A 124,373-nucleotide genomic window follows, 5' to 3' on the forward strand; every position below is an offset into this window, starting at 1 on the left:
CTGGAAGGAGCAATGCAGTGGGCAGCCAGGGCCCTGGGGAGCACCCACGCTGGACTCAGAGCACCACCGCTGTCACATTCGGTTTGTGTGGTTGTGTGGATGCTGTTGTTTTGGTTGGTGCTTAATTTGCAGCTGTGTGGGGTAGTGGCCACGGATGCAGGACCCAGGCGTGTGACTGCGTGTGTCCAAATCCTGGCTCTGTCTCTTCCCAGCGGGGTGACCAGGGACAAATGACTCACCTCTCTGAGCCTCAGTTTCCCCTTCTGTAAAATGGAGACAATAATAGTCCTTACCTCATAGGTGATGGTAAGGATTAGGTGAGTTAACCCACATCAGGTGCACAGAGCAGGGCCGCAGTGAACAAAGTTAGTATGGTTATCGAGTTCATACATATTTAGGGAGCAGAATAACTGAAATAGTCTGTCACCTCTGGGGCTCTGTGCGGTTTCCCCCCTTTTAAGTGGGTGTTTATGTTATTCGAGCTGCAGCAATGTTGGGTTCCCATGTGCATATGGCCCATGCCCAGCCCAGCACTGTTCACATGTGGACTGGCATTATCTGCCCATTCCCCACCCTCCCACCTTCCCCAACCCAACATAGATATAAGATGATATTTTATTAAGAACATGCATAATTTATTTTGTTGTTGTTTTGTTTTTAAGTGCCAAATGTCTTTTCTTTCTTTAATTTATTTTTATTTTTATTTTATTTTTTTACTTATTGACTAGAGAGAGAGAGGAGGGGGAGAGAGAGAGAGAGAGAGAAATACTGATTTGTTGTTCCACTCATCCATGCATTCATTTGTTGCTTCTCGTATGTGCTCTGACGGGGATCGAACACTCAACTTTGACTTAGCTGGATGATGCTCTAACCAACTGAGCTACCTGGCCAGGGCCAAGCGTTTTTCACTTATTGACTTATTTAATGCTCACAGCCCTTGTGAGGTAGAGGACATGCATAGTTTCTTAATAAAATATTATCTAATGCTATATATTGTGCTAGATTGTTTCTATAACAGCCCCCAATGCATCTTCTCTCTCAGCATCCATGCCTTGGTGTAGGCCCTCTCACATTGAATTTTTCCCCTTTATTTTATTATTACTTTTTCCATCACCATTTATCCCCCATATACCCTCTTCCATTTCCACCCACCCCCCTCCCCTCACAGTCCCCACTCTTGTCCGTGAGTTCTTTCTCTTTCTTTTTCTTTTTTGCTCAATCCCTTCACTTCCCCAAACCCCACTCCCCCATCACCAGAGTCACATTGACCCCCCGCCCCCCCCCCCCATCACCAGAGTCACAGTGAATTTGACTTGTGACTTGCCTTGGCCAAGGGGAGATTAGCAAGCACAATGCAAGCAGGGGCTCTGTAAAGGTGTTTTCTCTTAAAATACCCACTCCTGGGACCAGCCGCCATGCTGTTGGGAAGCTCAGGCCAGACTGCAGCACAATTAGAGGCCACGTGGAGGGAGGCCCTGGTGGAGGAGGGGCCACCTGGGAAGGTTCAGCTCCGAGTGAACGCAACCACACGAGTGAGCCCAGCGGATGCCTGGTGGGGTGTTTGTTACTCAGCAATAGGTAATGGAAACATGGATTGTTCTGCAACTTTTAAAACATCTTCATACAGACCTATATCATGAACATCCTCCCATGTCAGTTCATGTTGATCAGTTCATTCATTTTAATGACTGCATAGTTTTCTATGGGACCAATGAAGCATGATTTACTTATCCATCTCCTACGGACGGACATGAGGTGGCCCCCAATTCTTTGCCATGACAAACAGTGCTACCTCCTTGTGTGAATATCATTGCCAACTGACTTAGAGTGTCTTTAGGATAAATTCCCAGAAGGAAAATTGCTGAGTCAAAGGGTACACACGCTAAAAGTTCTTACAGATATTGCCAAATCACCCTCCAAAATGGTCTTACCAATTTGCTCTCCCACCGCAGTGGCTGAGGGGGACAGGCTCCCAACGCTGTCCACACCTGGTGTGACCCTGTTGGAATTTTGACAAGCCGCTTAAACAGCAGCGTCGGCCAGAGCAAGCATGTGAAAATGTTACAGAATGGCCGGGTGGGGTGAGGGCCCGGACTGTAGGGAAGATTTGCTGCCACTGCAGGGAGCAGGGTCTGGGGCCCCAGGCCGCCCCCCCCACACCCACCGCCCTTGTTCCTTCCTCTTCTGCCTGGGCGGCTGTGCTCAGCACATCCTCTTTCCGAGCTGCCCTTGAAGGCGCTTCCCAAGCAGACCTGCCTCACGGACAGGCCCAAGTTCCTCCAGCCTTGACCCCCACTCACAGTGACCCTCTGGCTCAGATGGGCCCCAGCCCCAGGTCCTGCCTCCAGCAAGGAGAGGAGTCTTCCGGGTTCACCTTGCGGCTTTGCACAGACCTGTGATCTTCTCTGAGCCTATAGCTGCTTTTAAAAATATATATAGTTTTTGTTGATTTCAGAAAGAGGAAGGAAGAGGGAGTAAGAGATAGAAATATCAATGATGAGAGAGAATCATTGATCGGCTACGTCCTACACACCCCCTACTGGGGATCAAGCCCGCAACCCAGGCATGTGCCCTGACTGGTAATCGAACCATGACTTCCTGGTTCATAGATCGAATGCTCAACCACTGAGCTACGCTGGCCTGGCCTATAGCTGCTTTTGAAAAAAATGTGAATAACAATATTAACCTTTGGACTCTGTTGCTATTCCTTCAGCAAACAGTCTATCTATCTATCTATCTATCTATCTATCTATCTATCTATCTATCTATCATCTATCCCTTCAGCAAACATCCTGAAGAGGCATTCTGGCCTCTTGGACTCTATGCGCTAGTGGGAGGCAGAGATCGATCAGGTAGCCACAGAGATGTGTATTTTTATGAACTTATCTATGGAGATACACCATCTGAAATCCAGTAAGAACACAGGAACCTGTTTAGGTGGAGGGCTGGGCAACTAGATGGCCATCGAGCTGACACCTGAGAGCAGAGGAGCGATGAGGGTGGAGAGCTGGGGAGCTGCCTTGCGGGTGGGTAGAACGGCTTGTGCAAAGGCCCCGAGGTGGGAGCAGCTCCTCACATTCCTTTCTGGGACGGAAAGAAACTGAGTGCAGGGAGTGAAGGGGAGAGGGGTCTGAGATGAGGCCTGAGGGATCAGCAGGGCCACACCTTTCAGGCCTTGTGGGCCACAGTGTTGATCTTTACACTAAGAGCACTGGGGAGCCATTGACAGGATGGTGAGTTTATTTATTTATTTTTACATTTTTATTGATTTCAAAGAGGGAGAGAGAGATAGAAACATCAATGATGAGAGAGAATCATTGATCGGCTGCCTCCTGCATGCCTCCTGGATAGAGTCCACAACCCAGGCATGTGCCCTTGACCGGATTCGAACCTGGGACCCTTCAGTCCGCAGGCCGACGCTCTATCCACTGAGCCAAGCCGGCCAGGGCAGGAAGGTGAGTTTAAATGAGATAACGTCATACAAAGTTCTCAGCCCACAGTTAGTGCCCTTGTGATTCCTCGGGGCCACTCAGACAGTCCAGGCTCATCCCCTGTTCTAAGGTCAGGTGATTAGCAACCTCAATTCTCAGTAACCTACCCCGTTCACACTAATCCTGGTATGCGGATCCTTTGGGGTGGGGGCGTTATTCTGCCCACCACACCTCCTCTCCCTCTCAGCCTGGGGCCTGCCCTTCCTCACCACCCTCAGGGGCAGGGTGAGCCCAGGAGGAAGTGTGAGCCACCCACCTTTCTAGAGAGGAAACAAAGCCTCCTCACAACACATCTTTGTGGAATGTTTTCGCGTTTGAAAGGGCTCGCCCCCCCCCCCGCCCCCCCCCCCCCCCCCCCCCCCCCCCCCCCCCCCCCCGCACTCGGAGGTCAGCATTATTTGTTGAACTCTACATCTGAGAAACTGTGGTGAGAAAAGACAGGTCAAGTGCTGGCCCAAGGTCACAGGGCAGGAGTGAATATTGCTGGGTTCACCCTCCTTCCCCAACCCTCGCTGAACATCTTCATGATTTTCCAGGGCCACCCTGAGGGAGTCCTGTGGCCAATTCGCCCTTATTTCTGGCTTCTGGCCAAAAGTCATGGGGTCACACTTGAAAGACTTCCTCAAATCCTGCAAGTCATCACTCTGGCGATTTCTGCCTGGATCAGAAGCACAGACCAAAAGGTCGCCGAGTTTGATTACCAGTCAGGGCACATACCTAGGTTTCTGTTCAATCCCTGGCAGAGCATGTACGGGAGGCAACTGATCTATGTTTCTTTCTCTCTTTCCCTTCCTCTTTTTCTAAAATCAATAAAAAAATTATCCTCAGGGGGAGGATTAAAAAAAAAAAAAGGGCAAGCAAGAAAAAAAAAGAGGCAGATTCCAACAGTATATACAATCTGATTTTCTTTCAGGGAAAAAAAGCGTTTGCATGTGTATATTTTCTGGGTGATGGGATCAGAGGTGAAGTAGACTTTTTTTCTCTAACATTTCCTGCATTTGCTTAATGCTTTTTAAACAACCACATGTCTGCATTTATATTTATAATAAATAAAGCAATTTCCATTTGGCAAGAGGAAAACTAAACAAGCACCCTAAGAGGGCCTCAGCTTCCCTCCTCCCTGCGCATCCTCTCCAGAGGCGGGAGGTGACCCAGACTCCAGGGCTTCCTGTAAGCTGGTCCCCAAGCGCAGCGGCCCTCAGGGCAGTGACGAGAGCAGCCCTGCAGCTGCTTCCCGGAAGGCTGGGGGAAGGAGGGGCCGTCAGCCTGGGCTAGACCAGTCAATCACCCGTGGAAGGGGCCCCAGCGTTTCCTCTGCAGAAACAGGGCCAGCCAGGAGGGGAAATGTGCGCAGGGTTTGAATGAGTCAGGGGCACCCAAGAATGGGGTGGGAAATATGGAAGGAGGAGGCAGTGCGGCCCAGCTCCCAAGGGACAGAAACAAGGGCCTGGAAAGCCAGGACCCTCCTCAATTCTTAGTGCCTGGGGCTACCTTTGGGCAGATGGATGTGCCCATGGTGGGTAGTTCAAGTGCCAATGGAGACTAGTTCTGAGCCAGATTCCCAAGATAGAATCTGATTGGCTTGTCTTGGATCATGTGGTACCCAGTCAGCCAATTGGGGCGGGGGCAAATATACTAGACTAGAGACCCGGTGCACAAAATTCATTGGGGGCGGGGAGGGTAGAGGTGGGCAGGGAATCCCCTCAGCCCAGCTGTACCCTCTCCAATTCGGGACCCCTCAGGGTATGTTCGACTGTCAGTTTAGGCCCCATCCCCAGGATCAGGCCTAAACCGGCAGTCGAACATCCCTCTCACAATCTGAGACCCCTGGCTTCTAACTGCTCACCTGCCTGCCTGATCGCCCTTAACTGCGCACCCCCCCCCCCCACCCCGCCAGCCTGATCACCCCCAACTGCCCCCACCTGCCGGCCTGGTTGCCCCCAACTGCCCCCTCCCATCAGCCTGATCGTCCCCAACTGCCCTCCCCTGCTAGCCTCATGGCCTCCAACTGCCCTCCCCTGCCGGCCTGATCACCCCTAATCACCTCTGCCTCAGCCCTCACCACTGTGGCTTTGTCCAGAAGGAAGTCAGATGGTCGGAAGATGTCCAGTCTCCCGGTCTAATTAGCATATTACCCTTTTATTAGTATAGATGCCTTCTTAAGGAGTTCTCAAGGGATTCTCAGAGAAGGAGCTGGGATGGGCTGGTCCTCTCCCCAAAGGCTGGCCACTGCACTCTGCAGAGCAAATCTGACTGCGAGGTGTAGACTGCAGACAGCTTGGTGGCCTCCTATGTGGCAGCGGGCCTCAGGGCCCCAAGAATTCGCAAACCAGCCTGGTTCCCCACCCAGGTCTGTGCACGGCGCGCCCCTAGTGACAGCAGCTCTGCCCCAACAAGGATGGCAAGAGCCCGGTGAGGAATCTGAACTGGGTTATGGCGGGGAAGGCCAGCCTTTGCCGGGAGGAGCAGGCGGGAAGATACACACAGAGCAAGCGAGCGAGCAGAGGAATCCGAATAATGGTGATTCTAAGGGGCTTTTCACTACCCTCACCACAGCTCCCGTCCACGGCTGAAACACTGACACAGCACCACAACAAGTCACCATAAAAAACATACTTTTTATAATAAAAAGACAGGATAAGCAATTTCCACGCAGGAGGATGCTGAGCATGCAGACACCAGTGCCTGCTCCAGATGGAACGTTGGAGAACCTTGTCTAACCAGCAGCATTTAACACTAATGTTCGCGCTGATCCAGCACCTTCTAAGGGCCAGGCGTCCATCCAAGCATCTCACATATCTATTCACCCATGAAACTCTCCTCACAGAGCCAACAGGTAGGCACTAGCATCTCCATTTCACAGATGGGAACACTAAGGCGCAGAGAGGCCCAGGAACTTGCCCGAGGTCGCACAGGTAGGATTCAGAGCTGGGCAGCCTGGCTCTGATGTCATGCTCATAACCACTGCCCCCTACCCGCTGGTGTTTGTTTCAGGCGCCGGGGCGCAGACCAAGACACACACACGTCTTGAGGGGGAAGGTAGCCATAAACAGCAATAACCCACATCGTGAACTGTCACTGTTCCTTTAAGTGCTGCAAGCTTGGTGCTCTAAGATGATCTAGAAAAGGGCCCATCCTTGCCTGGAGGGGTGAGGGAGGACTTCTCTGCAGAAGAGATGCTGAGGTGTAGAGAGTGACAAGGAGTGGGCAGGCAAAGGGCAGCGTGTGAGGAAGAGGCCCAGGTGAGAGGGAGCAGCATGTACAGTGTGATCCAGGTAAGGCGAACACTTTGCTGAAGGTCACCCCAGGCAAAGGTGACCCTGCCCTGGCCTCCAGGTGACTGTGTGACTCTGCCCTGGCTCCCCGCCTGTCACCACAGCGGAAAGCCCTCAGCTCTCTGAGGCAGCAGCAGGACAAACCTGTGGATGCGGGAGATGTGTGCTTCCCAGGGACCCAGAGGACACTAATCACTTTAGTGCCCGGTTTGCAGGAGTCACGATGATTCAGGGAAAAGGCTGCTCGCTGGATTCTGGAAGGGAATTCAGCCGGCCCGGCTACCCAGGCGTGGAGATGCTAATCAGAGGCCTGGGGAACTGCTCACCTTGAAAGTGGAGCCCGGTTCACGCAGACCAGCCCTGGCTTCTCTCCAAGGCCTTATTTGGACGCTGAGATCAAAAGCAAACACTGAGGTTGGAGAAGTGCTTTGGCCTCAGCCATCTGATGGATATTCTTGACAAGAATGGTCAATTTCTGGATCCCAGTGGCAGTCACAAGAGGCTGGGTCACGCTCCAGGGCCAGGCACCAACCACGCTGCAGGGCAAGACAGCAGTGGAGGCTCACACGGGCAGGCTGGGCGAAGACGGCTGCAGGGCAGCGAGGATAAGGGGAACTGACCCTCCCTACCCTTGGGTCAAGGCTGGTTTTGCCCTTCCTGAGGGAACCTTAATGTTCTTGACCTGTAGCCCCGAGGTTCTACTTCTGCAAATTACCCGCCACAGACGCCCCACAAGCACGCAGCGTGCATTTCCGAGGCTGCGCACTGCAAAGTGGTTGGAAATAGTTAAAACCTGCAAACTCTCCAAGCACATCCTGCCTGGGCGCCCTCACCGCTGACAACTAACTGGGCAGCCCGGGAAGAGAGCGTCCCAGAGAGACACAGCCTCCGCGTCCCTGTGGGCTTAAAACAACATAAAAGGGACAAAATAATGTGCATTGTATTATTCCTCTTTTTCTTTTTTTTTAAGGATACGATTACTACAAGCTTTGAAAAAGCTATCCGAAGCATCTAAACCCCACTGTTAACAGAGGTTCTGTCTGGGGAATTTCATTTTTCAAACTTTCACATTTTATAGTGTAACATTGTGCAATGCTTGAATTTTTAGATGATGAGCATGTGTTATTTTTTGCTTGAAGATCTTTTTAAAAAAATTCTTACCCAAGGATATTCTTTTCATTGGTCTGTAGAGGGAGTGAAAGGGAGGGGAGACAGAGAGAAACATCGATGTAAGAGAGACACAACGACTGGTTGCCCCCCGCACTCGCCCCAATGGGGATAGGGGTGGGGTGGGGAGCAAACTTGCAACCGAGGTACCTGCCCTTGACCAGGAATTGAATCCACAACCTTTCGGTCCGAGGGCTAATGCTCTAACCACTGGCCAGGGCTGTCTTCCTTTTTCTAATGTGAGCATTGACCGCTATACACTTCTCTCTTTGTCCTGCTTTTGTATATCCCATAAAGTTTGTCTTTGTTTAAAAAAAAAATTGTCTTTGTTTTCATTTGTCCTCCAGATATTTTCTAATTTCCCTTTGACCCATTGGTTGCTTAAGAGTGTGTGTTTAGCCCTGGCCGGATGGCTCAGTTGGTTGCAGCAGCATCCCATACACCCAAAAGGGTTGCAGATTTGATCCCTCATCTGGGCGTGTACAGGAGGCAACCTTTTCCTTCTTTCAATACTCACTCGCTGGATCCCCGTACTGTGCTAGGCCCTGGGAGGGACAGACATCAACTCTTCTGTGAAATGGGGATAATGATTGTCTTAGTCTATTCGGGCTGCTGTAACGAAACACTACAGATTGGGAGGTGTATAAACAACATTTATTTCTCAGGGTTCTGGAGGCTGGGAAATCTAAGATCAAGGAGCCGGTAGACTGGGGATCTTGTGAGAACCTGTTTCCTGGTTCATAGAGGGTTGTCATCTTGCTGGGTCCTCACATGATGAAAGCAGGGAGGGAGCTCTCTTCGGTCTCTTGTAAAAGGGCACTGATCCCATTCATGAGGGCTTCACCCTCATGACCTAATGACCCCCCCTCCCCCCGCAAAGGCCCTCTCTCCAAATACCATCACATTGGGGGTTAGGATTTCAACATTTGACTTTTGAGGGGACACAAACCTTCAGTCTATAGCAATGATGGCATCTGAGGAGATCTCAGGAGCACGGTGCTCACCCCAGGGTGAGATCAGTACAGAAGCTGTTGTTGTTTAGAGAAAGAGAAGTGACAGCACCAAGGCCTTCTTTAAAGCCAACTACCTGGTCTTGGGCTGTGTCCCTGGTGCTGATTTCTACCCACACCCAACCAATCCTCAGGCCTGTTGTGAATGTTCCCACTTGTATCCCCAGTGCTTATAACAATGCCAGGCGCATAGTGGGCACTCCGCTTTTGTTTTAGTCAAGCTGGCACTATTCTAAGCACTTTGCAAATGTCAACTCATGCACTATGCATAACATCACTGGGAAGTAAGTGGTATATTCCCATTGTAGAGATCTGGAAACCGAGGTCACACAGTCAAGAAGGGGCAGCGTCAGAATTTGAATGTTGAGCGATGTTTATTGAAGGAATAAAGGAAGGAAAAGCTGAGGTGCAGGGTCTTGGGTCTCTAGGGCCCTTAGCAACCCCCACCCTCACTCCCCCCGTGGTTCCACAAGTGAAAAGTGGGGACTGAAACTGGGAGGATGGGACCCAGGCCAAATAGGACATGAAAATTCAGGGTTCCCAGCTCACAGCCCCATGATTCCAGGCAGTCAGGAGTGTGGGATGTGTCCGAAAGCCCAAGTGTTAGGTTCCCTACTGTCACTGAAAAGAAGTTCATCATGAGTTGAGTAGAAGGGACAGGTTACAACACAGAGTGTGATATTAATAGTCAACGTTTATGGCGTTCCGGTAGCTCGCCGTGATCGTATAGTGATTAATAGTCAACGTTTGATAGGCACTTCCCATGTGCCAGGTAATTTACAAAGCTCTTTATATACATTACCACCTCATGGAATCCTCAAAATATGGCCAGCCCTGTGGCTGGGTGGCTCAGTTGGTTGGAAAGTCATCCCATACACCAAAAAGGTTGTGGGTTTGATTCCCGGTCAGGGCACATACCTGTTGGGGCACATGTAGGAGGCAACCAATCGATGTGTTTCTCTCACATCGATATTTCTCTCTGTCTTTCCCTCTCTTTTCCACTCTCTCTGAAACTCAATGGAAAAATGTCCTCAGGTGAGGATTAAAAAAAAAAAAAGTTTGGCCACTAAACCCATTTTACAGCTGTAAAACTGAGGCTCAGAGACTCCAAGCAGCTGGCTCCAGGTCACAGAGCTAACAGGTAGGTGGGGAAGGCTAAGACTCACATGCCGGTTTGATTGCCCTGTCCCAGCTGCTCCCCCTGGCCCCCACATTGTCCCCGATGCCTCACCACTGATGATTTTCATGTTTGAAAATAATAGCTGTTGCTGACAGTAACAGGAGGGACTGTGACTAAGAACTCAGAAAATCAGCAGAGCTCAGCAAGGGCTAAAGGGCTGTGTGTGTGCCAGTACCTGGGAGGACAGGAGGTGAGCTGGGAACATGTCAGGAAACATGGCCCTGACCACTGGGTGAAAGGTGTCGGACTCCTGCCCGCTTATGTAAGCTCCGTGTCCACCTGCTGACTCCTGGCCCACTGGGTGTGTATGTGTGTGTTGGGTGGGGGGCAGGGTGGGGTCCGAGAAGGTCCAGAAGGCCGAGTCTAGCTCGGAAGGTCTCCTAGCACATGGTCAGGCTGCCTGAGAAAGGCCTGAGCCAGCCCTTCCCTCCAGCCCAGGCGGGGGCTGGTGGCCACAGGGGCACTTCCGGGAAATGGGCCGCCCCCTCAGGAAGGCGTCCTTCAGGAAGCCCCCTCCACGGTTTTGGTCTGACTTTGCACAGAAGGAATTCCACTGGACTCCGCTTCCTCAGTGGCTCTGTGCCATATTCTCTTCTCTCACAATGTGTGTAACTGGGCAAGGCTGTCATTACCTCCACTTTATGGGTGAAGACACTGAAGGTGAAAGAAGAACTTGCTTGAAGCAAGAGGGCCAGGGAGCAGCAGGGCTGGGAGTTGAACCCAAGTCATTTTAGGCAGAAGGAAGGCCCTGCGAACCTACGTGCTCGTGAAGTTATCTGGAGACCCAGGGGCAGGCCGAGAAGGGAAAGTGGAAGGGGGTAAATTCCTGAGTCTTACCAGGAGGCAAAGGTCAGGTAGGGAGCTGGCCTGGAATAATTACACCATCCGCTCTCTGTACCTTCCATGGCTCCCCATTACCTTTAGGATAAAGCACAACATCCTTAACATGGCCTGCAAGGCCCTCCTGTGGGAGGGGCCTGCCTGCCTTTAGCCTTGCCCTCGCCTCCTGCAGATCCTGGGCTCTGCATTCTCTCAGTTCAGACTTCCCCTCCGACTCCCCTCTCTCCTGGCTGACTTCTACCCACTCATCAGGCTTGGGCTCACATGCCTGTTCCTCGGGCTAGCCTGCCCTGACCACACACACCCGGTCAGGCCCCTCTGTGTTCCCCCTCATCCCTGAACCACAGCCCCAGGCCCAAGGCAGATGGTGTGAAAAACATCTGTCAGTCAAAAAGGAATGAATGGCCCTAGCCGGTTTGGCTCAGTGGATAGAGCGTCGGCCTGCGGACTGAAGGGTCCCAGGTTCGATTCCGGTCAAGGGCATGTACCTTGGTTGCAGGCACATCCCCAGTAGGGGGCGTGCAGGAGGCAGCTGATCGATGTTTCTCTCATCGATGTTTCTGACTCTCTATCCCTTTCCCTTCCTCTCTGTGAAAAATCAATAAAATATATTTATAACAAAAAAGGAATGAATGATGTGAACGAATGAAGTGCTTGGCAGACCTTGGAAGGCTGTGGTAGGAAGCAGACACAGGGCTGAGCTGCGGGCCATAGTAATGACAGTCCTGCCAGGGTAGGGCCAGGTCTCAGAGCCAGAACACTGAAGTTTGGACTTTGTTCTGTCAGCAATTTGGAGTCCTGAGATGAAAGCATGTGGGAGCCGAAGCCCTGCTTTAAGAGGGTAAAGCTGGCCTGAAAGCCATGGCGGGAGACAGGCTGCTCTGGGGAAAGCCGCCCGAGGGTCTCTGGACAGGACGGAAATGCAGTAAACGCACCTGAAATCGTCTGATTTTGCACGGCATCGGGTTGGGCATTGGGCCTCGGCCTTCACACACTCACTAATCAAATGTGCTCAATAGCCCCAGGGGGCAGGGACTGCTGTGGGCCCTGCTGGACAGATGGGGAACTGAGGTCAGAGAGGTTGAGTGATCTGGCCCAAGTTACAGAGGGACTCTCCATTTAAATGGAATTTAAAACTCAGTTCCTCACCCACATTTTGTTTTGTTAATCCTCACCAGAGGGTATTTTTTTCATTGATCTTTACAGAGTGGAGGGGGGAAGGGAGAGAAAGAGAGAGAGAGAGAGAGAGAGAGAGAGAGATGAGAGAGACACACATGGGTTGTTGCCTCCCACAATGCACTCCTCGCACATGCCCCTGAAACCCAAGTAGTGTCCTTGACCAGATATCAAACCTGGGGCCCTTTGGTCTGCGGGCCGATGCTCTAACCACTGAGAAAACCCGGCCAGGGCGCTAGCCACATTTTGAGTGCTCACTACCCACATGGCTAGCAGTTACCACTGGGCAGTGCAGCTATGGGACGTGTCCATCACGTGGAAAGTTCCATGAATAGTGCTGCTCTAGACCACGGAGGTGGACAGGACCTCAGAGACCATTTGATTCAACGCTCTTCTTCAACAGGCGAAGAAAGAGAGGTCAGGAACTGGATCAAAGTGACACGGTGAGTCAGTGACAGGGTGGAGCTCAAAACCCAGGCTCCTGACTCCCAATCTAGCGCTCACTTCACGGAAGTAGGCGGACTCCTGTGAGCTGGGGCTTGATCAGGGGCTTCTGTGAGGCAAAAGGACACCATAAGCGAAGTCCAGAGACAACTAAGTGGAAGAAATGCTTTAATATCGGTGACAGAGGGTGATATTCACAATACGTGTGTAATAAGCTACTACAAACATATAACAAAAATAAATGAGTACTTCAGTGTAAAATATGGGCAAAGGCCTGGCCAGTGTGGCTCAGTTGGTTGGAGCACAGTTCCATGTACTGAAAGGTCATGGGTTCAATTCCCACTTAGAGCACTTACCTAGGTTGCGGGACTGATCATTGTTTCTCTCTCTCTTTACATTTTGTTTTGTTTTGTTGTTTCTCTCTCTTTCTCTCTTTCCTTTTCTCTCTCTCCCTAAAATCAATGGAAGCATGTCCTTGGGTGAGAATTTAAAACAATTAAAAAAAATATGGACAAAGGGTAGGGCCAGGCAATTTACAGAATAAATTCAAACTGCCAAAACTATGGCAAGGTGCTGTAATGCCAGTGTAAGACATGCAAGCACAGCAGCATAGCTTTTTTGCTTTTTTTCTTTTTCATCAAACAGATTGGAAAAGATGGAGACAGTGGGGGAGCAGGCACTGTCTTTATACAGTTGGTGGGAGTGTAACTGGGTCTGACCTCTGTGGAAGGCAGTTTGGCAGCATCATTCAACAGTAAATATGCAAATACCCTTTGACTCAGTAACCCCTGGGTGGAAACCCCGGGCCGCCTGACTCCGGATCCCGTGTTCTGAACCGTGACTACCCTCTGTGATGGTCAGGCTTGGGTTGCAAAGGGCAGAGTTGGCTGATCAATGGGGAGACTTGTGGGCTTGGCCGTGGGAGGCTGAAGCAGGACAGATCACCATGGGCGACTTCTTTGGAGCCTTTATCTCCTTGTGTGACTGGCTCAGATATTCCTGAGGAGCCCAGCACAAATCAACAGCTCCTTGGTCAGCCGCTGGGGTGGCCCGGCTGCCATTCCAGTTCTGCAAATAACTGGAGCCCCGTCACCGGTGAATCAGCACTGACCGCCCTTGGCAAGCAGGGCCGGGAAGGCAGCGTGGCGTGGCGCTCTGCGCTGGGTGTCAGGTGACTGAGAAAGCGGGCCAGCTGGGTAGCTGTCTTCAGGACGATTTGGATGTGACATTCTCCACCCCTACCTCAGTTTCCCCTTTCTCTGTTTCTTTCCCATTCCCTTCCTTTCTTTCCTTTTTTCTCCTTCTCTCCTCCTGCCCTCCCTCCCTCTCTTCCAAGGAGTGCCAAATATGCACCAGATATTGTGACAAAAAAACAGAAGGCCAGGCACCCTCATTTTCTCTGCACACAGATCGTTGGCAGCTTGGGGGCACAGAGGAGGGAGTAAACATGTGCCTGATGTGGAGGGAACGGGGTGGAAGAGGGTGCTTGAGCTGAAGGTTGACACTTAGTCAGTGTCACCGGGCAGGCAGGGGAACAAGGACAGGACCTTTGGGCAGGGCTGCAGGAGCCCAAGGGAAGCAAGCAGGGAGGGGCTGAGCTGCTGCTTACCAAGGGGCCTGAATGCGAGACTAATATACTTGGATTTTATCCAGAGGGTGATGGAGAAGCATCGGCTTTTGTTTATCATATCCATCTATCTAACATGTTATTACATTATAAATACAATTCATCATACTATAAAAACCAAACAATACCCAAGAATTTTTTTTTTTAAATATATTTTATTGAATTTTTACAGAGAGGAAGGGAGAGAGATAGAGAGTTAGAAACATCGATGAGAGAGAAACATCAATCAACTGCCTCCTGCACATCTCCCACTGGGGATGTGCCGGCAACCCGGGTACATGCCCTTGACCGGAATCGAACCTGGGACCCTTGAGTCCGCAGGCCGACGCTCTATCCACTGAGCCAAACCGGTTTCGGCAATACCCAAGAATTTTTATTAAAATAGAGTAAAAATTGCCCTCTAGTCCTGGCACGTGTGGCTCAGTGGATAGATCATCAGCCAGCACACTGAAAGGTCAAGGGGTTTTGATTCCCAGTTAAGCACATGTCCCTGGGTTGCAGGTTCAATCCCCGGTCAGAGCAGAAGGCAATTGATAGATATTACTCTCTCACATCAATCTCTCTCTCTCCCTTCCCCTTCTCTCAAATCAATAAGCATGTCCTCAGGTAAGGATTAAAAAACACACAAAAACAACCCTGGGCCAAAACCGGTTTGGCTCAGTGGATAGAGCGTCGGCCTGCGGACTGAAGGGTCCCGGGTTCGATTCCGGTCAAGGGCATGTACCTGGGGTTGCGGGCACATCCCCAGTGGGGGATGTGCGGGAGGCAGCTGATCGATGTTTCTCTCTCATCTATGTTTCTAACTCTCTATCTCTCTCCCTTCCTCTCTGTAAAAAATCAATAAAATATATTTAAAAAAAAAAAACAAAAAAAAACAACCCTGGGAATATTCAAAAGTCTAATTGAGTAACTGTTATCATTGCACAGCATGTGCTGAGCTCCTCCTCTGAAATGTGTGCCCTTTCTCTTCCCATCGCCCTGGCTCCACTCTGGTCTGAGCCACGAGTCTCCCGTTGGGATGCTTGTGATACCCTCCTTACCTGGCCGCCTGCTTCTGTTCATGTCCCTGACAATCAACCCATTCTCCAAAGAGCATCCAGAGGGAACTTATAAAAAGGTATTTTGGATCTTGTCACTAGCTTGCTTACATCCTCCAATGGTGTCCCCTCGGGCTCAGAATAAATTCTAAACTCCTAGGCCCACAGGGCCCATGTGAGCGGGCTCCTGCCAGACCTCATGCCTCTTTCCTCCCTCTACTCCCCTCAGTCACACTGAATCCCCCCAAACATGCCAGCTTCTGCCTCAGCCCCTGGAGCTTCCTGTGTTGGGTCCCCTTTATTAGTTAAGTCTGGGTTGAGATAACATCTCATAGAGACCTTCCTTGACCATCCCATGTCCATCAGGACCCTCAACCCAATCACCCTCTCTAACACTTCCCTGGGGCTCCTTCTCTAGACCAGTTGTCTGATTATCTTTTGAGGCACTGGTCTCCTTGTATGTCTGATCAGGGTCTCAGGGAGGGAGGACAGGCTATTCTTGGGAATTGGGGTAGGAGGGGGGTGGTTGGAGAAGTATGGAGGTGCTAGCCTGGAGTCCCTGATGACCACTCCTTCAGATCCTTACGTCCCTCCAGCCTAAGCCGCTTACAGTCTCTTGAAGCCCTTCATGTTTTCTGGAAAGGTTGGTATTCAGTACAGTGGAGCTAGGACTCTAGTCCAAGCTTGTTTCACCCCGGATGAAGCATCCTATTCTGATATCACACTCTCTCCCTACCCCAGGCATCATCTGGGAAATGAAGGAAGGGAAACTTCCTGGGTTCCCAGCCCTGAGGTTGCAAAGAGATGAATACCCACCAGTGCTAAGTCTGGCAGCCAGGCCCCCACCCTGCTTCCTGTTAGAGTGGCCCAGGGTTACTCATGGTCACAGCTGAGAAGCCAGCCAGGTCTTGGGACATCGCTGGCTGGCTCCCTCTTCTGAAATCCCTTCCTGGGGTCAGGTAGCCATAGGCTCTTGCCCCGTGGAGCAGGCCTGGCCAGGATTAATGAGAACATACCCCATGTAAAGTCTCCAGACCTCAACTTCCTTGGCTGTAAATGGGGGTACATAAATGGGAGCTGCTAATATCATTATTCTTCTATCTGGTGTTCTCTAAATTATGGGATAAACTGGAGAGAAATACAGGGTGGGGCAAAAGTAGGTTTACAGTTGGGAGTATGCAAATCAGTTTATTCTTATATTATTATTTATTATTGTACTATTGTCCATATAAACAACTGTAAACCTACTTTGCCTCACCCTGTACAGGTTGACAACCATTTTTCTGGTTGGGAAGCAGGAAGAAACCAGAAATCTGAGTTCTCGAGTTACATGTATGGACCTAACTCATCTCCAAATCTATTCCATTTGTCTCTCAAATTCCCCTCAGACCCACCCTCTCGTTTCCTCCCAGGGCTGAGGTTCCACCATCATCATCTTTTGCCTGGATCACAACAGGCCCTTCACCTGTTTCCCACCTTCTCCCCTCCATTCCACCTGCAGTCAGAGTGAGCTCTTTACAACAAAAAAATCTGTCTGGGTCACTCTCCTGCTCAAAATGTGCGAATGACTCCTTTCCTTACTGTGGTCTACAAGACTCAAGATCCAGCCACTACAGACTTCCCAGCCCCATCTCTTTTAAAATATATTTTTATTGATTTCAGAGATGAAGGGAGAGAGAGAGAGAGAGAGAGAGAGAGAGAGAGAAACATCAATGATGAGAGAGAGTCATGGATCGGCTTCCTCCTGTACGCCCCCTACTGGGGATCCAGCCCACAACCCGGTCCTGTGCCCTGACCTGGAATCCAACCGGGACTTCCTGGTTCCTAGGTCCACACTCAACCACTGAGCCAGCCCCATCACTTGCCTAACTGCTCTCCCGCCCCCTACTGCCAAAATGCTGCCAGATGGAGGTACTCACAGCTTTCTGGGGGCACTGTTCTCTCTGGCCGCTGGGCCTCTGGAGGCTCCCTCCGCCTGGACCCTGTCTAAGCCAGCGCATGCATCCTGTGGGTGGCTTGGATTATTTTCTGTCGGAAGCCTTCTGAGTCCCCATCCCCACCACCCTGCCTCCACTGAGCACCCCCAGTTCCCTGTAGGTCCCCTATTACAATCCTCATCCGCCAGATTTGTCGCTGTCTGCTTCACCTGTTCTTGCGCTTGGAGAGGTTGGAGAGCGCAGGCCCACCAGACTCGCTGCATTTGAGGACCGAATGAATGAACTACATATGTCCAAGGCCTGGGAGGTTCAAGGCTCCGGAAGCGGTCTCTGCACCTAGGGCAGTTAATCTAGTTAGTTTCTTATCTAGTCAATGACAAAAGGCTTTAGGAAGCAGTTTGGGATGGAAGAAGCTGGGTCTATCACAGGTTGGTGGCGAACAGCTCCAAATCGATCCCTCCGCGAAGCATTTGCAGACACTTGTCTCCCCAGAGCTGAGAACTAGAGATAAAGACGCTGTAAGACCTGCTTGGTCTAGTCCCCCCACCTCTCTGGTGTGTTTTCTTGGGGGGTTGGGGGGAGAAATGGGACTTGCTACCTTCTGGGTCTAATTAAATGGTCAGCGAGCTCAGGTCGCGGGGGACACCAGAGGGCCATTCTAGCCGTGGTGTTCACATTGTTTCTTCTCTTCATTGTTTCTTTTTTTCTTCGCTCTTGCCCTCCTCCTTGCTAAGCCAGCCCGGGCTTCCCGCCCTGCGACCTCCCACTGCCTTCCCTCGGAGCCCTCTCTCTTTCACTCCGCTCCGCCCCGACCGAGGAGGCGAGCCCAGCCTCGCGGCGCACCAATCCAAGAGCCCCGTTCCGTCCCTGCCTCTCCAAGTCCCGCCCCACGACGCCAACCACCAATCACGCTCCGCGCCCGCTCCTCCGGACCACCCAATCGAGGACGAGCTAGGCCGCCGGCGCCCCGCCCCTCTCTCGCGGCCGCGGCTCCGCGGGCGGCGGTGCTGGGCCTCGGCATTCTCGCCGCGGCGCCGCGCAGCATTGGCTTTGGGTCGCGGCGTCGGGAGCGCGGGCGCCGGCGCTGCTGCTCGCAGGGTGCTGTGTAGAGGCGGCGCCGCCGGCCGGCCGGAAGGGCGCCTCAGCTCCGCCGGGGCCCGCGGTGCGGGACCCAGGACCGAGAGGAGGCGGCACCCTCCCTGCCTGGGGCCGGGCTCAGTGACGGCCCGGAGGGGTCGTGGCCGGACGTTTCCAGCCCGGAGTGTCCCCAGCGCGCCTCCCGGAGAGGCCCCCCAGAGCTCCCGGCCGCCTCCTCCGACTCACCTGCGCCGGCCGCCGGGCACCCAAGTGCGGGGGCGTGTGCAGCGAGGGCGCCTCCCCCGGCCGCCAGCGAGGCGGGGGCGGGTCCGCCCGCCGCCCTCGGCCTCACCGGTCCGCCTGCTGCCCTCAGTCTCACCGGTCCGCCCGCCACGCTCCGCCGCGCGACGTGAGCTATTCGGGGACCGCGGGTCGGGATGCTGCCGGCCAGCGCGGCCACTCGCGCGCCGCGCGCCACTCCTGTCCGTGCTTCTGGGGCCAGGTCCCGCTCTTCCCGCGCCGGTGCAGCCCCGGGCCCCTCCGAGCCCCTGCGAGCCCCAGCTCCCCGAGGGTGAAGCCAGCCGACCCGCCAACTGGACGGGTCGCTCCGACCGGGGCCCTCGGACTCCGCTCCCTGCCTGCTCGGCCGCCTCCGCCACCATCTGGGCGGGATCCGGCTCTGGTGTTTTGAGGAGGGGGTGTGGTGTCGGGAAAGGAATCCTGGGGATTTCTGGCTCTCCCCTTCTTTTGGCCTTCGGGGCTTCAGACTCAGGGAACTCGCTCATGGCTTTCTTGATGAAGAAGAAGAAGTTCAAGTTCCAAACCACGTTCACCCTGGAGGAGTTGACGGCGGTCCCCTTCGTGAACGGGGTCCTCTTCTGCAAGGTCCGACTGCTGGATGGCGGGGATTTTGTCAGTTTATCGTCCAGGTAAGGCGCTGGGGCAGTCTCGCCTGCAGGGGAGTGTGTGTGTGTGTGTGTGTGTGTGTGTGTGGGAGGGTGATAAGCGACATCTAGCCACTTGGCAAGTGTGGAAGCGCCCCTTGGGGCCCAGAGAGTCCTGAAGGTTATGTGTGTCTGGGACAAGTTTGCACAAGGCAGGTAGGGCTGCACGATCTGGGAGGTCTGGGCCCGAGGGATCTGACAGGGTGCCCGCACCCCTGTGCAGGGGGTCGATTTTTCAGCCCTCTCCTGGGGCCCTACATGCAGCCTGCTGGAGCTCCATTCTGCAGACCTGCACAGAGCCCAGAGGGTTTGTGCCATGAGAGGCCGAGATGGGGAGGATTGTTCCAGGCCGCCTTGCACCCAGATGGCCACTCAGGCTGTCTGTGAATCAGAGCCCGGGGCAGCCACAGTGTCCCAGGCACTCCGGGCTCTGGGAAGGCCAGACCCAGGTACACCCCGTCTGCCTGGAGGGAGGTGGCTGGATGGTGGCTTGCCCAGCCCCCTCTGAGTGACAGCCCTCGTCTAGCTGGAGCTGGGCTGCTTTGCATTGCAAATGCCCTTGTCAAGGAGGTTGCAGCCCTCTCTGAAAGAGGCTTGATCAACTTTGGTTTTGTGGTCCCCGTCCTGCAGGTCCAGCTGCCCAGCTCACTGACGAGGGCGACTGAGTTCCCCACCTGCACCCACTGACTGGGTCACGTAGTCCTGGCCGCCAGGGAGAGCGCCTTGGAGTTTGACCGAGAGGGGTTGGCGTCCTCGCGGTGTCACTTTCTGGGCCCAATACAGGTGGCTGTGCGTGTTGTGGAGATGTTTCAGGAGATAGAAGGCGGCGCAGGGCCTGGCCCAGTGCCTAGGACACGCTGGCTCCCTTCCCTGGTCTGTCCCTCTGCTCCTTGGGCCTCCTTGTGGACCCAGTTCGCTGGAGCTGCACCACCGTGTTCTGAGGTGGGGTGCTTGTTAACAGAGGGAGAAACTGAGGCCCAGAAAGAGGAAGTAAGTGGCTTGCCAGGGACTTGTCAGTAGGCAGTTGTCAGCTGAACTTGGCTTGTTTGGAGACCTGTTGGATGTATCTGGTGGTTGAATGTTCTGTTGGGAGGAGAGCCATGCAGCCTAACCCAGATTTAGGAATCTGTGGTGTGGACAGGGTGGGGTGCATTTGGGCCCACTCAGGCCTGGAGGTTATCCAGTCTACTGAGAGCTGCTTATCTGAGGAATTCAGACAAGAGCTGCTCTTTGTTGAGGGGTGGGTAGTGGGGATGGGGTGGTGGATATACGGTTGCTTAGGAAGCCTGTGATCCTGGGACCACCCACAGCCCAAGGCTTCAGGGAAGGGGCTGTGCTCAGAGCTGAGGCCTGGGGTTGGCCACTCACTGGCTGGGTGTCTTTGGGCGTTACCTACCCTCTGTCATTCCAGCAACCAGCAGTTATTGGTGCTGTGCTCTCCATTTTACTAACACCTTTCGCTTAGCTCTTTGACCACGCCGTGGGACAGGGTGGAGGTTGGGCTGGGGGTGGGACTGTAGGAGTATTATCCCCATTTTATTTATTGATTGATTTGAGAGAGAGAAACTTTGATGTGAGAGAGAAACATCAATTGTTTGCTACTCAAACGCTCCGCGACCAGGGATCCAACCGGAAACCTGGGGCGGGTATGTGCCCTGATCAGGAATCGAACCCACCACCATTTGGGGTACGGACGACGCTCCAACCAAGTGAGCCACCCAGCCAGGGCTGTTATCCTTGTTTTATAGAGATGGAAACTAATGCTCAGAGAGGGAGTGATTTGCTTGAGTTAATACAGCAGAGCCCAGATTCAAACTCAGGATGTGCTTTTAACCATTATCTGTTCTGCCTTTGAGCCTTAGTTTCCAGTTCTGTGAAATGGGAGAGGTCACACCCACCCCTAGAGTTGTGGGGGGGATGAATAATGTGTATGCCATGTCTGGCTCAGCAAATTGTTGCATCAGTTGTTTCTATGGCAGGGGGCCCATCCTTAGCTCCTCCCAGGTCTTAGGGGGACCAGCTAGAGTCAGCAGGAGGCCTGCGTGTGAGCTGGGGGTCTTGGATCCTCCTGAGGAATTGTGATTCAGTCCCAGGCTGAGGTCTCTCCTGGCCTCCTAGGCCCTGGGGCCACTGTCACCCTACCTGTCTGCCTTTCCATTGCTCTAAAACCTGCCCCCTCATCCGGAAAAATCTGGAAAGTTCCAGGTCTCAGCTCACAGCTGGTGGGTTTCACCTCTGCCTTCCCTTCTTCCCTCCTGGCAATGGGCCATGGATTCCCTGAACCAGGCCCAGCCCTAACAGCCTTTCCCAGCCCTCACTGTGGATGAAACCTGAGTGGGGCTGAGGAGGGAGGAGCAGACACTGAGCCCCCCAAAGCTGGACTCTGGGTGCCTGTTTGCTGCTGCGCAGGTGTGGCTGGAGGGAGCAGACATCAGTGTTGGGATCTGAGGCTGCTTAGAGCTTTGGATTTTGCTCAGGAGATAGGGGTTTCTGGTGTTTTGGTTTTTTTAACCCCTCCACTTCAGTCCCACCCACGCTGGTCTGCAAGCTGAGAGTTCCACCTCACAGCCTACCCCTCCAACGAACAGGCTCCAGTGTTTTGGAGTTGGGGTAGGGTTAGGGGTGATGAGTCTTGCTTAGACCCTGGACCCAGATCCGGCAGCATACTCGCCTCAACGCCAGGGACCCCTTACATAGCCCAGAGACTGGTGGCAGCCGCAAGGTGGTGTCTGAGAGAAGCGGGCTGGAGGCCCCACCCATGCAGCACCCGCCTTCCTAGTTGGAGTGTTTTCCTATGTGCTGGGTGCCATAGCAACAGCCGGGTACACAGCTCGAGCCTGACCCATTTTGAGCAGGTAGAACAGGTGGTTTGTCGCACTGTTCCCAGCGTCATCTTTCTGACGCCTCCTTACGAACCATAGCCCTCACAGCTACCATGTTCTGGGTGCCTGTGCTGTGCGCCAGGTGCTGTGCTGAGAGTCATAGGGCAGCTGCCAAGGTCCAGTTGCAGAGTTTGCAAATGGTAGGTCCACTAATCCTCTTGGCCATCCAGAGAGGCACCCAGGCCAGAGAGGTGAAGCCACATGCTGTAGGTCACTCGGCTGGTAATTAAATTGGGAAAATAACCCTTTTATCATTAGGGTTTAAACTGCCTTTGATTGTTCGTTTACCGTATGCCAGGCACCTGCTGAGCACATGCAGTGCATGATCTCCAAACCACCCCATGAGTTGATGAGGAAACTGGGGTCAGGAGGCCTAAAGTGATTGGCCCATGCCACTCAGCCAGGGAGCAGCAGAATTGTGATTTAAATTTGGGCTGATCCAGCTAGAAAGTCCTGCCTGGCCTTGGCGGCAGAGGACTGGAAGCAGCTCTGGCCCCATGTGATGTCCCCAGACCTTCGAAGAAGATTCTTTTCAGTGGGTTGGGGGTTATAGGAAAATCCAGATAGGGATCATTTTGAGGCACTGAGCTAGATCCTGTGAGATCTGAGGATAAGGGGCCCTGGGGACATAGATGGGGGTGGGATTGAAGTCACTGCCATGGATTTGGGGCCAGGCACAGACTGGCACCGTGGTATAGTGAGCATGTGCCAAGGACCCTGCCCGGAGGGAGGCCTTCTAAGCAGGTGCACCCAGATGGCATCTGGGAGGCTTTTCCAGGGGTTTCCAGGGGGTGGGGAATATGCACAGGTGCTAGCCAAGTCTGGTGAGTCTAGAAGCAGTGGGTTGGGCTGTGTTCCCCTCAGGGTGGGCTGGGAGCCAGTTCCCAGCCTCAAGCTCGTCTGTCCTTCAGGCAGGCAGAATCCCAGCCGTCTTGAGAGGTCTCTGTGTGCAGCTGGCACTGGTCCTGTGGCCTGCCCCATGCACGTGGCTGGTGGTGTCAGGGAAGAGAGTGAGAGGGAGGTGTTGATTTACCTTACAACAAGTCCTCTCTGGAGGAGACAGGCAGAGTGTTTTCTCAGCCAACAGATGAGGAAACTGAGGCCTGGGGCAGAGAAATGGCTTATTTGGGTCACTTCATGGCAGGAGCTAAGGGTGAGCTGGGCGTATTCTGGTTTGGCCTGATCTCTGTCCTCGGTGCCTCAGTACCCCTTTTTGCATGAAGGGGACAGGGAGGACCAGAAAGAGAGGAGGGGCCCCACCAGGGGCTCTTTCTGCTCTGGACTTGGATGCCAGGCTGTCCAAAAAGCAGACTGTGTGACTTGGGGAGATACCTCCCGCTTCCCTTCTTTTAGGGCAGCTTTGAATCTTCAATTGTCTCTTCAGTGGGGTTTTTATTTGGGCAACCTGTTGAAAGAGGGCACTGCCTTCCCTCCGTGGTCCAGGCTTTGAACCAGCTGGAATGGGAGGCCTCAGAGGGATGCTTGAGATTTTTGGGGCACGAAGAAGGCCTGGGACAGGTCAATTCTGCAGCTGGAAGCCCGGTGCCCAGGTCTGGCCAAGCCAGGTCTTTGCACATAAACCACAGGCTTGGCCAGGCCTCCGATTCCCCGAGGCTTCCTCTCCCTCCCTTCTTGGAAAAGGCCGCTGAATGCCACTGGAATCTGCTCTCATACATCTTGGTGGGAGGGACACGGTTTGTGAGGGGCGGGGATGTGGAGGTGCTGTGGGATCTCAAGGGGGGCAGGGCATTCATTTTCCGTCACCGAGCAGGAGCACTGGAGACGGAGTTTGGAGAGGGAGGAAGAGGCCATGTTTCTTGAGCACCCCCTTGGTGTCCTGGCCTTTCAGGGATCAATGGGACCAGACAGCCCTGCTTCCATGAAACTCCCCATGGAGGGGGAGCAGGTAGATCTGGGACAGGTCCTCCCCAGAATTCCATTAGATTCTGGTGGACCAATTGGGGAAGGCATTTCTGTGCGGTCATCTGTCCATTTGTTTGATTGGGCACCCACCCCAGGCTGGACACAGTCCTTGACTTCATGGAGCTCATGATTTTATGATGGGGCACATCATTGCAACGGGGAGGAGGGCGTCCGTGAGTAACTGGCTCTTTAGAGAACCCGGAAGGCCAAGGAGAATTGGATTGGAGAGAGGTTGGGAAGAGCCTTTAGAGTCAGGGCCCTTGGCTACAGGGCACTCAGTCTAGGCAAAGGGCTGGCATGGTAGGGGTGCAAAGAGGGCAGGAAGGGGATGGAGTGAATGAAGATCTGGGGGGAGGGCTAGACCGTTCCTGACCTTGGGGATCTCGCCAAGGGGCAAGGAAGCAGTGTGGCCTGGTTTGCCAGTTAGACTGATGGCTCTTGGCTGCTGGTGGAGACGATGAAGGGAGAAGGCCTGACATACCCCGGAAGGGACCGCTGAGTTGGCTGGCAGTGGCAGACAGAGCGGGCAGGTGGGTGTCCTCATCTTGAAGTGCTTGGCACCACATCTAGCACTTGGTAGGTGCCGGAAGGTGGACGTTCAGAGGGTGCACAGTAGCCAGTGGCTGCCCCGGGCTTTTTTTGCCTCATACAGTGCTCTAATAGTTTTTGCAACGTAAACATCCAGACTTTCGGTGTCTTTTAAATTGGAAATTCTGGCAGTTTTTGACCCAAGGGGCTTTGCAGCTGCCTCCTCTGAGGGCTGCCTGCTCTAGGCTTCTCCTGAGCCCACTTCCTACCCTGAGATCCCTGACCATGGTTTTGCCTCCCTCCTTTGACTCGGGCCAGCCTGGTCGCTGGGGTCCTTGTGGAGAGAAGTCCTGCTCGCAGGTCCACAGAGGCCGCCCCTGCCAGCTAGGCGGTGGCCTCAGGCCAGTTACTGGCTTCCCTTGGGGCCAGACCACGCTGCTGCTGCCCTTGGTGAAGCCTGAAGCTACCCAGCCTGTGCCTGGCCTTGGTGTCTGCTCCTCAGACCTGGCCTTTGCAGCCACTGGCCACACCATTGCAGGTGCCACTGTGGCAGCCCCCGTAATCTGCCCTGCAGCCTGGCACTGGCAGAGGCCTGACCAAAGGTGATCTGACTCGTGGGGTCAAGGCTGTTCCCTGAGGCCTGTCCAGGAAGTTCCTCAGGCCAGGGGTTCCTAGTTGCCTTTGAACTCTGCTTGTTCAGTACCTGGAAGTCCTGACTTACGTTCAGGAAGTTCTGCCTGGGCCTCGTGACTGCTACTAGCGTGTCTGTTCTTGGGCCTTAGGCGTCTGGGGACTCAGTGTGTGGTGTCTGGTGACTGCTGTGTGGTGAAGCCTGTGGTCACTCGCCTGTTGCTGGGGCCGGGCGGTCTAACACCCATGGTAACCAGTATAGATTTATCCTCATCTCACCCAGGCAGCCACAGAAAGGCTTGAGCCGGGGAGAGACATCAGGTTTGCGTAGAAAGACCCCGAACAAAGGTGGGGGGGGGGGGTATCCCTCTACTCTCTTCATTAAGGACCTTGCCTGGCAAGTGCTTTGGGTTGTGGGGATACCAGACCTGTCCCCCGGGCCCCTGATGTGCTCTGTGACCTGAGGTCTGTGACTCCTCTCTCTCCACGAGGTCACACTATGCTATTGGTGGCCTTGGCGAGTGAGGCCTGAAGCTGCCCAGCCTGTGCCTGGCCTGGGTCTCTGCTCTGAGCGTTGGCATCCTGGGCTTGGAACACGTCTCAAGTGCAGGTTGGAACCGCCTCTCCCGGATATCAACAGGTAGTAGCCAGCCACAGGCTCTCTAGTCAAATTATTCTAGCACTAGGAGCAAGGAGCTCCAATGGAGACTTTGCGTATTCAGACAGGCAAAATGTTCCCATCCTCATCCTGCCCTTGCTGCCTGTGTGACCTTGGGCGAGAGACTTAGTCCCTAAGCCTCAGTAGCCCTCCCTCCCCAGCAGGGCTGCTGGTGCCTGCCTCCCCGTGTTCTTGGAGGTCACAGTGAGATAATGCCTGTCAGATATCCAGCTGGGCTCCTGGCACCTGGTAGAAGCATGGTACTCACTGCAGTTCGTCCTCTCGTCCCTGGGCTGAGTCATGGCAGTGGGCTGGATGGTGCACCTCAACTGCCCCTCCTTGTGGGCCAGGACTGACTGGGGTGTTGTGGGGAGAGGGTACTTCCCAAATGGGGCTCTCTCTCTGCCCTCTGGAGGGGTCGGGCAGGTGAGGAGCACACCTAGTGCCCAAGGAGCAGGGGCCTCATGCTGGAGTGCAGGGTCCCAGTGGGGTCTGTTGGCACCCCTGCCCTGCCCTGGGGTGCCATGGCTCTGAGCCTGTGAGAGCTGGAGTGTTCCCGCTGGGTGGGGCTGGGCTGGGTGGGGGGAGGCCTCTGCCTGTGAGAAGGGGCCCTCTACACATTCAGCTCTGGCACCCACTCTGGCAAGCAGAAGATAGCTCCCCACATGAGGTGGAGGGCAGGGGAGCGGGTGAGAAAGACAGGGGTCCCTCAGTTGAGGGGAGGCCCCTGCCCCTCTTGGCACTCCCCTTGCTTCCACACCTTATACTCTTACTTTGACTTTTTCGGTAGCCTTGTCCTCAAGTTCCCTACCCCTGCTTCATCTAGGAAGCCGTCCCTGGCTACTTGGCCTTGCACACTCAGTGTGGGCCCTCATCTCCGGACACTACAATGCCCGCTCCCACCTCTTAGCTCCTACCCCAGACCGTGGGCAGGAGTAGCCTCTGTTGCATCTTAGCCCTGGTGCTTCCTGCCACGGGTTGGCCCAGTGCAGGGCTGGGACATTCTTCCCTTGGCACTGAACCAGCATGGATGCTGATGGTGCTGTACTGTGTGCCGGCTCCTGCCAGCTGCTGGGGTCCAGCCCCTCCCCATTGGTGCCAGAGGTATCAGTCTGTGTCAGGAGCAGCCCTCGCCTAAGTCCAAGGCAGCTGGGGCACCACTGGGTTGTATGGGATGGACCATCTGTGGGTGATAGGGAGGAGGAGGGGGCTGGGCTGCCCCAGGCTCTGCAATTGGACCTTGGCAGCTGCCCTGTGACTCTGTGACCATGGCCAAGTGTCTTGTCCTCTTAGCCTTGGGTTCCTCCTCCAACAAATGGGGTGCAGGTGCTCATCTAGAGGCAGTAAAGCTACTTGAGAGCAGGGCACCTGCTCCCCAAGGGCCAGGCACCTGGCAGCTGAAAACAGACTAAACCTGCTGAGAGGTTTAGCTCAGTGCTGGGGAAGGAACTAGGGAGGGCGGAAGTCTGGGTCCTGTTCACACGCAAGGCGCCCTCACCTCCCACCACTTCCTCTCTGACAGTGCTGGACTTCTCTGCAGACCCAGGGCAGCACACCTGTGGCTCCCCCAAACCTTACTCCCTCAGGGGCAATTTCCTGAGCACTTCTATATGTAGGGCCCCGCTCTGGTTCCTGGGGACACAGCCCTGCCCCAGCAAGTTCCCTCCCCAAGAATGATGCTAGGCTTGGTCCCAGGATGAGTAGGTTAGTGGTTGGTGGGAGAAGAGCAGCCCAGGGCAGACTAAGGCGGAGGCAAGAGTGCTGAACAGGGAAGAGCCAGTGGCCTGGGGGCTTGGCCTGGGGGCTTGGAGTCCGGGAAGGCCATGAGAGGGGCTGGGACCTTATCTGAGGGCAGACATAGAAGGGTGTGAACCAGAATCAGATTTGTATTTTAGAACCACCAACGGCAGCCAGGGGGGGTGGTGACCACTTGGGGCTCCCGGTGGCAGAAGGGGAGATGGCTGTCATCTGAGATGGGTGGCTTCCCACCTCTGCCATCATGGGACGATTAAAAACAAAACTGGAGCCTGCTGCACACAGTGGGAATGAACAAGCTGCTGCCCCTCACAACAGCGCCGAGTGTCACCAACAATGTTGAGGAAAGGAAGCTGGAGGTGAGAACGTGCGGTGGATGCCATTTGTATCAAGTTCAGAAGCAATCCACTAAAAAGCACCCATCCTGGTACAAGTCAGGATGATGTCATCTTTGTGGGGGTGGCAGTCATGTCTGGAAGGGGCCTTTAAGGCCTGTGAAGTCCTGCTTCTTGGGGGCTGGCTACACGAGACTTTGACTATCTGCAAGCTGTGCACTGACGCTGTTTGCACATGTCTGTGTCAGAAACAGCCTGGAGACGCCCACACCTGTGCTGGTGCTGGGTGCCAAAGTTCTATCTAGACAAAAGTGAGAATCCTTCTTGGGTGCCTAGAGGCCTGGAGGAAGTCCTTGGGCCTTTCCAGGGTCTTTCTGACGGGCAGCCTAAGCCATCAGACCTGTTTATGAGACCATAAGTCATCTCGGCAGCTGCCAGCCATCTTCTTTGGCTGGGGCTCTTCTGTCTCTTGCAAACCCTGCTGGGGCTGTTGGGCTGTGGAGCTTGGCCATTCAGAGAGAGGGCGGGCTCCTGAGGCTGCCAGACCACAGGACCTGTCTGAACCTTACTTTCCTCATCTGTGAAATGGGGTAATAAGCCCCTTGTTGGTGCTTGGATTGAATGAGTTAACACCCATTATGTACCCAGCATAGCCCTGGGCATAGAGTACGTGCTCAGTGTTCAGTAACGGCTGGCAGTGGTTGGCATTAATCTAGGGCAGTTATTGGAGGGGAACCAGTGGTAGAAGCAGAAGGGAAAGGTCCACGTTCCTCCCTCTCTGCCTTTCATTGTTTCTCTTCTCTCTTCCTGTGGTTCACCCACTCAGCAAACATTTGTGATTAGAGCCAGGCTGCTGCCCTGCAATGGGCCCAGCAATGGCCAGTTCAGCCATGGTCTCTGACTTGGGGCCCATGAGCCGGGGAGACCATTAGACACATCAGCTCAGAGAGGTGCTGAGCACAGCAGGGAGGGGAGGCATCAACCTCTTCTGCCTGCTCTGGCCCTGACCCTTTACTTTGGGGATCGGCCTTTGGCTGCCTGGTACTCTCCCTGCTTGCCAAGAGAAGGCCTGACCCTGGGTTCCAGCCCCTCTCAAGGGTTTCGTGTCAGCTAATGAGGAATCAACATGGACCTGTGTGAGAATGGCCACACCCATTTTGGATGCAGGCAAGACAGAAACCCAGGTTTAATCTGGATGTAGTCCCAGTGTCCCCACTCAGGCCTGGCTTGTAGTAAGTGCTCCGTTTATGTTTGTGGGGTAAGTGAATGACAGAAGCTTCATCGGCCCAGGGTTGGTCCGTAAGTCTGCGGGAGAATCGTGTCCAGGAGAAGGTAGAGCTTAGTAAGTCAGAGTCTCATGGTCCCACCTTACCCCGAGCCCTTCATCCTGTGGCTGGAATCTCGGAGGATAGCTGGGAAAACAGGCCTGAGTCTGTGCTGGCTCTGTGAGCTGTGACTCTGGCGATTTCCTGGTCACCTGGGAAGTTCAGGGAGCCATGGGGAGTGCTGTGTGGAGCAGTGGGAACACCTGTGGGTAGATCCAGATAGCAGTGACCCTGGACCCCTCAGACTCTGCAGAGAGCTAGAGGACATGGCCTGATCTGGGCTGGGAGGCTCCTTTCCTGGAGGTGGAAATATCAGTGCAAGAAGGTCTAACGCAGCTCTTGTAGAGAGCAGGGCTGTGAAAGTCACTGAGTCATCGGATACTTTCTGAGCACCTACTATTTGCTAGACACCATCCTGCAATAAGCAAACAAAGGCTTCTAGGACCTTTGTGCTCTGGGACACAGGAGCCTCATTCCGTTTTCCACATATCTAAGACCCAGGCCCAGAAGAGGAAGTAATTTGTCCAGCCGCAGAAGTTGGGGGGAGGGTGCTTTCAGGAAAGGCTGTGGAGTTGGGAAGGGGCTCAAGAGGACAGGGACATCCCGTGACTTGCCTGAGTCTAGCTATTTGAGGAACCGGGCTCTGGGAATATGGATCCCTCCCTTTGGTCTCTTCCTTTCCTGGAATGATTCAAACAGCACCCAGGCGTGAGTCAGTCAGGAGCGGCACAGGCACACCTAGGCCACCTGTTAGTCCACCTTCCTGGACGTCCCAGCCAGGTTCAAGGCCTGGGGGAACGTCCTGATCCAGGGTCCTGGGATGGAAAATGGGGGCTCTGTCGGGGCCTTGCATGCCTGGCTTCCTGCTGGACCATCTGTCTCAGAGTCACTTCTGACGGTGGTGGCCATGTGCCCATTCAGCACGAGTCCCCTTTGGGTATGCGCCTGGCCTCTCCTTCATTAGGCCTCTCAGCAACCCCATGAGCTAGGGCAGCATATGACTGAGGCCCAGAGAGGTCAAGTGTCCAGTGGGTGGCAGAGACTGGCCTTGGTCCCCGACCTCTCTGTTTCCCACACGCACGATTTGTGAGGAGGCCTGCTGGGAGTCTCAGGGGCTCCGGAAGGGCCATTCCCTGAGTACAGCCAACCCCCCAGCTCTGAGTTTTCTATAGTCGTGTGTCCTGGGGGAGGGGAAACTGTTGCTACAGCTCAGCTGTGTCCCTTGCTTTGAATTTCTACCCTCCAACCTGACCCACCTCTGGCATGGGGCCCAGTTTGAGATTCTGGGGTAGGACAGCGATGGGTTCAGATTACAGCCCTCTCCCAACCAGACCTGGGCAGGTGGCTTCCGCTCTCTGGGCCTCAGTTCCCCCACTTACGACATGGAGATGATGGTACCTACCTCCCAGGGTTGGGGTCTGGATTCCAGGGGGCCAGGCAGGGAGAGCTCTCAGGTGCCTCATAAGGAGAAAGTGCTCAGGAGGCAGAAGCTGACGCTATTAACTTCTACAGGAGCATTTTCCCAGTTCTCCCTCCGGTCCCGGATTGACCTGGCTTGGTCCCTGACACCAGCAGGTCTTGATGGATTTGGCCCAGTGCCATATCTGTGACCGCACACTCTGACCCGATCACCGCCCCTCCTTCAGTGTAAGTCTGGTCTCAAGGCTGCCTCTTCCCTCGTATTGAGACTCGTGGTGAAGGGTCAGCCCACAGAGCACAAAAACATTGATGCCGCAGGCCCCTGAGAACGGCGTCTATGTCTTGGCGCATTTTCCCAGCCATCCTGCAGGACAGGGGAGGGTGCACATCTCCCCTTGCCCCCTGGGCTGACCTGTGGACTCCCTGAGTGTCAGTTTGCTCATCTGTGAAGTGGGTGGTGGTTGTGCCTGCAGAGAATTAATGCTTCAGCAACACCTGGCTCATGGGAGGGTGCCTGGGAAACAGGCGCCAGGCTGGGCCACATGATGTGAGGGTGGGCTTTGCCGGGTGCTTGGGGTGGACCCGCACTTTGTCACAGCCAGCAGTTGACTTCGGTTCTCTTCAAAGGCCTGCTCTGCTCTTGGGCTGTGAGAGCAAGAGGGGGTGCCCGTTGGCATCAAGTGAGAAGAGCAGCCATGCACTCTCCTGGGTGGTGGGAAGCTGCCTCATAGGCTGACTCTGGGTGCAGAAGGCAGAGCAGGGAGGCGGTGTGCCTGTGCCTGTGAAACAGGAAGCTGGCACTTGCCCACTCTGGGTTTTTGATCCATCTCAAAGTTTCTGGGTTGGTGAGTTGCAGGATTCGAACCCCTGTGCATATGGCTCCAGAATCCGTCCTGCTTCCCCGCCAAGCCTGAGTGAGCTGAAGTCCTCAGCGTGCTGTCCACTCTGTACTTCTCAGGTCACTTGCTGCCTCTAGCCTTTCCTCCCAGCCCACCTGCCAATCCCCGGGCCACCCTCAGGGCTCACATTTTTTAAAATATATATATTTTATTAATTTTTTACAGAGAGGAAGGGAGAGAGATAGAGAGTTAGAAACATCGATGAGAGAGAAACATCGATCAGCTGCCTCCTGTGCACCCCCTATTGGGGATGTGCCCGCAACCCAGGTACATGCCCTTGACCGGAATCGAACCTGGGACCTTTCAGTCCGCAGGCCGAAGCTCTATCCACTGAGCCAAACCGGTTTCGGCAGGGCTCACATTTTTGACAGGAGAACAGAGAAGGGTCTTGGGGCGCCCGGTGGCTCCTCTGAGCCCTTCAGTCTCCAGCACAGAGCGGTTTGGCTTCTAGGAACGTCTTACTGCCTCATGGTGTTGCAGGAGGGGGTGCTGGCTGTGTCAGAACTGCAACAAGCTGCTTCCCCTGCACACGGCCCTGAATTCCTGGCAGGAGCCAGACGCTGCTGGGCTGCCACGCTGGCCACGTCGCCGGGGTGAGGCTCTACTGCCCCGCAGCCCCTGGATGGACGCCTAGGCTGGTCCCCAGGCGGGCCCCTCCCCAGGCGGCTGTGCTTTCTTCTCTTCGGGGAAGCACAGGCAGATGTTGTCAATTTAAATTGTTTCCTTATTAGAATCCTGCCTTTCCATGGCTGAGTTTCATCAGCTGGGAACTTTGATTGCATCACCAGGACCCCTCCCTTCTCTAGGAACCTGGCCAAGGACTGGGAGATCAGAGAGTGGGCGTGGGTTGGGGGAGGGGGGTTGCAGGCTGGATGCTGTGGTAGTCCCCCAGGGCCCACCAGCCAGGAGGAGGGACTCCTGATGCAGCCTTGTTCTGGTTACCTCTCATTATAGGGGCCGAATGGGAAGAAGCAGGGGCCAGCCTTCTCAGGAACCCAGGAGCACAGCTGGGGCTGGGAGGCCCCTGGCGTCCTGCTTAGTTCTGGTGGCTATACCCTTTCTTAGCCGGGTGCCCAGCCCCTGCTTCAATCACCTGGGAGCTTGTTTAAAACGTTTAGTGAAAGGCCTGCTTCACTGATTCTCAACGGGGCGGGAGGGGGGAGGGGGTAATTCTGCCGCCACCCCTTCCCAGGGGAGCATTTTTGGTTGTCACAGCTGGGGTTGTGCTCCTGGCAGGGTGCTGCTAAACATCCTGCAATGCATAGGACACCCCTGGAAAAACAAACAGAATTATCTGGTTCAAAATGTCATGAGCACAGGTTGAGAAACCCTGCCCTACAGAGTCTCCCTTTCTGGCAGGGCCAAGGACTTTTCACTCTTGGCTTTAGACCAGCGGTTCTCAACCTGTGGGTCGCGACCCCTTTGGGGGGTCGAACGACCCTTTCACAGGGGTCGCCTAAGACCATCGGAAAACACATATATAATTACATATTGTTTTTGTGATTAATCACTATGCTTTAATTATGTTCAATTTGTAACAATGAAATTGGGGGTCACCACAACATGAGGAACTGTATTAAAGGGTCGCGGCATTAGGAAGGTTGAGAACCACTGCTTTAGACCTTGAGCCCTGCCAGGCCAGGGCTCTGTGCTGGGCAAGCATTGATGACAAGGCAGACATGCAGATGAGTACTTAGCCGGCAGCGGGGAAGGTAGAGTGCCAAGTGTGGGTGTGGGGCCTCCCTGTAGCTGTTTCCTGGGCTGCCCCACTGGGTTCCCTCCTGACCACTGCTTGCCACGCTGAGCCTTTGCTCCATGTGAACTCCAGGGAGGGGCCCTGAATGATCCGTCTGCAAGGACCTTGTAGGGGCGTGGCAGCCCGTGGCCAGGAGGTGGTTCCCACTCTACTGACCCTTGTCACCTGCATGATGGAGCCAGTGCCCACAGTGTTTGTGGATGCGGAATGGAGGCCCTGGTCTGGGGCCATGGAGCTGCAGGGAGTTCTGGCCTGAGGGTACTGGTCTGGTGGGGTGCTCTGCTCTATTTCAGGACAACCTAGAAATAGCTGAATTCTGCCACTGTGATGGCCACCGTGGGCTGCGGTGGGTGGGTGGAGGGCTCACCCTGCCTCTCTGGTATTTGGACGTCTAATTGTATATCTTAAAGCTAAAAAACGAGACTCCCCTGAAGCTGCCCTGAACACCAAGGCTCTGTAATTACCTGCCCCTGGCAGGCAGCCCGGAGCTGAAGGCTCAGGCCCCGAAACCCCCAGGCTAGGGAGTGGGGCCTCCTTCATCTCTTCCCCGGTGGCTCTGGTGCTGCCCAGAGGGCAGGGTGAGGGTGGGCCCAGTCCTTGACTCAGGTAGGTGGAGGTTCAAATTCCTTTTGCTTTTGACCAGCCCTTCTAACCTCACAACCTTTTTTCATTTCTTAACTTAAATTTCACTTAGAGAAACAGTTTTTGGACAGAAACGAAGACAATGGCTCTGAGCCTCCTCACCCCAACTTAACCTTGCGCTGCTTTCGAGGGTCTCTGCTGCTCTGGGAGTCCGTCCCCTCGGTGGCTTTTTGGCCTCTGACCTCATTGCAATCGGAGGACTCCAGGCATGCTTTAAGAAAAAGTCACAACTGATACGTCCAGTTCAAAAAGAAAAGAAAAGGGTCCAATACTCCTCCCCCACTAGATCCTCATTTCTTCTTTGTTCTTCCTTACCTGCCTGTGCACATGTGGACGCCCGGGTTTCGAGCACCTCCATACGGCCCCTTTGTAAGTTTGGGGCCAAGATTCCCTCCCCAACCTCACTTCCCACCGTTCTCCCCCTCACTCACTCTGCTCCAGCCACACTGGCCTCCTTGCGCTTTCTTAAGCACAGCACGTACATTCTCACCTCAGGGCCTTTGCACTTTTTGTTCCTCATGCCTGGAGCTCTTCGAAATGATCTGCATAGGCCACTCTCTCACCTCCTCCAGCTCTTTGCTCAGAAGTCACCTTCCCATTAACGCTCCCCTGACCATCTCTTCCTCGTTCAACCTACACCTGGACACTGCCTGCCTCCTTCCCCTTTCCTTTTCCTTATAGCACTTACCACCATCTGATGTGTTTGCCTCATTTTGTCTCTCTCTTACCCACTGCCAGACTATAAGTCCCTTGAAGGCAGGACTTTCTCTGTTGTGTTTACTGTTTATGTTCCTAGGGCCTTCAGCAGTGCCTGGCACTTAGTAAGTGCTTAATAAAAGGTTTTTTAGAGAATTGAGTCTCTGAGATTTCCTTAAACCTGGCCTGGCCAGCTCCCACCCTGGGCTCATGGCCAATTGCTTGATATCCTCATGCCTGTCTTTTTTAATGAACATCTACCCTCCCCCCCCATCCCTCCTCATTATCCCTGTCTTGTGCCTGGGACCCCGTGCCACCTCACTGGGGGTGCTCAGCTCCCTCTCTCCAGAGAGGCCCTGGAGGAGGTTGCAGGGCTGAGTCCTGGCTGTGCCGTCTCTGGCTCACAGATGGGCCTGGGTTGAGACCACACTCCACTCACAGCTCTGAGTTACTCAGCCTTTCCGAGCCTCACTTTCCCCGTCTGTAAAGTGAACCACGATAACACCCAACTTTCAATGTTGAAGAGTTCCAGATGGCACACAGTAGGCCCTTGGGAAATGGCCACTATAGGGGTATGTATGTTGCCCTTGCTGTGACCTGCTGGGGTAGGCCCAGGCAAGGCTGGGAGCTTCTTCCCTTGGGAGGGGTGGCATTTACTAGTGTGTTTAAGCCCCGTGGATCTCAGAGGGAGGCCCAGCACCTGATCCTGTGAGCCCTGCCCGGGAAGACTGAAGACGCCTGTTACCTGAGCCTGGGAGGCCTCCACGTGCCTTTCTCTGGCCGGGCCTGCCAGGAATCACTAGGGGGCCCAGGCTTCCTGGCTGGGTGTTCCCTTGGCAGACGCACAAAGGGGAAGGGAGAGAGCCCACAATTTGATATCAGTTTTTGTTCCAGACACTAATCCTAATTCCTCTGGGTGTTTCAACACGCCCAGCATTGTGAGCTTCCTCCCAGGTCTCCAGCGACTGCATCCAACTCCTGGGCTGGGTCCAGCAGAGGGGGTGGGAGGAGATCTGAGGGTCCGCGTGGGAGCTGTAGCCCCCAGCTTCCCCCCTTTTAAACTGGGGCCTTTGGCTGCTTGGGACGTGTTTCCACTCTTCGCCCTTCCACCCACTCCACCAGGGCTGCTCGGGCCTAAAGCCAGACTCCATAGTGGCAAGACAGAGCCGCTGTCAGAATATGATCCAGAGTCCTCACCATGGCCCCGGAGGGCCTGGCCCCTGCTCCCTTGCCAACCTCATCCCGTCTGTTCTCCTCCCCAGTCCATTTAGCTGCTGGCCTCTGTGCTGCTTTCCCTCTTGCCAAGCATGTGTCTACCTCAGCGCCTTTGCACTTGAAGTTCACGCTTCTGGACAGCTCTTCCCCGGTTTTTGCTTAGCCCTCAGCCTCATTTCACTCCAGGCCTTGCTTAGAAGTCACTGCCATAAGGGCTTTCCCCAACTACCCACCTGAAGTAGCAGCCCCCACCTTCTCATCTCTACCCAGCCCTCCCTCCCCACCACCCCTTCCCTGATCTGTCTTCTCTGTTTTTCTCTCTTTATCTGACTTACCATGTGGGTGGGTTTTGGGGGGGTTTTTTTGGTATCAGTTTTTTTTTTAAGATGTAATTTACATGCCACACAGTCCACCCATTTAAAGTGGGCAATTTAGTGATTTTTAGTATATTCAGACTTGTGTGACCATCAGCACAGTCAATTTTAGAACATTTCATCACTCCAAAAAGAAACCCCATACCTATTAGCAGTTATTCCCCATTTTCTCCCTATTGCCCCATCCCCCAGCAATCACCAGTCTACTTTCTATCTCTTATGGATTTGCCTATTCTGGACATTTCATTAAATGGAATCATACAATATGCAGTTCATTATGACTGGTTTCTTTCACTTAGCATAATGTTTTCAAGGCTAATCCACATTGTAGCATGTAAAGCGATTTTTATTATGGAATAAGATTCCAATACATATATCCATTAATTAGTTGATGGACATTCGGGTTGCTTTTACTTTTTGGCTATTATGAATAATGCTGCTGTGAACATTTATGTACAAGTTTTTATGTGGACGTAGGTTTTTTTTTCTTTTTTTAAGGTTTCGGATTCAATTCATATATATATATATTATTGATTTTTTTTTTTTTTTACAGAGAGGAAGGGAGAGGGATAGAGAGTTAGAAACATCGATGAGAGAGAAACATCCATCAGCTGCCTCATGCACACCCCTACTGGGGATGTGCCCGCAACCAAGGTACATGCCCTTGACCGGAATCGAACCTGGGATCTTTCAGTCCGCAGGCCGACGCTCTATCCACTGAGCCAAACTGGTTAGGGCGTGGACGTAGCTTTTCATTTCTCTTGGATAGATACCTAGGAGTAAAATTGCCGGGTCACATGGTAACTCTATATTTAACCTTTTGAGGAACTGCCAGACTATTTTCCATAGTGGTTACACCACTTTACATTCCTACCAGCAGTGTCTGAGGGTTTCAGTTGCTTACACTCTTGCTAGCACTTCACTTGTTATTATCTGTTGATTATAGCCATCCTAGTGGGTGTGAAGTGGTAGCTCATTATAGTTTTGATTTGTGTTTCCCTGATGACTAATGATACTGGGCACCTTCTCATGTGCTTATTGGCCATTTGCATATCATCTTTGGAGAAATGTCTATTCTGATCATTTGCCCATTTTTATTTCTTATTTATTTTTTATTTTTTTTTAATATATTTCATTGATTTTTTTTATAGAGAGGAAGGGAGAGGGATAGAGAGTCAGAAACATCAATGAGAGAGAAACATCGATCAGCTGCCTCCTGCATACCCCCCACTGGGGATGTGCCCGCAACCAAGGTACATGCCCTTGACTGGAACCGAACCGGGGACCCTTGAGTCTGCAGGCCGACGCTCCATCCACATTTGCCCATTTTTAATTTGGTTTTTGTCTTTTTTATTGAGTTGTAAGTCCTCTTTATATATTTTAGTTACAAGTCCTTTATCACACATGTGATTTGCAAATATTTTCCTTCATACTGTAGGTTGTCTTTTCACTTTCTTGATGCTGTTCTTTGAATCACAAGCATTTTTTAAAAATATATTTTATTGATTTTTTTACAGAGAGGAAGGGAGAGGGATAGAGAGTTAGAAACATCGATGAGAGAGAAACATCGATCAGCTGCCTCCTGCACACCCCCTACTGGGGATGTGCCCGCAACCAAGGTACATGCCCTTGACCGGAATCAAACCTGGACCCTTCAGTCCGCAGGCCGAAGCTCTATCCACTGAGCCAAACCGGTTAGGGCGAATCACAAACATTTTTAATTTTGATGATGTTCAACATGTTTATATCTTTCTTTTGTCACTTGTACTTTTGATGTCATATCGGAGAAACCATTGCCTAAGCCCACATCACAAAGCATTACCCCTGTGTTTTTGTCTAAGAATTTTATAGTTTTAGCTCTTAAACATAGGTCTTTGATTCACTTTGAGTTAATTATTTTATGTGGTCTGAGAAAGGGGTCCTACTTTGTTCTTTTGCATGTGATATCCAGTTGTCCCAGCAAAAGACAGTTTCCCCCCCACTGGCACCCTAGTTGAAAATCAGTTGGCCATAAATGTGAAGGTTTATTTTTGGACTTTCAGTTCTATCCTATCGACCTGTGTGTCTATCCTTATGCCACAGCCACACTGTCTTAATTATTGCTGCTTTGTAAAAGTTTCGCAGTCCAGACATGTGAATTCCTTAATTATGTTCTGCTTTTTCTACATTGTTTTAACTATTCTGGTCCTTTGATCTTCCAATGTTTAGGATCAACTTGTCAAAACTCTACAAAGAAAACAGTTGAGATTTTTATAATGATTGTGTTGAATTTTTAAATCAGTTTGGGAGTATTGTTGCTTTAACAACTAGTATTAAACCTTTTGATCCATGATCGCAGGATGTCTTTTCATTTATTTAGGTTTTTTTGGTGCCCTTTACTACCACCCCCCCCCCCCCCTTCTGGTAGCCACCATACTGATGTCTGTCTGTGTCTTTGAGTTTCAGTTTTATATCACACATATGAGTGAAATCAGATTGTCCTTCGCTTTTTCTGACTGACTTATTTCACTTAGCATAATATTCTCAAGGCCCATTCATGTTGTCGCAATGGCAATATTTCATCCTTGAGGAACCGCCATACTGTTTTCCATAGTGGTTCACCGGTTTACATTCCCACCAGCAGTGAATGAGGGTTTCTTTTTCTCCACAGCCTCTCCAACACTTACTACCTGTCTTGTTGATTGTAGCCCCTCGAACAGGTGTGAGGTGGTAGCTCATAGTTTTGATTTGCATTTTCCTAATGGCTAGTGAAGTTGAACATCTTTTCACATAGCTGATGGCCGTTTGTATGTCTTCTTGGGAGAGGTGGCTATGCAGGTCCCCTGTCTATTTTTTAACTGGATTGTCTGTTTGGTGTTGAGTTGTATGAGTTCTGTATATTTTTTGGATATTAACCCCTTGTCGGGAGCTACTGTTTGCAAATATCATCTCCCATTTGGTTGGTTGCCTTTTTGTTTTGTTGTTGGTTTCTTTTGCTGTGCAGAAGCTTTTTCGTTTGCTATAGTCCCATTCATTTATTTTTGCCTTTACTTCCCTTGTCTTTGGGGTCGTGGGGTCAAATTCATAAAATGTTCTCTACGACCAAGGTCCATAAGTTTAGTATCTATGTTTTCTTCTGTGTAATTTATTGTTTCAGATCTTATATTTAGGTCTTTGATTCATTTTGATTTAATTTTTGTACTAGATTACAGTTATTCTTTCGCACATGGCTTTTCAATTTTCCCAGCACCATTTATTGAAGAGTCTTTCTTTTCTCCATTGTGTGTTTTTGGATCCTTTGTCAAAAAATATTTGCCCATATACCTGTGGTTTTATTTCTGGGCTCTCAGTTCTGTTTTATTAAAGGTCTGTGTGTCTGTTCTTCTGCCAATACCATGCGGTTTTAATCATCATTGCTCTGTAGTATAATTTGCAGTGAGATCATGTGAAAACTCCAGCTTTGTTCTTTTTTCTCAGGATTGTTTTGGCTATTTGGGGTCTTCTGTGGTTCCATATAATCTGACAATTTTTTGTTCTATTTCTTTAAGAAATGACATTCAGATTTTGATGGGAATTACATTAAATCTGAATATTGCTTTGGGCAATATGGCCATTTTAACTATGTTGATTCTTCCAATCTATGAACATGGAATATTTTTCTTTTATTGTGTCTTTTTCAATCTCTTCTAATAATGCTTTGTCGTTTTTAGTATATAGGTCTTTCACATCCTTTGTTAAGCTTATTTCTAGGTATTTTATTCTTTTTGTTAATTGTTAGTATATAGGAATACAGTGGATTTTTGTACATTGATTTTGCATCCTGCAACTTTACTGTATTTTATTGTTTCTAATAGTTTTTTGGTTGAGTCTTTAGGGTTTTCTATATACAGAATCATGACATCTGTAAAAAATGACACTTTTACTTCTTCCTTCCCAATAAGGATGCCTTTTATTTCTTCCTCTTGCCTGATTGCTCTGGCTAGGACTTCCAGAACTATGTTAAGATTGATGAAAGTGGACATCCTTATCTTATTCCTGATTTAGAGGAAAAGCTTTCAGTTTTTCACCAAGAAGATACAAATCCCTATTTAGATCTTGAATTTTTTTCAACAATGTGTTATAATTTTCCAAAGTATATGTTTTATACTTCTATTGTTAAATTTATACCTACATATTTTATTCTTTTTAAATAAAATATTCTTCATTTTATTGTGGATATTTGCTAGTACATAGAAATAGTAGATTTTTTATATTGATCTTATATCCTGCAATCTTGCTGAACTCTTGTATTCTAATAGTTTTTTAGTGAATTCCTTAGGATTTTCTACTTACAAGACCAAGTCATCTGCCAGTAAAGATCATTTTAGTTCTTCCTTTCTACTACCATGTATTTTTCTCATTTGTTTGATCCTCATCTTTCTGTTCCCACTAGAGTGTAAGCTGGTCACTGCTGTAGTGCCAGTGCATAGAACAGGCACAGGCACAGAACTGGAGCTGTATTTGATGAGTGAACGAATGAGTGCAGCTGGCATGGCTGATGCTCCTGCTTCCCTTGTGGTACCTGCTTCCTGAGGGCTCGTGCCCATGTCTGTCGGGAGTTGGGGGCTTCTCCTTCTTCCCTCATCTCTAGCCCTGATCTTTTCTGTTTGTCCCAGTCTTGGGGCTGTGGGAGGTTGCTGGAGTTCACCCTCCTCATGAGGTTGGAGCATTCTGGTGACTGAGTCTCTCTAGACCCCGAGTGTCTTCATCAGATAAGACACATCTCATTGACGACACCCCCCCCCCCACCCCCCCAGCCCAGGTCCTTGCAGGGCTCGCATCACTGAATGCTCCCAGGTGCCCATGAGTGAGTGGCTGGTGCACCTGTTTTACTAATGAGGGTGGAGAGGTCGAGCCCCAGCCCGAGTTGCACAGAGAGTGAGGGCCGTGCCCCCAAGACGGCTTACCCTGAGTCCTGTTGCCCCTTGTCACAGACCTGGCAGGATGTGGGACAAGCCTTGGTCACATCCTCAAAGCCTTGTGGAGCCAGCAGGGAGCTCCTCCCAGAGGCTCTGCTCAGAGGCTTGCATCAGCCAAGGAGACCTAGAGTACGTCTGCTTCTCACGCAGTCCCTTCCCTCAGCCTGGAACTGTCCCCACTGGCTACTCCTCATTCTGCAGTTGGGTCTGAGCTTGAACGTCACCTCCCTGCAGCCAGTCACCTTCCCTAACTCCCCCTCCCCCCCCTCTCCGGGTGACAATGAGTCATCACTGTCAAATGTTGGTCTGTAAGTCCACTGCAGGGCCAGTCCCTGCCAGGCTTTCCGGGCTCCGTGGCCTATGAACCCAGGTGTGGCTCATGGCTCTGCAGCCGGACAGTCCTGGGTTTGAATCCTGCTTTGTCAGTCACTGGGGATGTGATCTGGGCGGTCTGTTGTTGCCTCAGTGCCCTCAGCTGCAGAAGGGGGTGGCATAGAGCCTGCCTTCCAAGGTTGCAGTGTTCAGGAGATGCGCATCCTGTGCCGACCCTCCACCCTCGGGCCCCAGCCTGGCAAGTAACCCGCACTCCTCAGGCCTGGGGTGTGGCGCGGTCACTTCCTCGATGTCGGCTGTCCGCTGGGCCACTCCTGTGAGGTGGGATGAGGCTGGAGATAATGTCTCTCCTGCCGGCCCCTCCCTTCCCTGGCCCCTCCCTTCCTGCGCACAGGTTCTGCCAGACAGGTTGTGGGGGACGCCGGGATGCTGCACAGGGGTGCAGAGCTCAGCTCTTGACATGTGCCGCCGCCACCCCCAGCTCCTGGCAGGGCCCCCGCAGCAGCTGGGAGAGGCTCAGATGAGCTGCTTCCCCCAACTCCCACTCACTCCCAGGGCACAGAGCGCTTTCCTCTTAAGTGGATTCTGAATTTGGGGCTTGGTCATGCCCCCCAGGCCCAGGAAGAACTCGGGGGGCTGCAAGGACAGACCCCAAGTTAGTGTCAGGAGAGCTGAGGGGCCCGAGTAGTGTCTTAGACCTGGGGTGGTGAGGGTTAAATGTGTGGCACCTGAGCCAGGCTGCTTGGGTTCAGACCCTGGTCTGCTCCGCCATCTGTCAGAGTCCTGGTTCCTTTGAATGTGGGATTGGATTAGTGCTGCCCTGTGGGAAGGGTTGGCGTGACCATGGCTGGCTGGCCCTGGTTCGTAAAGCACATGGGACGTGCTGTGTGAGCATTAGCTGCTACTGTTGTTACTAGTGGTGAAGAAGGGGACTCTGGAGCCTGGAGCCAGGTGGGCCGGGCTTAGGGCCTGCTGCTTCCTGGCTGGGTGGGACGGGGCAGTTTACCTAGCCTCGGTCTCTTCACCTGTAAAATGGACCGGTAGTCCAGCCTGGGAACACTGCTGGGAGGGTCACTTGACATGGCCAGTGGGAGGTAATGGCAGCGGAACGAGTCACCCAAGGCCACAGAACAAGGGGGTGGGGGCACAGCGCTGGGAGCAGAGGGAGGGGGCAGCTGCCCCCAGCCTGCCCTCACCCGCCTTGTGTTTTTCATTTTTTATGGCATATTTTTGTTTTTACAACACTTACACAAGCACATTCTTGTTATGAAACTGCAGTCACTTTGTGATACAAAGTGAAAAGCGAGAGCTCCCCTTCCTTCCTCTTCCCCTCCCGTCATTGCCTCCCTAGAGGTGAGTCCGGTCCCTCCTGGTTCGCTGGGCGTTGACCTGCATCTGTGCTCACCTGTCTGTCTGGCCCGCAGGGAGGAGGTGCAGGAGAACTGCGTGCGGTGGCGGAAGCGGTTCACCTTCGTGTGTAAGATGAGCGCCAACCCGGCCACTGGCCTGCTGGACCCCTGCATCTTCCGGGTGTCGGTACGCAAGGTGAGGCTGGGCTTTGGGCCGGGGCTGGGGGTGTGGGGCCACTTCTCTGGTGGCTGTAGGCCCGTCCCCTGGCTTGTCCCCCTCAGAGATAATGGGTCACTCTGCTGCTTTTCTTGTCCTCCTCCACTGGCGGTCACTTTTGGGGGGATTGGGGAATTGGGGAGACATATGAGGTCCCTTGGATTTCCTACTCACCCTGCTGTCTCTCTGTGCAGGAGCTGAAAGGTGGGAAGACTTATTCCAAGGTGAGTGGAACTGTGTGACGGCTGGTGGGATGGGATGGGGGGACAGGCAATGAAAGAAGCTTCCAGAAGAACCTCCAGCCCCATTTCTGCCCCAAACAGGAGACACTCGGCCCTTTAGGAGATGTATTGTTTTTTGGAAATATCTCTATTGACCGTCTTTACACTTCACAGACACACAGCATATCTTTGCTGACGTCCATAGAGTGCAAAGGGTAGTTTATGTCCCCTTCCTCTCCAGGCCCCTCCCCCATCCCAGCATTGGGATTCCTTAGGACTGTTCCAGGCCTTTTAAGAAAAAAATATTATGGAATATATCATACACACAGAGCAATGAGTAAAATGTTGGATATAGTTTAGAGAACTGTAAAATAGCACCTTGCATGAGTCCTGTGTATGTGCAGGCAGTGTGACTTTTAACTACACAAAAGGGACCTGTTTTAACTACACTGAGTGGATTCTGCAGCCTGCTGCTTTTCTCGCCAGTACGTCACGGGCATGTTCTCATGTCATCACAAATTCCCTTTTGCTTTAAGAGCAGCGGTGTCCCTTTGTGTGGCTGGGGGACGGGGGACTCAGCCAGTCTCCGTGTTGCATGTGTGTAGTTGCTAGGTTCTCACTGCGCCCACAGAGTTCAGCCCCCACATTACAACCTTTTCCACTGGGAAAGGCAGGAGAAGACGGGTTACCTCTGGTTTTGAATAAGCTTGCTCTGCCCTTAAAGCCCCTTCTCTATGGGGACTCACAGCCCACCCTCTGGGGCTCCCCAGGGAGGTAGCATGTTTCGGCGGGGGGGGTGGAGGGGGCTCACTCAGGTCGGAGGGGAAATGCCTTTGCCTCACCTCACCCTGTGCACAGGGCGTGTTCCTTCCCACCAACCAGAGTTCAGGAAGCTCTGGGCTCTGGGCTGTGTGCTCTGCCCTGTCTGCTCACTCATGTGCCTCTCCAGGGGCAGAGGGCAGGGTGGCCAGAACCGGCCTGTGGAAGGCATCAGAGTGGAAATTTCTCCTCCTGTTGATTCACGTGGGTGAGGACAGCTGCCCAGCCAGGAAAGAAACTACCAGCAAACAGCTGGAGCATCCTACGTCCAGCCGGCAAATGTTTGTCATGCGCCTAGCACGCGTCAGACCTGCCAGGCCCTTCCCTTCCTGCTCTCCCATCAACCGTCCACACTGGCTCAGCACCTGGACACAGAGAAGGAAACTGAGGCCCAGAGAGGTGGCAAGACGTGCAGCTGGTCAGGCCTAGTTCAGGCTGGTTGTGCTGGTTAAGCCCCCTGGGGCCCTGCCCATGCCACTTCCTCTCTGAACCGGCTTCCTTGTCTGTAAGGTGGGGGTCACTGAGTTGATAGCGGGACTGGAATTTGATTTTAGTCCTTGATTCTGGCACCCATGCCCCAAAGTCTGCAGGAGAGACTTGCACACAGCAGGTGCTCAGTAAACGTCCCCCAAGTTCTAATCCCAGCATCCCCTCACCTGAGCCTCTGTTGCCCCTCCAGGTCTGTCAGAATTGGCTTCCATCTAAAAGGCCTGAACTCACAGACCCTGTTCTCGAACTTTCTCCACTTCCTTCCCCATCCCTGCTCCTCTCTCTGTATCTGAGGACCCTCACTCCAGCCTCCAGGAGGGGCTCCTGCGCACCCTGCGGAGTGCCCCCACCCACCATCCCAACGCCAAGTTCCCACGGGATTTTCCTCCCCCCTGCCCACTGTCCTGGCAGCTCCCACAGCGCAGCCTTGTCTCCCAGGGAACAATGTGTCTGTGTCATAGACAACAATGTCCTTTCATCTCAGGCGCTGCCCCGGTGCACTCTGGGACACAGCACAAAGGGCGCTTTGTGTGGCTCAGGGATGTGAGCTCCTGGCTCTGCCACGTTGGAGCCGCCAACCCCAGCCACCAGCCGGGCCCCTGTCCTTGGGTGCAGGTTATGCAACAGGCAGTCTGGGCTGTGATGTGTCCCAGGGGCTTTGCCTGCCCCTCCCCCTTCGCCAAGTTAACCCTTGTGCTGCCAGCCCGCCACCCACACTCCCTGCAGCCGCCCAGTCTCCTCTCCTCTCTCCCTCCCAGCTGGGCTTTGCCGACTTGAACCTGGCTGAGTTTGCGGGCTCGGGCTCCACCGTGCGCTGCTGCCTGCTGGAGGGGTATGACACGAAGAACACCCGCCAGGACAACTCTATCCTCAAGGTACTGGCCCTGCTGCCTCTCTGTCCCCTCTCACCCTGGGACCGGGCAGCCCTGCTCCTCACCAGGTTCCCTGGACGGTTGTTAAAAATACAGGTTCTTCCCCTGGACAGCAGTGAGGGATAGTGGGAGGATGTGGGTCCTGGGTCAGGAAACCACCATCCAAGGCCTGGCTCGGCCACAGCCTCAGTTTCCCCATCCATAGTCAGGGGCTGGACCCCAACAGTCTCTTTAAGGGTTCGGTGAGACCAGCCTTGCTGAGTGCTGCCGCCTCTTGTCTTGTGATGCCTGACAACAGCCCCGTGGGGCTCGGGGTGTATTATTAGTCCCCGTTTTGCACAGGAAGCAGTTGAGGCACCGGTTAGATCACTAGCCCCGGGGCCACAGCAGGGCTGGGACTGAGACCACAGTCAGGTCCTCCCATTGCCCCACGTGACATGAGGCAGCCTGAGGTGAAGCGTCATGACCGGAAGGACCTGCCGCCCCTCCACCTGGCAGGCTGAGGGCGGCTGCTCCAGAGACCCACGTGCAAGTTTCCGGTGGCGGGGCAGCTCCCTCCCCCCGGGCAGAGATATCTGGGCATCTGCCACCCGCACACCTCTCTTCCTTGTCTCCACGCCCTTCCACCTGGTTGGGAAAACAGCCTTGCCCTAACTGCACCTCTGCCGCCCGACCCAGTGGGAGCATGTGGTGCCAGGGCAGAGCTGGGCCAGCAGTGGTGGGCAGAGGCTCTGGGGCCTCCCAGACCCTGTGCAGAGGAATCGGGGCACCGAGAAAGTATAGGCTAATTGTGGTGGGAGCAGGGAGCTTTCAGCCTCGCCCCAGTGGGCCCATGCATCTCAGGCCAGATCAAGGGCACCCGAGGGGCAGGTGGCCTTGGCTTCAAGGCCTCAGCCTGTCTCCAGGGTCTTGAGCAGTCGCATCCTCCGAGTCTGGGTCTCTTCCCTCCTCTACAACCTGGCACCGTCACCTCCTTTGTAGGCTGCTATCGTGGCCAAAAAAATAATCCGTAAATTTTTTTAAGAAGCTCCTCAACCCAGTGGTCTTCTTTTTGTTGGTGGTGGCTGGGATCTGAGCCTCTTTCCCACCTGTCGTTCCATCTCAGCCCAGATTTGGGAACCCAAACATTGCCTTGTTTGGGCCATTGCCAGAATCTTTGCCCAAGTGGATGTTAAATTCTTAAGTTTCTAACGGGTTTTTGCTTTACTTCACTCAAGAAACTTTCTCTAAGCCCCTGCCTCTGTTGGACTATGAACCCCCTTCTCACTGGGCCGGCTTCTCCAGCCTCCTTCCTTCCCACGCCCACTCAGAGCCCTGGGCACTGAGGGAGAGTGACTGTGCGGTCCTACCGGACGGCTCCCAGTCTGGCTGTAGTTTTGAAGTAGTGGGAGCTGGCTTTTGCTGCTCAGTCACTCCCAGCCTGGTGCTAAGCCAAGTGACCCTCATCTCGCTGCATCCTCTCCTCTATCCCATGAAGCAGATGTCAGGCTCAGTTCTGCCTTCCTCAGGGCTTCCCCAGGGCCAGCAGGGGGCAGAGACGGGATCAGACTCTGAGCCCTGTCTGAAGCCGGAGCAGGGAGGCCGCAGGAGTCCAGGCGCCTGGGCTGAGTGAGTGGACGTGGTATGGCTGACTTCTCCTTGTCTCACAGGTCACCATCGGGATGTTCCTGCTCTCTGGAGACCCCTGCTTCAAGACGTGAGTGTGGGTGCAGGCTGAGGAGTGGGGGCTCAGCTGGCCCCAGGACTGGGGCACACAGTCATACCCCTCTCTATCCTCCCAAGGCCGCCGTCCACTGCCAAGTCCATCTCCATCCCAGGCCAGGATTCCTCCCTGCAGCTGACGTGTAAGGGAGGCGGGACCAGCAGCAGTTGCAGCAGCACCACCAACTCCCTGACAGGGTCCAGGCCCCCCAAGATCCGGCCCACCATTCTCGGCTCAGGTACCGTTCCCTACCTGCCGCCTTACCCTGCGCCTCCCTTTACCTCCGAGGTGTCCGTGCTTCCATTAGGCAGACATTGTGCAAGCCCCTCCCGTGTGCCAGCACCGTGCAGTGCCCTGGACAGAGACTGACGTGGTGTCCCTGACCCCGTGGCCCTCCCCATGTAGCAGGAGAGACAAGCGTCAATCAGACAATAACTAAGTCAAGGGCATGTCTACCTACAAAGAAAGAGCCGTGAGAGGGACACGGAAGGCATCTCTCTGGGGCCAGGGAAGTCTCCCTGAAGTGATGGCATTTGAGCTGAATCCGGGGCATGGGGCACAGTGTTCCTGGCAGAGGGATGTGTGCTGTGAGCTTTTGTCCTCCCCCACCTGCTACGTGACCTTGACTGGCCATGTTGCCTCTTGGGCCTCATTGTCCTCCTGTAAAATGGGATCAGCAGTAGTAACCACATCTTGGGTTGCTTGGGGGATGAACTGAGCAAATGTGTGGCCTTGCCTGAACAGAGTATGTACTCTGTGGATGTCTACTCAGTTATTATTACTAATGTTATAAAATTTCAGACGAGCCTGCATTCCCAGAGGAGAGGCTTGGTGATTAGGAGGAGAGGTGCCAGCAGGAGAGGAGGCACCACCAGGAGAGGAGGCTCTGGCAAGGCGGCACGTGGTGGCCCTAGTTTGTGTCGCAAGAGCAATTAGGGCACGGTGCCCGGTGGCTCAGCAGATGTTTGCTGGTTTCTGCCCTCGGGGGCTGGCAGCAGGGAGGGACCCCTGATCTCAACGGTCAACTCCCTCCACTCCCACTTTTCCTGGAGACCCAGCCAGTGAGCCCAGAGTGGAGAGCTGGGGTGCTTGCTGCCTCAGCCTGGGCTTGGACTTGGGAATGCAGGCTTCCCAGCATTATTACTTTCTCCAGCTTCTGGGTAGGGGTCCCCAGAGCAGAGATCTGGGGAGCAGGCCACCCCAGTACAGATAAGGCTTTTGTGCAGAGTAGCAGAGATGGCTCTCCCAGGCAGTGTGGGGTATGAGCCCCGAATGCCTCTGTGGCTCGTTTTCTCTACCCCTGACCCCCCTGCAGAGGACCTGTTGGGGGCTTAAAAAGCCGCTTGACTTTGGGTGGGGACACAGGCCTGGGGTCCAGCTGGTGGCCTGGCTGTGCTCATCTCCAAAGAGGGGCTGGGCAAGCCCTTGCTTCCTGTGTTTACCACAGGAGGCCTGGTGGGTGGTACCCACGGCCCTGGGTGGAGCCCCCTGGCTCCCCTGCACCTCCTGCTGGGGAGTGCTGGGATGTTAGTTTCGAAGTTGGGCCTCTGGGTGACTTGGGACAGGGCTGTCAGCCAGTTCCCCTCACCCTGGTTTGCTTTATTTTAGCTGCATTGACCGGAGCTCACAAGCTTCAGGGCCTTTGCCTTAGTTCCCTCCGGAAGGCCCTTTGATGCCTTATCTGCCATGCTTCCTCCCACGCCTCCTGATGGTCTCACATTAAGGCCACTGCCTCAGAGAAGCCCTCCCTGATCTCAGGCTGGGTCAGACCCCACACTGCTCTGCACCACTCACTGAAATTGTGGGTCATGTTTGTTAAATATTCTTCCTCCCCAGTGGCCTGTGACACCCTGTCTCCTGTTCACAGCACCCAGTAGAGCACCCTGCATGGAGGCGGACCCTGACAGATATTTGTAGAATGAATGACCCTGGGTTCAGATGGTGAACTGTGGCTTGGAGCAGATTGCCGCTCCTACTGACGTCAGTTTACATAGTGTCCCTCCACCCCACACCCCGCCAGACGCAGTGAGAGGACGGGCACCACTGGTAACCCCTGCCCGCTCCATGCCTTCCAGGGCTTCCGGAGGAGACAGACCAGAACCTGTCCAGCCCCGAGGAGGTGTTCCACTCTGGCCACTCCCGCAACTCCAGCTATGCCAGCCAGCAGTCCAAGATCTCTGGTGGGTGCCCGCCCAGCCCATGCCCCTGGCCTTCCATATTGCCCAGCTCCGTTGTAATGCACGCCCCTTCCACCCAGGCTACAGCACGGAGCACTCGCGCTCCTCCAGCCTCTCCGACCTGACGCACCGTCGCAACACGTCCACCAGCAGCAGTGCCTCTGGTGGCCTCAGCATGACGGTGGAGGGCCCCGAGGGTGGCGAGCGTGAGCACCGGCCCCCCGAGAAGCCACCCCGGCCTCCCCGGCCCGCGCATCTGTCAGACCGCTCGTTCCGGTGAGTCTCACTGCTCAGCGTTTTGGAGAACAGACCCCTCCCGGTGGCTCCTTGAACCTTTGCTTCTTTGCCTGTAACACGGGACACTAGGGTCCCTGCCTCAGGGTTGGATGCTGATGACTCAACCAGTTGATGTTCATGAGTTAGCCCTGACCTAACTGGCGCGTACGTGCTCCGTCAGCGGTTGCTGTGTATGACTTAGTGTAGCTTAGGTCCCTGCTAGGCCTCTCAGAGCCTCTGCGTCCTCCTCTGTAAGACCAGGTGATGTGGCACCTGCACAGCAGGGCTGCATATGCAGTAACGTGAATACCATGTGAACAAACTTTCATGTGCACAGAGAGCATCCTGAGCGATGTAGGTGGCCGCTGCGGTCATCACTGTGCCCGTTACTAGCCTGACTGTGTGACTCTGCCCGCCCTGCTCCAGGCGGAAGAAGGACTCGGTGGAGAGCCACCCGACCTGGGTGGATGACACTCGGATCGATGCAGATGACATCGTGGAGAAGATCATGCAGAGCCAGGACTTCACCGACGGCAGCAACACTGAGGGTGAGCTGCCCACGCCGGGCGGGCTGGGGGGACAGTGCCACCTGCTCCAGGGACTCCCGCCCTGCTCAGCCTCCGTCCTCTCCTGTGTTCCCGCAGACAGCAACCTCCGGCTATTTGTGAGCCGCGATGGCTCCACCACGCTGAGTGGCATCCAGCTGGCCAACAGGTAGGGATGAAGGCTCGGGGGGGTGGTTAGGGTGGCCATGGGAGCGTGGTGCTGACCTGGCTTTGAATGCCTGCTCTTGTCACCACAGTGTGGCCTGGGGCCAGCACCTCTCTCTGAGCCTCAGTTTCTCCATCTCTCGAATGGTGTGGACCTGGGACAGTGCTCCGGGGTTGGCACTGAGGGTGTCAGAGGCAGCCTTGGAAAGTGCCTCGCACAGAGCTGGGCACAGGGCGGCAGCTTAATAGTCTTTATTTTGGACCCTGCTTTCCCTTCCTCCTGGGTCTGGGAACCCCTCAACAGTGATGATGTATTGGACAGGTGTTTATTGAACACCAGGCACTGAGTGAGGTGCTGGGTATAGTCACAGACGAGGGGTGGTAGGATCAAACGTTGCCTTGAACTCTAGTTTATAGAAGGCCAGTGCCCTCTTAGCCATTTATTTATAGTGCGCCTGACTCACTGAATGAACAAGTGGGTGGAGGAGATTCCCACGTGCAGGGTTGTACTGCAGGCTCTTCCCCCCGTTCCTGTGAGCAGGGTTGGAAAGTGCCTATTTAACATCCAGAGCCAGAGCTGGAGGAGAACTTGGCTGGGCTGCCCAGGGCCCCAGACCTGCCCCCTGGTGCTGCTCTGCTGACCCCTGCTGCCACGGCTCAAAATTGCACCTGCCATCTCCCCCTGGCCTCCTGGATGAGCTGATCTGTCTCTTCCCACAGGGTCTCCTCTGGGGTCTACAAGCCAGTCGTGATTGAAAGCCATTGAGGAGCCGGTGTCCAGGCTGGAGAAGGGCCCTGCCGTTGCGGGTGTCCAGATCCGTGTCATTCCACGAGGGTCCTTCCCCTTTGGATCACCATCCACTCTGCATCTCATCTGTGCCTCCTCCATGCACTCCAGCCCCACTCCTGCCCCAATGCATCATTCCATTGTCCTCCCATCCATGCTGGGACCTTCCTGGCCTAGGGCCTGGGCACCACTGTGAATATTCTTCTCTGAACCACTAGAGGGCAGGCCCATGAAGTAGGTGGGCAAGGCCAAGATGGCCAGGATGCCCTGCTGGAGCCCCACCCGGCCCCTCGATGAGGACATGCAGCAGCTCCTACACACGCGGAGCTGCTTGTGGCCGAGGGGCCTCTTGCCCTGTGTCCCCACTCACTCTAGGAGCGCCAGCTCAACCATGCCCTGGCAGGGCTCTGTTCCATTGCCCCCTTGCCCTTGGGGGCCAGTTCACCCCCAGAATCCTGCCACTGTGGCCCTCTGACTGCTTAGTGCTTCAGCTCTCCCTTCCTTGTGCCCTGGGGGACCCGCTGGCGGCCTCCTCCTGGGAGCCAAGACCTCAGACCCCTCCCACACTCCAGTTTGAGACTCCCTCCCCCAACGAATGTTCTCCTGCTGCCCAGGCAGCCTGCACTTTGCACATGCTTGTGTCTAGCACAGCCCCACCGGCCCTCGCCTGCCCTCCCTCTGACCCCTTCCCAAGGATTCCTGGGCACTGCCTGCTGTGCAGCCAGCGGCCCAGCCCTAGCAGCCCGGCTGGAACGTGGCGCCACCTCTCCTCCCTCCAATTCGCTGCCGCTCAGGCCTGAGCCATGCTGAGAAAGGTCTGAGCTTCGAAGACGGTTCCCCTCTGCCCCGGGCTGGGCCCTGAGCAGCTGGTTTCTTGTAGAAAGCCAGGCAGGTGCCTCCCCAGCCCTTGGAGGTATGGGGCTTGACTGGGCTGGGCAAGCACCACCCCTTCTCTCTCCCCTCAGGGTCAGCTGGCCCAGGCTGAGGCCACTGCTGGAGGGACAGATGGGCTGGGACTGGACCAGCTGGAGCTGGCTTCCTGGCCCCCAAAGCCTGAGCCCTCCTCTGAAAGCTTCCCCTCTCTGGGCAAGGGGTCCTTTATGGGGGTCTCTGGTGGGGAGCAGTCTGGCCCTGCCCCTGCCCCTGCCCCTCACTGAGCCTCTGCTCTGAGCACTTTCCTCCCTGTCCTCGTTACTTGCTTGAAGGTGGTGCTGGCTGCCAGCCAGACCCGGGACAGATCCCCTGCCGCTCTTAATTTCACCCATTTTTGTATAAACCCAGCAGGCTGGTGTTTACCCTACACTTCTTTTTTTCTCTTTTCGCCCTTCCTTTTTTTGGGTTCGAAGTTAGGTATTTTTCCTCCTCCAGGTGAGGGGAGGTGGTTCTGTTCTCTGCCCCGCCCACTGACTGGTCCCAGCAGTGCTGGTGATCTGGACGGGGCGGGTTACTGCTGCTCCCTCTGGTAGGGGTGGGAGTGAGGGTGTCCTCCCCAGGCTGGGAGGGTCCTTGTCCTTCTGCCCCAGCTGGCAAGAGTTGGAGTCTTGGTCTTGGAACCTCCCAGCATTGGGCCAGAACATTTCTAGGATTTTGTTGTTTTTAATCACCTAACCCTTTCAGAAGATGAATGTTAGAAGGTGCCTGCCGAGGCAGGATGGAGCGTTTGCTCTGGCTGGAGAAGGCTCTGGTCAGCTCTGTGGGTCCCTTCCTGTCCCATAGACACCGGCACTTTAAAAGGGGATTGACTGCACTGTCTCCACATGTAGTGACCCCCAGAATATGGGGAACCGCCCTTTCCGCCCCGTGTCTGCAGGACCTCAGCCCAGTGGGAAGGTGTATTTGGTGTCTGGTTCAGTTCTGGGGCTTTTGGGCATAAAACAGCTGGCTTTGGTGCTGGTGGGGAGACTCCCCAAACTAGGAACCCCAGCCTCACTCCAGATGAGGTCTGAACTTGACAGTCACCCCAGGAGACAGAGCCTGCCACATCCTCCCATGCCGGGCCCTGGGCCAGGGAAATTGGACTGCGAATTTGGCCATAACCAAATGAATGCTGGCTGGAACTGGAGGCCTAGAGCCCTGGCCCCATCCCCACATGGGAGCCCTCCGGTCCCCTCAAGCTCAGTGACTTCCCACTAGGCGCCCACAGCTCCTAGACTTAAAATTCTATAGAGAGAGAGAGAGAGAGAGGAATATATTAGAGATATTTTTGGAAAGGAATTGGTCTATGCAATGTCAGTTTGGAATCTTGGAAGACAGTTTAACGTTTTTACTAGGAGATTTAAAGAAAATAAAAATCTACAATATTTTTAGGCTATTATTTTTGGTTACCCCACAAACTGACCACATGGCATGATCTGCCAGGATGGAGAATGTCTACGTTCTTCTCTTGAGGGAGATGGGGGGGGGGCGGGTGTCTTTTTTTTTTTAATTCCCCTCTTTTCTAACAGAATGTTGCCACCACCACACCCTGATTCAGTGGGCTGTGTTTGTATCTCTGTCCCAGCTTCTACTGTAGAAAATAACATTGTAAAGGGAAATCAGCCTAGTGTCAGTGTCTTGGTTTGGGGGAATAATTAAATGTTGCAGTTTTGTTTATGGCATATTGGTTCTTATTTATTTGTGTTGTCCACTTGACTTTGGGGTCAAAGACAGCATCAGATGGAAGCCAAGTGTGATGCTTTGGGGGATGGAGAAGAAGTAAGTGGCCAGGCTTCCCCAAGTCCTGGCTGAAGTCACAATTATTACCACCTTTATTACACCAGAGTGCAGGGGAGGGAACTGAAGCCCGCAAGTGTGGTTTCTTGCCAGTCTCAGGTCTAGTAAGGGCAGCTCTGACCTCAGAGCCTAGTTCTAACCACTGCTCTATGGGCCTCCCAGCACTTGGGTGCCCTCTAGCAAGTGTGCCCGAAGACAAAAAGCTATCCATTTTCTCAGCTGCAAATGAGGTTGTGGATCAAATGAGAAAGTTGGGTGTACAGCATGACCTACGGGAGGTCCCAAGCATGTCCCCACCCTGTCTAAATTTCCAGGCCTGGGCCCCTCGCTTCCTGCCCCAGTTTAAAGTTACAGAGGAGTCTGCACCAAGCTTTGAGAAAGACAAGGCACCCTGGACCTTTAATGAGCTCAGAAGTGGCAGGAAACCTCACTGGCTTTGGACAGGCCAGGAGGAACCGGACTACCAGGCCGCATCCCTGCCGCTGCATTATCCCCACCCCTTCTCAGGGCTGATGCCCAGGCATAGCCCCTGTAAGCCCTGGAGGCTGATTCTCAGTCGCCTTCCTCCATTCAGGGCACACCTGGGGAAAGAAACGCTGGCTCTCAGCTGAGCCCAAAGTCTGTCCTGAGACAGAGAGGGAAGAAATTGGGCTCTTGGCCAAAAAGGGTCGCTCCTTTGGAACACAGTATTGCTAAGTGAAAAATGAGATTGCTCCTGCCAGCTTTGGGAGGGCAGTCCCCATAGTCAGAGATGGGCTCAGACAACCCAAAGAGACAGCTGCTGCTAGAAGGAACATGCCCGATTCAGGCCATATCTCTAGGTGCCTCACCCCCACCTCCCCAATGCTATATCCCAAGATCCAAACAGCCACAGAATCTTAAAGCCGGTTGGTTGATTCAAAGCTACTTTGTGAAGCCCCTTTCTAGGTACTGGGGATACAGCAGTGACCACAGACTCTACCCTCAGGGAGCCCAGAGTCAGGTGGGCCAGATCAAGTTAATCGAATAATTAAAATATGGTGACAGCCCTAGCCGGTTTGGCTCAGTGGATAGAGTGTTGGCCTGCAGACTGAAGGAAGGGTCCCAGGTTCGATTCCTGCCAAGGGTACATGCCTAGGTTGCAGGCTCGATCCCCAGTAGGGGGCGGACAGGAGGCAGCTGATCAATGATTCTCGTCATTGATGTTTCTATCCCTCTCCCTTCCTCTCTAAAATCAATAAAAATATATTTTAAAAATTTTAAAAATGCGGTGAAAAGTCATCATGGAGACACATGGGCCTGTGGAGCACAGAGGAGGGAACGAGCCCTGTCAACCTGATGAGTGAGGAGCAGCAAGCCCCCGAGGTGTGGGAAGGCAGAGTTCCAGACCCCAGAACTGGAGGACGCCGCAAAGATCAAGGATGAGGCCCCACCTCCCCCTGCTCTCAGAGGAAACGGCCTCCAAGGCTGGGCGGGGGGCTGCAGACGCTGCTGCCGAAGACCTGTCTGAGCTGCTGCCTGGCGGTCGCGACACTCCGGAGAGGCGGGCGGTGAGGAGAGGGAGGGTCACCCTGGCCACATCCCTGCGGCGAAGGGAGGATAGGGAAGCCAGGGGGCCTTGATGGGGGTTTCTGGCCGGGAGCAGTCCGGCCCTGCCCCTGCCCCTGCCCCTGCCCCTCACTAAGCCTCTACTCCGAGCACTTCCTCCCGACAGCCAATCGAAATCCTCCCCATCCCCCCGACAGCCAATCGAAACCAGCCCTTCCTCCTCCGACCCCGGCGGGGGAGTGACCGTTCTCTGTATCCTTCCTTCCACAGACTAGTTAGGGTCTCGGGACCAGGAAGCAGGGCCGTAGGTTCTGGTGTTGGCTTCGCCTCCGACTCGAATTGTGATCTCCTGCCAGACCTCGCCCCTCTCTGAGTCTCATTTTCCCCATCTGAGAAATGAGACTTCTGCCCCCACCCCCCCCATCCCGCTCAGGCCTTGGGACTTTGGGATCTTTAGAAATGGACTTTTCTTCTGGGCCGGGTTCGAGAGGGCTGAGGCCACGAGTACCGGTCAGTCTGGATTCTCAATTTGGTCCCAATACCTAGGAAGATTCAGGAACAACTTGTCCCACCACGCTCTTGAGAAACTACATTTCCTGACATGCAAAGCAGGGAGGCGGCGCCTGCCTTTCTTGGACATTGTGGGCCTGGGCCGGCGTAAGGACTACGATTCCCGGCGTGCCATGCGGCCGAAGGCCAGAGGGCCCGGATCCGGAACCGGATGTGGCTCGGTGCTCCGGTGTGGAGCGCGGGGCAATGGTGAGCTTGGGGTGGAATGTCGGGGTTGGGGATCCCAGATCTGTGATGGAGACGGGGCTTGGGCCATCGAAAGCCGGATTGCTCTCCCGCCGGCCCATTGTACGGATGAAAACGCCGAGGCCCGGCACTCTCTGTGCCAGCGTAACAGGCTGCGACGCCCCCTCCGTTAGTTCACCGAAGCGGAGTCGCTTCGTCAATTGAGCCCTCCCTTTTCTCCAGGCCACGGGGACGGACCAGGTGGTGGGACTCGGCCTCGTCGCCGTTAGCCTCATCATCTTCACCTACTACACCGCCTGGGTGATCCTCTTGGTATGTGTACTTACCCGCCCCCTCTCGCCTCCATTCATGGATCTTGCAGCCGACTCCTGACGTCATTTAAGCAGCTATTATGTGTCGGGAACTCTGCGAGGTGCCTGACCCGAATAGCTCATGAAATCTCCAGAATAGCCCTACAAGGAAGGTGCTAGTGCCGTCCCCGTCTTATAGATGAGGAAGCTGAGGCTCGGGAAGAAGGGTTGAGGCCAGGGCCATATCCTTAACTGCTACACCGATCCTGATTTGCTCCGCCTTTGATGGGAGGGCTAGTCCTGGTTGTCCTGCTGGCGCCTGGGCATGATGGGTCCCAATGGGTTTTGTGAGGGCATTAGGATTTGGTGGGGGGGGGGGGGGGGGGGCGTTGTTACTGCTTAAGAAGGGCAGTGCGTTTGGAAGGCAAAGTCTTGCAGAACTTGGTATCCTTTGGAGAAAAATGTTAGTAAAGAAGAGCTTGGAGCCCAGGTTGGGAATCACTCCAGGCTTCTTCATGTACCCTTTTCCCCTGTTAGGCTGTGAGGGCCTGAGAGCAAGTCCTTTATCCTGTTCCCTGCCAGGTCCCCAGCACTAACTTAGGGCAAGTGCCCAGTAAACAACTATTAAGTAAACGAAGGAAGGAAACAACCCGAGGCACCCAAATGGCCATCGTCTTAAAGAAAAGCAAATGCTGTCCCAGTGGTTAGAGTGGGGTCAGCCCCTGAGATGGGGGAGGTGGATGGTTGGGCTTGGGGGTGCTGGGCAAGGCGGGGAATGCTCACCAGAGCTCTGCCCTGGATGCCAGCCATTCATCGACAGCCAGCATGTCATCCACAAGTATTTCCTGCCCCGAGCCTATGCTGTTGCCATCCCACTAGCTGCTGGCCTCCTGCTGCTCCTGTTTGTGGGTAAGTCATCATTCCCGTGAAAAGGGCATTTGGCGGGGCGCCCCATGATCCTCTCCCACCCCTGACCTTGCTGGACATCTACTTAAGGCTCCTCGCCTTCACTTCACCCTGGGGGTTTTCCTGTCCATCCCTCAGGGCTACAATCAGTCTTCCAGATGCCTGGGGCTCACTGGACTCTACTGGGATGTCTTCCCTTTTCCTGCTCCCTCCACTGCCACCATCATTGCACTGCTCACACCTTAATCACCTCTCACCCCCTTGTCACCCTGGCGCATGATTCCTGCACCTCTCCTGTCTCCCCTGGTTTAGAGTGTGGGCATGCTAGGACTGTGTCTTCATTATTACTGTGTCCTCAGCTCCTACATAGGCCATGGCACTAAGCTGGTGCTCAAGAAAGTGGTTTGAATGGGTCAACAATCAGATGCCTGGATGATGGAGTGGGTGGGTGAGTGGAAGCTGGATGTTGAGTGGGCAGGTGGGAAATAGGTAGGTAGGTGGACAGGTGTTCGCTGGTGAGAGGGAGAGTTAGGCGGATCTTGTATCCTGTAGAATCTGAAACACTAAACGCAGCCAATGGCTGGTGGTAAGCACTCAGGGATGTTTGTTGAATGAATGTGGGCGGATGTGTGGTTTGATGGATGACTAGGGAGATGACCAGGTGGCCTGGAGGGTGGTTGGGGAGGTCCTTGGCCCCATGTATGGGTCACTCTGCCACGCTGTGCCCTGGATCTTACCTGGCCTTTCTGATCTGTATATTCCAGGGCTGTTCATCACCTACGTGATGCTGAAGAACCAGAAGGTGACCAAAAAGGCTCAGTGAGGGCCCGGCGAGGATGCGGCAGCCTCCCCTCTGGTGCATACCAAGGGCAGGGCCACACAGGACCTGTGCAGGCACTGCAGCCCCTCAAGCATGGCTGCCTTGCAGACACACCTGGGGATGGAGCTGTTCAGGACTCACCCCTGACTGACCAGAACCCCCACTTCTCTTCTGCTCACTCTTCCAGAGCCAGGAGGAAGTACCTGGAAACTCCCTCTCTCCCCATTCTGCCTCAGGGCCTGAGAGATACTGCTCCTCCCTACCTCACTTTCAGACCTCCTGTCACTTTTTCTTCTGGGTTCCACCCTCTTGCCTCAGTTTCCCTCCTGTCACGGGCTCATGTTGGAATTGGCACGTTTTAAGGCATCATGTGGCCTCTCCCGCCACGTGTCCTTTTTCTCCGAGAAGGCAGCTTTCTCGGGTCTGACACAGCCAGGGACTCCCCAGGACTTCTTGACCTGGAAAGCTTAGGGGGAGGACCAACAGGCCTTGGGACCACCGGGCACACTGGGCCCCAGATCTTCTCATAGGGTCCCAGCCCCTCAGCCCTAGCCCTGGCCCACTGGGGAGAACTGAACAATAAATGTTGATGGTGTGTTTTTCTCTGCGCTATCCCTGACCAGGGGAGCTGGGCTCTGGGGGCTGGAGAGGGGCTGGGAGCTGGTCACTGCATTGGTGTCAGGTCAGGAGACCCTGGTTTGTGCAATGAGTACCTCAGTCCCTCCTGGATCATCCCTGTGCTGGACACACGGTAAAGCTGGAACTGGGACAGGTGTGGTTCCAACCCCTGCAGCTCGGGGCTGGGGAGTCGTGGAGGCATGGCAACCTGCCAGACCCCACAGCAGCCTCAGCACACCTCCCCTGTGTCAGCCCAGCCAGCAGGCACTAGTATTTTAGGGACCCTCAGCCCAGTCCCCTAGAAGCCCAAACCTGTTGTCCATCTCTTGTACCAGCAGCCCTACTTAGTGTAGCACTGAGCCAGGGTAGGGCTGGTTCCACTGTGTTCAGGTTGATTAATCTGGCACAGGCCCTGCCCTAGCTCCCCAGCAATCCCTCTGGACAGCCAGTTCTCCCAGTCACAGTGCCTAATGCAAGCCTCCATCCATCACACCTTGAATTTTCACTCTTCCTCCAGTTAGTGGTGGTGTCATTTTCAGAACAAAGGCCAACTATAGGCTCACCTGTCCTGCCCTCTCCTTGTCTTCCAGACCAGGAAGAGCTGCTCACCTGGCCCCTGTGTATTGCACGTGCACCAGCCACCCACCTAATGTAACCATCCAATGTAGTGGCACCTCAGATTCATCCTGTCATCTGAATTCTCAGACACCCCACCCCCAATCTGACTGCCCCCGCCCCCCATTCCCTGCTCCCTCTCATGACTGTCATTATCCTGTGTCCTTGACCCCAGCCAGAAGCCTTGGCTTTCCTCCCTGCCTCCACCCACAAGACCCCAAATCCTGTCAATTCTAACACACACCCAGCCACCTTCTGGGTGCAAAGCCACCACTGCCCTAAATCACGGAGGGCTTCCTTATCCTCTCTGCCCCCCGCCCCCAGATTGACTGAATGACAATCAGTGACCTTTTTGAGACAACTGAGCAGCCCTGGGCAGTATGGCTCATTTGGGCATCATTCCATGCACCAGAAAGTCGCCAGTTCGATTCCCAGTCAGGGCACATGCCCAGGTTGTGGGCTCAATCCCTGGTGGGTGGTATGCAGGAAGCAGTCAATTGATGTTACCCTCTCACATTGATGTTTCTCTCCCTCTCAAAATAAAAACTATTCTTAGAAAAAAAAACAACTAAAAGTATTTGAGCATCTTTCTCAGTGCTTCTCCGAGCCCCCACCCCTCTCCCTACATGGCCAACAAGAACCTGCACTGCTTGCTCACTCACTCCACCCACTACCATGCTGGCCTTTCATTTCCTGGGACTCACCGAGGCCCTTTGCACATCCTACTCACATTGGTTCAACCTAAACTTATCAAACACCATGCTTGGCGCTGGTACCCCCTTCTAGGAGGAGATTTAGTAAACAAATGAACAAGACAATCTCTGACAGAAAATAAAACAAGGTCATGTGATCAAGAATGAGGAGAGGGGCCCAGCCGGTGTGGCTCATTGGTTGAGGGTCGAACTATGAACCAGGAGGTCACTGTTCAACACCTGGTCAGGGCACACACCCGGGTTGTGGGCTCGATTCCCAGTAGGGGGCATACAGGAGGCGGCCAGTCAGTGATTCTCATCACTGATGTTTCTGTCTCTCCCTCTCCCTCTCTGAAATCAAATATATATATAATCTCGACCAAGGTGCAGGAAGGAATACGGAAATGGAAGTCTGAGGAAAAGGATTTCAAGCAGAGGGAACAGCCCCGAGGTGTGGAAGTTTTTGGTGGCTAAGGAAGAGCGGGGAATCCCTGTGGCTGTGCGGTGGGTGGAGGGAGAGTATATTGGGATGGGGCTGGAGAGTGGGCAGAAGGGCCTGGGACCACGGGGAGGGGTGAAGGCTTTAAGCAAGAGAGTGACATCACCCAGTTTTATGCTTTCAAATATCTCGCTGGCAGCTGTGTTCCTCTCATTCACCACTAAATCCCGGGGCCTAGCACGGCTCCTGGCCCATAATGTGTGATAAAACACATGTGTTGGATAAAGGCATGCCCCAGACTCCGTGTGTGACCCCGAGGGCTGGTAGTCATTCTCTCTCTAGACCTTGGTTTCCTCACCCGAAAGACGGGTTGATGGGAATTTCACGCCCGAGTGGGTAGGCGGGACTGTATCTAGCTCACCCCCCTCCCAAGCGGCGCCCGAGTCCTCCACCCCTGGGGAGAAGGGGGGTGTCCTCCCTCCCAGGGACCCTGACACTGCGTCGCGGCCCCAACCGCCCTGCACCGCTGGCCAAAGGATGCTGCAGCTCCGGGGGCGGGACCAGCAGGCGACTGCCGGAGACTCCAGCTCCGATTGGGTGCCGCCGTGAACGACAATGCGCGATTGGTCGTTCCAGAAGCAGGGGCGGGGCCTGGCTCCTGCAGCTGGGCGGCGGGGCGGCGGGGCGGCGGGGCGGCCGGGCGGCGGGGGATGCGGCCAGAGCCCGGGAAGCTGCTGCGGGGGCCATGGCAGCCCCGAGCCCGGGGCCCCACGAGGTAGGTGCGGACCCGAGAGAGGAGAGGAGAGGGAAGGGTTAGTGGGTAGGAGCCGGGCCTCCCCTCCTCTCCGGGCGGGGTGGACACACCCCCATCCAAGCTCAGGCGGGGTCCACTGGGCGGGGACCAGGACACGCCCCACGTGGGAACCGCAGGTATGAAGGGAAAGTCTGGCAGGGATCCCCCGAGAATTTGTTCAGTTTTTTCGCAGGGAAAATGGAGATGATAGTAAAAGCTTCTCCTTCGTAGGGCTCTTAGGAGGTCAAGCTCTCAGCCAGGGCTGGTCACATGGTGGGTGCCCACTACGGACGGTTAGCGGCTGATCTCAGCTTCGTGCTGATCTTCCGAGCTGGCCTGGAGGAGCTCAGCATAGATGAGTGGAGTACTTGGTGCTTGGCTGAATCCCTTGGCATCACAGCTCCTATCAAGGGTCCCTGTGCACAGAGCTCAAACTCAACAGTAACAGCAGCTAATATCTGCCGCGATGTTATAGTTCTCGTTCTGCAGATGAGAACACCAGGCCCCGAAGGTTAGGGGACTTACCTAAGGCCACACAGCTGGTGAGAGGATGTCTGGGGCCAGGTCTGGCTGCAGAACTGCATGCTCTGACTTACTGCTAATGATAACCATCACTCTGTTTTGGATGCTGACTGCACGTCAGGGGTTGTGCGGGCCCTCATAGCGCCTAATGAGCTGGGTACCAGCATTAGCCGTATTTTACAACCGAGGAAACTGAGGCAGAGCGAGCTAAGAGGAGGGCTCAAAGTAGTGGAGGTGGCACTCACACCCATGTCTTTCCCCTCTGTGATGCTGCCACATGCTCAATGCTTCTTGTGCCTTCTGCCACCAGGTCCTGGCCCCCTCCCCAGAGGCCGGATGCAAAGCCATCACCTCGCGTTCTGGCCGCCGGGGCCTGCTCTGGCGTCTACGAGACAAGCAGCTGCGCCTCGGCCTGTTTGAGATCAGCCCGGGACATGAGCTGCACCGGTTGACGTGTATGATGCAGGCGGGGCTCTGGGCTGCCACCCAGGTCTCCATGGACCACCCGCCCAGGGTGAGTGGCCAATCTGCTCTGTGCACCGATGGCAAGACCGGGCCGCGGCCCTGTTTCGCTACTGCAGAGTTGGGGATCAGAAAGGCTATACGGGGAGGAAATCAGGGGCTTGGTGTAGGGAGGGAGGGACAGTCTAGGCTTGGGGCTGAGGCCAGGAAGCCAGAAAGTGCAGGATGTGTTGGGGATGTGAGGACACCCTGACCCGGGTGGTTGCTGTGTAATTCTAGGCGGGCCTCTGCCTCTCTTTGGGCATCAGGGTCCCCATCTGTGTAATGTATAATGAATTTGGGGGAGGGGGTTGTATGCCTTAGTCTCTGAGGCCCCCACCTCTGCCAGGGTGTATGGTTGAGAAGGGACCCCACTCCACCCCACCAGCATGGCCCATCCTCCCCAGAGCTCAGGCTGGGGCCAGGCTGGCTCAGCAGAAAGCGTTGCTCAACTGCAAGCTCAGCAACTGGACGGGCCCGGTGAGCATGTGTGTTGTTTGTGTGTGCGCGCACAGTGTGACCACATCCCATAGGCACAGGGACCTAGGGGTCCAGGGAGAGTATAGGAGCCAGAGGGCATCTTCTAAATCTCATCCTCTGCTGAAAATCACAATCTGACCTCAGTACCTGCTGAAAATCTCCCATGGCTCCCCAGTACTCATCATGGCCTCAGGATCAACTGTCCAGCCTCATTCACCCTCCATCCCTCTCTTACTCAGTTAAGCCCCTCGGGCCCTCCTTCCCTTCCTGGTGACCACCAACGTAGTTCCCACTGCTAGGAGCACCCTCCTCCTCCTCTCCACTGCCCGTCAGATTTCAGCTTGCAGGTCACCTCCCCCAGGGAGCCCTCTCTGATCCTGCCTCTCCCAGGCTGAGTCAGGCAGGCCTTCAAGGCCATCCTCTTTTATTCGGATGACATCCAGCTGCATTTAGCCAATGTGTGTGTCTGGGTGAATGTGCCAGGTGTTGGGGACCCAGCTGTGGAGGAGTCATGCCCGGGACCTGCCTCAGGTCACTCTCTCATCCTCCTGCAGCCTGAGAGGGTCTGCAGCCCCCATCTGCCCAACTCAGGAATCAAATTGGGGGGAGGGGGGAGGCCAGGTACGGCTGCTTGGAGATCCTGGGGCTGGCGGCAGGGGGCGGGGGCTGAGACTTGCTCTGAGCCTTCTGCCCCTCCCTGCAGGGGCTGCCCACTGAGGACGACTTCTCCGAGGTCCTGACCCAGGTTCACAAGGTAGGAAGCCTCAGACTGTGCAGGGAGGGGCGGATGCCATCTTAGTTCCCTCTCCTCAGTTCCCCCATGGGTACGGAGCCTCACGGCCTTCCAGAGGGTGTGGCTCCCTTGACCGTCCCGCACCAGGCCCAACTGCACACACTGGGACCCCGGTGGGCCAACACCGGGACCCCGGTGGACACTCTGGGGCTGCTCTTCCTCTCCTGCAGGGCTTCGAGCTGGGCACCCTGGCTGGCCCTGCCTTCGCCTGGCTGCGCCACTCCCTAGGCCTGGCCGAGGAGGACTATCAGGCCGCCCTGGGGCCCGGGGGCCCCTACCTGCAGTTCCTCAGCACCTCCAAGAGCAACGCCAGCTTCTTCCTGTCGTGAGCGGGCAGCAGGGGTGGGGCAGGGTGGGAGTGGTGTCCCAGGGTGGAGGGTGGCATTTGGGGAGAGAAATAGAACAGCCAGGTCAGAGGAGAGGCTGAGGGCAAGGGCCTGGCCCTGGGGAGACAGAGCCACACATGGACAGGAGGGTCAGGGAGCCTGTGGGACCCTCCAGCCCGGCCTAGAGTGACCTCTCCCTGCCCCCGCACCAGCCACGACCAGCGCTTCTTCCTGAAGACCCTGGGGCGCAGGGAGGTGCGGGCGCTGCTCGCCCACCTGCCCCGCTACCTGCAGCACCTGCAGCGGCACCCGCACTCGCTACTGGCGCGGTTGCTGGGTAGGACGGGCCAGGGACCTGACACTGGGGGGTGGGGGGAGGAAGGGAAGGGGTTCAGGGAGTGGGGATGTTCCAGAATGCGGGCATGGGGTATCTGAGCCTAGCCAGGTGGTTGGGACTGGACTAGAGGCGGATCCAATTGCCCGACTGCCCGCAGAGTTCTGTGCAGGGTGGTAGGGACAGGGAGTGGGCAGGTGGGACGGCGGGCGGGGCCCAAAGGGTGGGATTGGGATTGGGATTGGACAGTCCTGGGCAGGGCATGTGGGCGAGGCCATGCCAGACCCGGCATCTCTGGGGCTGAGTCTAGAGGTGGATGGAGTCCGCACCACGACCCAAGCTGAGGAAGGGGTCTGGGGGCGCAGCTGGAGGGACGGGCTCGGGATGCGACGGCACTGAGGAGGCGTGGCCTGGAGCTGGGACCAAGGCCCCAGGGACCCCGGACGGCAGAGTTTGGGGCCCCTCACCTGGTGCCCTGTCCCCTTCCAGGAGTGCACAGCCTGCGGGTGGCCCGGGGCAAGAAGGTGGGTGAGGCCGAGGCAGGGGCCGGGGCTGGAGGGGTGGCTGCGGGGGAGATCCTGTCCTTCCTCACTCCCTACCCCGTCCCCAGAAATACTTCATCATCATGCAGAGCGTCTTCTACCCCGCCGGCCGCATCGCCGAGAGGTGAGTTGGCCTCGCAGGGCCTGGGTCCTGCCCTGCTCGGAATGAGCCACCGGAGGCAGCCACACTCCCCAGGTAGATGGCGAAGCCGAGGCCCAGGGAGAGAGGAAGGGGTTGTGCTGCGGATCTGGACAGTCACCAGTGGGAGCTCCTGTCTTGTTACCTGGGAGAGTCCCCGTGTGTCCCAAGTCTGCGGAAAGCTGAATTCTGTTGTGTCCCCCAAATCCTTGCCTCCAGGTATGACATCAAGGGCTGCGAGGTGAGCCGCTGGGTGGAGCCGGCCCCTGAGGGCAGCCCCCTGGTCTTGGTGCTGAAGGACCTCAACTTTCAGGGCAAGACCATCGACCTGGGTGAGCCGCGGAGCCGTCACTGCCTGCTCTGCCTCCGTTCGGGGTGAAGGTGGAGGGTGTCCTTGGCACAGCCCTCTGTCCAAGTCGTTAAGAACCCAGATTCGGGTTCAAACGGCTCCACAATTTACCAGCTAGTTGGCCAAGGCAGATTGCAGGGGAGTGTCCTCATCTGTTACATGGGGCAGTAATGACACCTACCCTTTGGGGCAGGTGGGTGTGGAGCCTCAGCACTGCCCGCACACGCCGGGCACTCAGGCGGGTGCTGATGCTCCCTCAGGGCCCCAGCGGAGCTGGCTCCTCCGGCAGATGGAGCTGGACACCGCCTTCCTCCGGGACCTCAACCTGCTGGACTACAGCCTCCTGATGGCCTCCCAGCACCTGCAGGAGGACGAGAGGGGCCCGGGCAGCAGCCTCGTCTTCCGCACAGCCAGGTAGGCCCCCCAGGGGCACTGGCAAGAGTGAGGTGATGGGAGATGGAGAAACAGACAGGCAGTGGGTGAGGTGGGAGACAGAATAGGCAAAGACTTGAAGACTGGAAAGTGCAGTGTGTGTGTGTGTGTGTGTGTGTGTGTGTGGAGGGTGGAGGGTGGAGAAGCCAGGCTGGCAGGTGTAATGGGCACAGGTGGACCACAGCAGGAGAAAGAACAGGTGAGAGTCAGTTGGACAAGGGCTTCAGTCTGGATTCGAAGACTCTGCCTAGTTTTCAGGTTTCAGACCAATTTAATCGTCTCAGAGAGAGCGCTTAGCTCTTCACCCAGTCATCCCACTTCTAGGGCCCCGAGGTCATCACCATTGGCATCACCATCATGTTGCTCTTCCTTTGTAATAGTAATTGTCACTCCTTGCATGCTGACCATGGCCTCATTAAAGTGGGCTTATTGCCATTTTAGAGATGTGAAAACTGAGGCTCAGAGGAGGGAAGTGACATAGAACGACTTCTGAGGGTTCATGTTAGTACTTGGCTATTTTAAAAATTCTTTATTGTTGAAAGTATTACATATGTCCCCTTTTCCCGCCATTGACATCTCCCAGCCCGCCCCCACCCCCCCCCCCCCCGCACAGGCCTTCAGCCTCCTGTTGTCTGTGTCCATTGATTATGCTTATATGCAGTACTGGGCTGTGTAATTGGATTTCAATCCAAGACCCACTTCTGCGGTTGAACAGAATTATGTAGGGTTAAGACAGGCACTTTAAGGTAATAAGTTCATTGATCTGGCGGGTGGAAAAGAGGAGTGAGAAAGGACACCCACTCGTCAGCTTCTCATCCCCACCCCTTACCTTCGATGGGTGAGCTTGAGCCGAATCCAGGATAAGGGCTCCCCAGGCCCTTTGGATGGGCTGGGCTGGGCACATCTTGACCAGAGGGTGCAATTCCTGCCAGAACCCCCTCCCCCCCGCAAAGTCTGCCCATCCAAGCTAGTCTGCCCATCAGCCATTCCCTTGCCCTCTACCTCCAGCTGGTACTTAAACCCAGCTGTATTCAACCAGTAAGTCCGAGTTTGCATATAATGGCTGTTATATTGAGACAATCTGTGCTGGCTGGTAAATAGCCATTGTCCCATTCCCCCCCCCCCCCCCCACCAGTTCCCAGCCCCTCATTCAAAATACCTGCCCCCACACAGGCGTGCAGGAGGCAGCGGATCAGTGATTCTCTCTCACCATTGATGTTTCCATCTCTCTCTCTCCCTTCCTTTCTTAAATCAATAAAAATATATTTTAAAAAATACTCCTACCCCACCCCCACCCCCATCTCCATCTCTCCATCATCCCTATTACCTTGGCACTGCAGATACCAGCGCCCTGACTGGGCTTCTAGACCGCTGAGTTCTGACTGGTCGATGCCTGGGCGGGACTTGCCTCTCATTGGCTTATTTCCCAAGTGGCTCCATATTGGTCAGTGCAACTCTAGACCATTAATTACACTTTACTCAGTTGATCTGACTTCCCCGGCCTGGCGCTCAGAGGTGTGAAAATGAGCAAGGGAAGCACAGGGTTAGGGCAGAGCGCCACCCAAGGGCAGCCTGGCCACGCTTACAGGGTCAGCTGGCTGGAGCCCCTGAAGGCGGTGGTAGCCTCACCCCTCTGTTGGCCCCTAGGTCTGTGCAAGGGGTACAGAGCCTGGATGAGCCGGGAGCACAGAACCTTCGGCTGCTGCCTGATGGCCCCAACGCCCTTCACATCTTGGACGGCCCGGAGCAACGCTATTTCCTGGGCCTTGTGGACCTCGCCACCGTCTACGGGCTCCGCAAGCGACTGGAGTACCTGTGGAAGGCGCTGCGCTACCCCAACCGGGCCTTCTCCACCGTCAGCCCGGCTCTCTACGCCCGTCGCCTCTGCCAGTGGGTGGAGGCGCACACCGAGTGACCGGCGAGGGGCCGCGCTCTCCCCATCTGGACAATGGGCACAGGCCCGGAATGCATGTGCCAACTTGGTCGGGCTCCCCCAGCCTGCTGTTCCTCCAGCGGGCCTCCAGAGGGCAGCATTCTCCAACTAATATGACAACCTTATTTAATGGTGATGCTGTGCCTGGCTGGTATTTTGCCAGGGACTCGCCATATTAGCTCATTTTATCCTCAAAAAAAAAAAAAAAATGCTATTATTCTCTTTTTTCACAGACCATGAGATGGAGGCTCATGGGGTGAAGGGACTGAGCAAGATCACTCAGCAGTAAATGCTGGAACCAGGACTCGACTGCGCCTTTTGGACTCAGGAGCCTGTATTCTTACCAGCTCCCACAGCCCTGTCCTCATGCTCTCAGAAACGGGGGAGGCTGAAGGCTCCAGCCCAGGCCCTTTGTCGTACAGATGGGGAAACCGAGGCCCAGAGATTTTAAGGGGCATATGCACGGGTAAGTGGCAAGGCTAGCCCCGGAACTCCAGGCCTCCCTATCCCCTGCCCCTGGCTCAAGGAGGGCCCTTTAAGGATGCAGGTAGGAGAAGGTGGGGTATTGGGGGGCCTGCAGCTCTGGGAAGCACTATGTTGATCTTGCATAAGCTCTGCCCTCCTCTGATAGTCACTTTTCTCATCTGAGAAGTGGGGGTAGGGATGGTGGGCAGACCAAGGGCCCTTGCCAAACAGACATCACCAGGAGCAGAGAAGCAAAGTGTCTGCACAGCCCCTGACCATTCCTTCTCCCTCCTCCAGGAGACTCCAGCCGGCCTCTGACCTCAGTCCAATCCGACTGTGCCCAAGCTGGCCTATCCTCTAGTGCTGCTCTGGGGCCTGACTGTGTGACCAGGGCAAGGTGTTAACCTTCTCTGTGCCTCCGCGGTCTAATCTGTGAGATGGAAGGATGAAAATGGACCTCATTAAAGCATTAAATATTTATTGAGCACCTGCTATGTGACAGGCTGGGCTTTGGGGCCTGGGAGTGGAGCACAGATTTCACCTTCACAGAACTCAGTCTGGGGTGGGGGTGAGAGGCGGTGACAAAAGCGGCCTGGTGTAACAAAGCCTTGTGAAGGACCATGGGGCCATGGAGCTCAGGGAAGGCCCCCCACCTCAGTAGTTGATGGGTGGGGTTGTTTCTAATCTCTAAACTGAGATCAGAAGAGTCAACTGTCAGGTGCTGGGAGGGTAACGGGCTAAGGGCACAGCAAAGGGCTGGGGTGAGAGAGTGCCTGACATCCTATGTAATAAAAGGGTAATATGCAAATTGACCAGGAACGATGGGGAACGACTGGTCACTATGATGCGTACTGAACACCAGGGCAGACGCTCAATATAGGAGCTACCTCCTGATGGTCAGTGTGCTCCCACTACTCAGCCAGAAGCCAGGATGTCCGACTGGGATATCCGCGGGGAGCGGGCCTAAGCCATCAGTCAGACATCCCCCGAGCGCTCCCAGGCTGCCAGAGGGATGTCTGACTGCCAGCTTAGGCCTGATCCCCTGAGAAGCAGGCCTAAGCTGGCAGGTAGACATCCTCCAAGGCAGTGGTTCTCAACCTTCTGGCCCTTTAAATACAGTTCCTCATGTTGTGACCCAACCATAAAATTATTTTCGTTGCTACTTCCTAACTGTAATGTTGCTACTGTTATGAATCGTAATGTAAATATCTGATATGCAGGATGGTCTTAGGCGACCCCTGTGAAAGGGTCATTCGACCACCAAAGGGGTCGCGACCCACAGGTTGAGAACCGCTGCTCCAAGGGGTCCTGGACTGTGAGAGGGTGCAGGCGGGGCTGAGGGACATCCCCCACCCCAAGTGCACAAATTTTCATGCACCAGGCCTCTAGTTTGGAATAAAGAAACATTTCCCAGTGGTTGGTGTTGAGAGTGGGTGGGGACAGTATGGTGGGTGGGGAGCTGTGTGGGCCAAGAGCTGGCCCCCAGGACTGGATGACTTGGGAAAGCCGCTCAGCTACACCAAACACTGCTATTCCACTGGCCTTCCGAGAAAAGGAAGAAAAATGGCTGATGGGGGAGGAGGAGGAAAGGGAAAGCTTATGTTGCAGAACTGGAGTGTGGTTCCTGGAGGTAGAGATATAGATCTAGATACAGATACAGATATATCTAGATGTAGCTATAGATAGGTAATTGACATCCCCCCTAGATACCTGGGTGGCCTTGGGTGACAACCTGCCTGAGCCAGCACAAGCCATGGAGACTTTCTGGTTCTGACTCAGCAGGAAGTTGAGACATCGGGTGTGTGCAGCTCATTGCCCTCCCGGGAGGTGGGCGGGTTGTGGAAACTCCTGGTGGTCGGGCAGCACAGCAGGAAGCTGGGCCCACATTTCCCTGGGGTTTGTATCCACACGGCTGAGTCCGAGCCCCAGAGTCCTAGATAAGGATGGTTCAGCCCCTCACTCCCTTTGGGTCTCTGGCAACGAGCTGAGGCAGGGCCTGACGCTGGACAGGGAAATGCCTTGTCCCAGATCTCTCAGGGCCCAGACTCTTAACTCCCCTAAGTTGCTCATTCAACAGACATTGTAGGTGCTGGGCTCTGTGCAGGTGCTGGAAATGCCTTGAGGACATGACTGGCCTGAGTGCTCACACAGAGCTTAGGGTATAATAAATAGGTGGGTAGACCGTGAGCAAGAAAACCAGTTACCACACAGGATGATTTCAGAGTGTGACAAGTACGTGAAAAAGATAAATCAAGGTGGGTCAGGAGGGATGGGGGTGCAGTGTTGGGTAGAGTGGTTGCCAAGGTGGTGACATTTGAACTGAATGAGAAGGAGCTGGCCACGTGAATAGAGCAGTCCAGGTAGAGGAATAGCAAATGCAAAGTCCCTGAGCTAGAAAAGAGCTCAGTGTGATTGGGGGTTGGAAAGGTGACCGAGGTGGGTGGATGGTGATTAAGTGGGAGTCAGGAGTTCAAACTGCAGGGCCTTGGCCGGGGTAAGGGGAGTAGGCTTCTGTCAAAAGCAAATTAAAGAGCTTCATCTGAAACTGGGGGACGGGATTCCAGTGTCCGTCTGTGGATGTCGGGCCCTCACCTGCTCTGGGAGCCCAGGTCATTTGGGCATGTCCCTGTCTCCACGTGGCCCTAGCGAGGAGGGAGTTGCCTCTTTGGGGGAGGAATTGTCACTTCACCAGCCAATGTGGGTGATGAAGGAACTTCTCACCATTGTCCCCTAGGGGTTGGGTCTATGAGAACAGAAACTGGACAGAGGAAGACCAGGGAGAGGCTGAAGGGCTCTGGTTTGGGGACTCGCTGTGCGCCTTGCCTTGTGTGAATGACAGGCCACAGAGAGAGGCTGAACCTGGACCACTGGCCTAGAGGTGTGCCCAGGGCGAGGATGGGGAGAGACCCAGAGGCCTGGAACACCAGCTTGGGGGACGTGGCTTTGCACCCAGAGCAGGGGAACCTTGAAAAGTTACTGAGCTGAGTGCAGATACCCAACGTGAATACCCTGGGTTGTACCCACACCAGAACGTGGAGTTTGAAATGGGGCCAGAGCAAGAGCACAGGCTGGTGCCCAGGCCAGGACCCGCGGAGGGTGGGGGGTGTGGTGGGGGTGGTAAAATGAGCTTCCAGGACCATGAAGTATTTTGTAAAAACAACACTTTAACTGGAAAGTATGCTTTCCACTTCACCACAGGCCCACCCCGCCCTATTGTCCCATATCTGACCCCTGAAGGCACTTGGGTTTGAAATCTGTAAGGGACCCCAACTGAGCCTTCAGATGGGACACGTTTCAGCACCTGCAGGGGCCTGGACTGAGTTGTGTTGGATTTGGAGGCGCTTTGGGCAGTGAAGGTGGTGGTCAGAGCCCTGGATCTGGAGTGAGATGCCCAGGGGTGGCCTGACTGCCACAGGCCGTCCTGCACTATCTCACTAGGAGGGAGGCAAGTGCTATGACCCCACTCACAGAGCAGTCCTGAGGCTCAGGTGAAGGTCACACCATCAGAGACCGTCCAAGTAGGGTTGCCACAGAAAATGCAGGACACCAGTGCCGTTGGAATTTCAGATTTTTAACTATTTGTTGTTTATCTGAAATTCCAAAGACACTGGGTGTCCCATATTTTACTGACGACCCTACCACCCTGAAACGCAGGGCTGCCTGACCCCAAGCCCCTGTTTAATTTTCCTACCGACTCCCCAGTTTCAGAAATGGAGAAGCTCAAGTCCAGACGGCCAGGCAGCCACGGTTGAGCGGTTCTGAAAGACTTTCCTCTGTGGGCCGCTCAGCCCGAGCTGGGCAGGAGCTTAGACAAATGTGGCTGGACGGAAAAGATGGGGGCGGATGCTCAGCTCAGACACCACCCCGGGTGCTGTGGCCCGGCTCCCGCCCGCAGGCCCCGCCTTCATCCCCCGAAGGCCTGGCAACTGGCACCGCAGGCCCCGCCCAAGCAGCCCTGGCCGGGCTCGTAGCCCCGCCCACTCCACCAGGCCCCGCCCCCGTCTCGGCCCGAGATTTGCTGACCCCGCCCCCGTCGCTCTGGCCCCGCCCCGCCCCAGTCTCCGCCCGGGAGTCGCTGACCCCGCCCCCGCCGCCGGCAGCGTACTTTCGCCTTCCAGCAGCCAAAGCTGTGGCAGGGGCGCCCCCTGTGCCCCGAGGCCCGGGGTTCCAGCCAGGCTCACCCGGCCTGCGGGCCATGGAGCTCCGAGCAGCGGATCAAGAGCAGCCGGCGGGTCCCAACCTGCCCGCGCGGTTAGCGCTCGGCGGGGGGAGGGAGCGGTGGAAACGGGTAGAGGGGCGGAAATCCTCCTGTCTCCCCAGGCCTCTGCATGCCCCGCGGGTAGTGAGGTGGAGGGTGGGTGGGAGTCGGAGCGCCTGGCTCCTGGGTCCATCTGACCCAGATTCGAAGGGTGACCTTGAGCCCGGGGTTCCCCCTCTCTGCCTCTCCTTCCTCATTTGCACAATGGGATTTGGGTTGGTGGAAGTGTTCAAAGGACGGGGACAGCGCTGCCTGGTGTTTGGGGACAGCGCTGCCTAGAGTTTGGGGACAGCGCTGCCTAGAGTTTGGGGACTTCGATTTTCAGAAGATATTTGCCTTGACCCCGGCCAGTACCCTCCCCTGCCTCAGTTTCCCTGGGAAGTTTCCTCTGAGGCCTGGGACCCAGCCCTGAGTTTCTGGGTCTTGACAGGTGCCTGGCTCCCACCCCTTCCCAGGCCTGGAGACAGCAGCCCCCCTGCTGCTGAGCGGCAGCCACAGCATGAAGGCTCCGGTAAGTGGGAAAAAGGAAAGCTCACGGGGACTTGGAGGTGGCCCTGGCACCGCAGCCTCAGGAGCCTCGCACACCCCAGGCCTGACTCACTCTGACCCACTGAGCTGGGGAGAAGGGCAGCCTGGCCTCAGGGCGGGCTCTGACCCAGCGGGCTGTGTGGCCCAAACAGGCGGCGTTCTCTGTGGTTTCAGTGCCTGGCCCCTCTCCCCTGTGACGTGGAGATAATAGTACTATCTCCATGGAGCACCCTGGAGCTCACCCGGGGTGGGAGTGGGCTATGGTGTGACAGTTCCGTTTAGCTGGTCCTGACTTGACCCAGGAGCCCCCAGGTGGGAGAGAGCCCTGGATGTTGGGGGGTCAACCAGCACTGCCTGAATGGAGGTCTCTGGTCCCTCGTGCACAGGGCACCAGATGCCCGGCAGCCTGAGTACTCAGTGGCTGGACATTCCCCACCCCACCCCCCAGCTGGCCACACGGAGATTTATTTTTAGAAGCTGATATGGTTTGTGGGCAGAAAAAGTTGTGCTTCATGGAGATAGTCCTGGGGGAATGGGGGGACTGCTTTTCCACCTCTGGTTTTAAAGAGCACCAGCCAGCCCTTAGGCGATTCCTGACAGGTGGCTGAGGGACCTGTGCCTTGGCAGGCTCGGAGGAAATCAGAGTCCAGAGAGACACAGGTGGTGACCATGGTAGCCCAGTACAGGATGGCGGCCCTGGGTCATGACCCACCCCCCTATCCAAACTGGGCAGCCCCTCCTTGAAGGCTTGGTTGGGGCTTTCACCAATTCTGATGGCAGGGCTAGCCCCCCAGTAGGGCTTCTTAGTTCAAGTGGCCTTTGGTACATGGTTTCTGGAGGCAGAGCCCCTGGACAGCAGCTTTCAATTATTGAATCAATCTTTCTTTTTTTTTTTCCTTCCTTTCTTCCTTCCTTCCTTCCTTCCTTCCTTCCTTCCTTCCTTCCTTCCTTCCTTCCTTTCTCTCTCCCTCTTTCTCTCTCTCTCTCTTTCTTTCTTTCTCTTTTCCTTCCTTCCTTCCTTCCTTCCTTCCTTCCTTCATTTGTCTTTCTTACTTTTTTGATTTTTAGTGAGTGATGAAAAGAGAATGAGAGAAACATTGATTTGTTCTTCCACTTATTTATGCATTCATTGATTGATTCTTTTTAAAAATTTATATATTTTTATTGATATCAGAGAGGAAGAAAGAGGGAGAGAGAGATAGAAACATCAATGATGAGAGAGAATCACTGATTGGCTGCCTCCTGCATGACCCCTACTGGGGATCAAGCCACAACCCAGGCATGTGCCCTTGACCGGAATTGAACCCAGGACCCTTCAGTCTGCAGGCCGGCGCTCTATCCACTAAGCCAAACCGGCCAGGGCTGATTGATTCTTTTTTAAAATATCAATGATGAGAGAATTATTGATCGGCTGCCTCCTGCATGGACCCTACTGGGGATCGAGCCTGCAACCTAGGCATGTGCCTTTGACTGGAATCTAACCGGGGACCCTTTAGTCCACAAGCCAAAGTTCTATCCACTGAGCTAAACCGGCAAGGGCATTGATTGATTCTTGTATGTGCCCTGACCAGGGATCGAACCTGCAACCTTGCATATTGGATGATGCTCTAACCAACTGAGCTACCCGGCCAGGGCAACCACTTCCTGAATGACACTTCCCACACATCCCTCCTTGACCTCCCTACTCACCTAGACTGCTGACCCAGATCATGATCATCAGCCTGGCGGACTGCTACTGAATCAGCGGGTGGAGCGGGTGGAGGATGGCCATCCTGGCAGCCACAGTCCAGGGTCTGAAGGGGGCTGGTTGCACTGCTGAGGGGCACTCTCCTGTCCTCATGTGCACGTACTTCACAGTATACCGAGCACTTCCACCGCTGGAAGTTCACACTCGCCCCTATTTTGTAGAGGCCCAGAGAGGTGGAGAGACGTACCCCAGGCTGCACAGTGCACCTCGGCTTCTGCTTAAGAGCATGGGCTCTGCAGCCTGGGTTTGAGGTCTCACTGCACTGTTTTCTAGCTGTATGGATTTGAGTTACACACGTCACTCAAATCCCTTTCATCGAACATAAGGCTTCTCTCCAGAGCCTCTTGTGCCCTGAGCCTGGCAGCCCAGAGGAAGTCCTGGTTAATGGAGACTTTAGATTCTGCTGATGTTCTAGGAGCTACTGAGCTGGAGTTTGGACCCATGAAGCTGGGTTAAAGCCCCCCTATAGAAGCTTCTAGGAACCCCAGGGACCCACATCCCCACCTTATTTATTTATTAAAAAATTTTTTTTAAAAATCTTTATTGTTGAGATTATTATAGATGTCCCTCTTCCCCCCCTCCCCCCCCCTTGCCCTCCTCCACCTGGTTCCCACCTCACCCCAGGCCTTGTAGAGTAGAGGATATGTATTACCATACATATATGCATATAAGATCTTTGTTTAATCTCTTTCCATCCTCCCACCCCCCCTTCCCTCTGAAAATCCTCAGTCTGTCCCATTTTCCATGCCTCTGATTCTATTTTATTCACCAGTTTATTCTGTTCATTGGATTTCTCATTTGTTTAATTTGATTTTTATTTATTTATTTATTTTTATTTTTTTATTTGAGAGAGACATCAATTTATTGTTCCACCTATTATTATTCTTTTAATGCTCACCTGAGGGTATTTTTCCATTGATTTTTAGAGAGAGTGGAAGAGAGAGAGAAAGACAGAGAGAAATATTGATATGAGAGAAAGACAGATTTAGTTGCCTCCTGCATGCGCCCTGACCAGACCTGGGCCAGGGAGGAGTCTGCAACCAAGGTATGTGCCCTTGACTGGAATCGAACCTGGGTCCCTTTGGTCTGCAGGCCAATATTCTATCCACTGAGCCAAACCGGCTAGGGCTAATTTGATTTTTAGATTCACTTGTTGATAGATATGTATTTGTTGTCACTTTGTTGTTCATAATTTTTATCTTTACCTTTTTCTTCTTCTTCCTCTTCTTAAAGGATACCCTTCAACATTTCATATAATACTGGTTTGATAGTGATGAACTCCTTTAGCTTTTTCTTGTCTGTGAAGCTCTTATCTGACCTTCAATTCTAAATGATAGCTTTGTTGGGTAGAGTAATCTTGGTTGTAGGTTCTTGCTATTCATCACTTTGAATATTTCTTGCCACTCCCTTCTGGCCTGCAAAGTTTCTGTTGAGAAATCAGCTGACAGTCGTATGGGTACTCCCTTATAGGTAACTAACTGCTTTTCTCTTGTTGCTTTTAAGAATCTCTCTTTGTCTTTATTTAGCCGTTGGCATCTTAATTATGATGTGCCTTGGTGTGGTCCTCTTTGGGTTCCTCTTGTTTGGGGTTCTCTGTGCTTCCTGGACTTGTAAGTCTATTTCTTTAACCAGGTAGGAGAAGTTTTCTGTCATTATTCCTTCAAATAGGTTTTCAATATCTTGCTCTCTCTCTTCTTCTGGCACCCCCATAATGTGAATGTTGGTATGCTTGGAGTTGTCCCAGAGGCTCCTTACACTATCTTCATATTTTTGGTTTCTTTTTTCTTTTTGCTCTTCTGGTTGGGTGTTTTTTGCTTACTCATATTTCAAATCGTTGATTTGATTCTCAGAATCCTCTACTCTACTATTGAATCCCTGTATATTATTCTTTATTTCAGTCAGTGTATGCTTAAATTTTTCCTTTTTTTTTTTTTTTTTGGAAATGGAAGATTTTTGAAGTTTGTAGAAGATTCTTGAGTAAACTTGTAACCGTGGTTTTGAATTCTATATTCAGTATTTTGCTTTCTTCCATTTCTTTCATTCGTGACATGTTTCTTTGTCTCTGCATTTTGGCTACTTCCCTGTGTTTGTTTCTATGTATTGGGTAGAGCTGCTATGTCTCCTTGAGTTGGTAGAGTGGCCTTGTGTAGTAGGTGTTCTATAGGGCGCAGTGGCTCAGCCTCCCCAGTCACCTGAGCTGGGAGCTCTAGGTGCACCCCTTTGTGGGCTGTGAGCACAGTCTTGTTGTAGTTGAGACTTGATTGCTATTGGTGTCACTGGGAGGAATTGACCTCCAGGCCAATTGGCTGTGAGGACCAGCTGTAACTGTGATGGGAGAGTTGCTATGCAGGAGACACCCCTATGGAGCAGGACTTGCTTCAGTGGGGCTTTGGTGCTCACTGAGTCTGCCCCTTGAGTGTGTTGCTTATGGATGTGTAGAGTTGTCATCTGGTATGGTCTGACACTGACCACTGGGTACACTGGCTCTTGGGTCTCCAGGGAGGTGCAAAGTCAGCCATTGCCTGGGGCCACCCAGCAGGAGCTACAGAGAAATCTGCAGATTCCTCCTCTTTGTATCAGGTTTGGAAGTGCCTGGATGAGGCCTAGCTGTGAAGCAAGGCAGGTTGATGCTGGTGCTGGCCTTGGGCCTTTTATTGATAAGTTTGGGGCTCCCTGACCCAGCTGCAGCTTGTTTCAGATTTTAGCCTGAGCAAGGACAGGCCATTCATATGCAAAAGCTGCTGCTTTCAGGTTGGGGTGGGGTTATAAATTGGATGAGGAGGGGTCTTAAGGAATCACCAGGGCAGAGCAAATGGAAATGGCTGCCAGTCAGCCCTGTGACCGGGGAGGTGCCAGCATAGGAACAATGATCCCTGTGAGCACCTCCGTCTGGGAGAAAGCCGCCTCTGAGTTCCTGCCCCGATGCCAGACAATACAGTTCCTCCTTGTATGTGTCTGGTTTCCCCAAAGCCTCGCCCTGGTGCTGGAGCTCAGAGGAAGCAGGGCCTTGTAAGTTCAGTTTGTGTGCCGGCCTTTTAAGAGGAACAGCTCAGTAACCTCCGTGTCACTGAGCCCCAATCCACACTGGTTTTTTAAAATATATTTTATTGATTTTTTACAGAGGAAGGGAGAGAGATAGAGAGTTAGAAATATCGATCAGCTGCCTCCTGCACATCCCCCACTGGGGTGTGCCCGCAACCCAGGCACATGCCCTTGACCGGAATCGAACCTGGGACCCCTCAGTCCGCAGGCCGACACTCTATCCACTGAGCCAAACCGGCTACAGCCACACTGGTTTTTACAGCCGTAGTTCTTACTGCCTGTAGGGACTTCTTTTCCCAGCTGTGGAATCCTGGGCTGGGAATCTGGTGTGGGGCTGGGACCCCTTGCTCCTCCAGGCAGCCTCTGCTGAGACAATCTCTCTTCCAATTAAAAAAGTGGCACATGTGAGCCCGTTCCGCGCCTCTGCACCTCCTACCAGTCTCAATGTGCTTTCTTCTTTACTTCTCTAGTTGTAGGACTTCCATTCAGCCAGCTTTCCAGCGGTTCTGGATGATGGTTGTTCTGTATTTTAGTTGTAAGTTTAATGTGGTTGTGGGAGGAGGTGAGTGTGGGCGTTGCCTATGCCGCCATCCTCCTACTTTTCCTGTATTGCCCACATCCCCATCTATGCCCGCTGTCTCCCCAGGGTCGGCTCCTGCTCGTCATCCTGTGCTCTGCGGGCTTCTCTGCTGCCTATATCCTGCTGTGCTTCTGGGCCTGCCTGCCCTTCTGCCTGGCCTCCTGCCTGGGCCCCCACCTCTCCAACTCCAGGCCCACGGCGCCAGGGCCCCTGCACTTCAGTGGATATAGCCGAGTGCCAGATGGGAAGGTGAGTCAGCCAGGCAGCATGTCGGGGGCAGGCCAAGGATGCCAGGGTAGTGAGACCTGGGCTCCTGCCAGGGCAGCCTGGACCTGGCTGGGCGCCTCTGCTCACCAGCTGTGTGGTGTTGAACAATCACTTCACCTCTCTGAGCCCCAATTTCTAAGAGGAATGGATTTTTAAAAATTTTTTAAAAAAATAATTCTTTATTGTTGTATTACATATGTCCCCCTTTTCCCCCCATTGACCCCTCCAGCACCCCCCGCCCCCACGCCCTCACCACCCCGTTGTCTGTGGCCATGGGCCATGCATATATACATACAAGGTTCTTGGTTGATTACTCCCCACTCACCCACCCTCCCCCGCCTTCCCTCCGAGATTCTGCACTCTGCTCCATGCTGAGGAAATGGGTTTTTTAATTCAACAAATATCACCTGGCTGCTGTCAGCTGCGTGCTGGGGGTGGCTGGCCTCCTGGAGCTCCTGTTCCAGCGGGGAGACGGACAGACAGCTCAGCGTCCTGCTGAGAGGCGCGCTGTGTGCATCTTCAGATTTACCCGTGGACACACAAGCCGCTCGTTCAACAAGTGTGTATTTGGCGCCTTGAATGTGCCTCGCCTTGTGCTGGTTGCTGCTGGGGATAGAGATGCCACAGGGAAAGGTCATGACAACCCAGAGCTGTCCCTCTCACGGACAGACAGGGATGCCGAGGTAGCTGTGCCCCTGCCCTAACCGCACCCACCTCCCCATGCCAGCTCTGCCGGGCGAGGTCAGAGCACTTTACACCCCCACCCTGACTTCAGTGGCCCCACGTGGTCGGTTTCTCAAAGGCCCATTTCTGAGTTGGAGGCTCTCTGAGTGTTGGTCGCAGGGAGGTGCGCTCAGGGACCCTGGCTTGGAGGAGACCTATTTTGGGTCTTCATTCCTCTGAGTCTGTTGCCTCCTCATCTGTAAAGGATGGTTGTTGTAGCTTCTCTCTCTGTAGGGCTGCTATGAAGGTTCAGCTGGGTGCCCCCTAGGTTTGGCCAGGTGGGGGGGGGGGGGGGCAAATGCTGGTGTGGCCTGGGGGGACCCTGCCAAGGTCGTGACCAGTGTTCATTTCAGACTCTCAGAGCTCATGGGGATGTGGCCTCAGGGTGGCCAGATCCTCTGGGTTTGTTCAGAGAAGCAGGAAATCCAAGTCTTGACTGTCACGGGGGCTGGTTTTATAAATTAGGGAATAATTAAATATTTTAAAGACTGTGGAACAAGCGGAACACCCCCTGGGGCTGGCTGTGACCTTGGATCTGAACAGACTCCAGTTGTCAGAACAAGCTAAACTGAGGGCAGAAGAAGGGAGTCTTGCTCTTTATGGCTGGGTCTGGAAATGGTTCTACGAGTTCTTAAAGCAACATGTTAGATATGAAATGTCCCTGAGTGGGATATGACAGTGTGTCTTTTATCAACTGGAATTAATGTTCCATAGTCTTTACTGGCCTCCGTAAACCGCCTTCCCCCAGCAGGGCACGGAGGCCTGGGGCGGGGAACAAGCCCTGTTCTGGGAGACCCCAACCCTGACCCCAAGTGAATATTTGCAGGCTGGTTGGCTCAGCTTCTGCCTCTTGGGGGATAATGAGATGGGGGTTGGACCCTCATTGTGTCCTAATTCTGTGCCATAGCTCTCTAGGCCAGTGGTTCTCAACCTCTGGCCCTTTAAATACAGTTCCTCATGTTGTGACCCAACCATAAAATTATTTTCGTTGCTACTTCATAACTGTAATGTTGCTACTGTTATGAATTGTAATGTAAATATCTGATATGCAGGATGGTCTTAGGCAACCCCTGTGAAAGGGTCGTTCGACCGCCAAAGGGGTCGCGACCCACAGGTTGAGAACCGCTGCTCTAGGCATTTATATATATATATTGTTTATTGATTTCAGAGAAGAAGAGAAAGGGAGAGAGAGATAGAAACATCAATGATGAGAGAGAATCATTGATCAGCCCTGCCCCACACTGGAGATGGAGCCCGCAACCTGGGCATGTGCCCAGACCAGGAATCAAACCGTGACCTCCTGGTTCTTATGTGGCTGCTCAACCACTGAGCCATGCCGGCCGGGCTCTCCAGGCATTTTTAATTGAATCCTCAAAACCTGGTCAAGTAGATGCTATTTGTATCCCCGTTTTCCTGCTAAGGGAATTGAGAGTCAGTGAGGCAGAATGACTTGCCTCAGGCCATGCAGCTAGGAACAGGCTGAGCCAGGATTCGGGCTCAGAACCAGAGGTTCCCAACATTGTTGTGGACACTAAAGACTGCTTAAAAAAACCTTTTTAAAAATTGACTTTTAGGGAGAGGGGAAGGGAAAGGGAGAGAGAGAGAAACATCGATGTGAGAATAGAACACGGATAGGCTGCTTTCAGCAGACCCCCTGTGGGGGATTGAGCTGTAACCCAGGCATGTGCCCTGACTGGGAATCAAACTAGCAACCTTTCAGTGCCCGGGATGGCGCCCAACTAACGGAGCCACACCGGCCGGGGCTAAAGACTCTGTTTTACTTACTAAACTGGACACATGAGTGAGGCTCAGCAGAGGAAGGAGTGACTAAGAGTGGTTTTGAGCTGGAGTTTATATTTACGTGACAAACACATGTATGGCACCCAGCCTGTGCCAGACACAGTGCTAAGTGCTTTATATATATTTGCTCATGTAACCCTACTAACGAATTCACGATGAAGAGCTGGTTGGGGCCTCAGCAGTAGGGACAAGGGCTGTGTGTGGCTAATGAAAAGCATAGGGCTCTGAACCAGAACCTCAGCTCTGCCACTTGCTGTGGGTATGGCCTTGGGAAAATCACTCCACCTGCTCAGCCTCAGTTTCCTCATCTGTAAAATGGGTTGATAAAATAATTTGATACTTTGATACAGAGATCAATTGAGGTCAGTGGATGTTTCTAGGGGGAGGAAGCAGAGAGTGGAGGTTATGTGCCCTCACCTCCCTCTCTCTCTCTCTCTCCCTCCTTCCCTCTCTCCCCCTGCAGCCACTGGTCCGAGGGCCATGCCACAGCTGTGCCGTGGTGTCCAGCTCCGGCCAGATGCTGGGCTCAGGCCTGGGCACCCAGATCGACGGTGCTGAGTGCGTGCTACGCATGAACCAGGCGCCCACCGTGGGCTTCGAGGCGGACGTGGGCCAGCGCAGCACCCTGCGCGTGATCTCGCACACGACCGTGCCGCTGCTGCTGCGGAACTACTCGCATTACTTCCAGCAGGCCCGCGACACGCTCTATGTGGTGTGGGGCCAGGGGCGGAACATGGACCGCACACTGGGCGGCCGCACCTACCGCACGCTGCTGCAGCTCACCAAGATGTACCCGGGCCTGCAGGTGTACACCTTCACCGAGCGCATGATGGCCTACTGCGACCAGGTCTTCCAGAACGAGACGGGCAAGAACCGGTGAGCTGGGCCTGCTTGCTGGGGCCTCCCTGGTGGCCAGGGACAGCAGTGACCGAGGCAGAAGTGGCTCTGCCCTCTCAGGGGGATCAGAGAGACTGTCATTCATCAGATTATCACATAGCTCGAGGTGGTGGAGAGGGGCACTGACCAGCGTGGGGCAGTCAGGGAGCTCTTCCCTCCACCCCGGCCACTTCCTCCACACACCTGTTCCTCCCCACCCCCGCAACCCCGCCAGCTCAGGAAATACAGTTGCAGCGCCCCGGTTTCCACCCAACTCCCCTCATTCCATCACCCGCCACACACAATGGGACCTTGAATCTCTCACAGGTGCCACCGTCCCCCCGCCCCCCACGCCCTTGCAGCACCTCCTCGTTGGTGTTGCTGAATCCTACAGTGTGCGCTCCAGCCACCCCAGTGAATTCACCCCTTCAGTCACCTGCCCTCTACCTCACAGCAGCTTCGGTTCCCATGGAGAATATAGTCCAGACTCCACCTTCTCTCCTCCCCTGGCCTACAAGCCTTGTATGATTTGGCCCCTGCCTGTCCTGTTTCAGCCATACTGGCCGTCTGCGCTTCCTCGCATATCCACCCTGGTTCTCGCCTTCATGCCTTTGCATACGTCGTTCCTTCTGCCTACAGTGTTCTTCCCCCAAATCTCCCATGACTAACCCCTTCCTGCCATTTAGGCCTGTGTGGAATGTCACCTCCTCAGAGAAGCCCTCCCTGATCACCCCATCTGATGATACCTCCCACCTGATACTCTTTATTCCTTTGTTGCCTTGTCTTCTCAGCTGTTCTCTCCCAGCTGCCTCCTCCTTTGAGAGGAGGGTAGGCAGAGTCCAGTTTGAGTGAATGAACCACCTCATAATGCCTCTTAGAGGTGGAGGTGAGTGGCCCTCAGATGGGAGAGAAACCAGTGCTGGTGTCTGAGTGAGTGAAGGTCTTGTCCCGAGTTCGGTGAACTAGTAAAGGCATGGGAGTGCTCCTGGGCTGACAGTGTTCCCTCCCCATAGCCACCTATAATTATCCCCATTTCACAGATGGGTCACTGAGGCTCAGAGAGGTTCATGAGCAAATCAGACACTCCAGAGCAGGTACAGGATTTGAATCAAAGACCATCTGACTCCAGGCCACCCCCTTTCCCACTTTCAACCACTGCTCTGCTGCCTCCTGCTCTCTCCCCAAGCTTTGTCCCTTAGATCCAGAGAGGATGTGGCCAGGGCCCCCTCCCATCTTCCGAAGGTTTGCTCACGCCCTGCGTGGGTGGTGAGGGTTGAACAGATCTGGGTTTGTGTCCAGCTCTGCCTTTTGCCTGCTGCAGACCTCGGGCCGGCTCTGTCCCCTCCCCGGCTTCCCCCAGGACCCCTCTGTGGGGGTCAAGGTGGGTGGCCTTCAGCGGGGAGGGTAGCCAGGGCTGTGCCTTGAGAGAGCCGAGGCGAGGGCCTCCGCCAGCCCCTTGTTCTAACTGTGTTTTCCCTGCCAGGAGGCAGTCGGGCTCCTTCCTCAGCACCGGCTGGTTCACCATGATCCTTGCCCTGGAGCTATGCGAGGAGATCGCGGTCTATGGGATGGTCAGCGACAGCTACTGCAGGTCAGGCCGGCCAGGCCGGGGCAGGAGGGGCGCTGGGGAGGCCGGGAGGACCGTGGGCCTCACGCTGGAGGACCTGGGAGCTGTGGGGCGCAGGGTGTGTGGGCTTCTGGGTGGGTGGTGGAGGCACGGACATCCCTGGAGCTGGTGCCCAGGGGGAAGGGGCCCGGCCCCTGGGACTGGCTCGATGCCAATCTCCACTCTGCCCGTATGGCCTTAGGCCAGACACACACCTCCCAGCACCTCCATTCCCTTATTGTGAGAGAGAAAACAATCACACCTTCTTCAGAAGGTGATGCAAACATTTCCAGAGAGAATAACTTATAGGAGTACTTATTGCAACATTGGGGCCGAGTGCATGTACGTGACATATTACATCCGAGTTTTTACTTTAGATATCATTCCGTTTCAGTACTATTGTGACTAATAAGTCCAGAGAAGGTCCCATGCTTTCACCCTCTCTTCTCTTTGGAACTTATTTGTTGAGCACGTGGGTGAGTTGGCAGGAGCCTGTGTGCCCTCTGCCGAGGCACCTGGGCAGAACACCTACGGGCATGATGCCAACGAGTAGGTGGTGGGTGCCACAGGCCATGGGGGTTCCTTACCAGGAGCCTAGCACCAGCAAGGCACTTCGTAGTCGTCAACTCTTTTAAAAATATGTTTTCATTGATTTGATTTTATTATTATTTTAAAATATATTTCAGAGAGGAAGGGAGAGGGAGAGAGAGAGATAGAAACATTAATGATGATGTCGCCAGAACCGGTTTGGCTCAGTGGATAGAGCGTCGGCCTGCGGACTGAAGGGTCCCGGGTTCGATTCTGGTCAAGGGCACGTGCCTGGGTGGCGGGCACATCCCCAGTGGGAGATGTGCAGGAGGCGGCTGATCGATGTTTCTGACTCTCTATCTCTCTCCCTTCCTCTCTGTAAAAGGTCAATAAAATATATTAAAAAAAAAAAAAAAAAAGAAACATTAATGATGAGAGAGAATCATGGATCAGCTGCCTCCTGCACACCCCACACTGGGGACTGAGCCCACAACCGGGCATATGCCCTGACTGGGAATTGAACCACGACCTCCTGGTACAGAAGTCGATGCTCAACCACTGAGCCACGCCAGCTGGGCTGTAGGCTTCGTCTTTTTGACCTGTGGACTCAGCATGCAAGGTGGATATCACCATTCCCATTTTACAGATGGCTTATGGAGGCTTATAGGGTATGCCTCTGCCCTCTAGCCAACCAGCTTGCAAGAGGCGGAGCTGGGGATCAAACGCTGGCCTTTGGGATGCATAAGCTGCCCTGCTCCTCCTCCTCCTCCTCCCTCTGTCCCGGCCTGCCCTGGGACAGGAATGGGACCCCGGGAGCCTGGAGTACCTGGTGAGGGTGGCCGAGGTCAGTGCGGGGTCTGCCAGGAGGCTGGAGAGCTCTGGTGCCCACACCTGTCCCTGTTCCCCACCCACAGGGAGAAGAGCCACCCCTCAGTGCCTTACCACTACTTCGAGAAGGGCCGGCTAGACGAGTGTCAGATGTACCTGGCACACGAGCAGGCGCCCCGCAGCGCCCACCGCTTCATCACCGAGAAGGCCGTGTTCTCCCGCTGGGCCAAGAAGAGGCCCATCGTGTTCGCCCACCCGTCCTGGCGGACCCAGTAGCGCCGCTGCCCAGCCGGCCGCACCGCCTGCGCCAGGCCTCCGTTCCATTCACTCAACCAAAACCTTTAATTTATGGATCCTGCCTCTGCCACTGCCGGGTGGACCTACGGTTCCTTCCTGCCCCGCCGTGGGGACACCTGGAGCCCCCTTGGGCCTCCAGACTTGAAGGGGAGAAGAGGGGGCCATGGTGACCTGTGTACACTCCTCCCACCCCCACTCCCTGAATAAGCTGAACCTTTTTTTATTTTTAATATATTTTTATTGATTTCAGAGAGGAAGGGAGAGGGAGAGAGAGAGAGAGAGAGAGAGAAACATCAATGATGAGAGAGAATCATTGATCAGCTGCCTCCTGCATGCCCCACACTGGGGATCGAGCCCGCAACCTGGGCATAACCATGACCTCCTGGTTCATAGGTCGACACTCAACCCCTGAGCCACGCCAGCCGGGAAATAATCTGAATCTTAACTTTGGGGTTCATCCCACCTCAGTGTCTGTCCAGTGTCCTTTGCCCCCAGGGCTGATGTTCCCCCACTCACCAGCTTCGTGACCTTCAACCTTGTATCAGCCCGGGCCCTTCCTCTCTACACTCCCTCTCCACCACCTTTGGTGCCACACTTCCCAAGCTGGTTGCCCCGGTCAGGGCAGCCCAGAGCTTGGTGTTTGTTGAGTGAAGGGGCCTTTGAACTGTGACTTGCCAGGGCCACCTCGAGTGTACGGGTAAACGTGTTTTCTGGACCCCTGTCTGCAGTGTGGTTATGTGTCTGGGGGTAAGAAGCGGGGCTCCTCGCCCGGCCACAATCCCATAACCTGTGGACCGGAGGGCAGGCCCGGTTCTGGGCCCCTCCCCAAACCCACAGCTGGCTGGGCTTCTGGCCGTTTAATCCGCCTGCGAGTTGCTTCCCCAAGAGCCCGCCCTTTCCCCACCAGGTCAGAGAGGCTGGACCGCGGCTGCGCTGGCCTGTCCCGACTCAGAGGCTTCCCTGGGGCGCCCGCCTGCACCCAGTGGGCAGAGGGTGGACAGTCGGGCCTGGAAGGAAATTCCTCTACCCCACGCCACGCCCCTGGTCCAGGGTCACATTCCAAGGACGTGGCCAGTTAAATTCCCTATTAACGGGTTGGTTACACTGCAAGAAAGGAAGGCTGGGGGGGGGCGGGGCAGGCCTGACGCTTGCCTTCTCTGAGCTTCACTCCCCTCACCTGAGATGTGGCAAGAGCCTGCCCACCAGCAAACAGCTAGCAAGGGCGTTCAGCCACCTGGCAGAGGGGCCCTGGGAGCCCCCTTCACAGAGCAGGTGACCAGGATGGAGCCCCGGGTCTGAGCTGAGCCCGATGTCTGGGCCCTGAACCAAGGGGCTGGAAGGAGCCACAGGGCTTCACACCCTCCCTCCCTCCCACCTTCCTTCATCGGAGACCAGGAGACTGGCTAATGGAGGACCAGCTGGGGTGGAGCCCAGGGCTCCAGCTTCAGTTCCAGGAGTCGCCTCCTCATGGGGATGGGACCCGGAGGGCCCTACGCTGGTTTAGCTGCTGATGCCGACCTGAAGTTCTACTGAGTTGTGTGTGTTTTTAACAAGGAGCGGCATGTTTTCGTTTTGTACTGGGCCCCACACATTCTGCAGCTGGTTGTGCAAGGGAGTGTGGGTGACCTTCTCAAGAGAGGCTGCAGGCCTGGCATCTGGCCCTTTGTGCCTGCCTCCCCCTGCCCGGTGCCCGGCAGGCCCAGAAGGCCCTGCAAGCGGGGGAGGAGGGCGGAGGGCGGAGGGCAGAGAGCCCTGAGCTGGGGGAGAGGAGGCTCTGTGGTGGGAGGGGCAGGCTGGCAGCTGGACCACAGCGGCTGGGCTGGCAGCGGTGGGGTCTGGGCAGGTGCCGGGCAGCAGGAAGGGGGGGTGTGGCCTGGCAGGCAGGGGGCTGGTGGAGGAACTGGGTGCAGAGGGAGGCCTCTGGAGTCAGACCTACCTCATTCTGGCGCTGCCTCCCACCGTGGGATCCTGGCGGATTAGTGCCTCTTTCTGGGCCTGAGGGCTGAGCCCGACGTACAAAAGCCGTCCTTCCCTCACAGTATGAATTCAGGGAGGTGGCTGTCCCAGGGCTGACACTCGGTAGGTGGGGGTCACCTTGCTCACCCATCGTCCTTGGCGGTGACAGATGGGTGTGAGGACCCCCCCTGCCATCCATCCCCCTGCTCACAGCCTCGTCCTTGGGCTCCAGGGCCCAGGGCCGCTGGTCCTGATGGGCTCAAACTGACGCCCTACCCAGGCGGTCGCCTCCTCCCACTCCCTCCCCTGGAATACACTGGCTTCACCCTCGGGTGCAGGGACAGAGGTGCCTCTGTCCTGGCCCTGCCCCCAGGCGGGTGTTTACTGCTGGGCTGGTCCAAGTAACATGTATTTCTGGGCTTTGTGACCTGGCAGGAGCCACCCCAGCTACTTCCTCCAGGAACACTTCTTCCTGGTGGCTCCTGGCCGGCCTGCAGAGGGCTCGCGGGGGACCCGCTTCTCTCCACTGCGGCTCCTGCAGCTTCCGGGGGTGAGTTGGGGCAGGAGCCTCCCAGCTCTGAGGAGTGTGGTGGGAGCACCCTGGTGTGCAGCCCCTCTTCGGGCCTCTGTCCACATCCTGGCTCCTTTGTCCCCTTAGCAGGCCAGCTGGGACCTCTGCTTCCTCCTCCTGGGGCCAGAGGGGAAGCCAGGTGAGCCTCACAGCCTGGAGGTGTCCTAAGGAGCCTCTGTCCAGGTAGGAACGTGGGGCCAGGCCAGCAACTCTCACCAAACCTCTCGCCAGGACAGGAAAGGGACTTGGTTCTGGCAGGTTCTGATCCGCACCAAGATCCAGGGCACCTGGGCCAGTCTGCCGGCTCCCATCTCTGCCCCCGAAGAACCAGGCACCGCCCAGGGCTTGGGAACAAGAGCTGTGGAGCAGCTGCTGTGTGCAGGCCTCGCCCAGCGGCTCTCTTGCCTCTTTGGAGGGAGAGGCTGCAGTCCCCCGCCTCTGGGCGTCGGGTGGTCTCGGTCCATGGCCATCCTTTCCTTATCCTTCGGGGCATAAGCTGAGGGCTGTCTGGAGGTTCCGTGTATGTACAGGCATTGATGCAGGACTTAAAAGCTTAAATTCCCAGTAAAGCAAGAATAGAACCATTTCCTCATAGCTCAACCTACTTGATTTTAGTAAGTAAGTTAGCAACCTGACGAGAGGGGCTCCTCCCCTGGCTCCGCCCAGAACCCAGTGGGGAGTTTGGGCAAGTCCTGTTCCCTCAATGGGTCCTGGTTTCCGTCTCTGTAAAGTGAGAGCGAGGGTGGCAGCTGAGGTCTCTGAGGACTCTTTCCGGGACCCCGTGGGAGGGGAAAATCCTAACTGCACAGATTGCTGAGAGCAAGAAGGGAGGTCATGCCTGGGATCCCCGCCCTGGGGCAGGAAGGGCGGAAACAGAGGCCATGGGGAGCGGCTCAGGGGTGGGGGCACCGCAGGAGTGACCACAGCCACCCATCCGAGAAGTCCCCGCCATGGGCGAGGGCAGGCCTGGGGCTGCGGAGCGGAACGGCTTGTGGTTAGTCACCCCGGCCCCGTGCACACTCAGCCTCGCTTCTCCCGAGAGTGGTGGTACCGGCAGCGCCCAGCTCACAGGCTGCTTGAAGGATTCAGGAGTTTGTTCGCAAAGTGCTGTCACAGGAGAAAGCACGTGACGTGGGGGAGCTGATGTTTTCCGATCCTCGTCGTTATTGAAGTGGTTGTTATTGTTCTTGGGCTGCCGGGCGAACTCAAAAAGAGTTTGGAGGCTTTGGCTAGAAATAAGTGGTAAAAATTGGTTATTCAAGAGTCTTGGGGCTTGCAAACTGGGAAGACAGTTAGGCCATAGCCAGAGTGTTCCGAGGGAGGAAGGAAAGCTGAGGGTCCTTCAGTAACAAGCCCACTCCGGAGAGGAAGCACTTCTGCATCTCAGCGCTGGCAGGTGCCTGGTGTGATCTGTGACTGGCGCTCACCATGCTGGTCTGGGTCCATGGCCATCCTTTCCTTACCCTTCGGGGCACAAGCAGAGGGCTGTCTGGAGGTTCCGTGTATGTACAGGCATTGATGCAGGACTTAAACGCTTACATTCCCAGTAAAAGCAAGAATAGAATCATTTCCTCATACCTCAACCTACTTGATTTCAGTAATTTAGCAGCCTGACTAGAATGGCTCCATTTTATTTCTTCACTCTATTCCTCAAGGCCCGGGAAAGGTGAGCCAGCCCCCACCACAGAGCCTCTAGGCATGAGTCTGAGCCCCGAGACATGGCAGGCCTGAGGGGGGAGCTCCAGGTCCGGATTTGGTCCAGGAGCTGGGCTGCTGCACCCTCATTTCCAGAGGCCATTGGCCTGGGTCAGGGAGAAGGGCTGACCACAGGATGCCCCACCCTAGCCAGCCTCCAGCCTGCCGGGTGACCTCTGGCAAGGGGCTCCCCGCTTTTCTGAGCCCCAGCAGTCGGTTCATCAGGCTTCCTGCCTGCCGGCCCTGGCCCCTGCTCTGTGGTTTTCTATGCCGGCAGGCAGCCAAGCAGGGCCAGGGATGGGCTGCGGCTCAGGAAGCAGTTGGAAGTGACACCAGAGGGGCAGGAAGCCTTGAACCCTTGGCCTTCCCCTCTTGTGCCCACTGCCTAGTGGCCATGTCTCCAGAGCCTGGACGCTGGACCTTGCCCCGCCCCCTTTTGTTTTAATCAAAAACAAAGTGACATTAACTCATCAACTTAGTCCAATGCAAACAACCTGGAAGTTTATAAAGCAGAGAGTGAAGGTAGCACCCACCGGTCCCACCCCGAATCCACTCCCCAGGGGAAACTACGGCCAGTAGTCCCCCTTAGATTCTTCCAGATAGCTTCTGTGTGCATTTACAAGCATATACACATCTACGGGTGTGTTTTTGTTTTTGTTTAAAATATATTTTATTGATTTTTTAACAGAGAGGAAGGGAGAGAGATAGAAACATCGATGAGAGAGAAACATCGATCAGCTGCCTCCTGCACATCTCCCACTGGGGATATGCCCGCAACCCAAGTACATGCCCTTGACCGGAATCGAACCTGGGACCCCCCAGTCCGCAGGCCGACGCTCTATCCACCGAGCCAAACCGGTTTCGGCGGGTGTGTTTTTTTAAAAAAGGAATCATACTATATATGCAGTTTATTTTTAATATATTTTTATTGATTTCAGAGAAGAAAGGAGAGGGAGAGATAGAAACATCAATGATGAGAGAGAATCATTGATTGGCTGCCTCCTGCAGGCTCCCAACTGGGAATGGAGCCCGCAAGCTGGGCATGTGCCCTGACCGGGAATCGAACCGTGATCTCCTGATTCATAGGTTGATGCTCATCCCTGAGCTACGCTGGCTGGGATGCAGTTTATTTTTTATAAATTAAAGAATAAGTTTTCAGTATAATCATTGTGTAACCATTATCTTAAAATTTTTGGAAAATATAGTTAAGCCAAAAGAGAGAGAGAGAAAAGCAGCTCCTAATCTCACCATTCCAGAAATAACCATTAACACCTTCATCACTGTGATAGGCAAAAGGTATTTCCTTATTTTCATTTCTCTTATCTTTCTTTTAAAATACGGCAGTACACAATGACAGCATTTATCATACCTGTTAAGTTATAAAACATAGTATAATGAACCTCTCGAACCCATGTCCCACTTAAAGACCAGACCTTTATAGAAGTCCACACCCAGTGTCTCCTCCCCTCTCCCACATCTCTGCCTCCCCAGCAGACAGCTGTGTTCTTGACTTTTGCTTTGAAAACGTTAATCACTGATAGGCAAAAGCTCTCTCCTGTCCCTGGCTATGAGAGGTGGCCTGCTGCCGGCGATACGCTCAAACAATATATCATGTAGCTCATTTGTCTTCGGAGACGTGTCTTTTTCATTCCTTATGTCTCTCAGATTCATCCTTGTAATCGTAGCTCATTCATTTCCCCCTGCTATTTAATATTCCACACCGTGAAAGTACCGTCACGTAGGAAAATTCCATTCTGCTGCTGACAGATATATGGGCTGTTTCCAGTTTAGTATCATTTCAAGCAATGCTGCTAATGAACTTTGTTGTTGAATAGGCAAGAATTTCTCCAGGGTATATTTGTATACCTTTGTTTTCCAAAGGGGATTACAGAGATGCAGTTCTTTGGCTTGCTTTCTTCACGTAAACACCCTCTGTGCATCCTGGCCAACTCCTGTCCGTACCTATTGATCCACAGCACTCATTTCAGCAGGCCTGCCCTCTATCCCATAGGCCCCTATCATGGCTCCTGGCTGTTTTTCACTGTCACGTAAAATGATAGTAAGGACCTGGAGCGTCATAAGAAGTCATCACATTTTTAATCCTGACAACACCCTCCGAGGGGGTGGTTCTCCCTGTACCCCAGCGGCAGGCCGGGGAAGGGGGAGTGAAGTGCCAAGGCCACGCAGAGAGGGGGGCCGAGCTGGACTGGAACCCAAGGTGGACCCTGAGCTCACTCAGGGTGATCACAGGGTGCAGGCCTCCCCAGGCCCTGGGTAAGCGAGCCCAGGGGAAACGCAGCTGGTCCCAGGCGCAGCGTGCGCTGGGACTCAGTTTCCCCGTTTCGGTCGTGGTGACAATAAATCCAGATCGAAGTGGGCATGTCCCACCCCAAGGCGGGGAGGCTATTTTTATGGCCACTACGCCGCCCGGAGGGGAAAGCGAGGCCTCGCTCGCTGGGCCCGCGCCCCCGGGTCGCCCGCCCCTCGCCCTTCGCTCGGGCGCCGCCCGGGGGAGGAGCCAGACCGCCCCCTCGCGGCTCCGAGCGCCCTGCAGGCTGAGCCGAGCGCGAGCGGCGGCGCTAGGACCCGGCGGGCGGCCGGGGCTGCGGCGGGGCCTGGGCGGCCGGAGGAGCGGGGGATCCCGGACCCGGCGCTCAGCCCCGGCGCCATGTGAGGGGGCTCGGGGGCCGCGGGGGGCCGGGCGCTCCCCGGGGGAGGTGAGCGGGCGCCGCGGGGGGCGGGCAGCGGGAGGGGGCACGGCCTGCGCCCGGGGGGAGTCGGAGCCCCGGGGGATGGGGTGATGGTGCGGGGACCCCGGGGGGCCCGAGACCCACTCTCTAGGCAACCGCGCCCGGAGGTCCCGGTCCAGGTGCCCAAGGGCTCTGGCGGGGTTCGCGGGGCCTCCTGCCTCTGTCCACCCCCTGGAGCTCGGGGACCCGGCCGCCCTCCTCCCCCAGCCGGGCCTTGGGCTCTGGACCCCCCGGAGTGCGGGAGTTGGTGGGTCAGCGCCAAGGGGGTGCAGAGGGTGAGTCGCCCCCACCCCAGGTGGACCCACGGGCACGGCGCTCCCCGGACCGGGAATTAGCTGCCCCTCCCCCTTCTCCTCGGAGCCCTCCTCCCACGCTGCTCGTGGGGGCGCCCCGGCCCTGGGGGAGGACTCCCCAAGCTGGGCAGGCAAAGCCCCCAAACAGAGGGCCGGGTGTGGTCCCCGCGCTCACCCTGAGGACGCAGCCCTCCTGCAGGGCCCGCCTTGGGTCAGAGTCCACGCTCCGGCCCCGCGCTCCGGCCCCGAGCTCCGGCCCCGTGCTCCGGGCGGCCGCTTCCCAGCCCCAGCCAGTCGCTCCCCAGCAGGCCTCCCGGTCCAGGCCCGGGCTGGGCACACACTCGGGGCCTCTGGCCCATTCCAGCCCTGGGTATCCTTGAGGGAGATCCCGTCCACCGCAGCCCTGGGCTGGTACCCAGAAACAAGGCTCCGACAGCCCGGCCAGGCACTTTGCCTCCCTGAACCCCAGTCTCCTCTCTGAATTGGGGAGGGAGAGCCCCTACCCTGCAGTGTTGCCCGGAAGACTGAGTAAGTGGGTGACGCTTCGCTGGCTCCTGTATACATTCCTGTTGGGAGAGTGAAGTCGTTGGGCCAGGGGTCCGAGGAGAGGGAATGTTTTGCTGGCAAACTCGGGGAGCCAGGCCTTGAGCAATGAATCATCACGGGCCGAACAGCCGCTGGCACGGACCCGGCCCCTGCCAACCCCGTGCTTCCCTGGCCACACGGGCTTGAATCCTCCCAACATCCCCTTGAGTTACCTGCTCTTATTCCTCCCATTTCACAGATGAGGAAACTGAGGCTCAGAGAGGTACATGGCTTGCCCTAAGGCCTCGCAGCCAGTAAGTGGTGGAACCGGGATTCACACTTGAACCTGAGATGCTGTATTGACCATGGCCTCCTCCAGAGCAGGATTGTGACGGGGCTGACCAGGGGACCATGGTCCTGGCTGAGGGCACTGCTCAGGCCAAGGTGGGAAAATTGGGGGGGGAGCGGGGTGCGTCTGGGAACTGGAGTGCTCTAGAGTGTCTGGAGCAAGGGGCATCTGCAGGAAAGGATAGTGAGGGAGGAGGCTCAGCGCAGAGGCCATTAAGGGCCTGGAATGCCAGAGGCGACTGGACTAATGGGGGCGACCCTGGAATTCTGGGCTCCCACCTTTCGCTCTAATGGGCTCTGAGTCGAAAGACAGGCCACTCTTCCCTTCTGATGGCCTCCGTTTCCTGATCTGTACCTGGTGAGAGTCCCCGGGCCTCCCTGGCTGGCTCTGAGGGCCGGCCTGGGAGAAACCCCGAAACCTGAAACCGGCCCCGGAGGCCGGCGGGGGTGGGGGGTCGGAGGGGGCGTGGCAGTTCGAGGGCCGGGTTAGGTGGTGGGCGGAGTCAGGGCTTAGCCAATCAGGAGCATCGTGTGTGTGTGTGTTTGGCCGGAGGTTCTCTGGCTATTCCTGGTGGCGGTGTAGGAGTAAACAGCAGCTAGGTCAGGGGGCGGAGATGGTGGCGGGAGCCGGGAGGCCGTGGCAGGGAGGCCGGAACTGGGGATCCCCGAGCCCCCAGCTTCTCCCTTTGCACTCTGCCAACCTCAGAGCCGTCTGGACTTGAGTCAGCTGGAGGCGGCTGGACACAGTACTTGTTTCCGTTTGACAGGTGGGGACATTGAGATCTGGGTCCTGCAAGGAGGGGCTGGGTGCCGGTGGGGGAGCGAGGAGCAGACCTGGGCGTGTTCCCTCACAGCAGAGGCCTCTGAGGCGGGGGCAGGAAGGAAGGGCTGCCCAAGGGTGCTTTGTCCCCTGAGGATCCCACACACCCTCAGGGTGGGGCAGTGATTGTCGCCATTTGACAGATGAGTCTGTGTCCTTAACCCCTAAGATCTTCCCGTTAATGAATGAAATCATTCAGCCATCCTCTGGCACCCATCTCAGGGCTCTGGCGGCACCGCAGCGGATGTGAGTGCGGATCTGTGAGAGCTTTCAGCCTACTGGGGAGGTGACACTAGGGGAAGTTCCTGGCCCATCTTGGGCTTGGAGGATGAGTGGGCGTGAGCAGGGTGCTGGCGGGTGTTGCAGACAGTTTATGCCAGACCTGGAAGGGTGCGGGTGCAGGTGCAGAGGAGTTTGGGACCCACAAGAGATGTTGCTTTATTCCAAGGCCCCGGGGACCTGAAGCAGGGTTTAGAGTCGGGGTTTCTGCTGGATGGGGGGCAGGCCCCCAGCATGGGAGCCAGCTGCCTAGGAGAGCCAGGGTAAGGAGAGGACCCTGCTGAGAGGGCAGAGTAGAAGGGAGCAACGGGCAGGGAGAGAGGCGGGGTTCTGCCACCACGCGGCCCTGTGACCTCAAGCAGTTTTCTGCCCTTTTGGGGCTGTAGTGTCTCCATCTGCAAAATGGATACAGCCCTGAGTCTGAAGTCATGGGGAGGTAGGAGAGCTGGCAGGGGTGGTAGGGAAGGTGCAGCCTTTGACCAGCTGGACCTCCGGGAGGGCACTCAGGCCATAACCCTTTCTGTGACTCGCAGGTGTGAGCCCACATCCCTGCCCCCTGGGCCACGTGCACGACGCTGGCTCCTGCCCCTCAGCAGACGCCGGAGAGAGATGAGTAGCAACAAAGTAAGTCCTTCATTTCTTACTCCATCTCAGCCTCTCACATCTCTCAGTGAGATGGGCTTCTCAGGACCAAGCCACCACAAGTCTCTCTTCCTTGCCTAGATGAGGCTGATGCCTGGGAGGCCCTGGTTTGAGCCCTGCTGTACCACTGATCTGTGTGGCTTTGGGCAAACTCCTGCCTTTCTGGGCCCAGGTCCAAGGTGACTTGGAATGCTGTGCAGGGGTCGGGCTGGGAGGTAGAGGTGAGTGGGAGTCTGGAGGAGGGGGCAGAGGTCAGTCAAAGGTGACAGAATGTTGTGAGCACCCTTCTGAGGGTGTCCCCATCATCCACTCATTCATGCTTTCCTGAGCACCTGCTATATGCCTGGTCCTGCATACCCCCTTCCGAAATCCACTGCAGCAGAGCCTGAGGGTTGGGGGCAGGGTGATGTGGGCGAATCAGTCTGGGTCCAATCGGCAGAGAGAACCCACATAGTAATTTTAATGTAAAGAGTTATTAACTATAATCGGGCAGGAGTAATGAGGGTTTGGAACTCTAAGGAATACAGGAATATCAGGTTCAAGGAGCAGCCACCAGCCCCAGGGCTGAGATCCAGGCCTCCTGGGGAGGGCACAGCTATGGGCCGCTGGATGGACGAGAACTCAGTGCGGTGCCCACTGGTGACGTTATCACAAGTCCACCCAGGAGGCACCCAGCCTCCAGGCAGAACTGCTCCAGGGAGGGAGCTGCTGGTCTCTGGATGTTGCAAGTGGTGAGTGACTGATTGAGCTTCACTCTGGAGAGGTTGTGATCACAGCAGGGTCAAAACTGCCTGAGGGCAGGTACTGCAGGTTCTGGAGGAATCTGCTGGGTGCTGGCTTCCCAGCCGAAGCAGGAAGTCAAGGCCTTTCTTCCTGCAGTGTCTCTCCAGCGCCCTCTACCGACAAAGCTTAACATGCAGTTAGCTGGCAAGAAAAAAAAAACTAAGAGCCCAGATCCATTCTCACAGAGCTGCCAAAAAGGGTGAACTTGGAGCTGAGACACAATACACGGACAACCAGCACAGAGCGTTCCACAGGCTCAGCGAGCCTTGCAGACCCGCATAGGTGGCTTCCAGTGGGCGATTTGGATATGACGTTCCTGCCCTGTCATCCCCATGGTGGTGCACTCTCTACCCAGGCTGCCCAATCCCTGAGCAGATCCCCTCCAGGGGTAAAGGAACAATGAACATGTATGGGGAGTTGCTGTGTGGGGAAGGCCTGGGTCCTCTCCTCTGACTATCCCACCTGTCTCCCAGCATCCTCCCAGCTGAGGAAGCCTTCTGACCCCCACATACAGTCCAATCCGGCAGACCCTCCTTCTGAGAACCTTCTATTTTTTTTTTTGAACTGAACAAAAAAAAATCTTTATAATAGATACCTAAATACAATATGGTTTTAAAAATGAAATCATGTATATACTAGTAGTTGTATTCACAAAGATAAGTATACTCATCAAAAACTATACAATAATAACAGCAAATCCAAATGCAAACAAAGATATTCTTCTGAATTCCGTTTCATCGAGCATCAAAAACCACCAATCTTTTAGTCCTTTTCTTGTACATTATTCTGTATCCACATTCTCTGCATCTGATTGGATCCCTGGACTTTATTTCATTTTCTGCGTGACATTCTCCACAGATATATATCATTGGCTGCTACTTGGGGGGTTGGACGTCCTTCTGGGTGTCCATTGTTAACCCTCAACACCAACACGTTCCGCCCCTTCTGAGAACCTTCTATGCTCCGGTCCCCACCCTGACAGCTGGGAAACAGTGGGGAGCGAGACTGACCCAGTCCCAGCTGCAGAACTCATGGCAGCGTGATCAGTGCTCAGGGGGCTGCGGGAGGCCTTCCTGGAGGAGGTAGTGTTAGGGGTGAGGAGCAGGCGTTAGCCAGGTGTTGCAGGTGGTAATGAGGCAGGGCGCCAAGCCTGCACGGTCGCTGGGACCTCACCAGTCCTCTCCCCTCTCAGGAGCAGCGGTCAGCAGTGTTCGTGATCCTCTTTGCTCTCATCACCATCCTCATCCTCTACAGCTCCAACAGTGCCAACGAGGTCTTCCATTATGGCTCCCTGCGCGGCCGCAGTCGCAGGCCTATCAACCTCAGGAAGTGGAGCATCACCGATGGCTATGTCCCCATTCTGGGCAACAAGGTAGGGCAGCCACTTTGGGGAACTCCCTGGGAGCTGCTGGGGAGCTGGTCCTCCCCATTGCCTGCCACCCCTGCTCCCTCCTCCTTTTCTCTCCACTCTCACCATCCCTCCTAAAGGAAAGAGTTGGCCCTGGGAGTCAAGGCTCTGGTTCAGAGAGGAAGGGAGAGGGAGAGAGAGAGATAGAAACAATGATGAGTGAAAATCATGGACCAGCTGCCTCCTCCACACCCCCTACTGGGGATCGAGCCCGCAACCTGGATATGTGCCCTGACCGGGAATCGAATCATGATCTCCTGGTTTGTGGGTGGATGCTCAACCACTGAGCCACACCGGCCAGGCCAACCATGAGTTCTCGGAGGCAGGAGTGGGGTCTCTTTTGCTGTTTGCTCTGTCCTGCGTACTTGACCATTAGCCAGCTTGCTATGAATGTTTGTTGAATGAATGGGCGTCAGTTTCTCTGTCTTTAAAATGGGTATAATTATATTGGAGCCCAGGGCCAGGCGCAGAGAGTGGTTGTGACAAGTGTTGACTTTCCTTGCTCCCCCAGACACTGCCCTCCCGGTGCCACCAGTGTGTGATTGTCACCAGCTCCAGCCACCTGCTGGGCACCAAGCTGGGTCCTGAGATTGAACGGGCGGAGTGCACAATCCGCATGAATGACGCGCCCACCACGGGCTACTCCGCAGATGTGGGCAACAAGACCACCTTCCGCGTGGTGGCCCATTCCAGTGTCTACCGTGTCCTGAAGAGGCCCCAGGAGTTTGTCAACCGGACCCCCGAAACCGTGTTCATCTTCTGGGGGCCCCCGAACAAGATGCAGAAGCCCCAGGGCAGCCTTGTGCGCATGATCCAGAGGGCAGGCCTGGTGTTCCCCAACATGGAGGCCTACGCCGTCTCTCCCGGCCGCATGCGCCAATTTGATGACCTCTTCCGGGGTGAGACAGGCAAGGACAGGTACCAGCCTTCTGCCTGCCCCCTCTGGCCAGCCCTCTGCTCTTCGTCAGCATGCTCTGTGCAGAGGGCCTGTCGCTCCCAGCAAGCACTGCTCTGAGGGTGTGGTCACTTCTCGGCCACCTCTGGTCAGGTTTCCTGGGGGAGTTCTCTTCGTGTTTAATCCGAGTCATTTCCAACATGCTCTGCATGACCCCATCTTCCCAGGAGGGCTTTCTCCCAGCACTCACTGCTCTGAGGGAAGAAGGGTTCCCAGCATGCTCTTCTCTAAGATTGCACAGTCATTTCTAGCATCTTTCTAGGAGAGCTCCCCGGAGCGTGCCTCCTGGAAAGTATTGGCTATTCCTGGCACTTCTTGCTTTAGGCACACTGTTGCTCCCAGCATGCTCTATTCTAAATATACATCATTTCCAGTCCTGCTTTAGGTAAGCTAGGCTAGTGCCATCCAATAGAAATATAATGCAAGTCACACACATAATTAAAATTTTTATAGTAACCACATTAAAAAGGTAAAAAGAAACAGGTGAAACTATTATTTTTTTTTTTTTGAGCCTCATCTGAGGATACTTTTTCCATTGATCTTTAGAGAGAGAGTGGAAGGGAGGGAGAAAGGGGAGAGAGAGGAAAAAACATCAATATGAGAGAGACACATTGAGTGGTTGCCTCCCGCACGTGCCCCGACTGGGTCAGGGATCGAACCTGCAACCAAGATATATACCCTTGACCATGAATCAAACCCGAGACCCTTCAGTCCATGGGCCAACACTCTAACCACTGAGAAAACCAGCTGTGGCTGAAATTATTTTCAATATATTTTATTTAACTCAATATGTCCAACATATAGATCCTGTACATATTTTATTTGATTTATACCTAAATATTTAAAATTTTGGAACTAACATAAATGATATTTTTAAAAATGTTGGTTCCCAATTATTCTTGCTAATATTTAGAAATATGATTTTTATGTGGTGACCTTATATCCTGTAATCCTGCTAAACTTTACTTATTGGACAGTTTTATTCCTTCCTTTCTAACCTGTGTGCCTCATTTCTTTTTCTTGCCTTATTGCACTGGCTAGGAACTTTCAGTGCAACGTTGAAATGTATTGGAAGTGACAAGAGTAGACATCTTGCTTTAGTCCCAGTCTCAGAGGGAAAGCGTTTAGTCTTTCATCATTGAATATGAGGCTGGCTATGGGTTTTTCAACCTATATTCACCGCTTCCAGGGTGAGACAGGCAAGGACAGGGGCCAGCCAAGTATTAGGTTGAGGAAATTCCCTTCGCATATTAGTTTCCTAAGAGTTTTTTGTTTGTTTGTTTGTTTGTTTGTTTTATCAGTACTGGATATTGAATTTTATCAAACATTTTTCTGCATCAATCAAGACTTTTAAAAAAAAAGACTAGTTTTGTTTTGTTTTTAAGACTGTTAATATGGTGGACTATATTGACTGATTTTTAAATGTTGAGTTAGCCTTGGGTCCTGGAATAAACTCCAGCTGGTAGTGGTGTATTATTATTTTTACATATTGCTGGATAGGATTTGCTAATACTTTGTTGAGATTTTTAGTATCTGCGTACATGAGAGATATTGGTCTGTAGTTTATTTTGTACTATCTTTGCCTGATCTTGGTATCAGGGTAATGCTGGCCTCATAAATGCATTGGGAAATGTTTCCTCCTCTATTTTTCAGAAAAGATGGTGTAGAATTGGTGTCATTGCTTCTTTAAATGTTTGATAGAATTGGCCAGTGAGACTATCTGGGCTTGGAGCGGTGTTTTGTTTTGTTTTTTTCCCCCAGAAGATTTTAAACCATGAATTCAGTTTCCTTAATAGTTATAGGATATTCAGGTTACTTATTTCATCTTCGGTGAGTTTTGGTCTGTGTTTTCGAGAAATCAGCCCATTTCATCTAAGTCAGCGGTTCTCAACCTGTGGGTCGCAACCCCTGAAAATACGTCCTGCATATCAGATATTTACATGACGATTCATAACAGTAGCAACATTACAGTTATGAAGTAGCAACGAAAATAATTTTATGGTTGGGGGTCACCACAACATGAGGAACTGTATTAAAGGGTCGCGGCATTAGGAAGGTTGAGAACCGCTGAAAGTTGTCACGTATGTAGTTGTTTTTTGCGGTTTTCTATTATTTTAAAGTTTACAGGGTCTATGATGATCTCTTTTATTTTGATATTGGTAATTTGTGTCTTTTCTCTCTTTTTTTTTTGTCAGTCTTGCGAGAGGTTTATTTTCTTTTCAAAGAACCACCTTCAACCAAGTAGATGCAAAATATTCTCAGCTTCACATGTAATCAGTATAAAACATCAGCAGCAGCACGTTCCACATTCTTTTTTCACACTAAGAAATCCAGTGTGTGTTTCACACTCACAGCACATCTCAACCCCGAGTCAAGTGCTCACACGTGCCCACATGTGGCCACTGTAGTGGACAGCATGGCTCTAGGCCAGTGGTCGGCAAACTGCGGCTCAGCAAACTGCGGCTCGCGAGCCACATGCGGCTCTTTGGCCCCTTGAGTGTGGCTCTTCCACAAAATACCGACTTCTGCGCATGGGCCACGAAGTTTCAATCGCACTGTACGTGCGCGCCCGCACGTGGTATTTTGTGAAAGAGCCACACTCAAGGGGCCAAAGAGCCGCAGTTTGCCGACCACGGCTCTAGGCTCTTAGCTACTTCTTCATGCCTTGCTCTGAACTTGTCCCTCCAGCATGACTGTCTCTGCTTCGTCTCCCTATGGGAGTCTGCTCCTGGCATGGGCACAGCTGCGGTTAGCATGCTCTGTGGTCATGGTCACTCCTGGCCTACCCAGGCCTGACCAGTGTCCTCAGAAGTTTATTCCCAGCCTGCCTGTTCCTACTCTTTCCCTCAAAGGAGCTCTCTCCACACTCCTCACCTCTCCCCAGACAGCCCCGCTGCCAGCAAACCCGTGCTCCCCCAGTGGGCTGGGTGGGGGTGACTGAAGTAGGGGGATGAGTTCTGTGAAACTGGGTGGTTGGCTGTTCCTCCCTGCCCGCCCCACCCCTGCCTGCCTGCCCCTCATCACGCTCCCTCTCTGCCCCCAGGGAAAAGTCCCACTCGTGGTTGAGCACTGGCTGGTTCACCATGGTGATCGCGGTGGAGTTGTGTGACCATGTGCACGTCTATGGCATGGTCCCCCCCGACTACTGCAGGTGAGCCCCTCCAGGACAGTGCTAGCCACTGCGATGGGATGGAGCCGGGGGCCGGAAACCTGGGCTGGGGGGCCTTTGAGATTCTCTGTTTGATGGTATTCGGGCTGCTCTGCAGAGATGTCGGCTCCTTAGAGCTGCCTCAGCGCCAACCCCCGCCCCCCCCCCCCGCCCCCCACACACACACCTCAGCCAGTCCAGAGTTTGTGTATTAATAATAACTATCATTATTATTATTACTATATGCAAAACCCAAGAGGTGACAGCTGTTCTTGACTGAGTGCTGACCATGCCCCAAGCATGACCATATTTATTATTCACTTGTCACAGTGATTCTAAGGGATAGGTATGTTATTCTCCCTATTTCATAGAGGAGGAAAGTTGTTTTTTGAGTGGCCTCAGGTCCCACAAATAATAAAGGGTGGGGGTCAAGTTCCAGAGCCCTTACCTCTACCCTGCTTTGCCACCCTCTCAGGGACATGAAAAGATCCACAGCATTAAAAACGAAGTTTGGAAGTCAAAAAACCTAGTCCACCCTATACCCATTTTACAGATGGGGAAACTGAGGCCCAGGGAGGGGCAGGTATTTCCCCACTAAGGTCCTACGGCAGGTCAGGGGCGGGAAAGGGCAAGGGCCCTGCCAGTGCCCAGCCCGCCCTCACAGATACCTCTGCTCTGCCCCAGCCAGCGGTCCCGCCTGCAGCGCATGCCCTACCACTACTATGAGCCCAAGGGGCCAGACGAGTGTGTCACCTACGTGCAGAATGAGCACAGCCGCAAGGGCAACCACCACCGCTTCATCACCGAGAAGAGGGTCTTCTCGTCCTGGGCCCAGCTGTACGGGATCACCTTCTCCCATCCCTCCTGGACCTAGGCCGCCCTGCCTGTGGGGCCCTCACCAGGGACACCGGAGAGGTGGCTCTTGGCCCAGCCACCTGACCAAGGGCCATCTCCTGGCCCATGAAGGCTGGCTGGAGTGTCTTCTGGCTAATCAGGGCCTCAAAGAGGGTGTGTCCTCCAGCCGGTCAGGGCCTGGGAGATCTCCTGGCCATCAGGGATTTGGGCATCTGTGTGCTTAATCAGGGGTGTCAGGAAACGTGTTCAATCAGGGTCTGAGCATAGTCAATCAGGGTATTTCTGAGTAATAGGAGGCCAAGGACATGTCCTTTCCCATGAGGCCTTGGTTCAGAGCCTCAGGATGGTCCCCAAATCATTTCCTATTGGCTGGGACAGTGGGGTCCTGTTCCAAGGACCTGAGAACTTGATGTTGGCCCCTCACTTCCCAGAGCCACAAAGAAAGGTTGCATGAGTAGTGGGAGGTGAATGGAGGTCACAGGCTGGGGCAGTTGGGGGCTGGAGGGTCCCGGAGGTGGGGGGCCGGTGTCAGTCTTGGCTCTGCCCTGAGTGGCCTTGGACAATCCCTTGTCCCCCTCTCTGGCATCCTTCCGCCTGTGTCAGGTTCTAACGTGGAGTCTTCGACCCCCTCCCACCTCTCCCACTACTGCCTTGGGTCCGTCCTCCATAACACTGGGCCCCGCCAGCCACTACCCCTTGCTGGGGGTCTCAGCCCCCTAGGGCCTGGGGTCCCCTTCCCCACCTCTTCCTGGAGATGAGGGTATTTTTGTGCAAACTCTCCCCAGTGAGGCCGTCCACCTGTTGGAGGAGCCTTTGGGGCTGAGACGGGGGCGACCCCAGCCCAACTGAGGTTTCAAGCAGCCCCTTTGTCTGCAGCTGCTGGAGTCACCTGAGTCTCCCCCCAGCTGGGCCTGGGAAAGCTCTCCGTGGGGGCCGGGAGCTGTGTCGCCAGGGTCCTGTGCCCCCTCGTTTTGTATCAGGCACTTTATTGCTGGGCCTCAGCGGGGTGGGTTTGCCCCTTGCTCTTCTGAAGCCTCGAAGGGAAGACCAGAGGGCTTCCTGGAGGAGGCTGCGGAATGGGGCCAGATAGAGGAGGAGGAGGCCGGCACAAGCCATTGCACATGGGGTGGGGAGTGGGGGCTGGTGACTCCCCCAGACTTGGTTTTGTAATGATTTGTACAGGAATAAATGCACTTAAGCTCCAGCTCCAGCTCCCGTGTGTCCCCGTCGAGCTAGGCTCTCTGGCCCTGGGCTCTGGGCCACCTTGGGACAGGGCCCAGGCCCTCCAGGTAGAGAGCTCACCCACAAGCAGGACAGCCAGCTTTTTCAGCTGGCCGGTGAGTCATGCACTTTGCAGCTGGGGCGGAGAGCTGGCAGCTCAGGGGGTTGGGGAGGTGCGGGTTTCCCAAGCCAAGCCCATCTGGCTTTTTCAGTCCTGCCTCCCCCTGCTTCTGTGACCTTGGGTAAGTCACTTGCCCTCTCCGAGCCCAGTTCCAGGACCACACGCTGCTCCCAAGGAGCTCAGGCCCTAGGAAGGCCACCCCGGGAGTAAGGGCTCCAAAGACGATGATGCAGACGCTGCGAGAGGGCTTTAGGGTGGGTGACATGCTTCCGAGGCCTGGGAGATGAGGAAGAGTCCTGCAGAGTTTGGGGCAAGAGTTTCTGGGGGTGGGGGTGGGGGTGGGGTGGGGTGGGGATGGGGAGGAGAGGAGGCCCGGACAGGATTCAGGAGGAGAGGGTAGGCGGTGGGTCAGAGGTTGGCTCAAGGGCCTGGGGATGCTGAGGGCTGGGAGCCCACATTTCCTGCAGGCCCAGCAGGCAGGAGCCAGGCAGGGCTGCAGCCCTGGGAGGGTGTGGTGAGCAGCAGTTGAGTGAAAGGCCTTGTTTACAACTCCAGGTTGGCAGGAGGAAGGGGGTCCGTGACTCTGGGAGATTACAACCTGTTTAGGCAGATAAGATACCCTTGGGAGCAGAGGCCTAACAAAGGGTGACTGTGAGACAAGGGCAGGCGGCCTGCTGGGGACGGGGAGAGAGCTCTCCCCGGGCACCGGGCCAGCCGGGATGGGGGGCCGGGGCGCGGGGAGGAGAGAAGGGCGCGCTGCATTCGTCTCTAATTCACGTACACATTCTAGTGAGTAGCCACGTGCCAGGCGCTCTATCAGGTGCAATTGAAGAGGGAGGGATGTCAGGTGGGAAGAATGGCCCGAAGGATAGCGCCGTGGTGGACCCACAGCCTCTCCCAGGAGGCAGGGAGGCGGGAGCCGTGGGAGATGAGCCACTTGGGGCCAGATGGCAAAAGGCCACGAGTGCCAGCCCGAGTGGGCCAGGCTCCATCCCTCTTGCTTGGAGAGGTCATTCTTGCTTGGACAGCAGTGGACAGGCAGGAGGCTGGGACGTCACGGGGCCCACGCAGTGGTGGTGGTGGGCGTGTGGGAAGTCATTGCGTGGGGAGCTCAGGCCCTGCGTGGGGATGGAGATGTGGAACATGGCGCGCTCTGGCCCTGTGCAGAGGCATCTGGGGATCTGCCTGCCCTCGGGGGGTGGGGGGGGCATGAAGGGAGACCCAGCAGTGCCTCAAGAGAAGGTGGGTTGCTTGGGGTGGACCCTCCGAAAGTTCGGTTTAGCATCAGGAGGTAGGACTTTGGTGAGGGCAAGAGGTCTGGGGCTTAGTCCTCAACTCCACAAACTCATTCCCTCAGAGCCCTCCCCCCCCCCCGCCCCCCAGACAAGTATACTCATTGTCAAAGTTATCTTCCTGAGCCCACCTCATCACCGTCCTGTTTTGCTCTGAACCCTTCACCTGCTCCCCGCTGTGGCCAAGACAAAGCCTCTTCCACTTCCTCAGCTGAGGTTCAGAGCGCTGCTGCATTCCTGTGTCTCCCCCTCAGCCTGTGATCCCCTCGCCTGCTTGGCCGCATCTCCCACCAGCTGCAAGCCCAGCAGGTGCTTCCCGGAGGGGCCACTCCCGCTGCTTCCTGCAGATGCTCAGCAGCCCAGCCAGGCCCCCCTGCGCAGCCCCTCACCTCCCTGTGACACTCAGAGTGAGGCCGACCCAGCTTTATCCCCCGATGCTGGCTCATTTTCTAGCCTGGGAATTCTTTCTTTAACCAGAATATTTTTTAAAGTGTTTTTAAAAATTGGTTTCATTTTATATGGTTATATTTTTAGGGTTTTTTTTTAATGTTATAACTTTAGCCATACAAATGATATAAAGATAAAAAGGGAAGGCATTGCCCGGTCCTGTTCCCTGTTAATAGCCTAGGGCAGTGGTTCTCAACCTTCCTAACGCCGAGACCCTTTAATACAGTTCCTCATGTTGTGGTGACCCCCAGCCATAAAATTATTTTCGTTGCTACTTCATAACTGTAATTTTGCTACGGTTATGAATCATCATGTAAATATCTGATATGCAGGATGGTCTTAGGCGACCCCTGTGAAAGGGTCGTTCGTCCGCCAAAGGGGTCGCGACCCACAGGTTGAGAACCGCTGGCCTAGGGTATAACCTCCCAGGTGTTTCCCCATGCGATTTTTTTCTTTCTCTTCCTTTCCCCACCCCTCCCCTCCCCTCCTTCCGTTTCCCTTCCATCTTCTCCTTTCTTCATTCCCTCTTTCATCCCTCCCTGCCTCTCTTTCTCTCTCCCACCTTTTTTTCTTTCTTTAGTTTAGAGCAGAGAAAAAAAATCCTGAAGCTTTAATATTCCAGGATTGATAGAAAATCCATAGGTCATATGCAAAAGAAATAATTAAAACAGGTACTTAAAATAGGTTTTTACAATTTTTAAATTTATTTTTTTATTGTGGCAAAAAGCACATAAGATTTACCTGTTAAGCATTTTTAAGAGTGCAGTTCAGCGGGGTTAAGTGTGCGTGCATTGTCAGGAAACAGAACTCTGGGACTTCATCTTGCAGATCTGAAACTCTTTATCCACTGAACGCCAACCCCCACTTCCCCTGCCCCTCAGCCACAGGGGACCATCCTTCTACTTTCTATTTCTATGAGTTTGAGGACGTTAGTACCTCCTGTAAGTGGAGTCATACAGTATCTGTCTTGTTGTGACTGGCTTATTTCACTTAGCATAATGTCCTCAAGGTGCATCTGTGTTTAAAGTGTTTTATATATAAAATAACAGATGCTCGTCGTATTAAAAAAAAAAAGCATGGGGAAGCCTTTAAGAAAGTGCACAAGTCCCACCTCCCCCTGGGGCGTCATGTGCACACCCTCCCCTCCCGGTTGAGCCTCACTGCACACCCTTCGAGATGCCATCGATGTGATGATAAGAGAGCACACGCCAGAGATGTTAAAGTGCAAAGAAAGAATTTCGAGGAATAGTTCTGACACACATGACCCTGCATGTGTAGATTGTTGACTGACTTCATCAGTTTGCTTTCCCCAAAGGTGGTGCCATTGTGCACAGCCGCCTACGGCTTTGGGAGGGTCTCTGAACAACTTGGAAGGCAGACCCTCCGACCCAGCACCTGCCCTCCCACAGCTGGAGAGGCTCAGGGGCTTGTCTGATGTCACAGGTGGCAGAGCTGGGACTAGCTCCCAGCCTCCTGGTGTCTAGGCGGCAGTTGTTGCTAAGAAACTACCCATCTCAAACGGTCTCTCTCTCTCTCTCTCTCTCTCTCTCTCTCTCGGTAGTTTCACTCTCTTGCTGCAACACCTTTCATGGCTCCCTAGTGCCTACAAGACAAATTCTAAATTTAAACCCCCCCACCCCCCATCTGGGGCTGCTGCTTTCAAGGTTGTGGTGTGGTCCTAGCGGTCAAGTCCCTGAGTTCCGAAGCTGCGTGGTCCTGGTCCCTGCTACCTTGTTGAGCACCTACAGCTCCTGGCAGTCTCCACGGATAAACACAAGCTCACCTGCAGTGTGAACTCACTGTCCTCCATGTTTAAGGATTCGCAGACACGGCCCGCGGCCCGTGTTCTCTGCCTGGCACCTGGCCCACAGTGAATGCGCATGATGGGGCGATGTTCTTATCTCAGGACCATCGTCCCGGTCCCCCATCCGCGGACAGCATTCTGAATGGCCACATCCTCCTGCTCGCCTCGTTGGGGGTTGCCTGGCAGGGCTGGGGCTTTTATTTTTATTTATTTATTTGTTTATTTTAACATATCTTTATCGATTTCAGAGAGGAAGGGAGAGGAAGAGAGAGAGAGAAACATCAATGATGAGGGAGAATCATTGATTGGCTGCCTCCTGCACGCCCCCTACTGGGGATCAAGCCCGCAATCCGGGCGTGCGCTCTTGACCGGAATCGAACCCAGGACCCTTCAGTCCACAGGCTGACGCTCTATCCACTGAGCCAAACCGGCTAGGGCAGGGCTAGGGTTTTTAATAATCTACACAACCACCAGCTGGGAGAGGGTTTTGTGGATGGTCTTTGGGGTCCTGGGGAGTTTTCGTCCCAGAGGAGTTCCTGGAACCCCTTCCATTCCGGGTGGGCCTTGGCCCAGGGGCCTCGGGGCAGGTCTGAGAAGGGGCTGGGGACTGGCGTGGCCAGCGAAGCCCCAGCATCCATGCCTCAGTCCTCCCTCCCTGATCTGGCCTCTCCCTGCTACCAATTTGCTGTGGGATTTTGTGCAAAAAGCCACGCCTGCCTGGGCCTCAGTTTCCCCCGCTGTCACCGGGGAAGCCAGGTCCCACCCCCTGCAGGGATGTGGGCGCAGTGGGGTGACACGGAATGGAAACCCTCGGGAACAGTCAGTGAGTGCGGTGGAGCGCCCCGCGTGTGGGGCGCGCAGGGGAGGGCGCCAGTCCTGCTCGGATCTCCCATCAGGGCTCCGCTCTGGTCCGGCCCCCTCCCTTCCCGGCTGCGCTCCCCCCTCCTCCCTCCCTCCTGCGATCACGGAGCTGGCTCCCGGCATGCCGCGCGCTGCTGACAGCCTTATAAATAGTCGCCTTTGCGGGCGGGTGGCTGGCGAGGACGGGCAGGGCACGCACTGGCCCCAGCGCCCACCCGCACCCCACCCCCAGGTAGGTGTGTGCCCATGTGTCCGTCTGCGCGCGTGGGGGGACGCGCCCGTGCGGGGGGCGGGGAAGCGCAGGCACCTGGGGAATGCGCCTTGGCGCGCGCCAGGCTCTCCTCGGGGTTCGCGGGGCTCCGTGCGTCCCTGGCTGTGCCCTGTGTGTGTCCCTGGCTGTGCCCTGCGTGTGTCTGCCTGTCTGCACCCCCCAGACGCTGCTCGGGTGTGCGCGCCGCACTCTGTGCTTCTTTGTGGATGTGTGTGCGTTGCAGCCCTTCCCAGCCTCAGACAGTCACCCCTTTGTCCCAGCCCATACCCCTGGGGCCCCAGGTTCCTGTCCTTGGCATGTCCCAGCTGGGGCCCTGGGAGGGGTCTGTGACCTGACTCCCCGCCCCAAGGACCTGGGTGGGGCAGCCTTTGTGATTGGTGGATTGTCCTGTCACATCGCTCTGAGTGCCGGGCACAGGAGGCCCCTGGGTGTTGGCCCCCTGCCCCAGCCTCTGAAAGGGCAGGAGCCCCGTGGGAGCCCTGCAGCAGCACAGGGGCCTGTCCTGCTCAGCCACCCACTCAGGACTCCGCAGCAGCAGGGGGACGGGGCCTGGGGTGCAGGCCCAGAGAGGGGACACCGCTGCCCAAGGTCACACAGCTGAGTGATGGGGTTGGGATTTGAACCCCAGTTGGTTGCCAGCCACCGAAATGGCTGCTGTTGTTCAAGAGACGGGAGACCTTGGTCTTGCCCTGGACTCGCCTCGAGACTGAGGTTAAGTCTCTGTCCCTTTGGCCTCCGCTCTCCAGACCCCTCAGCAGACCACCGGGTTACATACCGAGTCACTGCGGCCCTGATCCAGGGGCCCAATAAGACCTGGGTGCTGAGCCCGTAACCTAACCCTATCCTGACCCCTGACCTCTGCGAGGCCTCCTCACGACCCAAGTTATTTTGGACCAAGGAGGTGGCAGGTTCCAGCAGGACAGTGGGGCTTAGGTTACTGGGAGGGGGTGGGGCAGGATGGGGTCACTGCAGGCTGTTCCTGGCCTAGGGGCCCCCCCCCCCCCCACCAGCTGCCGAGCAGTGTTGGCAGCGACTGCTCTTCCTTCAGCATACTCAGCAGGGAAGAGGCTAACTCAGGCCCCCACTGGCAGCTGCTTAAGGACCTACTGGGTGCTAGGCCCAGAGCAGCAGAAAATGCAGCCCTGGGTTGGAACCTAGCCAGGCCCTGGAGCAGGTCTATCCTCTTCAAGCCTCAGTTCCCTCCCAAGAGGGCCCTGGGGATGGAGTGAGGCCCCCGGCCCGGGCCGACAACAGAGCGGTTCAATAGAGTGTGGTGTGTGGTGTGTGGCTGTATGATGCCAGGGGACGTTCAGAGGAGGTACCTGTCAGTGTAGGAGTGGAGGGTAGAGTCCAGGAAGGCTTCCTGAAGGAGGTGACACCTGAAGTGAGTCCTAAACATGAACACCTTAGGGAAGGGCATTGGGGCATTGGGTGCAACATGAGCTGGGCCTGGTGGTGGGACACGGCCACGGTGGGAGAGGGAGCTCGGTTTAAGCAGCAGCTGATAAAGTTGCAGGGATGGGGGAGGGGGAGAGGCTTTATCTTGGGAGCTGAGTGGCCACACATGGAAGGGTTTTAAGCAGGAGAGTGATGTGGTCTTAAGCTTGTGGGGAAATCCTACAGATGGGCCGGTGGGTATGGAGGTTGGGTTGGCCCCTGCTTGGAACAAAGAAGTGGCCGCGAGGACACAGATCAGAGGTTCAGGAGCAAGAGGGTGGGACGTGCTCATGCAGGATGGGGCGGGTGTGAGAGAAGGGCTTCTAGCTGGACACAGCCGGGGTGTCAGAGGCGACAGGGTCTCCGAAGCTGGCAAGAGCGACCTGCGCTGGCTGGGCAGGATGGAGGGTCCCAGGAAGCCAATAGTGAGAAGGTAGAGTAGGGGTCGGAGGTGAGGTCTTAGGCAGGAGGAATGGTGGCCAAGGGTCAAGAGTCTAAGGTCAAGGCAAGAGTAGCTGTGATGGTTGCAGGTGGCCTTGGGGAGGGCTGGTGGGTGAAGGCCACAGGTGTATAGGCAGCAATTCAGAAGAGACGGATGGGAAGGGGAGGGGAGGGAGGTCCCTGGGGGCTGTGGAAGTGGTGGGGTCCCAGAAGGGGTTGGGGTTGATTCCATGCTGGGGGGAAAAGGGGGCAATGGAGCAAGGTCCTCCAGGGCATGAGGGGGCAGGGGCCACATGGGGGGGAGTTGGTCCTGTGTGGGGGAGCCTGGGAACCCCTCATTGGAAAATTGCAGGGCTATTCCTATGTGAATGCAGCTTCCTCCCTCCAGACTTCCGTGTCCCTCTGAGCATCCTCTTCCAAACCCCTTCAGAGCTGAGGACACACAGCTCCCGTCCCTCTCCCTGTCCTGGCAGCTCTCCCTGCCCTCCCCTCCGCCCTGGGGAGCGTTGTCAAGGTGCCTGGAGAGGACCCCGCCCTGTTTTCTGGGACTTGGGAGAGCAGCTCCGCAGTGGCTGGTGGGGCGGGAGGGGGCTGCTGCCCTTGGCAGGTGAGGCAATGGAAACACAAGGAAGAAAGATGACTTTCCCAAGGTCACCCAGCCTCCTGGGCCTTCCGGCCCCCAGCGGCCCTCTCCGAGGGCAAGCCAGGCTGGCACACCTGCGGCTGCGGCTGTGGCTGGAGGGAGCGCTCGCTCACCAGCCCCACCCGCGCCTTATCTTGCAGAGCGCTGACTCCACTCCGGGGACCTCGGCAGGATGGAAGGTACGAAGGCTCCTCTCCCCTGCTCTCTGCCTGCACCTCAGTCTGCCCACCTGCTAAGGGGGTGCACTTTGGCGAGACGCTCTGGGAGGGGTTGGAGGCGGCTCTGGGGCTGCCAGACCGGGCTTGTCTGGGAGCTCCCACACCCGCCTCAGGCCTCTCATGGGATGTGCCAGCTTCAAGATTAATTTTAGAAGCAACGGGGCCTCCTGGGCTCCCGAGGACCCCACAGCTCACCTCCTACGCCGGTATTTTTAGACCTGAATCCCTGCCTCTTTCTGGAGAGGGCAGGCACTGGTGAGGGGAGGCCCCAAGGGTGCAAATGCCCCTCTCAGGGACGGAGTTGCCCCATTGTTCAGGGGGTGGCTCTTGGGCCCTCCAGGCTCCTATGGGCCCGCCTAGAAGGAGTCGTGGGCTGAGAGCCCAGCTGGCCTGTCTCCTGGCAGCACCATCCGTCCCATCCCTGGCATTGAGCCTGGGCCTGAGCAGTTCTTAAAGGAGCCCAGCCGGCCTGGCTGCGGCTGCCTGAAACCAGTGGTCACCCGTACACCCCTGGGGCTCTGAACGTCAGCCGCCACTGGGCTGTGCCCTCCCCCACACACACCCAGGCTTGTGCCCGTCACACGGCGGGCAGCTGGCGGGAAGCCACGAGAGAAGTTCTGACAGCTCCTGGCCCAGGGCTGGGAAGCCCTGGGAGCTTTGAGCTCACCTCCCATTGGACTTGAGGGGGAGGGGGGGCCAGAAAGGGGAGGGACCTCTCTCCCGGCCTCTCAGCTCAGCCAGTCCTGCTCCGGGGAAGGGAAGGCAGCAGCCTGGGAAGGGGCGGCTTCCGGTCCGGGTTTTGGCAGCCCGAGAGCAGGCCCTGCCTCTTCAGGCCTCAGTTTCCCTCTGTGGGTGGGGCTGTGGGGCTGCTGAGTCCTCAGGGTGGTGAGGCAGAGGTTGAAATGGAAGCTGGCCTCCCGCTTTGGGCAAGGGTTCCATATGCCCACCACAGCCCTCTTCCCCGGCAACTGTCTCCAGGGCAACATATGTTGTGGTTGCCAACTCCGCACTCACACCGCCCAGGGAAGGCGGGCGATGGGCAGGCCAGGGCCTGGGAGGGGAAGGGCAGGGGGCACAGCAGAACGGATCCATGGGTGGCTGCTGCTCCTCGGGAAACCTCCGCAGCGAGGAAGACTCCAAGGCTAGAGGTGACCCGCAGCTGCCGCCCAGCCTCCCACAGGGACGGGGGTGACTCGAGCCCCTCAGGGTCACTCTTACGGCCTCTGCCTGTGGCCTCCGGGCCTTTGCCTCTGCTGGTCCCTCTGCCTGGACCGCCCTCTCTCCCCCGACCTGTCCCAGCCTCTGAGCTCCCCTCGCCATCCGCACCCACTCTGGGCTGTGACCTGTCTGCCTCCCTGACAGGAGGGTGAGCTGCCGGTCCCTCTGCCTCAGGCCCAGCACAGGCCTAGGATCAGAGGTGCTGCCCACCACGTGTCGTGCGAGTGACTGAGCTCTGCGCCCCTTTCTCCCCCACAGAGAAGCTGAAGAAAACCAAGATCATCTTCGTGGTGGGTGAGTCCAGGGCAGGCGGGCGAGGCACTAGCAGGGGGGTCTGTGCAGGCCCTGGTGGGAGCCGGGGCCGGGACTGCGCCCTGGGCTCTGTCCTTCCTTCGATGGGTGACCCGGGCCCACCCTGTCCCCGCGGAGGACCCGTTCCTCAGGGCTTCTGAACGGGTGGGCGCTTGCAGGCGGGCCTGGCTCGGGGAAGGGCACCCAGTGTGAGAAGATTGTCCAGAAGTACGGCTACACCCACCTGTCCACCGGGGACCTCCTTCGGGCCGAGGTCAGCTCGGGCTCGGCCAGGGGCAAGATGCTGTCGGAAATCATGGAGAAGGGGCAGCTGGTGCCGCTGGTGAGTGGGCCCCAGCGGGGCGGGGGCGGGGGTGATGGTGGCCCTGAGTGGACGGCAGCCAGCAAAGCCCATGACACGCTGGCGAGGCTGGCCATGACCTTCCCTGGCACTGAACCCTTTTGTGGGTCCCCATTGCCCTTGGCACAGAATTTCTTCCCGAAGCTCCCAAGAGCCTCCAGGACTCTGACCTGCTGAGCCCTCCACCCTCCCACCAGCCCGGCCTTTCTGTCCCCTCAAACTCATCACACTCCTTCCTGCCTGGAATGGTTTCCCCTCAGCTTTCAGACCTTCTGGTTCATCCGGTTTGGGCTCAGACCCCCTAACTTGACACTCCATTAGCCCCTTTCTCTGCCCACAAGCTGTGTCATGCCTGGAAGTTGATAACTGGCGTTTTCTGAGGGCAGGGAAGGCCTGCTGTGTTCACCGCTGTGTCCTCTGGGCCCAGCTGAACGCAGGACCTGAGCCATCCATCGCCTCCCCATGGTCCAGGGAGGCCTGAGGGGGCTAGTTTGGGAGCTGTCCGCGCAGGGGGCATTTCAGCTGTGGGGCAGCGCACCCCAGAGAAGGGTGGGGAAGGGGGGCTCACGGCCGCTCCTCCTTCTGCTGTGCCCGCAGGAGACAGTGTTGGACATGCTCCGAGATGCCATGATGGCCAAGGTGGAGACTTCCAAAGGCTTCCTGATCGATGGCTACCCTCGGGAGGTGCAGCAGGGCGAAGAGTTTGAGCAGCGGGTAAGGCACAACCTGGTGGATGGTCTTCAGGATCCGTGACAGGGGCAGTCAGGCAGAGGCTGCTATGATGGAGGGAGAGAGAGGGAACGGGAGAGGGAGAGAGAGAGAGAAAGAGAGAGAGAGATTGATTGATTGTGGGTGATGGGAGCTGGGGAAGGAGGGACACCAGGGAAGTGCTTTCTGGGATTCTGTCTAGAATCCAGAAGAAAAAGTCTAGAAGAATGGGAAGCACCAGGCTGAGGAGGCCAGGCTCCGGTCCCAGCTCTGCTGCTCGAGGCCTTGGGCTGTCATTCTGCCTCTCTGAACCTCAGTGTTCCCATCTGCAAAATGGGGGTAGACGGGGCACAGCTGCCTTGTGGGGCAGCATGAGGATTAGAGAGAATGTACTCTTCAGTGTAAGCACATGGTCGGAGGGGCAGGGAGTAGCATGGACAGGGCTGGAAGGGTCAGGCTCGTGTAGAGAGAACAGAGCTGTTGGGAGAGGGCAACTGGGGATGATGTGGGAGAGGGAGGCTCAGGCCTGGCTGGAGGCTTCGGATGCCCCAGGGGGAGAGTCTAGTCTCCTTCCAGGGGCCACCGGGAGTCGGGCTGGAGAGAGTGGGCCTTGAGGACGATGCCTTTGAGCTGCCTGGAATGAGTGCCCACCGGAAAACTTTCCACAGGGCAAGAGCATCTTGCCCAAACACACACATGTACAGGCATGTGCATGCACACACAGGCGCACAAACACATAGGCACACATGTGTGCAGGAAGCCACAGGCATATGCACCCATGCACACAGGCCTGTGTACATGTGCACACATCTGGCAGTGTACACACATGCACCTCAGGCAATGCATATACACAGACTCAGTGCACCTATACACAGAGATGCACACACATGGGCACACACATATACACACATACACCCATACCTCTTGGTGTTATATGCCATATGGGGGAAGCAGAGGCGCTGTAAGTGCCAAGGTGGGAGAGGTCATTAAGGGGACATGGGGGGCTCGGGGGGCTTCTTGGCAGAGGACTCCTTCCAGGCCTTGCAAGGAGGACTGGGCATCCCAGTGAGCTGGGGGCGGGACCAGACCCTCGTCCCCACTCCCCAACTCTGTGAGACAGGGGCCATCTTTAGGCTTCCATAGCTTTGAGCCACATCCAGAGGCAGGATATTGTATTTCCTGCCCTCTAACTGGCTGCAAGACCTCAGGGAAGTGTCTACCCTGATCTGGGCCTCAGTTTCCCTATCTGTGAAATGGGGGTTGGCTGGGCTTCCTTCAAAGACTGGGAGGCCATGGACCTAGGCACCAGCTGTGTGACGTCACCTCTGGCCCTCAAAGCCCTGTCTGGAAGATGGGGTTAGTGAAAGTTCTCATCCCTCCTGGGGCTGTTGTGGGTGTTGGCGTGGGCACCTGGCCCTGCCCAGCACCTGGTGTTTTTGACTCTGGCCACCAGGGGGCGCCAGGTCCTCACCAAAGGAAGATGGTGAACCTTATTTCTTCTTGCCCTTCCCAGTCTTCCTCTGATGAAACACTCATCCCAGTGACAGTGACATTGCTCAGAACCTCCCAGAGCTCAGTGGCCCCTCACCCCTTCCCTTAGCCCTGGTTCCTCTGTCAAGTCCTAATCCAGGCCTGCTGGGGTGAGACAGCCCATTGCGCTCGGGCCTCGGGCCAGGCTGGGAGAGGGATGTTAAGTAAACAACCAGAGGCCCTCCCAGAGGTGCTGAGGGCAGGAGTAAAGGGCCTGGAAGAGCCTGTCCCAGGGGGCGGGGGCGGGGCTGGCGGGGTGGCATCTGGGGGGGCTGCACCAGAGGAATGAGATTTTAGGTGAAATCTGAAGGTGAGCACTTGGCATGGTGGGAAGAGGTTCCTGGGAGGCTCCTGGCAAGAGCAAAGGCCTGGCACACGAGGAGGGTGAGGAGAGCCGGCCTAGACTCCAGTCAGTGTGGCTGAAGCAGGAGAGCAAAGGGGTGAGCAGCACCCGATGAGGAGGGGGCACAGGGCCCAGTGGCGCAGGCCCTCTAGGCCAGGGAAGGACTTTGCATTTTCTCCCCAGGGCACTGGGGAGCCACAGAGGAGGTTTGAGCAGGGGGATGGCAGGGCAGGTTGGTTTTGGGAGGGTCTGTCAGGCTGTCCTGAATGTCGGAGTGGATCTCAAGTGGGGCCCCCCGAAGTGGGAAGATGGGGAGGAGGTGGCCTCGGGGTGGGCAGGAGAGAGGCCCCTGTGACTGGTGCCCCGCCCACAGATCGGACAGCCCACCCTGCTGCTGTATGTGGACGCAGGCCCCGAGACCATGACCCAGCGGCTCCTGAAGCGTGGAGAGACCAGTGGGCGCGTGGACGACAACGAGGAGACCATCAAGAAGCGGCTGGACACCTACTACAAGGCCACGGAACCCGTCATCGCCTTCTATGAGAAACGGGGCATCGTGCGCAAGGTGCGCCCCCTGCAGGCCGAGGGAGCAGGAAACCTGGGTTGTTCTGGCTGGGCCTCCAGTTGCTGGGACCTCGGGCCAGCCCTCCTCCCTGGGCCGTGGCTTCCCCACTGGTTTGATGAGGGGCTGCTGCCCACGGCGGCTGGACTCCGACCCAGGCCGGGCCTCCGGGGGTGGGGCCTGCCACAATGGGGCCCGCCCCGCCCACGGCGTCTCCGTCTCCGCTCACCACCAGTCTCCCCGCAGGTCAACGCCGAAGGCTCCGTGGACAGCGTCTTCTCCCAGGTCTGCACCCACCTGGATGCTCTCAAGTAGCAACACCGGCCGGAGCCCCTTCCCCAGCTCAGAGCTCAGCCCCACCCCTGTCCTGACTCAGGAGTCCTGGCCTGAGCTCAGCGCCTCCACCCCGCCCGCCCGGCGGGAGCACAGACAGAGGAAGCCACTTTATCCTGTTTTCACGGACAGCTGAGCACTAAAGGAATTTCCGAGGACATTCGGTTTTACTCCTTTTTCTTCGCTTCCACTAGGGTTGATTTATGTGGGATGGCCGCCCGGCCTTGAGTCCCCAGCCCCTCTTCCTCCCCAGCCCCTCGGTCCCCCTCAGCCCCCCTCAGCCCCCCTCAGCCAGCCGCCCCTCCCTAGCTCTGGTGGAAGGCCCAGGACTCCTCCTTACGTAGGGCATGCCGGGCCCGGGCTGTGCCAGGCCTGGGGGTCCAGGGTGACCGAGGCAGGGTCCTTGCTCTCCGGGACGCGTGGTCAGGCAGAGCTGGGCCCAGGCCTGGGCCCCTCTGCATCCTTGCTGTGTGGCCGTGGCCCTGACCCCTCATCTGTCTGAGCCTGTTTTCTGTGCCTAACTCCTGTGGGGACTGAGCTGTTGCATGCAGCCAGGTCATGGGCTGAGGGAGTTTTCCTGGGCAGCGGGAGGGGGGTGGTCCACCCTGGTAGTGGTGGTGGCACAGAGTAGCCGGCCAAGTGGGCAGTGAGTTGGCCTCCTTGATGCGAGAAGGCCTGAGGCCTGCGGGCTGGACCTGAGGGTCATGGTCACTAGCACCTCCCTGAGGAGGTGAGATCTGAAGGGCTCCCACCATGTGGCCCCGGGCAGGTCACAACCTGTCCTTTCTAAGCTGCTTCAGAATTCAAATTAGGCTCATTGCCCCCCCACCCCCCGCCCCCAGGTTAGGAAGAGAACACACTGAGCCAAGGGTGTAGACTTAGTTACCAGGCCTGTGGGAGCCGGAGACCAGGGCAGCCTCGGGGACATGCCAGGCCCCTGTGCTGTGGGGGGGCCCCAGGACCCCCGGGGAGAAGCATCCTCCCTTTTCTATTCTCTCATTCTGACCTCGTCGTGGAGAACGGCTCCGCTCGGTGCTCATGGTCCTTACCGCCTGGCCCAGCCCGGAGGCTCCTGGAAGCGGAGAGAGCCCGCGGCGGGCACACCTGGAGGAATGAAACCCGGGCGGGCTGGGCTGCCTGTGCCAGCGAGTGTGGCTGGTTTCCCGTTTACATTAGTTATTTAACGTTTCCTTTAAAATAAACGGATTTAAGTTCTAAAAGGTGGGTCTATTGAAAGAAGAGCACGAAATAAGTAAATGGTAATGCAGGAGAGAGAGAAGGCAGGCGGCCTGCGGGGGGAGCCGTCCCGTCTGGGTGGGGTGCGGGTGAGGCTTCCGCAGCTGCTCTCTGTTCCCCATGCCGGCCCGGGTGTGCGGGAAGCCCCAGCTCGGTAACCTCCCACCTGGGGGGTCCATGTCACATCTGTCAAACTGGGCCCCCCTCCCACCCACCCACACTGGTGCCTCCCACCCAGGCCCTGGGAGGCACACAGAATCACTTTGTTCACTTTTTTAAAAGCCTGGAAAACTTAAAGAAAACAAACAAAAATTTTAAAAGTTCCAGTAACCGTTATCCAGTCGTTGCCGTTAACCTTCCTTGGAGGGCTTCCTTCTTGGAAGTTCCTTCGGCAGCGATACGGCACCTGCCCTGGCGGGACACCGCTGTGACGCCCGGCACCGGGAGGGACCGTGCTGGCACACGCCTCAGACCTCCGCACCCGCGGCCAGTTCTGGGCAGCTCAGTGCCCAAAGCTCAGAGGGGCCCCTGGTGCAGAAGGCCCCTTGGCCTGGAGCTCGAGTGGGGCCCTAACAGTACCTAGGAGCTCACTTCACCACGTGGAAGGGCAGAGGGAACAGCGCTGCAGAGCTGCAGAGGCGGAGAGGACCCACTGGGTGAAGGGAGGCTAGAGGGGGTGTCCTAGCTGGAGACAAGCTTGGCTGGTGACAGAAGCCACGCTTGCAGGGCCTTGAATGCCAACCCGGGTATCTAGTCTTTCCCCAAAGGGCAATGGAGGCTCAAAGTTTTGTTTTTTGTGTTTTTTTAAAATATATTTTATTGATTTTTTACAGGGAGGAAGGGAGAGGGATAGAGTTAGAAACATCGATGAGAGAGGAACATCCATCAGCTGCCTCCTGCACACCCCCTACTGGGGATGGGCCCACAACCCAGGTACATGCCCTTGACCGGAATCGAACCTGGGACCCTTCAGTCCCCAGGCTGACGCTCTATCCACTGAGCCAAACCGGTTAGGGCAGAAAGTTTTGTTTTTAATAAAAATTTTCAAATAAAATTTGAGGAAATAATATGATGAACACCCATATACCATCACCCACATTTAGTAATTGTTAACATTTTCCCATACTTCCTTCACTGCTGGTTTGTTGTTGTCAGACTATTTTACAGATATGAAAAAAGTTCGTTCTGAAAGTGGGACTTCGCTATGACTAATAAATGACATTTTGCTGTTTAACCACAACTCAGTTTCGATGACACGAGGTTAACACTGAAATCATAGGTAATTCTCAGTCCACATGTCATTTCCCCCAAAGTGTGTCTTTGCGGAAACCGGGAGGCGATCCGGAACCACGCGTTGCCTCTGTGCCACCCGTCAAACGTTAACCTCTGACTCTCCCCGTCTCTGTATGACATTGACCTGTGACGGGACCGTCGTCCCGCAGAAAATCCCTCCTCCCAGCTGTGTCTGTGGCTCCCTGTGGTGTCTCTGGACTTGTTCCTCCGTTCCCCGAGTTTCCTGTACAGGCTAAGCCTTTGGGACAAGAATACCGAGTCGCTGAGGCTCACAGAGGGTTTTAAAACCGGGCGGGACGGTCAGATGGGCCGCATCTGGCTCTAAGTGCACACGAATCCCCACAGGGTCTCGTTAAAACGCTGCTTCTGATGCAGCCGGTCGGGTTGGGTGGTGAGGCCTGGCTGGGCGCTGGGCCGAGGCCCACACTGGGCAGCTCAGTGAGGCGGGAACCGGGGAAGGGGAGGAAGGGTGGGGAGGAGGGGGCGCCGCTAAGGTCAGCGTGTGCTCATCCCCTGCTGGGGGGCTGCGAGGTGGGCGGGGTGTCGGATCCGGACGGGCGATGCTGTCATAGTCTTCATGTCTCCAGCGGCACTGCAGGAAATGGCTGTCCCAAGGTGCCGGAACCTTCTAGCCAGCGGAGGGAAGGCCGAGCGCCTCTGTGACCTCAGGGTCTCAGAGAGGGAGCGTGCTCCTCGGTAGGCCCTCCGGGGTGGTGGCCTCAGATGCCCCCACTGGACTCTGCCCCTAAGCCTCGGCCCCCGGGGGCCCTGAGGGCCTGGCCGGAGGCGCTGAAGTGGGAGAGGAAGGAAGCGGGGAGCAGAAGAGGCCAAGGCTGTCGCCTCCCAGCCTCCAGAGGGGCCTCGAGTAAACAGGAAGGCCTGGCGGCTCCACAGTGCGGGGGCTTCGGAGGGTGGGGCCAGAGCCTGCAGCCTAGAGCACAAGGCCTCCTTCTGGGGCAGCAGACGCAGAGAGGTTGTGTGTGTGTGTCCCCCCCCCCCCCCCCCCCGCCCCCTTCACATGGCGAGGCAGGGGTACGGGGTCAGAGCCCCGCCTGCCTCTCCTGCTTCTGCCCGCCTCCTGGGGTTCTGGTGCGGGGTCTCCTGCCATGTTGCCCACCATGGTTCAGAGGGTGCTGGACGGGTCTCACCTTTTGGGGCCTCAGTTTCCCTTCTTAGGAACTCAGAGCCCTTACAGCTGAGTCAGTTTTGAGACTCCTGGCCCAGTGGCGTTCTCCTGCCTCTGAGGTGGCCTTCAGGGTCCCTCGGACCTTGGGAGTGGGTTCACCAGGCAGGCCCACTTCCCCAGGAGGCAGCCGCTGCTGGGCCACCCCCTGGGGAAAGAGCGGGAGACTGTGCGGGGCTTTGTTCCTCTAGAACAGAGTCTGGTGGGACCACCGACTCCTGTGAGCTCCCTATCCCCGTGGGGAGTCATTCCCCCTCTTCAGAGACCCTGTCCCTGGGCTCAGGGGCCCCCAACACCCACACCTGGGGACTCAGAACCACAGCCTATGTCACCTCAAGCTGTGCAGCCCGGTGGTTAAGGCGTTCATTTATCGCATAAACATATGGAATGCCTACCAGGGGTCAGGCACTATTCCAAGCAACGGGCCTTTGGAACTTCTGTGAGAGAGAGGGAGAGAGAGATAGAGAGAGATAGAGAGAGAGAGAGAATAAACAGTATATAGTATGTGAGAGGGTGATCTGGGCCATTTGTGGAGGAGAGAGAGGGCTATTTAAAATTCCGTGTTTATGCCCTAACCAGTTTGGCTCAGTAGATAGAGCATCGGCCTGCGGACTGAAGGGTCCCGGGTTCGATTCCAGTCAAGGGCATGTACCTTGGTTGCAGGCACATCCCCAGTAGGGGGTGTGCAGGAGGCAGCTGATCGATGTTTCTAATTCTCTATCCCTCTCCCTTCCTCTCTGTAAAAAATCAATAAAATATAAATAAATAAACAAACAAACAAATAAATAAAATAAAATTCCATGTTCAGGGAAGTCCTTGCTGACCATGTGACATTTGATCTGCAACTTAAAGGGTGAGGAGCAAGCCCTGTGGTTATCTAGGGGAGAGCATTTCAGGAAAAGGGAACAGCAAGTGCAAAGGCCCGGAGGTGGACGTGTGCTTGGCACATTCAAGGAACAGCAAGGAGGCTGTGGCTGCGGTCGTGGGAGCAAGGGGGTCAAAGCAGAGGGTGAGGTTGGTGAAGGGGGGAGGGAGCCTGGCTTCTATGCTGAGAAGTTGCCCGCACAGGGCGCGGAGCGAGAAGGGATGGGAATTTAGGGGAGCCGCCCACAGGATTTGCTTGTGGGTCAGATGAGGGGTGTGCAAGAAAGAGTCAAGGTCACCTCACCCTCAAGGCTTGAGCCACGGAGGAGGGAGCTGTCAGTGTCTGAGATGACGGACTGAGGCAGGAGCAGTTGGCGGAGAAGGAGTAGAGCCCAGAGCCCAGTTTTGGACGCGTGGAGTCTGAGCTGCTCACTAGACATCCAGGAGCCAGGAGCCTGGGGAGAGTCCTGGCTGGAGCGTTGTATCTGGAATATAAAGTTGGGAGCCGTCAGTAAATAAAGGGAGTTAAAGCCACTTGGATGAGGCACCCCGAGCAGCACTTCTCGGACGTTGACGTACTGCCAATGCCCTGGAGGTCTGGCTAAGACGCAGGTTCTGGGCCCGAGGCCTGGGCAGGCCCGGAGAGAAGCTGCCGAGACCACACTTGGAAGACCACGGTCTCAGGCATTGCATTGTGCAGCCAGGGCCTAAGGGCGGGTAATGAACGCCACAGAGGGGCTGGTGCTCAGGATGGAGAGAAAATGGAACAGGACGGGTTCATATCACAAGGGTATCCACCGGGTCACAAAACCTCGTTTCGGTTATTTGAGCCTGAGTCCCGGGGACGTGACATTGTCATGGTCACAAAGCTTTGAGAAAACATGACTGGGGGTGAAGGTAGCAGAGACGGGGGGAGGCCCAGTAGCCAAGCGTGAGAGGATGAGGAGGAACCGGTGAGGATGCAAATCAGGCGACCCGGGAGGTGGGAGGGAAACCAGGACAGAATGTTCTAGAAGCCAAAGGAGGCAAGAGACCTGGATTTGAACGATCCTCTGCTTCTCCCCAGCCCTGTTGCCATGCCCATCGGAGCCTCAGTTTTCCCCCTTGTGAAATAGGGACATGACAGTCCCAGCTCGTTGAGGAGGCTGTGAGGTGGCACTTGGCATGGGGCTGGGCCAGCGTGTGGATGGGGGAGGGACTCCCCTTCTGGTCCTGGGCTTCGAGCTCCTCCAGCCCAGCAGGCTGCCCTCCCATTGTGCAGATGAAGAAACTGAGGCTACTCAGGGCAGAGCCGGGAGACCCTGACTCCCAGCCGATGCTCTTTCCTCGGCCCCCATGTTCTGCCTGCCCGTGTGGGCCTGACCCTGCGGTGCTCTCGGCCCTGGCTCCTGGCCTGTGCTGGAGCCGGACAGCCGCCTGGGGGGGTCCCTGGGGGCCGCCTAAAATTCCTCCCGTGGCCAGTGGCCAGCGTGGACGTGCTCCGTGCCTTCCTGCAGCCCTGGCCTTCCTGGCCAGCGAGGGGGAGGAAAAGGCAAATTAGTGCACCTGCCCGTTGTGGGGTCCAGGCCCAGGGGCCTGGCCACCGGCCACATGTCTCTCTGGCGTGTGGGTAGGCGGCACCTGAAAGCATCTGGTGGCGGGAGCCCCGCAGGAAACAGATGGCACGCTCCACTGGGATCCGGAGGGTTTGATGTGGGGTCTGTTTACACAGGTGTGGGCCGGGGGTGGGGAAGCCCCGGGGACGGGCCGAGTCCCCGGCGGGCAGCGTCGGGGCCGGGGCCGTGGCCGGGCTCAGCCGGAGGGGCCACGTGGAGAGGGCTGGTCAGGGCCATGGCCTTCGGTGCCCCTGCAGGGAAGGAGCCAGAGGAATGAATCCTCCTCCCCGTCTCCCTCCTTCCCCTCTGATCTGTGCAGGGTGAGGGGGGCTGGGAGAGGTAGATGCTCCATCTGGGGGGAGAGTGCATCCGGGTGGTAACTTCCTCAAGGTCTGTCCCCAACTGTGAGACCAAGTGACCATCAAGCTTTCCGGGGACAGGTGACCCAGGCTGGGCACTGGCCCCTTCATTGGGGAACAGGAGCAAGGCCTACCTCTTGGTGCCTCCGCCTCCCTAGGCCTCCATGGGCCCCAGCTCTGCCTGGCCTTTCAGGACACCGCATGCTTTCGATAACTGTATCTCGAGGGTCAAAGGGTACTGGGCTCTGTGGTGGGAATACAGCTCTGCAGAGGCATCAAAGCGGAGAGGCTCACAGAGCACGACCCCACCCAGGCCGGGGGTGGTGCGGGTGGCCTCCTCTCCACCCCGGGACCTCCATCTTCTCCTTCCTCCTCGGGGCCTCTGGGGGCAGCTCCAGGCTCTCCTGCGGCTCCCGTAGATGTTCTCTCCCTGGCCCTTTCCTACAAGTTCATGGGCGTGTCCATCTGCAGCCTCTCCTCCTCGAGAGAAAACTCAGTGGGCCTTGTTCACAACATGGGTGGGGATGGGCTGTGCAGGGTGGAGGGAAGGGGAGGGCGGAGGTGGGAGAAGAGCTTCCTATGGGATCCCTGTTTGGGCCCCAGGTGCCCTGACTCCCACTCTGGACAACAATCCCCCTCATCCTGTGACACCCACAGGCCTGGCGACCTCTGTCCTCATGGTCAGCTCAGCGGGAGGGCGGGGGGGGGCGGGCGGTGGTGACAGAGAAGGAGGTGAGCATGGAGGAGGCAGCCCTGGGGTCTCTACTCTCCACCCCAGGGGTCTCACTTTTCAGGGAGCAGTGGGTTCCTCCTGTGAATGGTGTAATGGCCCCAGCCCCCAGGGTGGCAGTGAGGATTCAGAGCTGATAAGGTGAACGCCTAGGGCGGGCCTGGTGCACAGGGAGCGGTCAGCGCCTGGGGCTGGGTTAACTGTCCCCGGTTTGGAGCCTGGGGACACCTCACAGCCACCCCGTAGTCCCCCACTGAGACCATCCTCTCCTTGTGGTGCCCCCCTCCCCTCCTGCACCCACACAAAGGGCAGAGGACCTGCTACATTCAGGTGACGCCCTCCACCCCATGCTGGCCTTCCAGGCCGGCGGGCATGGCTGGATCTTGGATCTCCTGTGACAGGGAACTAGCCGGGCGGCTGCAGGGCTGGGCGAGCAAGCCTTCCCCAACTCCCTACCCGAGGAGCCACACCCGCCCTTCCCAGCCTTGTTGGGGGGGGGGGGGGGGGAGCACACTCCTGCCTGCCCCTCCCAGAGGCCCCCAGGCCTTCGCTTCCCTCACTGGCCCTGGATGTCGCCATCTGTGACTCAGGACAGGTATGACGAGAAGGACCCCTGGCCCCACCCCCTCTATGGTCCTGCCAGCACACATCAAGGTTTATTTTCTCAAAGCCCAGACCGGCCAGCACCTTCTGCTCCATGTGTTCCCCTCCATGACCCCCTGTGGCCTCAGGATAAAGTCCTGGCATTCAAGGCCCCCTCCCAAAGCAGGGCCAGAGTCTGCCTCTCC

General features: G+C 55.6%; 6 protein-coding genes, 1 long non-coding RNA gene and 1 pseudogene across 16 annotated transcripts; 6 read left to right on the forward strand and 2 right to left on the reverse strand.

Moving 5' to 3' along the window:
- Positions 1-17,166: 17,166 nt before the first annotated feature.
- Positions 17,167-18,881, reverse strand: LOC139020742 (uncharacterized). The gene is made up of 3 exons (XR_011473351.1): positions 18,508-18,881; positions 17,394-17,520; positions 17,167-17,252 (listed from the first exon to the last, which is right to left on the reverse strand). It is a non-coding gene; the product is annotated as an uncharacterized lncRNA (long non-coding RNA).
- On the forward strand, positions 18,224-53,728 carry EEIG1 (estrogen-induced osteoclastogenesis regulator 1). Its single transcript, XM_070430590.1, has 11 exons — positions 18,224-19,190; positions 42,937-43,057; positions 43,273-43,302; positions 45,366-45,482; positions 47,129-47,175; positions 47,262-47,419; positions 49,257-49,361; positions 49,439-49,634; positions 50,061-50,182; positions 50,279-50,348; positions 51,065-53,728. The coding sequence occupies exons 1-11, from the start codon at positions 19,045-19,047 to the stop codon at positions 51,108-51,110; spliced, it is 1,158 nt and encodes a 385-aa protein (XP_070286691.1). The 5' UTR covers positions 18,224-19,044; the 3' UTR covers positions 51,111-53,728.
- Positions 53,729-55,819: 2,091 nt separating this feature from the next.
- On the forward strand, positions 55,820-58,742 carry DPM2 (dolichyl-phosphate mannosyltransferase subunit 2, regulatory). Its single transcript, XM_070430592.1, has 4 exons — positions 55,820-56,129; positions 56,349-56,438; positions 57,223-57,325; positions 58,087-58,742. The coding sequence occupies exons 1-4, from the start codon at positions 56,127-56,129 to the stop codon at positions 58,143-58,145; spliced, it is 255 nt and encodes an 84-aa protein (XP_070286693.1). The 5' UTR covers positions 55,820-56,126; the 3' UTR covers positions 58,146-58,742.
- A 2,484-nt stretch (positions 58,743-61,226) lies between these two features.
- On the forward strand, positions 61,227-68,689 carry PIP5KL1 (phosphatidylinositol-4-phosphate 5-kinase like 1). 2 transcript variants are annotated; one of them, XM_070430023.1, is made up of 11 exons: positions 61,227-61,281; positions 62,132-62,335; positions 63,506-63,556; positions 63,766-63,920; positions 64,134-64,258; positions 64,745-64,779; positions 64,866-64,921; positions 65,156-65,268; positions 65,546-65,699; positions 67,365-68,116; positions 68,413-68,689. In XM_070430023.1, the coding sequence occupies exons 1-10, from the start codon at positions 61,252-61,254 to the stop codon at positions 67,630-67,632; spliced, it is 1,191 nt and encodes a 396-aa protein (XP_070286124.1). In that variant the 5' UTR covers positions 61,227-61,251; the 3' UTR covers positions 67,633-68,116; positions 68,413-68,689. The 2 variants fall into 2 exon arrangements, with proteins under 2 accessions (XP_070286124.1, XP_070286125.1); XM_070430024.1 differs by lacking the exons at positions 61,227-61,281; positions 62,132-62,335; positions 63,506-63,556; positions 64,134-64,258 and having other exon boundaries at positions 63,875-63,920; positions 68,413-68,687.
- Positions 68,690-72,241: 3,552 nt separating this feature from the next.
- ST6GALNAC4 (ST6 N-acetylgalactosaminide alpha-2,6-sialyltransferase 4) lies at positions 72,242-85,910 on the forward strand. Of its 3 annotated transcripts, XM_070430025.1 has the most exons (6): positions 72,242-72,366; positions 72,804-72,884; positions 78,337-78,519; positions 81,524-81,936; positions 83,420-83,527; positions 84,985-85,910. In XM_070430025.1, the coding sequence occupies exons 2-6, from the start codon at positions 72,873-72,875 to the stop codon at positions 85,172-85,174; spliced, it is 906 nt and encodes a 301-aa protein (XP_070286126.1). In that variant the 5' UTR covers positions 72,242-72,366; positions 72,804-72,872; the 3' UTR covers positions 85,175-85,910. The 3 variants fall into 3 exon arrangements, with proteins under 3 accessions (XP_070286126.1, XP_070286128.1, XP_070286129.1); XM_070430027.1 differs by lacking the exon at positions 78,337-78,519; XM_070430028.1 differs by lacking the exons at positions 72,804-72,884; positions 78,337-78,519.
- A 1,703-nt stretch (positions 85,911-87,613) lies between these two features.
- On the forward strand, positions 87,614-103,427 carry ST6GALNAC6 (ST6 N-acetylgalactosaminide alpha-2,6-sialyltransferase 6). Of its 6 annotated transcripts, none has more exons than XM_070430596.1 (8): positions 87,614-87,701; positions 87,810-87,905; positions 93,245-93,429; positions 94,966-95,056; positions 97,050-97,229; positions 97,777-98,183; positions 101,264-101,371; positions 102,057-103,427. In XM_070430596.1, the coding sequence occupies exons 4-8, from the start codon at positions 95,042-95,044 to the stop codon at positions 102,445-102,447; spliced, it is 1,101 nt and encodes a 366-aa protein (XP_070286697.1). In that variant the 5' UTR covers positions 87,614-87,701; positions 87,810-87,905; positions 93,245-93,429; positions 94,966-95,041; the 3' UTR covers positions 102,448-103,427. The 6 variants fall into 6 exon arrangements, with proteins under 6 accessions (XP_070286697.1, XP_070286698.1, XP_070286696.1 ...); XM_070430595.1 differs by lacking the exons at positions 87,614-87,701; positions 87,810-87,905 and adding exons at positions 92,028-92,134; positions 94,040-94,100; XM_070430597.1 differs by lacking the exon at positions 93,245-93,429.
- Positions 96,423-96,768, reverse strand: LOC139020745 (DNA-directed RNA polymerases I, II, and III subunit RPABC4 pseudogene; annotated as a pseudogene).
- A 4,687-nt stretch (positions 103,428-108,114) lies between the features above and the next one.
- Positions 108,115-116,485, forward strand: AK1 (adenylate kinase 1). 2 transcript variants are annotated; one of them, XM_070430600.1, is made up of 7 exons: positions 108,115-108,201; positions 110,902-110,940; positions 112,456-112,491; positions 112,668-112,831; positions 113,447-113,563; positions 115,804-115,995; positions 116,239-116,485. In XM_070430600.1, exons 2-7 carry the CDS (start codon positions 110,934-110,936, stop codon positions 116,305-116,307), a joined length of 585 nt encoding a protein of 194 aa, XP_070286701.1. In that variant the 5' UTR covers positions 108,115-108,201; positions 110,902-110,933; the 3' UTR covers positions 116,308-116,485. The 2 variants fall into 2 exon arrangements, with proteins under 2 accessions (XP_070286701.1, XP_070286700.1); XM_070430599.1 differs by lacking the exons at positions 108,115-108,201; positions 110,902-110,940 and adding an exon at positions 112,055-112,127.
- The last annotated feature ends 7,888 nt before the right edge of the window (positions 116,486-124,373 follow it).

The sequence above is a fragment of the Myotis yumanensis genome, unplaced genomic scaffold (assembly GCF_028538775.1).
Source record: "Myotis yumanensis isolate MYYU_CA2020_CCGP unplaced genomic scaffold, mMyoYum1.0.hap1 SCAF_12, whole genome shotgun sequence".
Classification (NCBI taxonomy): Eukaryota; Metazoa; Chordata; class Mammalia; order Chiroptera; family Vespertilionidae; genus Myotis; species Myotis yumanensis.

What these genes read in the sequence shown, in the direction of transcription:
- DPM2 (XM_070430592.1), top strand. An exon ending in CCGCCTGGGTGATCCTCTTG is followed by an intron (nt 56,439 to 57,222) that starts GTATGTGTACTT and finishes CCTGGATGCCAG; the next exon opens with CCATTCATCGACAGCCAGCA. An exon ending in CCTGCTGCTCCTGTTTGTGG is followed by an intron (nt 57,326 to 58,086) that starts GTAAGTCATCAT and finishes TGTATATTCCAG; the next exon opens with GGCTGTTCATCACCTACGTG.
- ST6GALNAC4 (XM_070430025.1), top strand. An exon ending in GCCGAGTGCCAGATGGGAAG is followed by an intron (nt 78,520 to 81,523) that starts GTGAGTCAGCCA and finishes CTCCCCCTGCAG; the next exon opens with CCACTGGTCCGAGGGCCATG. An exon ending in GTCAGCGACAGCTACTGCAG is followed by an intron (nt 83,528 to 84,984) that starts GTCAGGCCGGCC and finishes CCCCACCCACAG; the next exon opens with GGAGAAGAGCCACCCCTCAG.
- EEIG1 (XM_070430590.1), top strand. Translation starts at nt 19,045, where the DNA reads ATGGCTTTCTTGATGAAGAAGAAGAAGTTCAAGTTCCAAACCACGTTC. An exon ending in AGGACAACTCTATCCTCAAG is followed by an intron (nt 45,483 to 47,128) that starts GTACTGGCCCTG and finishes CTTGTCTCACAG; the next exon opens with GTCACCATCGGGATGTTCCT. An exon ending in CCAGCAGTCCAAGATCTCTG is followed by an intron (nt 49,362 to 49,438) that starts GTGGGTGCCCGC and finishes CCTTCCACCCAG; the next exon opens with GCTACAGCACGGAGCACTCG.
- PIP5KL1 (XM_070430023.1), top strand. Translation starts at nt 61,252, where the DNA reads ATGGCAGCCCCGAGCCCGGGGCCCCACGAG. An exon ending in CGAGCCCGGGGCCCCACGAG is followed by an intron (nt 61,282 to 62,131) that starts GTAGGTGCGGAC and finishes TTCTGCCACCAG; the next exon opens with GTCCTGGCCCCCTCCCCAGA. An exon ending in TCCTGACCCAGGTTCACAAG is followed by an intron (nt 63,557 to 63,765) that starts GTAGGAAGCCTC and finishes CCTCTCCTGCAG; the next exon opens with GGCTTCGAGCTGGGCACCCT.
- ST6GALNAC6 (XM_070430593.1), top strand. An exon ending in GAGAGATGAGTAGCAACAAA is followed by an intron (nt 95,057 to 97,049) that starts GTAAGTCCTTCA and finishes CTCCCCTCTCAG; the next exon opens with GAGCAGCGGTCAGCAGTGTT. An exon ending in TCCCCATTCTGGGCAACAAG is followed by an intron (nt 97,230 to 97,776) that starts GTAGGGCAGCCA and finishes TTGCTCCCCCAG; the next exon opens with ACACTGCCCTCCCGGTGCCA.
- AK1 (XM_070430599.1), top strand. Translation starts at nt 112,070, where the DNA reads ATGGGTGGCTGCTGCTCCTCGGGAAACCTCCGCAGCGAGGAAGACTCC. An exon ending in CAAGATCATCTTCGTGGTGG is followed by an intron (nt 112,492 to 112,667) that starts GTGAGTCCAGGG and finishes GGGCGCTTGCAG; the next exon opens with GCGGGCCTGGCTCGGGGAAG. An exon ending in GCGAAGAGTTTGAGCAGCGG is followed by an intron (nt 113,564 to 115,803) that starts GTAAGGCACAAC and finishes CCCCGCCCACAG; the next exon opens with ATCGGACAGCCCACCCTGCT.